The sequence below is a fragment of the Agelaius tricolor genome, unplaced genomic scaffold (genome assembly GCF_023055355.1).
Source record: "Agelaius tricolor isolate 1412-34295 unplaced genomic scaffold, bAgeTri1.0.p SCAF_9, whole genome shotgun sequence".
Taxonomy (NCBI): Eukaryota; Metazoa; Chordata; class Aves; order Passeriformes; family Icteridae; genus Agelaius; species Agelaius tricolor.
In genome coordinates, this window is record NW_027269269.1 from 34,260,351 (window position 1) to 34,404,529 (window position 144,179).

A 144,179-nucleotide genomic window follows, 5' to 3' on the forward strand; every position below is an offset into this window, starting at 1 on the left:
TTTGGCCTCAGGAGATCAGCACTGGGCACATTTAATTTACTGGTATAGACCCAGTGACTAAATCCCTCTCTTGACCTTTCTGTTGCCCAGTGGTAATGTATCATGTGGCAAAGATGTTTATAAACCTTCATCCATCTGGAAATTATTATCTCAAAATGAAGTTTATTTGAAGAAATGGTATTAAATGATTACATATTATTTTTGCCTTGGCTAGGAAGCAAACTGCTGAGAGCCTCTCTTTGGTCCAGATTTGTTTTAGTTTTTTATCTAGACCATCAGCATCAGGCAGCTAATTTGGCTGCTCTGCCACAGTTGTCTGGTGATTGGACATAATTTATTAGGAGTTTGACTATTTGTTTAGGTTTATCTGTTACTGTTTCTCTTCTCCATCTTCTGTTCGGGCCTGTGTATTGCCCATCTGAATTGTGTCTTTATTTACTCTTTACTTTTCACTGTGGAGATTTGAAACACATATTAAAGTCCAGAAAAAACAGCTAAAAAAATAACACATAGAAGTTGCCAAAATAGTATCACTTGTGTTGTGTACTTGGAAAAAGCTGGACTAGACAGTTCTGGGGCTAATTCTTCTCCCAGTGATAATTAAGTGAGGAAAAAAACCCAGTGAGACCTAAGGCAAAGCAGTGACCTTCAGCAAATGCATAGATTTGCAGACAAGACTTCTACAATGGTGCAATCTTACTGCAGATCTCTATGACACTGATTCATGATTGAACAAGACCTTTAATTTTGAAGGGAAAAATTACAATTGGGTTAAAATATGTTAACTAGTGGGGAGTCTGATAATTTCTGGCATTTGTGTTCAGTTCTAGCTCCTTGCCTTACACACACTGCCTCTGCAGCATGCCCTTCCCAACCCATCTGCACCACCAAATCCCTGTGTGGGAACCTCTTTTCCTCTAATCTTGACAAATGCCATCCCATCCCACTGACTTTCATCCTGAGTGCATCTTTGATCAAGTCTTTTCCTCCCCAGACAGCTCTTTTCAGACTCCCCCATCTGTGCCATATCCAGTGTGAGCTGCTCCTCCTTGCTTTCATCAGGCCTTCCCTAATGCCAGGTTCTGCATCTGCTGCCCATTTCAGGTTTCTCAGACGTCGGGGCCTGGATTCATCAAGGCACACGAGCAAATGAAGTTCAGGAGGGAGTGCTACTCAGTCTGGGGCTGGTGGGTCCTTCCCCACCCCTCCTGGGTTGTACCTCAGGACAATAAAAGGGACAGCTTTTGGGGCTCATGATGAAAGGGGCACCTTAAGTGACTGTGAGCTCCAAGACATGCAAAAGTTGTGAAGTGATTGACCTACCAGTAGTTAGAAGTAGTGTTAAACCATAATATATTTGTTTTCTGTGTACCATTTTTCTCCAATACTGATCTGGTCAGTATGGTTGTTTTGTAGCAGAGCTTTTTATTCTGCAAATCCTGGAAGATCCAGAAATATTTCTTTTTTCCCTGCATGTTACAAATTTCCCCCTGGGATGGTGTCACAGGCCAGATTTACTGGTGTGCTTCCCTCTGACCAGGGGCCATATCCCTCTGCTATATTTGCACCATGACAGGCACAGCAGACAATGTCTACCCTAAAAAAGCAAACTAGAAACATTTGCTTTTGTATCTTATGGCCACACTTCCACGTGTTCCACAGTGATTCCTTAACTCTTTAGTTAAATGCCTTTAACAAGCAGGATAAATGTCAGCCACATACTACATTTTGTATACTTTCAAAGTTTCCAAGCCTAACCTTATCAGTTTAATTTTTCTCTTTATTTCTCTTCCTAATGACGTATTTAGAAAGGAATTCCATATTCTGGCAGGTTTAGAGGCGTTTATTAATTACATCCTGCTCTTTGTTTATTAATGAGATTGGGTTCTCATTTTCCCCCGTTACAATTGTGGAGGGCTTTTACTCCCCTTTAGCCCCAGCACTCTTAACATTAGCTCATAAACGTTTCCTCTCTTATGCCCAGAGATTTTCAGTAAAGGTTTAATTGACCAGTGGTTCATCTCAAGTCGGGAACTGACTCATTGTGCTCTCTACAGCTGTCAGCAAATCAGGAGTGGATAACATGCTTGCTGGGCCCAAGCCCAGGACGACTTGAGAGACAGAGAAAAGGAAGTCGAGACTGGATTTCTCCAGTATATTTGCATAACTTCTGGCATGATGTAGGCCAGAGCAGTCCCAAAGTTTCCAGGTGTTACCTCAACAATAATAAATAATAGTTATTGTTAGCAATCAGCAATTATTATTAATAGCATAGAGTAACAAGAAATAATAACAAATAATATTAATTATTTAATAATATGTGAGAGGTGATGTTTAAAAAAGATGGGGAATTATTTCCACAAAAACACGTTCTAGATGCTTCCATTTTCCAAGTGTTCAAATGACTCATTTTCCACATGGCACTGCAAATTCTTCTAATGAAAATCCCAGTAGTACATGAGAAACTAGTTCTCTAGTTTAAAATAAATAAATAAATGAATAAATAAGTAAGAAATTATTAGTGGAAATATCAGAACAAGGTCAGCATTGTTGGGATGTTGGGCACTGAAGGAGCTCTTGTGTGAATGCTGCAGATGAAAAGGGCCAGCATTGCCCCAGATCAGGAGTTTCTTTGGTGATCAGTAACCACAAGAGATCAAACCACTCTGCCCAGAAGCCTTTGGGAGAGGAAACCAGCCACAAACTGAGAATGAAGCCATTCCTTAAGACATCAGCAACTCATTCAAACATAGCAGAGAGTCACAGAATGCTTTCAGTTTGAACAGACCTTTTAAAAGTCATCCAGTCCAACCCTCCTTTCCACTAGACCAGGTTGCTCCAAGCCCCCTCCTACCTGGCCTTGAACACTTCCAGGGATGGGGCAGCCACAGCTTCTCTGGACAGCCTGTGCCACAGCCTCAACACACTCCCAGACAAGAATCTCATTCCAATATCCCATCTAACCCTGCCCTCTGTCAGTGGGAAGCCACTCCCCTTTGTCCTGTCCCTCCAGCCCCTTGTCCAAAGTCCCTCTCCAGCTCTTTAGAGCCCCTTTAGGCACTGGAAGGCACTCCAAGGTCTCCCCAGTGCCTTTTTCTCTCCAGGTGAACACCCTCTGCTCTCCCAGCCTGATTCCAGAGCAGAGGGGCTCCAACTCTTGAGGGATCTCCTTGGACTCCTCTGGACTTGCTCCAAAATTCCACATCCTTCTTATTTTTGGAGGCCCATAGCTGGGCACTTATGCCCTCTGTTAGTTTCCTTGGGGCAACAGCATCCCTTAGCTCACAATTCCACATGCTCCAAAGGGCTTTGCTGATGCCAAAGATGTTGTGTCTTCATGTGGCATGAAATCATGAGCCCTGCCTTGGGCTCATCAGTGGGCTGGGATGGAGCTGTACTTCCCTGCAGAAGGGTACAAAGCCTAAGCATGGTGCAACTCTCCATCCTCATCACCAACAGGGGGACAAGTTGGAAGTCAGAGCCAGAGCTCATGGTGCATCATCTGTGTTAAGGCTGGCTCTGTATCCCTTCAAGAAGAGCTGAGTAAATGTAATCTTGTAGGATACTGGGATGTTAGCAGAGAGCTGACCTGGAGTTTTGAGGTCACAGAGCGAGAACAGAGATCTCTCTCTGTTACAGATAACAGGTGGTTCTGTCATCTGCCTTTGCCAGTTTTCCCTCTTGGTCCTTCTTCTCCCTCTGGCCCTCTCCACATCCTTCTCAGTGTGCTTCAGGCCCAGAGAACAAGCTCCTGCACCAGGTTCCTCCACTGACATATTCAGCTGGCCCAAGAAAGCTCCTTATGCAGGCCAAAACATGCCCTCAAATGCATCACAGGACCTTGGAGACCGTCCTGCACATCAGAGGAGACACAGCTCTATCAGATTTCCAGGCAACCCCTCAAAGGAAAGAATGATGAGGAGGACTCCATTATATCAGAAGGCTAATTAATTACTTTATTATACTGTATTATTCTATACTATATCACACTACATCTAAACTGAAACTGCATGAGCACACAACTCAACTGAACAAAATCTTGTGACTGATTCCTGCCCAACAGTCTGGACTTGTGCTTGGCCCTGATAGGCCAAGGGAACAAAGCACCATCACTTTGGGTAAACAATCTCCATATTGCATTCCACTTTGGCACAACACAGGCACAGCAAATGAGATAAGAATTGTTTTGATCATTGTTTTCTCTGCTTCTCTCACTGCTGCTCTCAGGTTCAGAGAATGTGAATCCCACACAGCTCTTCTGCCTGTTGGTTTTTTTCTCCCTAGGCTGCAAGACTCCTCCTTTAGACTACATCTTTGATTTATTGCACTTTTGCACTTATGAGCACCTGGAAAGTGTTCTTGTCCCATTAATTTCAACTTGGAAGTTTCATTGTTTTCCAGAAGAAAAATAAATCACCCAGGATGGGAAGACATGCCCCACAAGACCCCTCTCTTGTCTTCCACTTTCTTTTCCCTCCTACTGTTCCCTCTCCCCCTATTCCAAGAGGGAAGAGGGGTGATAAATGTGCCACACAAGGTATGAACTTCACAAACCAGGAGCAAGGTAATCCTATCTGTCCAAACATTGCTTTGTGAGCACCTAAATAAGGCTCTTTGCTTAGCACATTTCCTATTGCCAGAGATGAATACTGTGGTCCCAGAAAGAGAACAACCAGCTGCAGGGGTCTAATCTCTGCAGGGATCTGTGTCCACTTCCTAAAGACTTGTCCCCAGAAGTCTGAAGCACTTTGAGTACTCAGTATTCAGCTGAAATTGTGTTTCCTTTAAGGTCTCCCCAAATGTGACTCTTCCAACCCAATGGTCTCAAGACTGTCACCATGCAGTACAGCTTCTCTCACTCTCCCAGGTTTCCTCCTAGCTTATAATCATCCTCCTTGCAAGGAAACAACCTACAGCAGCACTCACTGGGCTTCCTGAACAGATGACACACCCCAGAGCAGGCCTTTTCCCATTTTATCAGACACTGGAAGCCAGTAATGAAATGTATGTACTCTTGTTTTTTATGGTCAGCCTCGTGCACCTGCCCCAGTCTTTGAAGAACATCAATTGTCAGCTTGGACAGGGCTTGGGGCAACCTGGTCTAGTGGAAGGCTCCCAGCCCATGGCAGGAGGTGGAGATGAGAGGAGATTTAAGGTCCCTCTTCACCCGAGCTATGCTATGATTCCATGATTCCTTGCTGGAATCCTGCTGTGTAAGTTAAACTACTGCTATCTGCTGCCAGGATAACTCCTGCTCTGCCCCGGGGCCATTACTCCTTTGCTTCAGGGTAATCAACAAAGACTCAACAATTAGGGTTTTATAATACCCTCACCACATGGACAAGTCATTCAGATTTCTTCCAGTGATGAGCACATTATGGACAAATTAGATATGCCTGGCACTAAAGGAAGTGCTTCAGAATCTATGCAATGTTTGTCTAATCAAGATCTGTTGTAAAAAATCGAATTTATTTGAAAAATAGCCTCAGTCTCCAAATTCAAACCTGGGTTAAGGTTTTCCACAATTCATTTCTCCTCCATTCAGTACAGGAAATAGAGTGTAGGAACCCCCTGTGAGTTCATTTTCCCATTTATTATATAAACTTCCCCACAAGAATTTAAATTTACATGGTCATTCGGTCTGTCATCTACCTGGCCCCCAGAGATTTCTCCACTTGTTGATTTTTCAAACAGTTTTGACAGGAAACTGAAGGTCTCCAAAAATATTATGTTCCTATTTCAACATTAAAATAATTATTCAGAGAAAGGAATTATTTCAAGCTAAACAATTTTTCCTTATTTTTATCCTATTAGCTGATTTCTACAGGGCAGGTGATGTACATAGCAGATTGTAGTAGACAAAATGTACAAAAAGCCCAAGGGGATTTTAAAGGGGAAACAGAAAAATATGGACAATCTTAAAATAAATCAGTTTAACAAGCTATCAGCTTTGAGACAGAAATCCATCACAATCAGACTCTGCTTCCTGTCATTCTTTGTTCTTCTCATTTCTGTCTGGACTTGAGTCCACTCAAACCCTGCTGGAAAGCCAATTCCCTCTGGTATTTCCAGGCTGTCCAGAAATATCTGAATAAAAAGCATCAGAAATTCTTCAAGAGCACACATATTCAGATGGTTTCCAGTTATGTTTTGCACACTGCAGTCTCTAGATAGAGTGTGTGCATCACAACCAGGAAGCAAACCACTCAAAATGGTACTTGGTGCAGCACAGAGGCCAGAGCAGTCAGTGCCTAACTGGTGGTGTGTCACAGACATGTTTATGAAAAATCCTTTCCTTAGGATTTTTTCTCCTGAGAAGCTGAGAGGCCTCAGGAACAAAATGTAAACAACGATTATCTGCTGCTGTGGAATGCAACAGGTGCATCTGTGACTGGTCTCATGTGGTTGCTTTTAATAAATGGCCAATCACAGTCCAGCTGTGTCTCTCTCTAGTCAGACAGGATTTTTGTTATTCATTCCATTCTTTGCTTTCCTTTCAAGCCTTCTGATGAAATCCTTCCTTCTATTCTTTTAGTATAGTTTTAATATAATATATATCATAAAATAATAAATCAAGCCTTCTGAAACATGGAGTCAGATCCTCGTCTCTTCCCTCTTCCTGGGACCCCTGTGAACACCACCACAGTGGTGGCTTGAACATCACCACCTGTGCTGATGGTAAGGAAAAAAAAAAAAAGGGGAAAAAAATGGACATTTTCTTCTAGGCTGGAGTTTTGAATTGCTCAGAGGTATCACCAAGAGTGTATGTAGCATATAGTTTCTCTCCGCACAGATTCTGGCAGTACATTGAATTAATTACATCGCCAAGTTTCTCTCCCTTTAAAGGGCCAACTTCAAAGTAATGAAAGTAAATGAGACCAGAAAGAGAAATCACTTCAATAAGAAAATTGCTAAGAATCCAAGTCTCCTCACTGTATTGTCCTCTGCCCTTGCAAATTTACAGGCTGGCATTCAAGAGCATCAGAAAATGGAGTCTTGTGCAATTCCAGAAGTACAGCTCAACAGAACTTTATTTTAGTCCTGCCTTGATCAAATTCCACCGGACTGTGAGGATTTCCTGAGGGAAAACCAGCTTAGGAAAGGAGAAAAGCAGGCAAGTGCTCTTGATGACACAAGTCATGCCTAAGTGCTCTACCTCCAGTGCCATGAAGTTGCACAGAGGACATTCAGCTCCAGAGGGATGTGGGGAGTGTGGTAGTTCAATGTCAAATATGGTGCTAGAATCACACTACTTGCACACTACATTGTTAAGGGGACCCACTTGAGAAAGCACAGCAAACATGATTATTTAATAACTCTGTAGTGCCTTTCATCCAAATATCTCCCAACACTGTACAAACATTTGCTGCAAACCCCAGGTGAAGCCACACTATCTTTGCTATGTGACAGATAAGGAAATAGAGGTTACATTATTTCCAGGAGGCTCTGACAGGGGCCAAAGTAACAGCCAAGAGTCCTTCCATTTATTCACCTTTGCCACTTGGGAATGATGGGAAAAAAGTGAAAATGGAGGTCTGAGTCTGTGGTTAGCCTGTGCTGAAGTCGAGGGACAGTCCAACAATGTTTTCTCTTGTTCCTCCATCAGGGCTAATTCAAGTGACAATACAGGAAATAAATGGAAGATATTAGGACAAGAAGCAAAGAAATCATAATGGAAATGTGGTCAGATCAATGCATTGTACATTTATAAATACTTAGAGACAGTAGGCATCACCCCAGACCTACAAGACACAAATGTTCTCCTATGCTGGAAGCTGGAGACCAAGGAGAATGCTCTACAGCCTCAGCTTGCACTAGATGCCTACAAGCAGACAGAGGGACCCTTGATGTTGAACTGGGTGCCTGGATTCTGCTACAGAGCAAGGAAGAGGCTGGTCTGAAGCACAGAGCATCTGACCCGCTGGTTTTCCCTCTGTTTGGATGAATGATGACAGGGTGAGTCTGGTCCTTCCCATGGAGTGTAGCAATCATTTGGATGCTGAACTCAGATGACAATGAGTACATTAAAAAACTAAATTTGGGCAGAAAAGGCCTACCTATTGCAGAAAAGACAGGACTGAGATTAGAGAGCATCTGTCCTTCAGACCTATCCATACCTCCCTCATTGGAGCAGGGAATGGAAATAACATCAGATGCAGAAGCAGCCATGAAAGTTATGTATGGGGAAGCTTTAGCATGAAGTGCCCTCATGAAGGTGTCACCAGATGCATGGTGGTGCCTGTGCTTCCATTCTGGCAGAGGACAGTCAGCCTGTGGGACTTGGAGGCCTGTTCACCTGGAGCAGGACACTGCTGCCCAGCAGAGGTATTAAATCATTTGTGATGCCCAAAGAGCACCTGACCCAAGCTCCAGATGGCACTGAAGAAGGACAATAGCCTTTCATACACATTTTGTTGCATTTTCAGGGTCATTTGGGTATCTTAGATACTCCAGGCATGCTCTAGGCACTAAGGCTTGCATTTAACCAGTGGAATTAAATAAACTGTGTTAAACAAAATCTGTAGGAATGGTTGACTACACAGATCTTACTTTTCCCCTCTTTTTCCTTTAAGACCAAGATATGCTCTTCCTTTTTGTTTGCTGCTGGGCTGACATGCTAACACTAATATCTTTCAATACAGATGAAGGAGACCCCTGTTTCCCAGCTTCTTTAGCAAAGATTATATAAATTAGCATTTTGGAAACTGAACAGTGTTTGCTGCAGGTGAGTCATTCCTTTGCAAATACCTCATCAGCTGAAAGCTACAGGATATAGCCCAGGCTGCTGACTTGGAGCTCATTGGAAACTTTAATTTTTCCTGCTCTGCATCATGCAGTAGAAGTGGAAAACTGCAGACTCTGAGAATATGCACAGCCCTGAAATTGAAGCTACTCACCGGGTCAAATTTGTTTTTGAAGGAGAATCCCAGCTGGTCAAGGAATTCTGCAGCAGAACAACAGTTCTTTTGGGTTTTTTGTGTTTGTTTGTTTGTGGTTTTTTGGTTTGGGGTTTTTTTTTGTTTTGGTTTGGTTTGGTTTGGTTTTTGTTTTTTGGTGGTTTTTTTTTGGTCACAACCTCTGCTGGACTGTGGTTTTCATTTGGTTTTCAGGAAAAGTACAGAAAGTCCAAGCAGTGAGACAAATCTTTGATTCTCTGGGAAGGCATCTCATGTTTGGGGAATAAATAAACTGTGCCATGTAAGCCAGTTACCATGTAAGCCAGTTAACAGACACAATCACTGTCTTCTGTCTGAGGTTGGGCAAAAAAAGAAGGGAAGAAGGGGGGGGGGGGGGGGGGGGGGAAGAAAAAAGGTCTCTTTAACTAAATTTTGCCACTTTAGTCCAGAAAGAACAATGATAGACATGAAGTAGATCAGTCCTAGGAAAAAGAAGGCCTTTTTCAAGTCATCTTTATCCACTCTTTTTTCATCTTAACTCAACTATAGATATCACAGAATCACAGAAGTGAAAAATGGTAGGGGTTGGAAGGGACCTCTGGAAATCATCTAGGCCAATCCCTCTGATAAATCAGGCTCACCTGGAGAAGGTCATGTCCCTAATGGTTTTGAGTATCTTCAGAGCAAACTCCACACCCTCTTTGGGAAGCCTGTACCAGTGCCCTGTCACTCACGCAGTGAGGAATTTTTTCCTCATATTCAGGTGGAACATCCTGCAGTTCAGTGTGAGCCTGTTGCCCCATGTTGTGTCTCAGGGCACCACTGGAGAGAGTCTGACCCCATGCTCTTGACACCAGTCCTTAAGATATTCGTAAGAATTGGTAAGATCCTCTCTCAGTTGTCTCTTCTTCAGCCATGTTGTGAGACATAACATTTTTAAACACCATCAACATGGTGAAAAAAGGCAGCCAGACGTGGGCAAGCCGAGGAAAAGGTCACGGGAGAACAAGAATTATAGGAGACTGAAGAAAATACCACTTAAGAAGAAAGACTGGTGGAGTAGTATCTCCTCAGCCCACAGGAAAGGAGCCCATGGAGGGAATGTGGTGACTGTCATGGCATCAGTCGCAGCAAAGCAAACTGAGGTTGGCTCCAAAGGAAACTCGCCAAGTTGGCAGAAGTGAAACACTGAAAAAGCTTGGACTCATTTCTGCTGTGGGTTTTTCTGGCAGCATGGTCCTTGGGTTAGACATTTAGACTAAGAGATATCTTGAGTTTTCTTCTATCCCAAAGATGCCCAAATTAATGAAATAGCACAGGCTCTGCTGTATAACTTCCATAAAAAAGGAGTCTCTATAGGTCTAATACCCAGACTCACACCACAAGGGAAAACAGAGTAACAGTTCATCTGGTCTTCAAAGCCAGTGCTCTGGTGGACAGAGAATCTGTTCCCCTACACACGTCCTCCCTCCAAGCACCAGGATTTACAAGCGCTTGTGATGGTGAAAAAGGCTGAGTTCAACAGGTTGAGGCTGGAGGTGAGCAACCAAATCCTGTTCTCAGTAATATTAGGTATAAAGTCTTTCTGCAAGAAACTTACATGAGATTTTGTCCTTGCTGAGAACATTCCAGTAAGATCAGTAAAAAAGAAGAGAGAAAAGAGCAAAAATGGTTTTGTTTCATTTGCTGCCAAATTGTCAGCATTTTACAGTTTTGGAATACATTGAAACCTCTTCAGCTAGATGAAGGAGCCTTGCCTGAGCTGGGGTAAGGTGCAACACCATGGTACAAAAGAAACATGGGTCACACCTATAATTTATATTTAGAAAGCATCTCTGGTTCCAAGCACCATGTCTGTGGCTGCAGCCTCTCTCCATCACAGCAAAACTATTGCATATTGCATTGATTCAAATATATACCCTGCAAAGAAGACACATGTTGCACCAGGAGCGGTTTAGATTGGAAATTAAGAAAAACTTCTTGTCTCAAAGGGTTGTTCAGCCCTGGCACAGGCTGTCCAGGGCAGGGGTGGAGTCACCATCCCTGAAGGGGTTTTAAAAGCCATGTAGATGTGGCACTTTGGGACGTGGTGTGAGTGGTGAGCTTGGCAATGCTGAGTTAATGGTTGGACTCAATGGTCTTAGAGGGTTTTTCCAGCCTAAATGATTCCATGATCCTATAATTCTCAGTCTCCCATGGAAAAACCTTGCACGTTAGAAGGAAACTTATGAATGAAAATACACCATGAACCAGGCAGAAACCAAATTTCCAAATTTCCCAAACCACTTATTCTCCAATACAGGGAAAAAGCCACATCAAACTTGCAGCAGGCTGGGCTAAAAAGCAAAAGCATTCAAAGGGCAGGGAGGGCTGCCAGGGGACATGAAAGGCAGGAGCATTTATGTCATCTTCAAATGTCAGAGACCCTCTCTCTGTCCTCCTGCATTAACCTTTTACCTTTCAGCATTCTCTTCCCTTAACAAGGACCCTGCACAAGAGAGCTGGCCCTCTCCAGCAGGTCACTGCTTTGAGGGGCAGAGCTGTTCCCAGCAGGCAGCTCTTGCTCAAGAGTCAGGAATTGCACAGCTGAGGAGGAGAACTTAGAAGAAAACATTTCAGTAGTGTTTCTGTTTTGTGGGACTCCCGGTTTGCATTTGTTCCCCCTTTCCCCTCTGTGAAAAAATAAAAAGTGTTGCAATGACTCTTGGAGACAGGGAGTGATGTGTGGGTCTCTGGCACCTTCCTGTTGGATTCTTTCTGTGAAAGAGCCTGACCCTTCCTGGGGAGGAGGTTCATGCTGATGGTGCACATGATAGGAGGGTAACATCTGCACCAAGGTGGTCTCCCTGCATGCAAGAACCACCCACAAAGTGTCTTCTCCCATCACCTTCCCCAAGCACTGCCTCCCAAAGTCCATTTGGAGCCATGGCTCCTTGCAAGCATATATTTGTTATGCAGGATTTGTCCCCACCACTCATCTTACAAACAAAAATTACTCACTCCGGTCATAAAAATCAAATCACAGAATACTTGCAATGTGATGATCTGATAACGGAAGGGTTACAAATGCTCCAAAAGCCAGAGTTTAAACCTAGGCAAAATTCAGGAGCAGTAATAATAGAATATCCATGACTTGCATGCAGTGGGTGAAAGATGGTCAGTGCTGTGGTTATCATTTTGCCAGAGCCAGGCCTCTTCAGCTGCATGCAGTGATCCATGGTTGCAAACCAAGGGGAGAAGCTGGGGCACAGATGAGATACCAAGGCATTTCCAACCATATCAGGCAATTTTTTTTTGGACCTCAAATGAATGAAGAAACTCAACAGCTTCCAACTTAGACAGGAATTTTCTCAAAAACATTGCCAAAAGAATTTCCCCCTGACATCTAGTGGCTGCTGAAAACAGAGAAAGATAATGTGGCAGGAGAAAACAAGCTGTGCTATAACCAAGAAGATTAATTGCAAGTGCAATAATATCCAGGCCTTCTGATGAAATATTTTACAGTATATTGCCCTCAAGAGAATGGCTTTTTTACTGATTTATTTTAACCTTCACATTACACAGATATGTTATAGATGGCTTCAGAGATGGCTTGGTGTTATTTTCCCCCTGACAGCAAATAATAAACTCTTTCTCAGCTATATAACATTTCGAAGGAAACCCTTGACATGATTAGAAAAATATCAAGGACAATTAAGTCACATGGCACTCACAGCCCTGTGGGAACAGACTTGAGGTCTGCTCCAGCACTTAGAGAGCAGGAGAAACCCTGGTTCAAGTCAAGTAGCAACAGTCTTAGAGGCAGTAATTGTTAAAGATCTCCTGGTTAAAGATCTCTGGGGTCTCTGTATTATTTTGATAATGGTTCAAGTCAACTTTACTGCTTGCAGAGGAGCCTGGTACCACAAAGGCAGAAGGGCTCATCTCAAGGGAATGCAGTGAGGACATCTCAGCTGCACATAATTTTGTTCAGCAGGGAGAAAGGGAGTGTTGGTCACACATCTCTGGGAGTCAGGTAAACTTGATGTCTCCCTTGCAGGCCCAATTTTTAGTCTCACTGGATGGAGGGATATCATGGACAGAGGTTCCTGGGAGGTGGATGCCAGCATGGGGCCCCTATGGTTAAAACATGGTTAAGAGGATTCAGGCAATTTGGGGAGATTTCCAATCACCTAATCTGCCAGCCCAGATGCCTTTCTTTGCCCCTGTCCTTGGTTCCTCCTGTGTAACCCACTGTAATCAATCAGGCAGCCTTTTCCCCTCATTGTGGCTGTATCAGCTTTGCTGAGTGTCAGCAGGGCCTGGCATTTGGCCACAGAGCCTGGCTGAGCCCCCACTGCCTGTCACACTCAGGAGAGAGGCCACTTAGAGCAGGTGAAGTGAGAAGGGTGCCCAGATCCTGCTAACTGCACACTGACAGACCCTCAGCATCCCCTGGCACCAGAGGAAGGAGGCTGAGTACCCCAGGCCCAGAGCTGCGGCACACAGTGTTGGCAGAACGCCCAGCACGGCTCCCCAGCTGATGCCTCCCACCACTGCTTTGTTGCTGACAGAGAATCCATCCATCCTCACACCACTGGTATCTGCAGGGTGCTGGTATCAGTGCTCCTGCCACTCTGGGTCCCACCACACCTCTGAAGGTTCCTCCACGCCAGCTGACCATGAACCTGCTCTCCCCCTCCCTTGCAGTCTCCTCATTCCACCCATACAGCAAAGCCTCTCCTTAAATCCTTTGGTGACCATCAAAGCACCTTAACAAGAGGGTCTCACCCCATCTGACCCTGACTCCACAGCCAATTTCTCTTGTTGCTGTTACTTCTGGCAGGATGGCACAGCATTAGCCCACATTAACCCTTTCTGCCATGGGACTGTGGAGTAAATCTTGGCAGACAATTGTTTTTCAGCCAATTGAAGCCTGGTTGTGAACATTCACCTTCTCCATTCCACCCCTCAGGGGACCCACACCCCACAAGGAGGAAGAAATTAATTTCTAAGAATCCTAACAAGTAATAATCACACCATAACTCCTGGATACACCAGACCAGCCTGTGCTACATCATGAAGACCTCAGTTGTTATAGCAGCAGCTTGCATTCAGGTCTCACCTAAATTCATGATGATTGGACCTTATTATTATTGTATCTTATTACAAGCAATCTGGGAGAAAATGGACCAAAGCAAAGTCTTGGTGGTCCAGGGGAACTGTATGCCCACAAGGGAGGCAACAGCATCTACAGTCATGTGTTTTTCTTCTTATCCACAAGGTCTCTGCAGCTTCTGGGCATGAGTCTGCTGGCTCTGTGTTCACAGAGTGGATGGTCATGGGTGAAGATAAACCTTCTGAGAAAATCCTAAAGGTGACCTTGTGACTCTGTGTTTAGACTATTTCAAAAAACACTGAGCACCTGGAGCTTTTCATGCCCCAGAGAGAATGATGCATCCACCATGGGTGTTGCACAGCAGACACAAGGCCCCTTTGCCAACACCACAAACTTGAAGGGCAGCTTGCACAGACCTCTGATGCCCTTTTTTCCCCTCCTTCTTTCCAAGCCCTGTGGGACTGGAACAGACCCCTGTAAAACCACTCTGGTTGGAGAGCTGTTGTCAGGTCATTTTCAAAAGTTCACAACACTTTTCAAATTGTTCCTGGTGGAGGTTGTACAATAACAGTGTCATTACTCAAAAAAACCATCCAAGAATATTATGACACAGATCAGATCTCTTCACCCACAACAATATTCCATGGGGAAAAAAAAGGAAAATAAATTGCTCAACACAAGCCGGAGATGACAATGAAAAATTTACCCTTAATTATGTATATTTTTATGGAGAAAGGTTATCTATCCATCATCATATACTAGGACAGGAAAGAGCCTGTGACTATTTAGATATAAGTATCTTGCATGGGTAGTTAAAGAGAAAAAATTATCCTAGAGAGGCTGTCTCTACTCCCCCTGTCCTCTCCGTGTAGATGCCCATCACAAATACTGCATAAATATGTTGAAGCTGCTCACCTGACCTATTTTAATCATCTGTATTAGGAAGTAATGAGTAGGAGTGTCTATTTCTCTCCAGAAACAATAAAGGGAGCAATTAGTCCAGATGTAAAAAACTCCATCACACCAGGCCAATCCCATTTATACATCTTGTTTTCTTCATCTCTAAAGCAGAGATAATAAACCTGCCTTTGTCTCAAAAGCAGTTGAAGATCCTTGAGGAAAAAGGTAGTTGTGATATAGGGATGTTTCTCACAAAAAAACCACAATAATGTTAACAACAAGGTCAGTAATGAGTTCTTATAGAAAACTTGCAGTGGAATTGCAAAAAACCAAGGTTGCTCTAAGTTTGGAAAACCCAAGAATTAAAGATTTGGGTCGCAAGAGACCTTTAAAGGTCACCTAGTCAAACCCCCTTTCAATGAACAGAGACACCTTCAACTAGATCATGCCTATTGTCTCCCCATAGCCGAAACTATGGATCCTTCAAAAAGCATTCTTTTTCTATCTGCAATTTTCAAATGATGCATTAAAGAAGAAAGGTGTTTTTTTCTAAGAGTCAGCCACTCAATGTTTCACAAAAGTTGTGTGATCACACTCAGTGCAATTACCATATTTTTCAGCATTTTGGCAAGTTGAAGGCAATAGGTTGACCACAACCTATACAAAAATTAGAGTATTTCTCTTTTTTAATTCCATTTTGACTGGTTTTTCCCATTTGGGTTCTCCCTTGCACCTCTGCTTGGACTCCTCAGCATCAATGAAATCCCTCACAGTGGAAGAGCAGCAGAGCCACCTCCAGAGGGATTTTCTCCTGGGGCTCTTACACAGGGGACACTGCTTCACCCCACCCTGTCTAGCCCATGGCAAGCAGCTGGTGCCTCGAGTCCCCACCAAACCAAGACTGCCTGTTCCTGGTACTGCAGCATAAGCACAGGGATCTGGGAGGTGGCTGAGACTAGAAGAGCTGGGACCTGAGGCCTGGAACAGCTGGAAAGAGATCCAGCCCTTGGAAAACCACCAGGTTTGGATGCTCAGGATGGAAGGTCCAAGAAGGAGGCAAGGATTAGACACGTCCCTGCATGCGCCTCAACCTCTGGGTTGGAACCAGGACACCAGAAACTCCATGGCTGTAAGTGCATGTGCCCTGAAACAGGGTGAGACATCCCCTCCTCTGCCCTTCCCTGAAAGACTCACCAGTGAGCAGGGCATGGGCAGCCTCTCTGGAGCACTGGGGACTGGGGTGCCCTTGAGATGCCATGAGACCCCACAAAACTCATGATAATTATGATAGACTCATTCTATCATTAGGGCAGGGAAACACCAGTGCTCAGACATCCGTCTGCTTTGTGTCCACACTCTGCATCAGTTCCTGCCCACTTTGAGTGTGTCAGAGTCTCTGCAAGGGGCTCTGTAAATCTGTGACCTTGGATCGAGTGAAGTTTTGCCACCTCTCTGGGTCAGGTCACAATCACGGCCTGCGTCTTCAGAGGAGTTTCTAAATTTCCACAGAGTTCCACACCATTAATTTCCTCTCAATCAGTTTTTCCCTCTCCACTGATTAGTCCTTTCTGCCTTTAATATATTTCCAGGCTCTGCAGACTCATAAAACTTCATGGGGGAACATATCTGTGTGGTTGGTGTGGGCAGGAAATTACTGTCATTTTTCACTTCTTCAGCCTGAGAAGGTGTTTACTGGGCCTGTCATCAGAGGGCATTTGCACATTGGCCCTTCCAGCACCATCCCCAGAGAGGTGTCAGCACCAGGAGCCAATGCAGAAAAGAATCCAAGCTCTTTATTTTGACTGGCCTGGGAAGGAAATCTGGGCATTTCAGCAATGTGACTTCTTCAGACGACCCCTCATCAGCATCTCAGCAGGGCAGTGAAGGCTGGAGAAAAACTTCCTGGTCTCCACCAAAGGTAGCAACTCAAATGCTTCTGTTTATGGACTTAACACACCCTGCCCCTCTTCAGCTGATTGAGTGTGAGCACCCACATCCCTGGAATATTTCCATGCTTTGACACCTCTGATGGTGCCCCTGAGAAGGACTCCTGGAGACTCCTCTGCGTCAGGAGACTTAACAGGGGAGCTTTGTGGCAGAGCACAAATGCAAATGCAGGACTTGCAAATGTCCACCAAGCTTTGTCTTCTTCCTTAATTTTGATTAAGAGCTGGCTGGAAATGAACCTAGGTGTGGCCAAGTGAGCAAGGAGGCTGAGGGCACCTGGCCTGTACCAGCAGTGGTGTGGCAGCAGGACCAGGGCAGTGTTCCAGGCACTGCTGAGGTACCTCCAGCCCTGGGGGCACTTCTGGGCCCTTCCCAACACCAAAGGACACCAAAGGGCTGGAGCATGTCCCGGGAAGGAAACAGAGCTGGGGAGGAGGCTGCAGCACCAGGAGGGGCTGAGGGAGACAGTGGGACTCAAACTGAAGAAAAGGAGGCTCATTCTCCACAGCTCCCTGACAGGAAGGGGTAGCCAGGTGGAGGTCAGGCTCGTCTCCCAGGGAACAAGGGACAGAACAAGAGAAAAGAGCCTCCAGTTGTGCCAGGAGAGGTTTAGGTTGGATATTGGGAAAATTCTTTCTCTGGAAAGTTTGTCCAGCCCTGCCAAGGCCTGCCCAGTGCAGTGGTAGAGTCCCCATCTCTGGATGTGTGACTTGGGGACCAAGGTTAACGGTGGCCTTGGTCGTTTGTTGGGGATTAGTTGGACTTGATGATCTTAGAGGGCTTAAAAGCCCTCTAAACAAGCTCAATAGTTCTGTGATTCACCATTTTAGAGGAATGATGAAAGGCAAAGACCAACATGTTGGGTGAAGAGCTTCCTCCTCCACTTGCTAAGTCCATAATTTTGTGGGTCTTCTGGGTGGAAAGACAAGGGTTGGAAGATGCAGTTCTTGGGAAAAGCTACAGGATGTGCTGAGCAGCTGGGGAAAGGTCCATTCTCCTTGGCTGTACAGTAGTTCCTCATGGGACATTCCTTTGTATTTTATTCAGGAAAGCCTTCAAACTTCCACCTGATGAACTGCAACCCTTTCTGTGGGAGAAAGAGTTTGCAATGCTCAGTTATTCACACGAGATGACAGGGGCAGAGCCATGTCCTTCCCTGCCTGCAGAGCTGTGATCCAAGGTTGGGATGCCCATCCTGCATGGGATTGTTCAATCCAGAACTCACAAGTGCCCTGGTTGAACTTGGTCAAGCGCCTGTCAGCCTATTTCTCAAGCCTGCTCAGGGCCCTCTTCTGAGTAGCAGCCTTGATCTCAGGTCCATTGGCCACTTCCCTACCTCAGTCTGCTGCCACCCACAAGCTTTCTGGGAGCAAACTTCATCCAGGTGATCAGTGAAGATATTCACTAATGCCAGCACTGATTACTGGGGAATACCACTGGTTACTGGCTGCCAGGGGGACTTTGCACCACTTCCCATGACTGTCTGGGATGTTTGTACCAGAAGGAGTTTGTCATTTGTCACAACAAAAAGCTACCAAGAGTCACAGGCAGGAGCCTGCAGGAAGGAATTGTTTCCATGTCTGGTGTTTAAGAGCTCCTGGCCCATGCTCCATGCAGGTCCTATGCTGCAGAAGGGTGTGTTACCAGGTTTGTTCTTGTGCTGCTCCTGCAAGTGATAATCCTGCTTTTATCACATGTTCCTCTCACAGGAGCCATATAGGATGCTACACTTCCAGTGATAAGCAAATTATTTGGGTTTAAGATGTGTAAAATTTAAAAACCACAGAGGGAAGAAGGAACAGGAACCTTTTCCCAAGTTTTTTTAAATTTAATTCTTAGGGAATTAAGGGTACATGACTTGGATGAACAAAAACATGGAGCTGGAAAGGAGCTCAGGAGCCTGAGTAGACCACCCTCAGTTGCTGAGACAGGATGGGACATCTCTCAGGGTGTCTACGGCCTGGAGTCTGCTGGGCTAGAGAACAGCTTTTGGGGAAAGAACCTGGAACAATGAAGACAAACCATGTTGTGGGTGATGGTGGCAAGAGTGGAGCCAGCAGGATCAGGGAAGTGATTCCTTCTCTCCATTTGACACCTGTCAAACAAGGCACTGGGACCAGTTTGGGCTCCCCAGTAGCAGGTAAATGGTGAGAGCTGGTTGGAACTGGAGCTCAGGGCACACAGAGAGAGGCTCAGGCAAGGAGAGACTTTATTACTGTCTGCAGCTCTGGGATGGTGTAGAGATGAGAGAGGGACAAGCTCTCTTGGGAGATGCTCAGTAATAGGAAAAGAGTTAACAGGCCAAGTTAGAAGAGAGGAAAATCCAATTAGGAAACCTCTCCCCATGAAGGTGGTCAAACAGTGGAACAGGGGTCTGGGTTAGGGAACCTCAGCTTTGGAGATACTTGAAACACTCTTGACAAAAAAACTCAGACAACCTCAGATCAATCTTCAAAGCTGGTCCTTCCAGTCTTGTTTAGTCTGATTCTATCATCATAAACTATTCCCTGGCCCTGGCACAGGTTGAATAGAGAAGCTGTGGCTGCTCCATCCCTGGAAATGTTCAAAGCCAGATTGGACAGGGCTTGAAACAACCTGGTCTAGTGGAAGGTGTCCTTGCCTATGGGACGGGGGTAGAATGAGATAAGCTTTAAGGTCCCTTCCAAAACAAACCATTCTATGATTCCATGTCTTTGTTCTCACACTGTCCAGTAGCAGGGATTACAGTCTCTTTGGATCATCTTTTCTAATATTCCCTACTCCTACAGTTCTGATTTTTTTCCTAAAATACCCCAACTGCACATTTTCTGTGTGGTCGTGCATTTCTTCTCATCACATGGTGGTGGATGAGTAGAAATGAGACCTTTCCTGTTCTCTTTGGATCTTGTTAGCACTTTGCAGGAGATGCATCTTTTTTTTTTTTTCTTTTTTTTTTTTTTTTAATAGCAGTTCCTCTGACTCTGGCCTCACCTGTGCTGGAGAACCTCTTGGCTCCTCTCCCACCCCTCAGCCCCACATAGAGCCACTTCATATTTCCTGTTTGGAACACAGCAATGAATGTTTTACCTTCATCTTATTAGAAACCAGCTTAAAATTCCAGCTGAGATCCACTGCATGAAGAGAGCTGCATCTGTTTTTATAAGTTATCAGCTCTATCAGGGGGAGAGGGTGGAAGGAGAAAAGCTCCCGTCCATGTGCCAGATGGGCATGGACCAGTCCCAGGCCAAACTCACACCTCATCATGACAGCTTATGAACCAGCAGGTCAAGAGAGCAAGCAGTAACCCCAATGTGTGGCAACACTCTTATAGACATGGAAAGAATGGAAGATATGTCCCACTCCTAGAGGGAATTGGGATATTTGAGATCTTATCTGTTTGTGGCATTTATCAGGGTGATCACATAGTGATTGGGTAAGATGCTGTGCAGATTTTTCTCATGCTTATTAGAAAGAGGGACAAGAGGAAACACTTAAAGTTGGAAAAACATGGTCGAGAAATGTGCTTAGCCATAGGACTCTGGATTCATCTGCTTCAATTTAATGAGTTCCCCTTGAGAGCAGCACCAAAACCCTCTTCAGGAGCCATCCATGGCTGGTGCCTCCACCTCCAGTCTCAGGCAGGAAGAGGTAGGATAAGACAAGGAAGGATAAGGCACCACTGCAGTGGACTAAAAATACAGTTTCACTTTGGCTCCAAAAATATTTTGGCATAACTTGCTAACTTGAATTTTATCTGTAAACGTTTTCAGCCCGATACCACTAGGAATCCTGATTTTTCCAACACTTACCAGCAGGAAATCCCTGAGCTGCAGGATTTAGCTGCAATGAACTTATTGTACATTCAAGCACTGAACGTCAATTTGGATCACAATGTCAAAAATAAGCACTGAGAGAATGCAGCTGGACCCTGGGGTCACCTGTCAGGAACTCCAGAGTGAAATTCGTCAGATAAAGACCAGCACAGCCTTAATTTATATTTTTCCCTGTGCAAATATAACAGCTAAGACTGAACAAACCTACTATGTCTAGGAGATGAGCCCCCTCATCCTCTCCCCAGCACCTTTCCTACTTTGCACATGATTTCCTCGGCTGGGAAGGCTTCATTAGAGGCTGCCCAAAGAGTTCTGGAGTGTTCAGATATGCTGGGAGGCTAAATTCCCCTATTAGTACCCATCTAAATCACAGCCACCTGTGTCACTCTGGGAGCCTAAAGTGCCAGATGCAATCACGATTCCCATCCTCCCAGACACAGTAAGGACAAGATCCCAGCCCTTGTGCTAAAAGCCCTTGTGCTAAAGAATCAATCCAGAGCATGGGATGCCAGAGAGGTGCACAGAGGAAAGAGGGATAACACATCTTCTTTTCCAGGCACATTCAAGGGCTGCTGACAGCTTGTGCCTGGGATTTCATCCACACTCCTGCATCAGCCTGGATTCATGTGGAAACAGGGAGGCTGGACTGGAAAACTGGGGAACTCCATTCATTTCTTATGCTCCATCCTGAGCACTCAGAAGTGAGAGCTAATTCTCTTTTGCTGCCCATTACTCACTGCACCCACCCAGCAGCACCCATGGGGCACGCAGGGCAGGAAGATCACGCTCACATCCACAGAGGGGTCACACCATCACACGGGGCTGGGAAAAGGTATCCTACCAGGGGATGCTCAGAAGAAGCTGAAATCCCACACACAAGCCACATGCCAGATTTTAAAATAATTTCAAGCTAGATGAGAAGAATCCAATGCAAATCATAGGATATCCTGAGCTGGAAGGGGCCCACAAGGATCATCAAGACCAACCAAGGGCGCAAGAGTGTTGTCCAAATACACACCATCTCTAAATAAATGGTTTGGTGAAATTTCTATTCAGTAGGTGCTAATGTTATTATTTTTGGTATTCTCCCTAATTAATGTCATATTCCCCAAAGTTTCCTTCTAAATTCTTCTCACAGAGACTCTCAACATTTTGTAGTTAGCTGGATGGAGGAAATACTTGGAGAAAAGGAAGGTGAAGTTTGGTTCCTCCAACCAAAGATCGTAGGACTGAAGTCTTAAAAAATTTTAATAAAACAAATATAAACCTTTATTCATTACTCTATCCCATAATTCTCTAGCCTGTTTATGGTGAATCTGGGGATAAGATCAGAACTTCATTTGCTTTGAGGGAGCATTGAAATTCCTCTGCCTTGCACATGCACACACGCAATCATCTGGCAGACCACGGCCATGCACCCCGTGAATTACCAAAGTCAGGAATGGCATTTGCAGGGTACTTGGAGCCTCTTTTCTTCCCTGCAAACACTCAGCAGCATGAGGAGCTGGTCATCTCCATCCTTTGTCCACTCCTCCTTCTGGCTTCCAATCACTGGGAGCAATCTTAGGCTAGAAGCATTTGTCCTAGCCAAGCCATTAAAAATCACCCTTGGAAACTTCATGCTCCTCCTCCTCTCCTCTGTTTCAGTGACTGCTTGTGTGATTCAGATTCCAGAGCCTCTAATTTGCTCTACTTGCACTAACTACACCAGCACCAAAATTAAAGTGAGGGACATTAGGTCAAACTAAACTCACACGTATTTCACAGTGGTTTTGTCAGGGAAGAAGGTATTTCACAGAATCATTTCGGTCAGAAAAGATCACTAACATGATCAACTCCAGCCATTCCCACAGCACTGCAAACCCCACCACCTAACCTTGTTCCCAAATGCCATATCCACACAGCTTTTAAATCTCTCTTGGGACAGGGAGTCCACTACTGCCCTGGGCAGCCTGTTCTGGGGCTGGACAGGCTTGTAATGAAAATGATGAAAAGTTTTGGGACTCATTTGTTTTGGCAGGTAGAGAATGATCACTGGTGTCTATTTTGCTTGTTTATCTTATGCTGAAAATCACAGCTGAGGCACAAGTTTCAAGATGCTCAGCCAAAGAGCATGAAAAATGTTCAACTCCAGCACTCCTCAGCTAGACAAACTTGCTCAAGGCAGCAACACTTTTCATTAAGGCTGGAAGCTTTTCTGCACAGAGTGAACCCACACACTCCAGCACCTGATATCTGGCTAACATCAGGGAGGATTAAAGCTTCCCTCTTTGGCCCTTAAAGTTCCCAGCAGAGCTGACATCATCTTGGAATTATCACCCAGGACAAATCCTACCCCAATTTAGCAAGCCTCCTCAATGGACAATAGGGTAGCCAAACTACTTTCTGTTGTCACACTATGCATTATTGACAAAGTTATCACTATAAAAACACTGAGCCAAGCCAGCCAGGGCCCTCCACTTACTCCAGCATGAGAACATTTCCTGCTAGCTCAGGGGAAAAGGCTGTTAAAGGCACACTTGGAGGCAAAGGTAAAGAGTGCTGCCACAGGTTGTGGACCTGCACTTGCCTTGTATCAGTGTTCAAAGTCCAAGAAAGGTGATCTGTGAAAGGAGGGGTCCATCTGGTAGATGAGGAATATGAAATCCAAAGGTGAGATGTTAGAACAAAATCAGGTAGATGGTAAAAATGTGCAGCAGGAACATGGTTGAACATGCTTAAACTCACCAAGGAATTAAATGAGAAGATGCTGCAGTTTCAAGAGCTTTTAGCTGCCCAAGTCAGTACTCTGAACAGACATAGAATCACAGAATCATTAAGGTGGGAAAAGCTCTCCATGATCCTCAAGTCCAACTGTTCCCCCAGTTCTGCCAAGGCCACCGCTAACCCAAGTCCCCAAGGGCCACATCTGTTAAACCCCTCCAGGAATGGAGCCTCCACCATTGCCCTGGGCAGCCTGTGCTGGTGCTGGACAACAACTTTTGGGGAAAAAAGTTTCCCTGATATCAAATTTAAATCTCCTGTGGCACATCTTGATCCTGTTTTCTCTTGTCCTATCACTTATTCCCTGAGAAACACCCACACAGGACTAAGGGAGATGTGACAGACATCAGTAGGTGGAGAAGCCATACAGAATCCATCGGGCACTTGCCTTTCAAGGCCATCTGAAAAAATATGTGAAGTTATCAATCTCTTTCCAAAACAAGTAGTTTCTTTTGTGGTTACAAATGTAACAGAGAAACAGAAAATAGGGACTGTTTTTAGAGAATTCCAGGTAACTTTCAGCCTGCCCAGAGGGTTTTAAAGAAGGTGTTCCCAGACTACAGAAAAGCACCATACAATTGCTTTTGTCCTTCTCTTGTACAGGAGCTGATGGTGTCCTGCCTGAGCACACAACACAACTAGTGCTGGAAAAACCAGGCTCCTGAAAGAAAAACCGCAGAAGCAAGGGCTGAAAAAAAGAGATTGATGGTTTTCTGCAGCAGAGCTCCACACAGGAAGGATAAGGAATTCTCTGCACGTCCTCCTTTGGAGGCCCCCTGTAAGGAAAATGAGATTTTCTTCACAAAAAATACCTTACTTGCAGCATGTATAGATCTCAGATGAAAATAAATGCACTTGGCATTGGCAGTATTGGCAGCAATCAACTGGCCCGCTAGATAGTGCCTTCCCGAAAGGAGGAGTCCAAAAAGACTCATTAGTAGAACAGCCAACAAGAGATACTACTGCTGGGATTCAGATTTGGGTAGGGATAGGTAACCCAACTATCCATCCTGATGTCACCATTTTGCCACCTTCTGTATGAAGCACAAAGAGAGAAACACCTCCCCGGGAGCAGGAGTTCCTCTGCCTGCCCTGTCCACAAGGGACAATCTCACACCCTTGTGCCTGGCAGAGGCACAGTGGCTGGGCTGGCAGGTTTTCTACCTGTACCAACTCTGCACCTTCAAGGTTTACAGATTTTCATGCAGCTTAACTGACTGAGCTACCTTATTGCTGTATTTCAAAATAAATGCACTTTGCATGAAATTTTGAGGCAGGCAAGAGTGTTCTATGTTTGTACATCTGTTTTATAGAAAGATAGGTATGCTATGGCAGTCCAGGAGTTGCCAGCTGGTTCTCATCCATGGTTTCACCTAACACCTGAGACGAGACCATACAGCCTGATCTGCAAACTCCTTTTTAACAGAGACATAAGAAACACACTACGTGAGGCAGCTGGCCAGATGGACTCATGGAAGTCCACGCTCAGCTCACAGTTCAAGCACCGTCAGCAGAAGATGCTCTGAGGGCTGGAGCAGCTCTGCCATGAGAAAAAAACAAAAGGAATAGCATTCTTCAGCCTGGAGAAGGCTCCAGGAAGACCTTAGAGCCCCTGCCAATGCCTAAAGGCGCTCCAAAAGAGTTGGAGAGGATCTTTGAACAAGGGCCTGGAATGACAGGACCAGAGCGAATGGCTTTCCACTGACAGAGATTATTAGGTGGAATATTGGGAAAAAAATCCTGTGAAGGTGGTGAAGCCCTGGGATAGGTTGCCCAGGAAAGCTGGGGCTGCCCCATCCCTGGAAGTTATCAAGACCAGGATGGATGGGGCTCTGAGCAACCTGGTCTAGTGGGAAGTGTCCTGCCCATGGCAGGGGGTGGAACTGGATGATGCTGAGTGTCCCTTCTAAGCCTGCTCTATGATTCTAATAAAGTAACCTAGTAAAGCAAGATTGAAGAGTCCCGCAGATTATCTGTTGAGCCAGTCAGTGCAATACATTCAACACTAAATTGAGCAGCAGCAGACATGACATCTCACAGTTATTTAGGGCAAAAAAGCTTTCATACTATTTAATGAAAAATTGTAAATCAATGTTGCAATTTACCATATACAAAAAAAAAAGTGATATTAAAATAACAAGCAATTAAAAGACTTGATTCATGAATGCTTTACCCCATGGAAAATACTTTTTCACCTGGCATTAAGAACAGCCTGCCTGCAGACTGGAGGTGCTCATGGCTGCCCAGAGATACCAGCTATGCCACATCATTTCAGAGCAGACAGAGCACATTAAAACACTTCCACCCGAAAAAGGTCAAAATCCAGACAGCAAGCAGACATACCTTCTCTGGCCATTTGAAAGGTGACAGCATAAGGCACAGAAAAACCCAAGGTTTCCCTAGATTAAGTCCACTCTTCCAGCAGCACCTCCATCTTATTCTTTCCACTCCTTATTCTTCACTTTCAGGCAACTATATTTCAGCAATGCTGTTCAACATTTTAAGATAGCTTAAAGTAAAATTTCTCTCCTGTATCTTCCCACTTCAGCTCCTGGACTATACACATGATGCCCTGGAATTTTACTCTCTGCTGATAAGACAGACTGGGTAGGAGGAAAAGAAACTAACCCAAAAAACCTCCTATTGATGCCTGTAGAGTCCCTGTAGCTCTTCACATTTCACTGCTTCCCACCAGAGACTCATGAGTTGTGGACAGACTCCTGCCAGGACTCATGCAGCCAACTCCTGTTCAAGGCACACATCAGCATTTTGGGCAGACAGATGTTGATTATTAGCTGGAATCACAGAAGGTGCTGGACGAGTAGCAGTGCTTCCCTGATGAAGGAACACTGTATTTCCACTACCCATAAATGTGTACAAACCCACCTTAATCCTAGCCCCAATGTAGGCTGGAGCTATTTTTCCAGCTGCCTGCCATCTTTTGGGGAGAAGCATGAAAAAGAAGTGCAGTACCAGCTCTTCTGAGACAGGATTTGGAGCCATCAAGGCAGTCAGTTCTTCAGGCAAATCTTCTTGCCCAACCATTCACATTGGAAGCAATATTGATTTGATGAACAATAAGCCAAGGAGTTTTGGGGCTGGGAAGGCCACTGGGGTTTAAACCAGACTCATAAAGAAAACAAACACAAAGGAGCCATTGAAGAAGACACACAAGTTGAGAGATACAAATCAATTTTATTTTATAAAGACAGATGAGCTTTCCTGCAATTGCCAACATAGTTTAAATGTGTCATTTATTATGCGATATTCTGGTCTCGCTTATTTTAAATACCTGGTCAAGCAAGGATAAACCAATGCTGTTGTGCTTGCTATAAAAATATAGTGGGATCTGATATTCCAAAACTAATATGCTCAAAAATCTTAAGGATTTCTAATGAAGGATTAGATTGAGACTGCAATGAAATGCTTTCTTAATTTGAAGACAGTTGCAGACTTTTGAGTGCCACAGCTGTGCAGGAACTGAAAGGCTCTTGAAAACTGAACGTACACTGTGATCCATTATGTCACCATCAACCCTCCTGTTTGTTTCTCTTCCACTACACTATTTCCAGAGTAATTTACAGGGGGTGAAAAGAATAAACACCAAAAGGAGAAAGCTATGACACAGCTGCAGTCTGTACAACCCCCTTTTTGACAGCCACAAGGCTCCATGGTCAATGCTCCATCAGCCCTGTGATGCTGTCCCACCTCACACCACCTGCTACATGGAAAGTGGTAGAAGTGGAAGAGAAACACAGGGATAATTTAAGGCTAACTAAAAATAATCCACAGAAAGCCCATCTGAGCAGCTTTGTGCAACAGATGCAAAAATCAACCGTAGTGTTTAGCACATTACCAATTACAAGGGTTAAACAGGAACAGCAACACAACATTGGGGAGGAGAACTAGACTTCATTTGGTTTGTGCAACCTGAGAAATAAACAACTAATGGCAAAAAATGTCCCACTGATGCTGTACAAACCTAATTTCACATGTTGCTAAATTGTCATGTTCACCTACAAAACGCAGTGACTTCACAACTACTCTTTGGGTTGCTCTGAAAAGTCACCTTCACACACAAGCCAATGCTTTTCTGTTATACAGGAACACGAGTGTGTGCACAAACAGGCCTGTGCTGCCTTGAGTATGCCAGATCCCACCCCACATGGTGCAAAACTGACCTAAAGTTACTGAATTTCACCTGAAATTACACTGGTATCAGAAGATGGCACAGGGCCCACGACAGGATATTTTATGCTCATCACCACAAAGCGCTGTTCTTTCAGGTGTTTATTTCTCCCTCTCTAGGCCAAAGGACAGCAAGACTTTCCTACCCATTCCTTCCCAAAGATGATGGCAGTGCTTTGAGCTTCTGCAGCACTTCCTTTGGGGAAGCTTTCATGAGATTTGAACAGAGAAGCTAATCTGGGGGAGAAGATACTCATGGATGTGTCCAACTTTGTACCTGAAATCATGTTCAGTGTCTCAAAATCAAGGTCTCCAAGTGCTCCCATCTAGCACATCATCCTGGGACAGACCAAAGCCAGCAAATTGCTGCAGAGAGGCTCTATCCAACCACTCAACTGTGGACACAACCATTAAAAGCTAACTGAAGAAAGGTGAATATAGTTTAATGCAATCATTAAGGCGTTACCTGGAAAAATGCATATTCTAGAACAGTGCTATTATGTATACCGGTTCTCACAAACACGTCTTGTTTTGACAACAGAAAGCTGAGATTATACATATCCATATTTTTTAAAAGTTAATTTCAGCTAGCCTTACAGTGAAGTTAGGAAAAGACTAGGTTGTGGGCTCAAAAGAAAACATAAACCAGGGAGAGAAAAAAAAGCCAGACAAGGTGAAGTATTTTTATTCTGCTATATACTTTTATATTTCAGAGCTCACAACGGAGCTCAGATTCTTGGGTATACAATATAGAAAGCAAGAGCAATGAAATCCAAACTGAAATACATACCAGGAATCACAAAGCAGGCTGCAAATTGCTTTCTCATTAGTGCAGCTGAACACGTGGCAGTGGTAACCAACCCAACAGCAAACTGCACCTCCAGCAAACCACTGGAAGTTTCTTCTCTCAAAGTATAGATGGTTAAAAAAATAAAAATTCAGATGAATAACGTTAAGTGCCTCCTTTTTACAGAGGATGGAGCAATTCCACACATTTACCTAATTCCAAAGTGCTTCATTCCCAGTCTGGGTTTTTTGGAAGATGTCTGAAGTGACACAGGGCGCACTGTCCCCAGTGCACACCTTGGAGGGCAGCAGCTGAACCCCATGTTGGTACTGAGTTCATGAAGTCTCTACTAATGAGATCTGTGCCCAGCCTAAGTGGGGAATGGTCAGGCTGAGATTATTACACAGAACCTTAGAGGTGGTTTGCTCCTCAAAGTTTCCACTGGTAGGAAGAGCAAGTTTGGAGGAAAAGAGGAGTGGAAAAACACCCAAATGTCATTTCTGATTAACCAGGTGCAAGGAAAATGCAAAAAAATCACACAGGTGCTCATTCTCTGGCAAGTTCACACCGCCAAGTGAAGACTCCTCAGTGCAAACTAGAACTTCAAAGGCTACAGAGCACAGCCAAAATAAAGTTGTCCAATTGTAGCAAATTCATAGTATTTCTCTAATACTGACTACATTGCTCAAGCAAACACAGGAGTACATGGGAGAATGTAAAGACATCTTACCATAAAAATATATTAAATTAAAGGGTCTTTCTTCTGAAAAGATTAAAATAAATTTAACTCTAAATAATAATTAAGAACATAACAAACATTCATAGAAGGGGCTGATCAGCACTAGAAGTTGTTTTCAGAAAAGCCTTTATAAATGGATTCCAATGCCCTAGGGAAAAAAAAAAACCCACAAAACCTTCAACAGATTATAAATACCAGACAGAAAAGGACTTCAAGCAGAATGAAGTTACCGGGGCTGTGAATACACCATGATCCTGTGTTATTGTGCTCAAGTCCATTTGTCTAACACCATAGGAACAACTTTAAGCTTTTTTATTTTCATAATTAATATAAAGAATAAGTGCAATTTTATTTCTATTCCAGATCATTGATTTCACCTCAATGTCTGCCATCAAATCTCCGTGCGAGCTCACTTGTCCGAACTTTTCCGAGGTCTGCGGAAGCTGGACATGTTCTCATTCAGTGCACAGATCCTTCGAGAGAACTCCTCAAACTCCCCTAGGACTTGTTCATCACACTCAACCGCTACAGCATGTTCCACTGGGATGGAGGTAAAGTCTTCCAGCTGATCTCCTGTGCTGAACCCTGTTGCTTCCATACCCATGATCTCCTCTGCCTGCTCCACGGTGCAGCAAAGCACGGGGTTGAGTGGGGGCTGAAACTCACAGGGCTGCTTGTTGTTCATGGTGCCAGAGCACTCGCCAGGCAGAAACGCCCCATTTATTGCACTAGAATGTCCTAGGAAAGGTTCCTGCCTGTCTTGGGTATTGTTTAGTTTAGTTTCTCCATTTAAACTACTGCACAAGTCCTGGCCTTTTTTGGTATTTCTTTTGGAGGAGTCCATAGAGGTGTCCAAGGAAGAACATATGGGTCCAGGTTTTTTATCCAGCTCTCCCACACAGGCTGTGACAGCAACAGGCTGTGTTAAAGCAGAATTGTAACTAGGAGGAGGAGTTTTGTACTGTAGTCTCTCGCTTCCTGTGTTGGCTCGTTTTCGGAGTCCTTTATCTGGAGAAGGAAGCCCACTGGAAAAACCAATATCCAATCTACCGAAGCTAGAGCTCTGTCTCTTTGGAACAGGAATTGCACTGGATGTATGGTGTCGATCGCTGTAAAAGAAGGAAAGAACAGATCACACCATCAGGCACGCTCATGAGCAATACAGATGTTTAACCAAAGGCTGAAGCAATTGTTTTATCACAACTCCAGGCTCTGTTTGGCCAACAACTTCTATCCCAAAGTGCTAAAACCCCAAACATGCCATATGAACCACAGAAGACAGCCCAGGGAACAGCTGTAGTGAAAAACAGGTTCTGTAGGAACACTTACACAGCTCTATGGTTTGGCAAGCCAATGACCCAAGAAACCATCACATTATGCTAATTTGCACTGTTAACACCATTTTATAGGACTGAGCTGCACTTATGGAATATTACTGCTGACCATATATTTACGTATTTATGGCTTGTATTGGGTCATCATAAACTCTTCAAAAGTGAGTAATAACATCTGAATTCTCTATGAGCAAAGAATACAACAGCAGACTTCCCTGACAGCTGCACAAAGGAGAAAAACCACAACAACTTCACTATTTGCAGAGGGCTATTCTTGCCAGATCTTCTGCTTTTCTGTGCCAGTCATTCCAAAACTCTTTGGACAATTGCCAACCTCTATTTCTTAAGGAACATGAACCAATCAAGCATAATTTACAAATCTAACTTACCGTAGTACAGTTCTACAAGCTACTTTCACTGTCTCAAGCTCTGTAATTTATAAAATTACATTTTATAAATAAATAAATAAATAAAATAAATCCACTTTATGTCATCTCAGGTGTGTTATGAGAACTTTCCTTCGTCAGCTCAATATTTATCCAACTATAATCACCACCCTGTATATAAATAGCATGCTATACATGAACATAAACAGCTGGTTCATTTTCCTTCCAAATATTTAAAAAAAATAGTAAAAAACCCAGCTATTATTGATCTACTGAATATACAACTCTAAGATTCAACCACTGTCAGGATATCCTTCACAAACTTCATTTAAAAGAAACTCCTGCTCAAGGCCTGAAATGTTTTGTCTGGCACGGGAAAATCTTGTGTCATGGTTTACCAGATTGTTTGGGGTTTTTAGGTGGGGAGGGAGTCCATGGGCTGCGAGGGTGGTTCCCTGTGGGGATCTGGCACACCCAAACAGTTGGCTAGGTTTGAAGATTGACCCCCAGTTAAACCAGAAGAGCTGCATAGGCCTCTGTGAAAACATATTTAAGGACAGGTAAGCCCGTGAAAAGCTCTATTACTTCTGGCCTTGGAACAGGTAATTGGGAGCTGGCCAGGCCAGGCTCTGCTGTGATGCAGGCCCCTTCCCAGGAAGCCTGCCAGACCCTGTCCCTTCCCAGCAGGACCAAGCCACTTCCTGCAAACCCCACTGGTCCTTTTTTCTGGCAGCACTGCTGGGCCATGCCCTCGGGGCCCATCCCAATGCCAGGAGCAACCATGTGGCTGGGACCAGTGCTGGGAACAGCCCAAGGCTGGCAGCAGCCGTGTGGCTGGGACTGCCCGGCCGAAATCGGTGTGGCTGGGGCAGCACTGTGCTGCAGTGGCTATCTCAGCATGGCTTGCAATGAAGTTTGTTTGCTTGGCTGCTTTTAGCCAACCATGCTGCTGAGAGAAGGACAAAAGCAGCAGCAGCAGCTTTTCTTTTTTTTTTTTTTTTTTGATGCCTGTGATACATGTTATATAATAATTTGTGCTAAAGGAAATTAAAACCACAGCATCTTGTGTACCAAGCCAGTTTTGGGCAACAAGCAGTAATAGGCTACGTGATAAAGAATGGAGATTCAAACACCAGGAGGACACTGTCCACCAGGATGTATATTTCAAGGGATTTCTTTCCATCTGACAAGATCCCAGCAGGAGGCATTTGATAGGCATTGTTAGAAGTTCATCCCATAAAGTTTTCACCTGACAGGATTCCAGGAATTATCCACCGGTTCCGGGAAACAAGGTAGCAAGAAAGAAAAAACTACGATAATATGCTAAAATATGCTAAAGAAGAGCCCCCTTCCAGAGCCCAAAAGACTGTATAAAACAGATCCCTTTGAAATGACATTTTGGAGACCCACAGGGACTTTGGTGCAATAGAGGCCAAGTCCTAAGTCTCCCCGACCCTGATCGCCTGTCTCAGAGTCAATTTGCTTGTGGCTTTTTCCAAATTTATACTTTGATAATTTAATAAATTTCCTTAATTATTAAATTGGAGTATTCATTTATAACAGTGCCCCTCATGAAGAGAAGACACAGGATGGTGCCACCAGCTAGCATGACTCACACGGTGTCGGCGAAGACCCCGTGACCAACAGAGAGGCACGGTGAGTGATTCCCCCAATGAAGAGCCTGGATGAGATCAACCTTCCAGCACTGCAGAACTCTATACAAAACTGTTTCAGTTGATAAAGCTTGAGAACAAATGAACCTATGAAGACCAATTCTCTCCTGAATCAGGAAAAAGGAAAGGATGAAGACATGAGAGAAAACAACATGGGACACTGCAGTCAGTGAAGTCAAATCCTAGATGGGAGGAGACTGAGGAGATCCCTTAGTCTTGGGCTGAAATTCTCTTTTAAGGCTATGCTTAAGATATAACTGATACATCAGACTTAAATTTTTTCCCTGTAACTCTTGGAATGCATTGGGGGGATGTAGCATTCTAGCCACAGCCATGAGCAGAAGCACTTGTGTTGAAGTAAGCAGATGTTGAAGTAGGTTGAACAGAAAGAAATGAGAGAGATGAGAAACTTTGCCCCAGGAATAGAAGAAGAAAACCTCTGTTTCCTAGAGATGGCTGAAGAGAACTTTTGCTTTTATGCTATTACAGCTCATCCTTAGTACCCCATAAGTTGGCATGGCCCATGAAAACTGTGGGAAAACTACAAGGCATGGGAGAGACTTTCACACTGCAAACAGATTTTCCTTTCCCGGGTGGCTGATTCACTGTGACCCTAAAGCCAAAGAGAAATGTTTCTGGTGGAGAAGTCTCCATGGCATGGCAAGAGAGACTCCTATCCCTAAGAGAACTGAAGAAGAGGTGGCACACTGACTGAAAGTCCCAGGTTTTGTCTCTTTACATTGTCAGTGGGAGAGAAAAGAAGGTGTGGGGATAGGAGAAGTGTTGTGAAGGTTTATTCTAGTTACTTTTTTTTTTTTTTTTTTTTTAGATTCCGTGGTTGACATGACATGCACTGAAATGCATGTCATGAAACTTAAGGCTTCAAAACCAGGTTTTAAACTGCTGGAGAAATATGGGAGCAGAATTCAGAATTCTGTCCATTGCTACCAATAAATATGAATAGGATGGGTTGAGCTTCAGTCAGGAATAAATACAAGGATAACATCCCAAATCTGAGAATGGAGGAATGAAGTCAATAGTATGGTTTATCTGCTTATCAAATATTATCTAAGGCATCTAGATAGAAGTAAATATGTATAAAGGGTTTTGGAGATCAGTCATTCAAGAGTTCCACAGTCACTGGAGAAGAAAACTGAGAGAAGGGTGGTAATCCCCTATTTGAGAGCCAGTTATGATCCCTGGGAAAGTCATCTTCCCTGGATGCCTTTTCTTGATCACAGGGGCAACCTAGGCAACAATCTCAGGCTGAGTGACAAGTGTCTACAAGGCAGACATAAGAAGATAAATAGCTCTCTTTTAAGTAGAACAATGGTCATAGTCTTGCAGGCAAGTAAAACAAAACCATAAGGGCTCTGGATACAGTGGATTACATGTTTTTTCCTGTGCCATCACCTCCCTCCAGATGAGTGTGGGAAGTCATGTTGAGGTTTTAGTTCAAAAGTAACGTTTAGACAGAGGCACAGGGCTCAAAAACACATGGCTGCTATTAATACCTATGAAAACAAGCAGGTGATGGAGGGTGTCTATTCCATTTGTGTTTTCCTTGAGGCTGTACTGTTACTAGGATTCTCAGCATTCATATCAAGGTAAAGTCCAGAGAAAGAATCCCAGAAGGGTCTGGTTTGAAACCAACTTTCAAGACCATCTAGTTCCAATCCCCCTGCCATGGGCAGGGACACCTTCCACTAGACCAGGTTGCTCCAAGCCCCATCCAACGCAGCATTGAACACAGGCTCCCCACCTTCACAGGGAAGAATTGCTTCCTAATTTCTAAACTAAACCCACCCTCCATCAGTTTAAAGACATTGTCCCTTGACCTTTGAGCTTCACAGCTCATGAAATTAATAAAAATATATAAAGTATATAAAAAAAGAGAGTAATCTTAGAAAACTATCATCCAGTTACTCACACACTTTAGAGACTGTGAGGTATTGTCCCCAGTGAGAAGGGTTTGGCTTGCAGGAGCACAGCCCTTTACTCTAAGGCACAGCCTTGAGCTGAATTGCTCAGGTTGGGCTGATTCAGCTTCCAGCAACAATCCCTTGGCTGGTCTCCTGAGACACCAGACAGGTGTGGACATCTGTCCAAAAAGAATGGCCTGTGACTTGTGGAGTATAAGAACTGATTTGATTAACTGTCATTAGGGCCTGATGACTTTTAGTCTAGTGGATGACACTAGAACTGGTTACGCATATGGGAATGTACAGTTCCTGTCAGAAAGCAGGATTTCTAAATTATAAAAAAAAAAAGGCATTGAGAAGCCTCAGGTCACCAATTTCAATGTCTCAACTGTATCCAAATCTCAAAAGCCAATTCTAACAGTCTGACTTCAGCTCTAAGTTCTTCTGGCAGCAAAATGACAAAGTAGCTATTTTCTCCCAAAATACTAATTTTCGCTAGTTCCAAGTAGTCACTTTGAGCATTCTTAGCCTTAAGGTGGAAGACACAGACTCCCCACAGTAAACAGGTGAGATAAAGTGACTGAAGTAAGACACAAACATTTCTGAAATTATTTTCTTAGTGAACACATTCTGGTTGCAGTTTTGATAAAACGTTTCTTCGGTCAGAGTCACCTGTGATTATTCAATCTGTCTGCAAGTGGCTCAGAGAAACTGTAAAGCAATATGAGGGACAACATACAATTTACAGGCTCAAATATGTATCTTTTCCTCCACACAAAATGTTTCCTGTGAGGAACATTACTGGATCACAGCTGGACAAAATACTAAATTTTGATTGCCTGGCCAAAAGCCAAAATCTACAGCTACAGCTCTTTGCTATGAGAATGCTTTAAAAAAACCACAAAACCCTAAACATCATTTGATCTTTTTGTGTTGTAAACTATGACCTCATGGCAGTAAGAACACTAAATGAAGGTGGTTTAGTTGGTTTATAGCTATCTGAAATGCTTGAGGCTCCATGAGCAGTTCAGAGCCAATATCATGTCAACTGTGCTAAAAAGCAGTGATAGTTTCTCACCTTCTTAGAGATTACTGGTAAAATAATGTACAATAGCAATAGGAGGGCTGCCAATATGAAGTTAAGATGAAACTGCATCTTTTGGCAGCTAAAATGAAAATTTTAAAAAATGAAATCTCCATAAATCAAGCCACTGGAGTTTTTATAACTAAGAAGTTTTGGGCTCCTCTTGATTCTATCAGTATATTAATCAAGACATAGCCTCAAAACACAAATTTAAGCCTTGGCACTCATGTATTTTTGAGGAAAGCCTTTAAAAGCTTTCAAAAGGGCATCTCCCAGCCTACTGACAAGCCATTCAAAAGGAGTATCATATATTTGCCAGCATTAGATAAGTCTACTGTCTATTCACTAAGAAAAAATCTTCTTGCCGGACTGCTCAGGTTTGCAGCATGTTCTTTACTTTCTGTTAATCACAAATACTATCCCTCATAAGTTACAGTGTGAAAAAAGAAAAAAGCTGAAGAATAGGAGAGAAAATGAGTCAGAGTCTCTTGATTTAATGATTTAATGCAACCATAATCTAAAGAGCCTAATCTTGGGGAAAGTAAATCTAAACACACAAAAAGAAATAAAACTATTTTAATTAAAAATGTTAAAAATGGACTGGCTACATGAAAGTGGGGATTTGAAGGGGGCTTATGAAAGGAGAGCAACTTTTTAAAAGAGGGAGAGAGAAACAGAACAAGGGGGAATGGTTTTAAACTAAAAAGGGGAGATTGAGATCAGAGATTAGGAAGAAATTCTTGGCTGTGAGGATGGTGATGGCACAGGTTGCCCAGAGAAGCTGTGGCTGCCCCATCCCTGGAAGTGTTCAAGGCCAGGTTGGACAGGGCTTGGAGCAACCTGGTCTAGTGGAAGGTGTCTTGCCCTTGGTCAGGGAGTGGAACAACATGCCTTTAAGGTCCCTTCCAATCCAAACATTTCTATGATTCAGTCTCAAATGCTGAAATAAACTGCCTGCTCACAAGAAAAAGTATTTAAGACAAAATCTGCATAGGGCTTTTGCACCCACAAAAGCTAACCTAAAAAACTGAGCTACTTTTCTGGAAGCCAATGAAACTCCAAGACTAAAAAAGTAGAAACAGAGAGAGGTATTCCCAAAAGGAAACAAAAGATTTGGGGGACAAAAGTTAACACAGCAGAATATTGGTACCAGGAGAGGTATGAAGGTGGAAGCAGAGATTGCAGATCTGCAAGCTTGCTGCAATAAATCACACAAGCTGGGATGTGAAAAACATTTATTAATCATTTAAGTGTAATGCCTGAGAAACCAAGACAACACAAATCTCACCAGGCTCAGGGAACCAGCCACTAAACCTTGATGGACAAACACTGGACTCTGCAGACCTTCCAAAGGGCCACAGGCTAGACCACAGCTCCAGGCAAAACAGGAGAACTCACAGAAGATTGAAGCAGACACTTTACAGCCAGATTTGCTCTAATGAATAAATGAAACAAGTGAGCTCTTCTACAAAAGCCATGGAGGATTTTTTTGCGTTTGCTTTTAATCTAAAATGGTAATGATTATGGTGGTGACAGAACCTAAATTCAGAAAAACCCAGCTACAGTGCTCAGAAAGGAAACTGAAGACCAGCAAGAGAACCAAACAAATCAGGCAGTGCAAGTGAGTATGTGGATAAGAAAACCTCTTGTCTCCCTGCTCTTACCCTGCAAACAAAAAATAACCAAATAACCTGGAAATATTTTACTGACTACAGTTTGTGTCAGAGGGTATCACATGACTCACAGTAACCTGAAAACAAAAATTCCTTCAAATATTCCTTTTATCAGCTAGTGGATTGTCTGCTCGTTTCCATGTTAGTAATCAGGTATTATCCACAGGACAGTGGACATCTGTATTCTATCCAATTATCAAAGTCTAGCCAGTTTTCCCCTCAAAACAGACTCCCTGTAAAGCCTCATTTCCATTTATATTTTTAGGAAGTACTAAGAAGCATTGATTGGGATCATTAGTTTAAAAAAAATATAAGTTAAAATGAACAACTATTCATACAACTTCTGGACATGAGAAGGAAATGAGGCATAGACATCCATGAGGAGAAGGGAATGGGATACTCCAGAAGAACTATGCTTAATATTCCTATATGGAAATATTATCCAGCCAAAAAAATAAAAGTGCTTTGTTTTGTTAATGATTGTGCATCACCTATAGAAAACAACAACAGGATTGTATGGTGGCAAAATCTCCAAAGCATAACTAAAGTTTGCAGATCAGTTCCTCAGAGACAGCACATGCCAAAATGGAAGAACAGGTATCCACACTGAAAATAATTCCTATTTCATATGTTCCAGTGTCAACCCACTTCTGCTTATTCCAGACTGTAGTAGACAACCATGACCTGCACCCCTCCCACTCTACTGATGAGCAGAGAGAAATGCTACAGACATCACAGTCTGGCCCTTCATTTTCAGATTTTCTGAGGGGACCACACATCATCTGAGGATTTTTACACTACTGTGATGGATACCACATGAAAACTCACTGTGGTATTTTCCTAATGAAGAAGGCTTTTCTTTATGCATCTTGCTAGAGAAAAAACATAAGCAGGGAGAATCTTTTCAGCTGTTTCTGAAATTACTTACAGAATAAAGCTGCACAAGGGGCTGAGCTTCCTTTTCTCAGGACCCATTTACTTCCTCTGTTGGCTGAACTGAATTTCCATCAGGCAACACTTTTTACAGTATTGCTGAAAGAGGAAACTTTTCCTACTCCTATATTTGTTCTCCTTAGCCAAGGCTCCAAACAGCAACCTGGAGGTGGGGGTGTTCAGGCTGGAAGAAGAGAAGGCTCCAGATAACTTAAAGCCCCTGACAATGCCTGAAGAGGCTCCAAGTGAGCTGGAGATGGACTTTGGACAAGAGCCTAGAACAACAAGACAAGAGGGAATGGCTTTCCACTGCCAGAGGCAAGGGTTAGGTGGAATATTGGGAAAAATTCTTCTGTGTGAGGATGGCAAGGCCCTGGCACAGGTTGCCAGAGAAGCTGGGGCTGCCCCATCCCTGGATATGTTCAAGGCTTGGCTGGACGGAGCTTGGAGCAACTTGATCTACTGGGAGGTGTCCCTGCCCATGGCAAGGCGTGGGCACTGGATGATCTTTAAGGTCTTTCCAGCCCAAACCATTCTATGATTCCTGTGACCTGTTACAGTAGGATTCACACAAGTACTTTTCAACATCAAAATCAATTTTAAAAAGAGGAGAATGTAGGGAGATGAAACTGCTTTGCTCATGAGAGTTAAGAAGGCAGGAAAACAAAACCATTCTATGATTCTGTGATTAGATGAGAATGCAGGACAAAATAACTGCTTAAAGCAAGAGACTGCATGAGTGCACGCAATTCAGAGAGCATAAATTAAAACCATGTGATTACAAACCATCACTTGTTGAAATCCACTGGGTAGTAAACTGTTCTTCACATTTAGTGAAGTTCACCTCTGTTTAAGGAGAAGTGGTTGAGCCTCCTGCTCAAACAACTGCTGCAAGATAAACCTAAACTAACTTTAGCCTTAAAACACAGAAACCTGTCTGATTTGATTTTCTGCAGACAATCAAGAAGAAGATGAGTCTGAATCCTCCAGAGTGAATCAGAACAGAAGTACACGGGATTCCCATGGAAGATGCTATAACCTTCAGTTATTTATTAATGTAGCTCCTCATTTAGCAACAACAGTGAACATGCAACAGCTATGTTCATTAGCAGCAATTATACTACAGAGAGGTTGTGTTGCTTATCTTTTAGATTCCTGTGCAGCTCACTTGAATTACACAGTCAGGGACTGCCCAGGCTACAACTTGTTCTGCTTGAGCAGTTTGGTACAGAAGGTGCACCTGCTACCAAACATTAAATACAGTCTTATGACAACAGTTAATTCACCTCCCTCTAGTGAAGAACATTGTTTTTTCAAACAGGATTCCCTTACAACATCAATCTCTGAGAAGGGTTGTGGGCCCATCATATGGAAGAGCTTCTAAGAGCATAAGAAAACAGTAGAATGTTGTGGACAGTTAGAGAGTCTGTATTTTCGGAAGGTCATAATCTCACCAAGCATTCTCAGCTTGTGAAGAGGAGCTGCTTGTCTGAGACAAATCCTTACCTTCAATTTTTTTGTAGTACCCACCTCTTTCTTATAAATTACAAAAAATACTTACCACCTAACCATCAGTCCAAGCTCCATGAAGTTTTTCAGGTTAGGAAGAGTTTGCCTTAGATCTGGAGTACTCAGCCCATGCTGGTATCTAAGCTAAAAACCAGAAAAAAAAATCCTAAAATTAGCACAGCTTTCCAAATCCCAAAGAATACAACATCAGGGTCAGTTAAGTCACTAGGTTTTTAGAAAGTTTAGGATGATTATCCAGCAGTTCCAAGATATTTATTCCCCTTAAGAAAATGGTCTATTTACTACTTGTATTAGGAAACTCACCCAAGAACAGGGACAAAATAATCAGTCAACCTGACTCTTAAACCTCCTTACACTTTCTCCATTTACTATCTGCAACAGGAGAGCAGGTTCACAGCTTAATAAAAACACAGCCCTTATGGGAAGACACCAAATTCTGTCACAATGTTCTGTATTCATGAATTCCAAATATTTTTTGTGTGTACTTGTCAGTCTGTGTGTATCAGTGTAAACTGGAATCAGTAATGGAATTATTATAGATACATCAGTGAGTAAAAATACATATTGTCACACAACTGATCAATATCTGTGATCCTTAGACAGTTTATATCAGCATTTATTTACCTGTTATCAGTATCATAATTAAATCCAGCACCCAAATCAGATGCTACTTAGTGAAGGGAAAGGCTTTAAACACTGACATACTTTAACCTGAATATTGACTCCTACAAGGTGTTCTTACGTCGTCCATGTGACATAACTGTCACTGGTGAGAATTATAAATTCCATGTTTAACAAGTCACCAAATTAAAAATACCTCTGAAGAAAACAGCACATGGAAGGGAAAAAGTCTGTCTTTCAAGTTTGAATCTCAAAGTTTCAGGGAAATTTTGCAGAGAAATGATCCCTTGTGTGGTTAAAATATGAAAAAAGACCCCAACAGCCTACATTACAGTATCTCTAAGGCTGCTGGAATGATGCACTACCAATTGAATACGCAGTTCTCAGCATACATTAACACGCTTTAGAAGTCTCTGCTGGACTCCCAACACAGGCACACACAGCAACTGCACAAATTTAGTGCTGATAGAGCTACTTGCTGAAACATGGAACAGTCTCACTCAAAGTTAAATTTCTTTTGTTTAGAATCACACACCTGTTTCCACAATTCCTGACAGCAAGATACAGGAAAGTATCCTAAGTTTCAAAAATTTTTGACTTCTCCCAAACAATCCATTTTACAGAGAAAAAGACTCCTGAAATTGGGAATCATTTTTGTGCTTGTCTGAGTTTCAGAAAGAATAATTACTTTGGAAGAAAATCACCCTCAGTACTGCATTGTACAACAGCTGGCCATTTATTACAGTTTATTATTTCCATATGGACAAAGCCAAATCATATGGTGGGCTTGGGTTCATATTTTCTGCTACAATGACAGAACCTGGATTAAGACAACCATACAATATAAATTACAAAACCATCACCACATTCTCCTGATGGGATTACAGTGGAATTTGTTAACTGGAGAATTAGCCTGGAGCAAAAGAAATAAAGAAGAAAAAACCCACCAACTCAAAAACTTTACATTTGTTTCTCCCCCAACAATGAAAAGTTCATGGAATACCCCTTTTTATAGTCATTCTTACATTTTAAGGTTTCAGAGCATGAAAATAAGGTGGATTAAGGGATCTGTCCAACAGCCAAGATCAGAAGAATTCATGGGAGACCCCAGTATCCAAACATGAGCAAAACCACTGCTTCTATTAAAAGACATTTTCGTATTTCCAATAGTAGAGATGCATATTAAGTAAAGTTAGGATGCAAGTTCCATTAAACCCCTAGAAAAAGTTATTATTTCACTTCATAAACTGCATACTATTTAGCTTTGTAATTAATTAAAAGCAAAGTAATACTGCCTTGTGTTTGCCTCAATACAAGCTGCTGCTGATGTATTTACAAACCCAGAAATCACTGAAAAACTTATCTGCCTTCTAGGAAGAGAAAACAACATTCAAAAATCAGCTGATGAATTGGGTTTTAGTCTGGATTCAAAATTATCACTCCATGAATGCAGCAAAGGTTAACTCCTGCTTCGCATAATTCTGCAGTGGTCTCACATATCCTGACAAAGAAATCTCTGCTTTGCTGCATGGTGCAGGCCACTACAGGTACAACACAAAACAAATGCAAACAAGGAGTGGAGGGAGCTGAAAAACAACTTCTTTTACTTAAAAGATCAGAATTCCTCTTCCTCCTCTCCTTAACCACTGACAATGTAAAATAACAAATATTAGTAACGACTGTTTTTTTTCTCCAATTCATAAAGCATTTCTTATACACCTTCCCTTAAGTTTAATTTTTTGAACATCCAACACCACACATGCAGGGCTAGTTAATCCACCTCATCCAATAAACAGTAAGGCACTGAACAACAGTCATAAAGTCTGAATCCAGAGGAGGCCATGGAGATACATCAAGGGTTGCTGGAGCACCTCTGTTCTGAAGACAGGCTGGGAGAGCTGGGCGTGTCCAGCCTGGAGTAGAGAAGGCTTTAGGGAGACCTCCGAGCCCTTTCCAGTGCCTAAAGGGGCTCCAAGAGCTGGAGAGGGACTTTGGACAAGGGCCTGAAATGACAGGACAAGGGGGAATGACTTCAAACTAACAGAGGACAGGGTTAGATGGAATACTGGGAAGAAATTCTTGGCTGTGAGGATGGCAAGGCCCTGGCATAGGTTGCCAAGAGAAGCTGGGGCTGCCTCAGGTTTGGAAGGATGGGGCCTCAAGGCCAGGCTGGATAGGGCCTGGAGCAACCTGATCTAGAGGGGGTTTCCCTGCCCATGGCAGGAGGGTGGAATTGGATGATCTTTAAGGTCTGTTCCAGTTCAAACCATTCTATGATTCCCTGTGACTTGTTACAGTAGGATTCACACAAGTACTTCTTAACATCAAAATCAATTTTAAGAAGAGAAAAATGCAGGGAGAAGCTGCTTTGCCCATAAGAATTAAGAGGGCAGGAAAACAAGAGCAGACAGAGGTAACCATGTGCTGTCTTGATTCTCATAAGAAATTGTTCAAATTTCAATTGTCGCTATTAAAAGTCACCCATCTCCACACTAAGTTTCTACTGCAATAATTTTCAAAAGCAGCATTTTATTCAAGATTTTAAAGATCTGATTGTTTCTTCAGGATATTACAGACCCAGCCATCCAAAGATAATGTGCCTGTTTTAATTGAAGAGGTGTCCCAGACTTGTGTTCACATAGAACACCATGTATTCTCCACAGAACTTTGAGTAAATCATTAATGATGTTCCAGTGATAAAATATTAATTCTGATTTCTATACCAATATTTAGCTCCTATGCACAGCTTTGTTTTCCCAAGTGCTGCTCTCATGTTTGTTACTAACAACACTTACTCCACAGACACAAGATATAGGAGACAAGATGCATCATATTTTGTGAACAGTTCAAGGCAGAAGAATTTGAAGAATTATCTGTACAGAGAAATCTCAAGAAATAGGACAATACATTTTAAGGCAAACTTCTCTATAGAAAACCAGCTAATCATACCAGTGGGTATTTTCTATTATACCTATATATTCCAAATCACAGAAAACCATAAATGTTAAAATAAGCTGCATTTAAAACAGTGGTTCTCAGAGCAAAAGGTAGATTTATTCTTAAAAAACCTGTATTAGCTTTCTAAGAAAGTGTTTAAAGACTAAATTTCCTTTAAAAACTAATACCAACAAAACCACAGCATTAGCTGTAGGTGAGGCATGACAAACTGAAGTTAAATTGTAACAAAATAGGCATAATTATTTTACACTCTAGGATGAGAAAAAATAATATTCAGCTGCTCCAGTTTCTACCTGTATTTCCTTCTCTGCAATGGTCTGAACTTACACTGGAAGGTGAGTGAGTGAACCAGCAGTGAACAGCTCCAATCTGAGCATCTCTACTCCACTGCCAACCAAACAGCTTCTAAGGATTCATTTCATCAACTGGACTGTTAGACTTAAAAATCATGACCTAAAATCATGTTAGACAACAGAAAAGTTTACTGCCTTCCTAAAGGTAACAATTCCACAGCAAAAATGTTCATTCATCAAATCTACCAGTAGAGATACATCATTTGTTAACTAACTAAAATACAAATCTGCAAAAGTTCAGTTACTTTCCTATAAAGTCTATAAGAAGTACTAGGACTACTGAGGTTTTTCAATCAAGTTGGCTTTAAAAGAAACCATTTAGTTATCTTTCTATTGCTGGGTAATTGCAGGTTGCACCCAAGATCAAAATGAGGAGGTTTGCCACTCTATGCCTGCTCTTAAGAAAAACAATGATATCCTGCATTTATGTGCAAAAAACAACTGTCCACTTCCTATCCTAATTCTTGCAGCACTATTTCATAACTAATGGTATACAAGCATATACATTTACTTCCAGCCAGAAACCACAGAGTACCTGGGCTCAATTATCTTTTTTTTTTGGGGGGGGGGGAGAGTGCAGAATGACTCCAATTCTAACCTCATCTGTTCATCATTTCTCATATTGTTTCCCCAGCCATATTCATCTTGTTCTAAGCCATGTGGAAGCTGTCTAACAGCCAGAATATGTTATTAAAGCTCAAAATAGCAGCCCCTTTAGTACATATTGTGCATAATATTCAAGTCTATGCCAAAATCTGCTGTATTTTGGACTTCCCTTAGTCCCCACTGCAGGCAACTGGTTCTTGATGTTGTAGCAGTACCTGTACCTACACAACAGGTGGACTCAACCCACTATTACACTATGCAAAGATCTTGCAATATTAAGGCAGTCAAAAACAATTTTGAATTATTTTCAGCTATATGAGGAGTTTCTCTTGATAACATCAAGAATTTCAAAAAAACATCTGTTCCACAAATGTGAAAACCTACAGAGAAAAATAGAACCAAAACTATTGTTTCAATCAAATTTGCAGAGTTGGTCACAAGCCAAGCATTTGCACAAGGTTTTCAGAGAATGTCAAACACCGAAATATTAAGAATGTCAAACAGAAATATTAAGTTTTAGAAGTTTTAATAAAATGACATAGTTAATTGTTTTACAAGATCCTGGGTGACTTTGTCAGAGTAGGATAGAACACTGGCAGAGATTCAGATTACTAAGCACTGCAATAAAGAAAACGGGAAGTGTTGTTATAATGCCTGTTGCTATATAAACAACTATGGGGGATCACTGAAATAAGGCCTGCTGCTATATAAACAGTTGTGTGTGTTTATATCTTTTGGGAGCAATTATAAAATTTTTTTCTTGCCTTTGTTTTATTGAATCTGGCTAGTTGTTCTAGCTCTGAATGCCTATGTGAGTTTACTGAAAAACCCTTATGCTACAACATTACTGAAACATGTTGTGGTATCAACAGCTGTTCAGACAATGTACCTCCAAACTAAGCATCTAAAAATCATTTTCATTTTTCACACTTAAACAAAAGGGTTTTTTAAACTTTTTTAAGATTCTTGGGGAAGTGGGAGCTGAAAAAAGAAAAATAACCACTGTGATTATAACAAGTCTGAATTTCTCAATCTTGCTTCTAGAAGGAGCAAATGGAGGACTGCTACAGTAGTGACAGCCCTCACCCAAGCAAGAGGAAGTGCTCAAATATAACAGCTATTTCAAAAGATATTATGACTTATCTTTATATGCCTGTGTCCATCTCCCAGAGTTACACCTGAAAAGCAGCTGTTTACTTTGCAACTCATTCAAGAGTATTAAACTAACAAGAAAGCAAGTTACATCCACATCCTTGAAGACCCATGTCCTTCATTAATTCATTGAGCATACTCTTTCAAATTCCACAAGCCAACCCAGTGTGCCTAAAGCCTTCACTAAAACCATCTTAAAAGACTCCCACCACAATTTTGATATAGCAAGAGCAAATAAGGCACACAAACAGCAACCAAAGCAGTAAGAGGAGGTAACTGCATTTTATGCTATACCATTGAAGGATAATTACAATCAGTAATTTTAAAAGCATGCTTAGTCTGAACTAACCTGATTTGTCCCACATTTACAAGGGAGATGCTGATATCAATAAGATAATTTCCACTTAATCACAAAATCCTAGAATGGTTTGGGTTGGAAAGAACTTTTAAACTCATCCAGTCCTTATCATGCCACCATGGGCCTAGATACCTTCCACTAAATCACTCTGCTCTGAGACCTGTCCAGCCTGGCCTCAAACACTTCCAGGGATGGGGCAGCCACAGCTTCTCTGGACAACCTGTGCCAGGGCCTTACCACTCTCACAGCCAAGAATTTCTGCCCAATATCCCATCTAAACCTGCCCTCTGGCAGTGGGAAGACATTCTCCCTTGTTCTGTCATTCCAGTCCCTCTCCTGGTCTCTTGAAGCCCCTTTAGGCACTGGAAGGGGCTTTAAGGTCCCCCTGGAGCATTCCCTTCTCCAGGCTGAACCCCCAACTCTCCTGGCTGTCTCCAGAGCAAAGGGACTCCAGCCCTTGGAACATCTCTGTGGCTTCCACTGGACTTGCTCTAACAAGTCCATGTCCTTGTGATGTTGAGGGCCCCTTACTCTCTCACTCTGACCTGTAAGAGTGATAACTAACATTGGAGATGCTACACAGTCCCTCGACCAAGATAGTCACTAGTACAGCTCAGAAAAGTTCATTTCTACATTAGAGCAAAATGTCCTCACAGAGCTCTGGCTGATTCTGCTCTCACAAACTGCATCAAATTGAGATGGAAACTTTTTCTCACCACTGGTTCCTCCTGCCCCAAGAACAGCCTGTCTCCTTTCCTCTCCTCTCAGCCTGGAGAATTTTAATTCACTTCCATCTGAAAGGCAGGGGAAATTCATGCATGAAGTCTACATACAGGAATGGTTCAGAAGTGATCAGGGAAACTATATTCTCATCTGATAACAGACCTAATTCCCTTTTACCTTCTTTGATTTGTCCTGGAATTACATTAAGCTGCTTCTTCCTCTTGCATTCACCAAAACACAAAGTCTGATCTTTATTCAAAGACAGCAGCAGCCTCAATTCTAAATGCACAGCAACTTGTACTATTGTGCCAAACATTTATGAAGTAGTTTTCTTCTTATTCTTAAAACTTCAGCAATATTTAATACTGGATTTTCGGTTTCAATAGTGTTTATTGGAGATAAACAGCCCATGCCTCAAGAAAATAAGGAAATAGGAGTATGTGTTTGAGTTCATGTAGATCACACTGTAGAACTGAACATTCAGATAAGCCAAAAAGCTGCATTTCCTCAAGAACTCTCTCACTGCTATACATGAAACTCTTCTTGAGAGTGAACACAACAACCCTCTAGAGAGGTCTCAAACATTAACCTTCATGATTTCAGTCTGGTGTCCAGTAAGGGGAACCACTGTCAAAGACAGGCAGGGAGAAACAGCCACTCATGTAAGTATTCCTGTAAAACTTAGCAGTTACTGGGCTTGTTACAAAAGCCAACATATATGGGGCCCCATGCCCATAAAGGTACACCTCATATGCCATGACTGTTTCATAAAAGAACATTTAAAAAGGCAATTTAGAAGATAGAGCAGTTACCAGCCTCCAAAAAGTTTCCCCTACTTCCCAGTGAAGCACTCAAATAACTAAAACCATGTTTACTGCAGTCTTGCTGCATTTATAGCTTGATGAGATGAAACTATAGAGGACATTTTCTGACCTGAATCTCTAAAGTACAATCTTTACAGATTCAGGTCAGAGCTTCTCAAAAGGGTTCAGTATCACTAACTGATGTTCACTGCTAATTGATGTTCACTGTTTATAGGAAATGGGTACCCTCATTTCCTATGACTTCATTCATCCTGAGCTTTTGTATTAAAAATCATTACATCAGGCACAGAACAAGAGGTCAGACATGCAAAAGTCAAAAGGGGAAAGATAAGAAACAATTCTGTGCCTCCATCTTAAACAATAAATTTTGTCTGTGTGCTTAACTCCCCAAATGTAATCTGCGTACCTGAAGTTTGCTTTTTACCTGTATATGAACCTGTGAATATCAGAAGGGCAATATTCTCAGGGAATACCATGGTATGTACAGCGAACTCTCCCACCCTGTCCTGGATGGAAATCAGAGAAAATGTATAGTTTGGGTTATAGTGCTACACACTCCTCCTCCACTTCTCTGTTACTTTCATAATAAATCCACTCCAAAACCAGGTAATTTTCACATATGACATCAGTCCAGCTCTACCCTCTACCTTAAGATGTTACAGGAAAGGAACCTGCAGAATTATTTCAGTGGGCAAACAATGAGCTCCATTAGATGTTGTAAAATCTTTCAGCTACTTGCTCTTTCATGTTGTGTTGGGAAAGCCCTTGTTTTAAAATGGGGGAAATTGAGCTTCTGGCCATTCATTCATCCAGGTTTATGAACCCTGTTCTTTCAGGTGAAAAGGTTTTTGCTTCAAGAAAGCTTTACTCAAAGAGCAAGTGATTCAGCCCATGACACAGAGCTTAAATGGAAGAAGAATCTGGGGATTCTCTGCTCCAAGCCACATCTTGCATTTCAGCTGAACTGCTTTCCAGGTATCTGTTACATTACTGTCAGTGAACAAAACAGACTGACTTCTAAAAAAATATTAGATTGTGAATCAAATGGGAAGCCCTCTCATTTGAGCAGTACAGAATGAACAGTTTAACCTATGAAAAACTTGCTTCCTATCAGGATAACACCAGCATTCAGTGAACTCCACTTGGCAGTAAGACACACCAACACAGGAAATGGTTTCCCATATGATGGATGATATTTCAAACTTAAAAGCTGAGGTCAGAGAGCATTAAATCAAGGACAGTTCAGCACTGGTCTTCCTGAAAATGTCAACTTATACTTGCTAAATTGAAGCAGAGCTTGTTTCTTTTCCTAATTACACAATATTAACTTCATGAATTACACACAAGGCCAGCAAAGAGAGATGAAATAACCCCTTCAGTATTTCCAGTCTCTTGAAAAACAAAACACTTTAAAGTTCTGGATTTCCAAACATTCTGGATTGACCAAAAAGTGAATGAGCCCATACACATCAGAGCCTGTTATTCCATTTGTTGGAGAGCAACTTGCTCTAAACTTCAACCCCAGTATATAAAAAACCTGAAAGGCATTTATGGATGATTAGCTGACATACCAAAAGTGTTCAAAATAGGTTTTGTGCCCTGATGTGCCAAATCTTATGCACAGAAGTATGAGACCAACCCTGACCAAGGAAGACAAAACATACATATTAAACTATACAACAGAATAACACAGAATATGGGGAGAAACGTGAAAATAACAGAAGCTCAGGGGAAAAAAAAATCTAAACTCCACAAGTCACAGATTGTCACTTGCTTGCAAATAAGAGATAAGAAGAGTTTTTATGCATTAAAGCAAGTGAAGTTTTAAGAAATTAGGTGCATTTTACCATAACTTCTCTTTCCTATTAAGAAATGGACCACATGGCAGAAAGAGAGAAGGCTCTGAAGGAAGAAACAGGCTTACCAAGCAGGACCTGGAAATCCACAGATGTGAACACTTTATATTTGAATGTCCAGCTTTGCCTCCAGTGCACACACCCGACTTGTTAAGAAAAACTATACAACTGCAGCTTTTTCCTACACTCATACATTGTGCCAGGGCTTGATAACAGATTTCCTACCTCCTTATTTCTTTCAATTTTGTAATATGGAACTTATATACACTATAAAGCAGCTGAACCTGGCAGACAACATGTATTTATGTCAGATTAATTATATCAAGAATTCATTTGCCTATTGATTACTCAATTTTGGTTCTCTTTTAAAAACATTTTTTTAGGAAATTTTTTAGTCTGAAGAACTAATGCACAGAGATGATGACAGCTACACAGTACAAACGCTATGTAATACACATAAAATGCCTGTAAGGCTGGTCCCACAAAATCATTTTGGAGGACTGACTCTAAGCACAGCTGGTGATGCCGCCTCTCCTATTCATAGAAACCCAGAACAGCTGGGGTTAGAAAGGACTTTTAAGCTCATCCAGTCCTAACTCCACCACCATGGGCCTAGATACTTTCCACTAGATCAGATTGCTTCAAGATCTGTCCAGCCTGGCCTCAAAACACTTCCAGGGGTGGGGCAGCCACAGCTTCGGTGAACAGCCCGTGCCAGGGCCTCATCACTCTCACAGCCAAGAACTTCTGCCCAGTATCACATCTAACCCTGCCTCTGGCAGTGGGAAGCCATTCTCTCTTGTCCTGTAACTCCAGGCTCTTCTCCAAAGTCCCTCTTCAGCTCTTGGAGCCCCTTCAGGCATTGGAAGGGGCTCCGAGGTCTTCCTAAAGCTGTCTCTTCTCCAGTCTGAGCAACCCAAGCTCTCCCAGCCTGTCCATACATGAAAAGTGCTTCATCTCTCCAGTGACCCAATCACACTGGTCATCCCACCACAGCTGCAGGAGCCTCCAGCACTGCCTACGCTTAGGCTGAAGGTGCCAGGATCTGTACAGGTTGAACTCTCAAGATCTGCTCCTTCACAGAGGAAGTTAATATTGGTCTTTGCATACAGACAAGGGATAGGCAGGCTTTCAGCTGAATGAAAGCCAGGACTTCAGTTACAGCTAATCCAGCCTCATTTTTTCTTGGCATGGGTGATAGGAAAGGGAAAAAGAAAGCCTTTCCAAAAAGTTTGCACAAAACATGTATAAATTCCCCAATTCTAAATGATCTGGCTAAGTATCAGCTCAGTGTTACCCTAGGAAAGTTTCAGGAATTAAACCTCTCCTAAGAGCTTTTGGCTCTACCCAGCTGGAGAAAGTACTTTGTGGTGTTTCAGGTGCAGTCCCTTCCTCTACATTTTGAAATGAAAGCCTGGCACTTGACAAGACAAGGACTAGACTCTGGCTTCAACCTATGCTCTTTCAAGAACACTTTTCCATACATAGCTGAACTGGCCTTGGATTCAGACAGTGCATTCTTTCTGAACTGTGTTTTATGATCCTAGTTTAGGGGCCTCATAAAAGACGTAGAGTGTAAGTCACAGTATCCTGCACTCAAAGGGCCATAACCACTGCATATACACCACTACTCACAGAATTCTTTAAAGACACTTCTGCTCCTTAGTGTTTATTGACAAAACAAATTTCTAGACCTAACATTTCTGCTGTTCAACTTCCCATGGAAAAGCTTTTAGTTTGTGTCATAGAGCTGATTTTCTCTCATGTTTGATAGTCTAATAGAACCAGAAATTGAACCTCTTGCCTCATTTCATGTTTAACAGCTGAGTTTCAGTTCAGCCTCTTACATATGGCACTAGTACATAAGCATTCAACTTTAATTCCATGCAGGTATTAGGAAGAAGGCACTTGAACTACACCTATGATATAGCAAGAATTTTGGTTTTCTTCTGTGGTTCTGTGAATGTTACTTTGTGCATTAGACAAGCAACTCACCCACAAAGCAGCACTCCCAGGAAAGCAGCACTGGCTGCTCAGCTTCTCAAGCAGATTACACAAAGCATGTAAATGCCACCTGCCACTATGTGGACACGGTGGCCATGGACACACAAGAGGAGGGCCAGACATTAGTTACTTACCTGGATCTGTACTCTATTGATGAGAAAAAGAACCTTGGGGGAGCTGACAAGAGAGTGATTTATTTTTTTTTCATACCAAATAGCAAAAAAGTTCCTGTGTTGCTAATGACTGTCAGATGAAAGCAGAGCTATTCTTTGGCCAGGGCTGAGCAAGTGATGCCAATGTGAATAGGAGTATCAGTCTAACACAACACAGTATTGGTCTGACAAAACAAATGAGGATGAGAAAAGAAGCCTTCCCTGTGAAACAACCCTGAGCACAGCATTCAAGCTGAACAGAAGAAAAAAATGACCTTATTTAATACAGTGTAAGGTTTCACTAAACTTGGAAGTGATGCCTGGAAGGTGATGCTCTGTCTGACACCATATGCAGAGACTCTGCTAACAAACACAACTATGAACTTTTTACATGGATAGACAGGGATAGGAAAAGGGGAAGAGATTTAAACTAAAAGAGGGGAGATTCAGATTAGATACTAGAAATAAATTCCTTACTCAGAAGGTGGTGAGGCCATGGCACAGGTTGCCCAGAGAAGCTGTGGCTGCCCCATCCCTGGAAATGTTCAAGGCTAGGTTGGACAGGGCTTGGAGCAACCTGGTCTAGGGTTGATGTAAGGAGGGTGCTGGTCTAGGGAAGGTGTCCCTGCCCATGAACAAGATGGTCTTCAAATTCCCTTCCAACTCAAACTGTTGTATGATTCTATGAACTGAGGTTAGACTAGACACATTCACTCCTTGGGTTGGCTGTAGGAAAACAAAGAGTTGTCAAATGGTCCAAATTATTTGACACCTGGTTTTACAAGTCTACTTTTCAAGAGCCAAATTATTTAGACAAGGACAGAATACCACCACTCCTGAGGCCATGTCAAATAAAGCCAGATGGAGATAGTGACCAAGGTCACAGCAAAAGAATAAAAGGGGTCTCACAACAGTCATACAGATGCCCTCTGGTTCTGTGGTAAAGCTGAGATAAGACTTAGAATAAGATATCCAGAAGATTAAGAGGCAAATTAATTTGATGTCCTTCAGTGGCTGACTGAAATAGCAAATCATGTGAGACTTAGAGTGAAAATAACTTCACTGCCCCGTGCAAGAAAATAGCTGCAGTAAACTCCCTTCTCACTGGTACATAAAGAAACCAGCTTTACAGCTCTATTGAAATTATGTCCTCTACAAGCAATCTGGGAACTGGACAAGAAATAATGCTTGTCAAGTATTATGCAAGAGACAACCTCTGGAATACCTAAAGAAATTGGAACTTTGATGAACAAGAATGACATGCTCTCCTCAATGGCTACACATCATAAATGCATGCATTACACATAATGACCAATACAGGACAGAAATAATTTAATATAGAATCACAGAATTGTTTGGGTTGGAAGGGACCTTCAAGCTCATCTAATTCCAAGCCCCTGCCATGGGAGCGACACCTTCTACTAGACCAGGCTGCTCCAAGGCCCATCCAACCTGGCCGTGGCCACCTCCAGGGATCGGGCAGCCACAGCTTCTCTGAGCAACCTGTGCCAGGGCCTCACCACCCTCAACTTTCTGGGTATACAATTTTGAGCAAGTTATTTTCCCACAGTAACAATGTGTGTGCTCACTAGGGACTCACTCACCTCAGGGAGGATGGTCAGTAAATTAAGATCAACTCATCATATGTAATGAAGAACCTACACTGAAGTCAGGCCGAAGCAATTAAGGCTCTGGGAATGAAGGAAAGAGACAGCAAAGCGGCCAGTAAAGCAGCAATAAAGATGCTTTCTTTTTACAGACCTGAGACTCAAAACTCAAAGCCACTGCACTCTCAATAACCCCTACTTCAAAGCTTAAAAAATTAATTAAATTATTGAGATGAAAAAACCTAGAGCAGCAAGACCACTGCTCAAGCACTTGTGAGAGCTCAGATTCACAAGGTCCATGTCTCTGCCCCAGCAGAAGTGGGTGCCATTCACATTGTTCAGAACAAAGACAACTCTGAGAGCTGCCATTTTGACCCTGTTCTCTGTTCACTTATCACCCACAAAAAACTTCACCAAACTCCAAGGATTTCCTAATATTCATCCACCATAACAAGAGGTTTTCATGGTGCAATCTCAATTACTCCACTGTGAATACCAGGATGAGAGTTCACGTCTTTCTCCTACTAAAGCCTCAGCTTCCTCAGATACTCCACATACATCCCTAACTTAGGAGCTACAGGGTTTGTGGGGCTAGTACTTGCTGAATGCTCTCCCAGTGTCTAATGCTTTGGAGAGCTGTGCAATTCACTCCCATTTTTAGCAACCTTATTGCACTTCACCTTTGACAATTATAGTGAATCTTTTTTGTAGGTATTATTAGACATGACTAATTTATCTTTGAAAAAAATCCTGCATTTCTATGCTAGTGAGAGTCAAACAGCTGAAATCTTAAATGGAAATTTACAGCCTTAGATAATGTTATCCAACTCAGAAAGCTCCTCTGTGAACTTTGTGAGGGATGCAATTTTACAAACAGAAAATATGGGTATTGAAACAATTCGTGCTCACATACAGATGGAAGTTATTATGAACTCAGAATTAACACACATTGTTTCAACTTTGGAATGTAACAGCAAAGCAAGTTTCTCCAAAAAAAACTCTACCAAGCCAGCACTAGGCTGCTTCTAATTCCAGCTGAATTCTCCTGAGTACAAGATGTGGTTTCCAGTGTTATTATCCTGCTGTTTTACAAAACAGTACCCCTTTATCTCTAGAAGAGTTTTTATGTCAGTAATTTTATTTAATATCAATCCCATCTCACTTCTGCCACACTCACATTTCTTCTTGCTGCCAGCATTCTAGGTAATTGTAAAAGGAAAAAAACATCTGTGAAATCAGGGAAGCTTACACAAATAACTTCAAAATATCTCTTAAGTTGATTGAATTTTTCTGGGCTCTTTGTCACAGTGTTCAAAACTTGCATGAATGATTCAAGTGAGGTGACAGAGACCCAGGCTCCTGTTTTCATGCTCCAGCGAAGTCACCACTATTCTTCCCAGGCACCTCCAGTCTTCCCAGAGCACAGAGGGAATTAAGCAACAGATTTACATTTATTCCTGACAAAGAGGACTGGTTCTCTGAATTAAGGTAAACACCTTTGGGTGATAGTCTGGAGATAAGAGAGAGGCAGCTGCTCATTCTCTGTCCAAACTTAATTTTTCACATGTTCACAAGAACTAAGCATATCTGGACACTTTTCTGAAAGCAGCCATAAGGTCTGCTAAAAGCTATGTAAATTCAACAGTTTCAGCATCCCAAGAAACATACAAGAACTCAGACAATCTTGGGTTTTTAGGTCAAGCCAGCACCAGAGCAGAGGTTTTATGATGCATTTCTGCACATTACCTACCTCCTCTGCTTTCAGAGTGGAATTTCCCCTTGGCAGAACTATATAAAGCAGCAATATTTGACCAAGGACATGAAAACAAAGGTGACTACAACAGTTTATGTGGACATTATAACACTTTCATGATTAAATAAGTAGTAGGAGGACCCCCAGAAATTCCAATTTACTTTTATTATGTTTTTATATCCAACAGCATACAATCTCAAGCATTAACATGTGAACCACTAGTGTTCTACTAACCACTTTGAAGTTTGGCCACTGACTGGCTTGCACCAGCACCAATGACCCCAAGTAGAGCTGGAAACTCTTTTTATACCATTACATACTTAAAGCCTTCATTTACTTTTATAAGTTTAAACATATGCCAGTGATTTCAGAAACCAACTGCAAGGAATTGGAAGGCACTCACATGGGTGAGTGACCGTGTGTTCAACCACCCAGAGTCCTTCAGAAACAGGACAAGAAAATCAGAATGAGAGGTTTCAGTAGGTATAAGAGTGGTAACATCTTAAAGGTGATAAGTCAAGGAGATAAAGAGGAAAACAAGTGAAGTGGTGAAAGTTTCTATAAAAAAATACTACAGGCACAAGTGTCAAATAACCCAACTACACAAACAGGAAAGACAACCACCCTGGCCTCAATGAAGAATTCATCATTTCAATGAAAAAAATGACAGAGCTTCTTGCTTGCATCACATAACTGAATGGCAAACTCCAGAATAAGGTAAAGACAAAGAAGGGCTGAAAGGCAAAGCAAGCAGCATCACACTCACAAGTTACAGAATGAACTAGTAAGCAGAGATTAAGGAAAGTATTGTTTTGATAGTAATGAAGAGCAAAGCATTTGAGGGAAACACTAATCCCTTTTTCTCACTAATCATCCCTCTGGAGGTCAAGTGTGAACAGCTGGCTGCCATTACCAATACCACCAACAAGGAGGCATAGTCTAAGATACATTAACAGCCTGGCAAAGCAAATTTCCAAGATTAGTAGGACTCGATTAACTTTGTCTTAAGATATTTTAGCCTTTAAGTAATTTCAGAGGTTATTGTCCAAAATACACTAAGCATGGGCAAGTCTGGAAAATGGTAAATGCAATCCAAGCTTAAAAAACAAACAACACAGAAAGACTCAGAAGCTTTACTTCAGTTTGGGATAAGGAATGGCAAAAAAAATGATGGAAGAGAAAAGTGGAAAAACAAACAAGACTAGTAGAAACTAAGCATAAAAAGGTCAGATTTTTCAAGAATAAACCTGTAGGACTAATGTAATTTCAAACAGGTTAGAAACAGAAATGTCATATTTCTCTTGGAATTTAAATCTCTTGGCATTTTCTGCTATAATATGCTCACAAGCATGCTGGAGAAATGGTATATTGATGAAGTACAAGAGAATACAGAGAAAGTACTCTTCGGGTGTAATAAAGAATGGTTCATGACTACAACTGAAGTGCTGGCAAAATGGGACTCCACCTGGAATAACAGAACCCCAGTCCTATCCAATATTTTTATTAGGTAATCTGGATAGGGCATAGGCTCAGGTACAGCCAGCATAAAGCTGAGACTGAGTTCTCAGCTTTTTTTTTTTTTTTTTGCCACCAAAGCAGAAACATGATTAAGAACAAGACAGTTCTTCTTTAAGAATACATTCAAGGTACAGAATATAAAATGTAAATTAAACAAATCACCTGCTGTGACAGCTGCAGCTGGTCGGAAGCTGCACAGATAAATTTGGCCATAACAGAACCCCAACTCGACCAGCCTAGTTCATTAAAGAGTAGAAGTAAACAAGTCCCCAGGAAGACAATGTTGGATTCAATCTCCAACAGGGGAGTCCAGCCAATCCCATTCAATCCTGAATGCAGACATCAGCTGGCCAGTGAGCTGGGTGGTGCTGAGACCTCGACCACTCAGGTGTTCAAGCATGGGAAATTTGAAACCCTCATAAAAGGGGCTGTCCATCAATAAACGTTGGCTGTTGTCACTTGAACTCGGTGTGTTCAGTCCTGTTCCTGTCTCCAGAACTGCAACAAACGTAACAACCTGCACAAATTCAGAATGGACTGTTGTGTTGCTGTGCAGGAGATACCTGGGGCTGTTGGTTGCACAGAATCATAAGATTTACTCTGCTAGGCTTTTAAGAGTACAAACCTATTAGAACCCAATGAACTGGAAATAAAAGAACAAGATTTGGGAAGCATTTCTCCCATCCTACTCAATGTTTTGAAAGAAACAGTTGCTCACTGTATCCAGCTTTGGGCATTGCATTTCAAGAAAATGTGTATTCAGATGGAGAATCTGAGACAAGAGAAGAGTTGAAAAGTGGTTTTTCAATGCATAAAAGTTTGCAAAATGGAAGAGACTTAAATGGATCAGATAATTATAATATATAAACAAAGGCAAGACAGGTTTGGACCCAATGTCAGAAATTAGCTGTCTTTAGTGGCCAAGACAGTCAAGCACTGGAACTAAGCAGTACTTATATCACAAGTTTTTCTTCACCAGAACATCACCAGGGACAGCATAAAAGCAGTTGACCCTGTCCTAGGACTACATACCAATTGAAACAGCCAGGCCTCTTTAAGACCAGCTTTCTTAACATTCTCTGAATTCCATACCAAATGTGTTAGCTGCAGGTATTACTGCCACCTCAAATACAAGTATGCAGTCTCTTCCATTTTTCAGAGTAATAGATGTTGTTTTTTTTAATACATTAAAAACAAGGAAGTAAGGTTGATTAGAGAACTTTTTACATAAAAGTCACATTTGCAATACTTCATATTTTACATATATTGTGTTTTCTTGTAAGGGTAGAATACTAGTTGAAGTAATAATACAGCAAGATTAAAGACACACGAGCAAGAACTACATGAATAGATCTTCAAGTACGACAGAATAAAAAAAATGAGAATATTTACAGTTTTCAAAACAGTGTGAAGTCTATAGACTCATAGAATGTACTATTTGAAAAGGAAAAGATTCTTTATTATCTGGCAAGTCATTCTCTAAGCACCACAGAAGAAAATCTCAAGCACAAAGCTGAAGATAGGAGAAAATTATGTTTTCAAGGATATTTTTCTTAGTTCACAGGTTTTTACCACAGAGAGCAGCATCACAGGACAGCATATGCACATTCACGTCATACTGAGCAGAGAATACATAAAAATAATAATAAAAAGTAATCTCAAGTGTACCAACCTGTGCTATATTTTTGTTGAGAAGATAAACTCCATATTCAAATTGAAGCTTCTCCCCTCCTTTTGCATATAAAGGAAATCTGACGGGAAAAAAAAGGGAGGTGAGGGAAAGCATTTAAGGTGAAATTATTCAGATGCTTATGTAAACATCAAAAAGCCCCAGATTCCTTTTCCGAGAAGGTAAAAATTGAAAAAGCTTCCTTTTCTGACTTCTCCCAGGAACCCCTCCATAGGATGTATTTAGGAACCCCCTGCAACTCCAGTCAATCAGCATTTAACAACTGATGCCAAAACTCAGCTACGGAATTCCATTTTTTAAAGTATTTGAGGTTTTTAAAGGACACTTTATGATTCTCCCAGGGCTGCAACATCCCTCTCACCAATCAAAGTGTAATTTCAGAAGCACACAGCACAATTCCAGATCCCACGTTATCCCTCTGCATTCACTCAGTCACACTTGGTTAGCTCATTTCCAAAGAGAAAGAATATTTTTTAAAAGTTGTTCTTTTTTGATCATTATCCTGTGATTGACAGAGCACAAAGCCCTTTACACAGAGAAGAAATTTGCAGGCTCACTTAGCAGAACAACATTCAAAATAGAAGTGATTCCTTTCAACAAACTTCACACATGCACCAAAGGCTTGAGTCACAGCATCATAGATCACTATAGCCCTTGCAAACATTTCATTACTGATCTTTATTTTTCCTACATAATAAATATTGCTCACCATTCTAAATATAAATTTGATACTACATTTGATATGCCCAAATGTATCAAATAGCTTGTAAGAACATAGCATAGCACTGCTGCATGAGACAAGAGAACTAAAACATTAGTCCCTTAAATACGGAAACGCTTTGACAGTTTTAAAACGCATTAAAGAATATAGTTCTGTATATCTGCTTAAAGAACCTCTGCTTAAGTGAAGCAGTTCTCAAACAGCTTTAAGAGCTGTACAGTGCGCTTCTAAGGATTGTCTTTTGACTCCTCCTCAGCACCAGAGGTTATGAGGTCATCATGATGTCATCATGGTCAATTCAGCAGTTCTTATGGGAACTACAGCATGAATCAAGTTTTTGCCTTTTCATGAACCATGTCCTGCAGCTCCTAATCAAGATGCTGAATGAATTATCCACATAAGCCCCACCCTACGGCAGAAACTAAGGTCTCCCTCAAATATAAGATAACAAATACAGGAGATCAATATCTACTAGAAACAACACACATTCTGGACAGGTGATTAGGCAAAGTGAATTTTATCATCCATCAGCCCCACAGTAGATTACATTTGTAATTTTAAGAATTATACAGTGTCATGAAAGCTAAAGGTTAACAAGTCACAATCACAGCAGATCAAACTGTCAGCTTCAGGTTTTCTGCTACTTTCAAACTTGCTAAGTCTCTTTAAGCCGAGGAACATTAAAATCTCTGTGAATACTATATATCTAGCTAATCTTGCTTGATAGATCTATAAATCGAACTAGTTTCCCATGCAAGAAAATGAAACTTTCCCAAATGCTACAAAAATTCTGCAACACATTATTCTAAGTGCAAAATCCAAAGCAAGAAGAATTCATTTCACTATTTCCAATTACACTACCCTAACAGAGCAAGGGTTAGATTTAAAGAATAACTTTACAATTAACAGTCTACAACTAACCCATTTTTTTACAATAAAAGCACCATTAGCAACACAAACCATGATTCCCTAGAAAGCAGCATTTCATGAAGTCACTGGTAACAGGAACCATGCATTCTATTTTTAGACACAGAGCTCTTTGATCCATGCAGTATAGAAAGGGGGTAAAAACTGGTTTATGGTGCTCACTGACATCTCCCACACACAGATTCTTTTGAAAGGGAAAATCAGGCTTTTCTGTTTATCACATTGATCTTGCTTCTTTGCCAATATTCAGATTTTTATCCTCTAACTTCCACTAATTAATCTTGAAAAGCTTTAAACCACGTACATCCTCAGGTCAGCTTTCACAACATAGTCACTTAAATTAAAGTCTTGAGAACTGCCAGCGGATGTCTCTGCATATACACATTTATGACTCAAGAGAAAAATATTACTAGGTTTTATGCTTCTCTCTTTGTGTTTTATCTTGCTTGCCCATTAAGCCTGATCACAAGCAATAAACTCAAGGAACCCAATAATTTTATACAGTGCTTCAGTGAGTATAATTGAATCTAACTTGAACTGCTGCCTCCCTGTGTGAAGTTCTTCTTGTCCACTCCACAGAAAAGCATTGACCGTAAGCTCAATCCCTCCCTTTGGCATGCTGCAAAAACCTGAGTCTGCTGTGTAAGGATTTAGTTATACTAAATACTTTTGAAAAACACTATTTTAGTGTTTTTATAATCACAAAATGCATAATAAAATTCAAAAAGGCATCTGCCTACCTATTCTACTCCAAAGTGCACTTTCCTTCTTTCCATTCTTGCTGATATATTTGGGGGAAAAAATCACTAAGCTCCTTTAAAGCAAAACACAGACACTTATTCTGAGATAAAAAATTTAAACAAGTGTGATATGTTTAGTGGAAAGAATCAGAAAACACAAGCTATAGGTACCCTTTCTACAATCAACAGAAAAGATTATCTGAGAGAAGTTATCAAGTGTTGGAAATTTGTTCTCAGTCCAGAACAGAGCTCAGAAGTTGAGCTCTGGTCCTCCTGGTAAGAGCAGTACTTACACACTCTAGGAAACCATGCGTCTGCCATGTGAACAGTCAGGAATTATGAACAAAACAGCTTCAGCTCAGTGAGGGTCAACATGTGCCTTTGTAAAAATATGTTGTCATTTACATACAGCTAGGGAATATGACATTTCAATAGCATGTAGAGTTCTTAAAATACAGTGCTAACACACCCTGAGTTTACAGAAGATGATCTGTTTCTGTATATAAAGAGACAGGCAATGCAGCAATAGTAGTTTTAATAGTGATTTGTAAAAAAGATCCTGGTTTAGAGAAGATTAACCTGACGCAAGAAAAAATCCACCATGTTTAGTAACTTGTACAGGTTCACCCCATTTGGAGCTGTTTCTGTACCTGGTATTCCCATTGCCTTCAAGACATGTCAGCAAAGGTAGGAGCCTGTACTGGGGAAAAGCAACAAGAACTAGGAGTGATTAAGGGAATAATCAGCCAGCAGGCATGCATAAAGGTGGCTTTAGGATCTCAGAGAATTGTGCCAAAGATGCTGAAATTAAACAAGCCCCACTGTGAATTCAGAAGGTGGAGAACTCTGGATTAGAGTGATCCAAAACTGCACTCTGGACTGATTTGAACCACATGGTCAATATGTGCTTTGAAGGTTTAAGGTAACATAAAGAAAATTCTTAATCTTAAAAGCTTACATTTGTTTTGGGAGTCTCATGTTTTGCTTATTTAATCCTATAGGACTGTGACAAACACTAAGTTTTTACTAATGTTTTTTGAGTCATGTTCTGTTTTATAGGGCTCACTGGGATACAAGTCAGATGATCAGTGTTACCCAGCTGCATCATAATACGTATCTACAATTAACCACAAAACACTTGCAGGACATTTTTAGGCACACAGCTCATGTCCCCTTCCATGGCATATCACTTTGGATAAAACCTGTGTTTTTCTATGGTGGTGTCACCATGACTGAACAGTTTCTCCCCTGGTGAACCAACACCATGTTGTTCAAGACTCAAGCATTCCCAGTCCCACAGAAGAAGGGGTTTTGATTGTCATTTCTTACAGATGATGAAAAAAAAAATTAAATAAAATAAACTCAAAATAATAGAAGCAGATAAAAGACACTTTTAATCATCTCTGAATAACTTGATTTTAGCGGAGCTTAAAATACAGATGACAATTGATATGCCCTAACCTTACCTCTCTCATTCTCACCCACTTGACTTCTCTCCCATCTCTCCTGCTTGGAGGGTCCCCAAGAATAAGCCCCCCCTCTCGACCTGCAATCTTAATTTCAGCAAGTCATTTTCTACCGCTTTATTTCGATCCATTCCCTGTTAATTCCTGCCACACTTCCTAAGCAGACATCAACTACTGGATAAAGAATTCTTCAGCTTAAAACTTGTTTTTTTATCAAAATCATCTAGTATTCAAATATTTAAACCTATGGAGGATCTGCTGATCTGCAATGAGTAAGGAAACAAGTGTGAGCAGGTCAAGGCTCAATAGAGTTGTGAAAAAGAAAAAGCAAGGCAGAGGTTACGTGCTTGGTTTACAGTTACCCTAATGGTTCAACATCAAGTCAGACTTCTAAACAAAAAACAGGGCTGAAAGTCTACCTGTAATCCACACTGAAACTACAAAACCAGCACATTACCATCTACAATGGAATTAAGTTTTGAATTCAAGGACCTCACAACACTCCACAAATGCTACGTTTTTAAATAGTTAGTTTGAATATTTGCATTAAAAAATATCAGTGATAGGTATCAAGTTTAAATGTACCCAACTACACCATCAACAGGACTTTTGGGGAGCTGTAACTTTGCTTAGTCTAATTAGACTTTATTCTACCATGGCATTTAATCAAGTAGAACACTCTGTAGACAAAAGAAACACATGTAACTCTAAGAAACTTAAAAGCAAACTATAGTAATAATCTCATCACATTAAATCACATCAAGGTTACAAAGACTAGACAGGATACTAAATTATCCACTCTGGTTTAAAAGTCTTTCTATTAAAAAAAGATAAGCTCAGTATATGTGTTTCCAGTCAATATGAAAAACCAATGGTGGCTGGTTGTCAGCATTTCCACTCCAGTTGACTCATGCACATGCAAACAGCTGAACAGAAATCTCAGTGTCAAACCGAAACAAATTCCAATTTTCAGTTCAAGGAGGATTCCTGAGTATGTCTAAACACATTCGTGGTCTGGTGGCAGTACAGGAGCAGCAGACATGATTTCAGATGAACACTTTTGCCAGTTGTGCTTGTCTAGGGGCCTAAAGGCATTTCTGCTAGAAGTCAGCTCTGTAATTCTATGGGATCCCTGCAGGAATCTGATCCAGAGGCTGCAGCCCACCCCATGAGGCCCCAAGCCACTGCTCCGTGTTGCTGTTCATCCAGACACAAGGAGATTATCCTGTAATCATAAAGCTACAGGCACAAAGAAGCCTAATGTATTACCTCTAAGGCAAGTTCAAACCACCCTGTACACTCAGCTATCATAACAGTTTCCTCTAAAACTCCTTCCTAGGGGTAGGAAGGCTGTTTAAGTCACTTTCCACTGTTAATTTAAGTCTTTTCCATGATTCAAGATGTAACAAAGACTGTGCTCATGTGCTGCTGAAAGTAAAACCAAGAAATTTCAGGCACAGACAAAGCCTCGTGCAAGGATTTTTAATTTTCATGTTTAGAGTTTGAGGTGTGATGCCTGCAGTTCATATCCATAATCTATTCTGGTGAGGTTTTTTTCCTTATTGACTTCTTAACAAAAGAAAGGCTTGCACCCCTTCTCTTACTGACTTTTAAAACCCCCAGCTTTGGTAAGAGCATAGGCAACAATTTGCTAATAGAGTGTCTTAACCAAAACTGCTCACTAATACTGATGTATTTAAAAAACAGAAAACTGACTACAGAAAAAGAGATCTTTTAAAGCTACCCACAGATATTACTCTGGAAAATCAGAGGCCTGTTTCCAAGCTGCAACAATGATCAGACTACTTGTGTTGTTTTAAGCATTAGACCAGTCTTACAACTCAAATAAATTGTGCTAAGTGTTCTACTCTAGTCACTAAAAACTCTTCACTGTCCTACTTTTTCCAGCTGACCCTCAACAAGTTCTCATCAGCCATCAAGATCTCATTTAATTTCATACCTTTAGCTCATCTTTAGCTGTTTTAAATAGTCACTTTGGTGCTTGATGAACACTCAAGTAAATCACTACAGGATTCCTGGCTCAGGCAGATGGTAAATGTTAGGAAAAGTTGAAAGAATCCTTATTCCATACATTTATTTCAGACCTCAAGCATCTCTTATGAATTCAAGTCCAAATAAATTTACTGTTGTGTTCTGTGATTTATGAATTCTGCATCCAGAAATATCACATATGTACCAATATACTGATGGCCCACTTTTATTGTCTATAACCACCTGCCTTTAACACAAACTATTTTTAAAGCTTATGAATTTGCTTCATTTTTAACTGCTTTCACCTGCTTCTACTTTGGAAACAGACCATATGTTTTAGATCTTTTATTCTCTCTTCGGTTCAGACCTCTGCCATATCCCAAATTATATTAAAGTCTCAAAGTTTAATCTGTACTTCAGAAAGCTCTTAAGGGAAGAAGTCAGCAAAATAATGGTTTTTACACATCACATCCAACTGTCTTGCACAGGCTGAAGTCTGGCACAATTTAAATATCATATTACATCTCATTTGGCAAATCCAAGTAAAATTCCAAATCTAGTTTGGAATTATGTTACATAGCCTTAACTTTCCAAGTCATTCAGACCTTTAAGGACCAGTAATATTTGCAGCTTTATAAGCCAAATTAGGACACTTATGTTTTAAGAACACTTAATTATCACAAAATGGTTTGTGTTGGAAGAGACCTGAAAACCCATCTTGTTCCAACCTCCTACCACAGGCAGGGACACCTCCCACTAGACCAGGTTACCTGCCCCTGCACATTTCCTGGGATGGGGCAACCACTGCTTCTCTGGGCAACCTCTGCCAGGGCCTCCCCACCCTCAAAGGGAAGAATTTCTTCCCAATATTCCATCTACCTCTGCCATCTGGCAGTGGGAAGCCATCCTCCCTTGTCCCATATCTCCAGGCCCTTGACTAAAATGCCTCTGTGTAGCTCTCTTGGAGCCCCTTTATGCACTGGAAAGAGCTCTCAGGTCTCCTTGGAGCCTTCTGTTTTTGAGGCTGCCTCCAGAGCAGAGGGGCTCCAGCCCTTGGAGCTCCTCTGCAGCCTCCTCTGGATTCATTCCAGCAGCTCCATGTCCTTCTGATGTTAGACCCCAGAGCTGGAGGCAGCTCTGCAGGTGGGGTCTGCCAGAGCAGGACAGAGGGGCAGAATTTCCCCCTTCACTGCTGCCCATTCCATGGGATCAGCCCAGCACACATGGCCAGGGTATGTCCAGCTTCCCATCCAGCCACCTTCCCAAGCTGTCTCTCGCCTCAGAGCTGCTCTCAATCCATTCTCTACCCAGCCTGAACTTGTGCTTGGGATTGCTGCAATCCCAGTGCAGCACCATGCACTTGGCTTAGTTGGACTTCACAAGGCTGGCACAAGGCCCAACTCTTCAACCTGTCCAGGCCCTTCTGCCATCCCTTCCCTCTAGCACCACGCAGCTTGGTGTCATTGGAAACTCCATCTCACTGTCCATGCCATTGGCTTAGAAGATAAACAGTGCTGGTCACCATTCCAAGTCACGAGAACACCAGTCATCACTGCTGTCCATTCTGACATCAAGACATTACCCAGTAGTTAAGTGCAGACTGGAATCTTAATCCAAAGATTAAATGAAGCTGACACCACTGCACTTTCACATGACTGTATTTACACTATCTTTGATACTTCCTGCCCTACTGTGTCAAATTTATCAGAGAATGAACTCAACCTGGCTTTTTCTTTCACTTCTCATTTTCAAGGACAGTAAGCAGAATGACTGCAGAGGGGTGGCTGCAGCACAGACTTGGCAGAATGCAGCTGAAACCCAGTTATTCATTACCACACAGATAAAGAACTGATGTCATTTATATGACTGTAAGTCACTCGTGTCATAGCAGAATCATCTACCAAATCTGGTGGAACAATTGTGCCTCACACAATGCTACAAAAAATGGGTCAGTTAAGAAAAAAAATGAGTTTTAAGCTTTAGACCATGGATAGGATAGTCTATATGAGGATAGGACTGAATAGCACAATCCAGGTAAGATAATGGCTTGAAAAAGCCACAAGTTCTTGTTTGATATGTCTGAAGTATGAGGAATGTAGAAGAAAAGGTTTAAATATTTACTGAAGTTTGAGTTATGTCAGCTTCACCCCCTTTTAGGGTCTGCAAGGGGGGCAGGCAGGGGAGGAAAGAACTAGTGTTTTCCCTCCAACCTAACCACACCTTGTTTGCTCACTGTAATGGAATGTCCTATTCAGAGGAGGAAGCTTGTGTGATTTAAAAGCCCTGGGGCTTTTCTGAACCAGAAGAAATTAAACCCTGAAAGCCTTTTAAAAGTCTGAAGGACCACCACTGTCCAGACAGCTCACTTGAAATCACAATTTCTCAGGACACTTCAAATCAAATACTAGGACAAATAAACTGCTCAAGAGTCACAAGCACCAAAATATCCAGCATTCCTAACATCTTAGCACTCCACCTGAAGATCAAGGCACAAGAAGCTTTGGCTGCACACCTTTAAAACTGGTTTCCTTCTCAGATAAGCTGCACCACAACTCTATCAGCTTCAGAGCAGAGACTGCACAGATCTCCTGCAGAAGATCCAAAATTAAATGAAAAGACAGAAGAAAGGATTACAAGCATGCATTTTGCTTGTAATTACAGATTAAGACATAAATATGTGTTACAAATCACAAGCAAATTCAGACTGGATTACTATATGGTTTTGAGTTCCTACTTAACAAAAAAAAAGCTACACTTGTAAAACAAATTTGATGACAAAAATACAGACTGCCATGAGGAAAAAGCATATTCCCATTCAAGCTTTATATAATAAATAAAGAATTAGTTTACTGAGGAAATAAAACTTTAGTTTATGAAATGTATTTTCAAAATGCATTTCTGAACTGTTCAGATAATGATAATCAAAACCAGAAGCATCTTTCTGTGCTAAGTGTAACCACTCTGACCTTGCTCTTGGGGAATGCACAATAGCTTCAGTATGTACAGACTGTGGAAAGAAAATAAAAGCCAAGACCCAAATTATGAAAGTTAGGCAGCTCCTGACAAGACAGTCACCACTTTGTACCAGAGGGTATCATTCTATTGCTTCAGCAAATTATTTCAAACACCTCAAAATCACAGCAAAGAATCTATGGAGCCAGTGGCACTGATGGCTTTTTGTAAATTGGGCATTTCTGTGACATATTTCAGCTTGGATTCAAGGCTTGCACCATGCAAGCCATGATGAATTTCACAACACATGGACTACCTGTAAGGACAGAGCAGACAACCTTGCTATCAGAACTTTAAATCTCACTACCACTGAAGAATCATTTTTAACTAGAAGACACTCTATACAGGTCAAGTCCCTGCTTATTTTAAAAAATGAACTAATGTTTTGGAAAAAAAAAAATCTCAACAGGAGTATAGTGTTCCAATGGGAGTAAATTAAGACTAGTATGTCTTCACAGAAACATTTCTCAGCTGGTCTAAGATGTCTGGGGTCAGTGGTCTCATATACTGCTGTAAACAAAACCTGCTTTCTCAGACTGGCCAGGAGCATGTTAAAACTTCTAGTTCCCAGAAACAGTGTTAACATTATCTAAATTCATTAAACAACACCTGATCTAATTCTTTATCTATACACAGCAATATCTGCTGACTCAATGAAGGCAGAAGTATTGTTTTGCTAATCAAGAATCAAATAAGCCAGGAATCTAGCTAAATATCCTCAAGAATTGTAGAATGTAAAAATACAGTTCAAGATAAGTTCATGGCAAAAAGCATTCTTTGAGCAATACAGTTGAACCCTTAACACACACTCAATCTGCCCCAAAGAATCAACTTTTCTTTGATAGCTATTAGATTTCTCAAGCAACCAGGTCCCTCCATCTAAGTTTGCCAAGATTTCTTCCCAAAGCTGCCATTTCATTACCTCAGCCGAAGTACCAAATATGATTAAAGACGTGTCAATTGAGTTGGAAAATCTTAACGTCAGTGAAAAGTTATTCTTCACATGCTTGTGTTCCGATTTTTCAGACTGCTCTGTTTGCAAGTGACTTATCTGTTACCAGGCACAAAGCAATAACAACTTCAGTGGGGTTGTACTAAGTCTACTGCAGCTGAAATCCTTATTTTCCCATTCTTCCAAACTGGAGTAAGGCCACAATAAGGAGGATCACTTACAGATTATGCTCATTTAACAAGTGGATTGCAGATGCTCCAAAATTATCCATAGGCCAGTTCAGCAACACGTATCTCTACTTACTTGCAAATCCAGCTTGCCACACTTCAAAGAAGTTAAAGATAATACATTGAGAAAGATAATTTGGAAGCATTTTTGGAGCAGAACTGGCAAGGAATCCCATATGTTTGCTTTATTCATATTTTATCCTGAAAATAATTTTTTTACATCAGAACTTCCACTGTCAGTAACTCACTTTCCATGATTTAACACAGCGTGAACCACACACAACATACCAGTTTTTCTGAGCAGTGCAAATGAGTAGATCTAAAATACAGCACCAATACACCAAAATAATTGCTTGAGTATGTGCAGATTCAAAATATGTCCTGTCTGATTTACTTAATCTTCTCTGAAATTTCATTTCCTAAACTAATGAAAAGCATCCCAAACTGGACTAATCCAGTCTGCTGGGGTTTGAGTTCAAGGTTCAGTCAACAAACTGTGAAGATACATCAACATTCTCCACATGCAAAGGTGCTGCAGACCTTGCACATCAACTAAGATAAACTTACTCAATGCTTTGCATCCTTAAGGAACCCAGAACCACTCTGAAGACCCAAGAAGGGCACCTCTGATTCATGCTTTATGCACTCTTCAGTTGCAACAAGTCTGCACCATCCCAGTGGAGGGTGACCTGTTTTTTTTATTTATACATTTGCCCTTCCCACAAGGGCTACAGCAATGAATTCAAACTGGTCTTCAAAGTATCAGCATCTAGAAAAATCAAACATCAAGACAAAAACTGACTAATAACTGCAATTTTCTGGCATGCTTGAGGTTTTCAATAATGATCAAGGTGAGCTGCATAAAAAGACACATTTGAGATGTAACTCCAGCTCAGAAAAACAGTTTCCAGGAAATTACTTCAGGAACAAACCTATCCCTTTTAGTTATATTATTATTTCCCTGTATTTTGATCCTGTTTCTGTGAGGGCCCAGTATTACAATAGACAGATGTTTTCTACTTTAATGACAACAAAAGGAATTTAGACAGGACAAATAACCCATGGTAGTATCCTTAATTTCACTCCCCCTTACACCATTTCATACACCTTTTGGTACCTGAGGTACATCAACGTCATAAAACAACTGCAAAGATGTCAGATGCCTCAATGTACATGTCCAAGACTTGCATGGTAGCTGTTTGAATCCTTTGGCCTTTGCTGTCTGTATTTGCCATGCACAGTGGAAGGAAAAAAATTAGTCTTTCTCTAAATTACAAAATACCAAGGAAACCTTTACAGTTGTTTACTGTTATCTCAGATCAACTAATGCCAAATATTCCTGCAAAAAATGCACCAGACTAGATCAGGTTTCTTCCATTACTGCCTGGGTCCTGTTTGTTTATCTTTAAATTTTATATATTTTTTGGCTTTTATAACACTGAATACCAACAAGTTCAGTATTTAAACATATGACCAAAAACAACAACAAAAAAAAGCCCTTCTTGGAGATCAGACAACTCCAGCAGCTATGCTTGCAAATGACAATGTTCTTGCTACCTTTTAAATGTAAAACCTTTTTAGGCATTTGATGCCATCTTCTACCCCTTCATTTTTTCTCCAACCTGAAGTATGACATTGAGGGGGCAACTTCCTACTGCTCCTACTAGTCCTTCCTTAACACATTTTGTTGGGAAGAAGGTGTAGCATCCATCAGATTGTGTGTACTATTTCATTTCTCTGTACTATTATTACAGAGAAATAATGTAAGTAAAACTATTTCTTTCAATACTTTCCAGTTCCAAGTTACTTAGCAGGGAAGTAAGAGCTCTTGAAAATCTTTAAGAGACAGAGTAGGAGTGATAGCTCAAAAATTCAACATAAATAATTCATCTGAATGTGCATTTCACTTGTCCAGATATATAAAGCAAACCAGAAAGGTGATTAAACTTAAAAAACCCTATTTTTCCTCTTAGAGGAGTATATATCTTTCCAAGCTGTTTATACCCAAAAATACTATAACATGAGCAGCAACACCAACACAGGGAATGTCACAATGTATGTCTCACTCCAGCCACAACAATCCTTATTTTGCCCTAAGCTGGAAGTCATTCTTTATTAAAAATCTGGGAGCAGACTAACAGAAGCATTAAATACAGGGATTGAGAAACACAGTCTCAGAACATATCACAAATAGTTTCATCTTAACATTCTCACTTGTTGTTGAGCATGTGATGAAGTGTTAGGTTTCAGTTCCACCATAACACTGCCAAGGAATTTAGGTGATTTATTCTGCAAGCAAACTTGTTCATCACTGGAGGGAGGAACATGCTGCTGTCTAAGTAGCTTTAATTTGGGAGTTACATGCCCATAGAATCACAGAATCATTAAGGTTCCTAGATCTTTAAGAACATCCCAAATCCAACCACTTGCCCAGCACTGCCAAGGCTACCACTAACCCATATTTCAAGTGCCACATCCACATGGCTTTTAAATCCCTCCAGGGATGTTGACTCCACCACTGTACCAGACTGGACCAGAGCTGGACAACATTTTCAGGGAAGAAATGTTTCCTAATATCCAACCTAAAACTTCTCTGACACAATTTGAGGCTGCTTCCTCTCATCCTGTCACTTGTTACCTGGGAACAGAAACCCCCCCCCATGTGGCTCCACCCTCTTGTGGAGTTGTAGAAAGTGAAAAGGTCCCCCTGAGCCTTTTCTTCTCCAGCCTGAGCTCTGACAACTCTTTCATTCTCTCCTGGTGCTCCAGACCCTTCCCCAACTCCATCCCCATCTCTGGGCATGCTCCAGCTCCTCTTGCTGTCTTGCAGAGAGACAGGGAGGAGGATTGGAAGTGCCTCACCAGTGCCCAGCACAGGGGGACAGTCACTGCCCTGGGCCTGTGCCATATCATTACTGGTACAGGCCAGGTGCCATTGGCCTCCTGATTACCTGGGCACACCTGGGCTTATGTTCAGGCATGGCTGATCAGCACCCCCAGGGCTCTTCCCAGCCACTCTGCCCCAAGCCTGCAGCGTTCCATGGGGTTGTGGTGACCCAGGGGTAGTATACAACCCTTGGCCTTGCTGAACCTCATACAACTGGCCTTGTCTCATCAATGCAGCCTGTCCAGATCATTCTGCAGAGTTTTCCTGCCCCCTCCAGCAGGCCAACACGCCTGCCAAATATGGTGTCTGTTGGGGAAGATGGAACAGGAAAGCCTTATAAATATGATTGTCTGGCAAAAGATTTTGAGAATAGAAACTATAAGCAAGACTGAAATGAAAGCAAGCTTTGAGATACCTTAGTTACTGAACAACTGGAAAAAAACAATGGTATGGCTGGCTGAAGGTAATCTCCTTTTGATGAAACAATTCCCTCTGCTTACAGACAGGTCCAGGGGTCAGAGCAGACCCTACTAGCTTGGCAGAAGGGGTCCAAAGAGTAATTTTAAGGGTTTAAAATGTAACACAGTATGGTAATGTAATGATTCTTATAGGCTGTATGTAAATGCTATAGGATTTGTATATTGTACTAGATTGGTTAGTGAGAATTAGAATATTCAGCACAAAAGAAGATTTATTGTATTGTAACAGGAACCTCACTCTCTTACCCTTTTTGCTCTCTTACCCTTTTACTCCCTTACTCTCTTACCCTCTCATCCTCTCTCCCCCTCTCTTCTCTCGGGCCTGCTCCGAGCTGTGGCTGGCAGCTCCAAGCAGGGCCCTGCACCCAGGCCCTTTGCAATAAACCACAAGTTCCACGACCTGGCTTCAGAGATCTCTCATCTCCGTCCGTCCTACCCCCCGACGCTCCTACAGGCGTACTCTGCAAACTGACTCGAAGTGCACTCTTTGCTTTGAAATCTTTCAGACTCCAGAACTTCTGAGAATTCTTTCTTCCTACATATTGCATGCACTCTGGAGATGCTGAAAGGGATCACTGAAGAAGTGAATTAATGAGAAATTTTGTCAAAATCAGATTCTTGCCTTAACATGGTAATTCAAAACATCATAAAAGTAGACATCATAGGAGAAAACTTGGAGCTTTTTGGTAGTATCAAAATCACGTTTTAGAAGACAAGAAAGGAGCAGTTATTAAGCAGATTACAAACACTAATATCTCTACAATTACAAAGCTGACCACATACTATATGCTACTGGTAGTCACTCTGTACTTCATTCTAAGTTCATTCTATGGCCAGACAAGAGCTAAGCTCTCACCACAACCTCCTACTTCAAAGTCCCAATGTAACAGTTATTGTAACAGAAAAAAACTGTAAATTCTCAAGGTCCTCATAGAAGTGACCTGGATCATGCAAGTAAACCAATCAGAAGCAGATGAAGCATTTCCCAGAAGTTACTTACATTTTGAAAGCTCTCAAAATATTTAACCAGCTCAACAGGAGGGCTTAGAAAAGTCAGTAAAGAAACTTGAAAGTGTGGTAACATCTTTATACAGTATGACTTTAAAAACAAACACCTGTACTTATGAATTTGCTCTTGAGCGAAAACCTCAGCTATTTCCCCCAACAAACAATTTCTAGAATCTCCTAATAAGGATGTCAGAGAAACCCTTTGTCTTGGTTTAAAGGACAAGTGCCTGCCAAGGAAGGTGGGAACCTTATTGGGATGGAAAACACGAATCCCTTCCCTCCAAATTACTGTAACTTTGAAATTACAAGGCTTTCAGGCAAAGATATGGGAAAAGGAACACAGGGCTTTACTAGTGTATATGTGTATAACAAGACAAACAAACAACAACGGCAGCGACAACAAAATAAAAACAGAGACACAACCACAGCCTTCTCTTGGCCATTGAGCACTTTCCCCTTTGGTGTAGTTAGGGCTACAGCCGGCAGCACAAGCCTGCTCTTGAGAGAGAGTGAGAGCTGAGCCCAGCCCCTAATTCCCAGCCAATTCTCTCAGTATCCCTGCATTTTCCATGAGAAAATCTCCCCACTAAGAGACAGAAGCAAACTGTGCCCCGTCTCCAGCTCTGGCCACATCTTTTGTCTCCCTTAAGTATCTGTTGTTCCCATTTCTTAAAACAAGAAATGGGATAAAAAACTCCTGAGAAAGGAAAAAAAAAAAAAAAGGAAAAATCCTAACCTCCAACACCCTGCAATGAAAAAAAAAAAAAAGAAAAAAGCCAAATATGTAAGTATAAGCCAGTCAATAAGGAAGACACTATGTGTTATAGTAAAGACCAAATACAGGGATTACATCACTGCAATTACTCAACAATTTATGCTGGAGTTTGAAAAGCTGCTAAAGGACAGGTAACTGAAATTTAAAAAATCTAATAATGTATGTTAACTGCTGTGCTCAACACAATTAGCAAGGGAGAAACATGATCTATTAGTTTAGAAAGAAAACTGCAATTTAAGACATTTGACATAAAACCTTGGAGTTGGTAGGATTGTTTCTCCAATAGCTGGGAAGAGAAGATCTCCAGCAGGAGCCAATTCTGAAAAAATCTTGCACAACACAGGTAAATAGCCCAGCAGGGATTAGTTTACTTAGCTAAAATCTCTCCTTTTCAGAAATCTGTTGTGAAATCAAGTATTAAGTCACAAGAGTTTGGAAGACTGCAGCATGAAGGACTAAACCTTCTAATCAGTATGAGAGAATAGGAAACTGAATTAATCTTTACACACCCACAAACAAGGAGCTCTACTACTCAGGAATTTATTTTCAAGATACAAATGTTCTAGTTTGCAACCCTTCTCAAAGTGATGTACAGGAAGGAGTACGATCATCTGCTTCAAGAACTACACTGAAGCAAAACAGGTCAATGTTCTATTAAGGTACCCAGAAGTGTGTTTGGATAAGTTATTAAAATGGTATCAAAATTACTTTGCAAGATGTAATTATATAGTTGTGTTTTATGGTGTCACAACAGGAAGACAAGTTTAAATCTTAAGGCAAATTACCTTGCCTGTCCTGCCAAAAGTCACTAACCTTCAAAGAGAAATCAGACACTTTAAAGCATCCAAATTCTGTCAACTAGGCACAATAAAACCCTTCCATCTTTATTTCAATTATGAGGAATTAGTGTTAAATTGTTGCAGTACTTTGACTGCATATTTCCAAAGAGAAGAATTTGTTTTTTCACAGCTTCCTGTCAAGAGAGTCAGCTACTTTCCACAAGTTCATTTCCCCTGTCATTTCCTTTGCTCCTTTTTCAAACTTTTGTGGGAATATGAAATTTTTGATGCTGCAAGCTTGACTGCACCCATCCAGAGACACACACAAGGTCACAGAATTCCTGAATTGTAAGGGACTTCAAGGTCATCTCATTCCAACCACCTGCCAGGGCAGGGACACCTTCAGCTAGACCAGGTTGCTCCAAGCCCCATCGAACCTGGCCTTGAAAACTTCCAGGGATGGGTAGTCCATAAAGCCTTTGGGCAAACTTTGCCAGTGCCCAGAATCTGAACAGAGCAGTTGGCCTTCCACCAATGGTCAGTGTTGCATTCCTGGCAGCTCAGTAGTTTCCGGCTACAAAGGGAACCTTAACCAGTAATTGCCACTAATTTAATGTAAGAGCACACAGGTGTCAAGACAGTGGGAAAATAAACAAAGTTCCAAAACACAGGAGAAGACATTCAGAGAGTGAACTTAAAGACAGCAAGACAGTTTCCTAGAAGGAAAACAGTAACAGTGTAGCTACATGTTCAAAGACAATTATTACAGAACAAATGAAAAGCTCTACATTGAATATTCAGTTGATTTATAGTAGGTGGCAGATTACTGTTTTTTAATCAATTGATTAAAAAAACTGTGTTAAAACAAAGCAATTTGTTTTCTCCCATTTATCAACCACTATTAGGGCACTGGCAGCAGCTCCCCAGTGAAACTACACTTGCTATCTGCAGTTTATTCCCACAGCCAGTAGCAAAACATAAAAGGCAAGTTTTCCAAATAGAAACCAAAACTCATGAAACACTAAGAAACACTAATTTTTTCTAGCACTACTGGGTAACAAATCAAAGCCATATATGTGCCAACAGACCTAGAATACCAAAGCTGAGTTACTCTATTGTATCCCAAAATTCCAACAAGAGAAACTCAACAACTATTCCACAGCTACTGAAAGCAGTAACAAGTAACTTCAAATTCCTTATCACCTCAGACTGCCCAGAAGTGTTTAAGATGGATTTTTTTGGTGTTGATTTGTTGAAGACAGTAGATCAGTGTATGTACAATATACTCACTCTCGCTCTTTTTCCGTCAGCTTGTCATTTATATTGTCTTTGATTGTAGACCGGGAGCCCTTGTGAATGATAGGATACCTGAGTGGCACTTGTAAGAAGAAGGAGATCATGGAAATTAGGTGAGCAGTATAGCCCAGGGCAACAGCAATGCTTCCATCATCTTTTGCTGTCAATGACAAAAAGATTCTATTATTAATTGGACCCATTGAATCCTAATATTCATCTTTATTGCTCAATACAATATTCATCAATATTGCTCAGAACAACAATTACTGCAGCTCTCAGAAGTCAGAACTCAAGGACAGAAGGAGACCTGGTGTCATTTTTGAGAGCTTTACAACTGTTTGCACTTCACTGTGTTGTGTTTGCCTCTTGCAATGAGGCACAGAAAACTGGTGATGGCTTGTTCTCCTGCAGATTTTACTTTCAAAGCAGCACTGCCAGGATGGGGGAGGGTGGAGAAGAGATGGGAAAAGTGAAACAAAATTCACAAGACAAAACTCAACTATTAAGATTTCTGCGATTCTCTAGATGGAGCTGACACATGTGAGTGGGATCAGGAGAAAGCTGCATTCCTCCTCAACTTTATTCACAAGTGAGATCAGCTGGAGAGACACTGACCCCATGCTATGAACTCTGTTCTCTGCCAATAGCTGGAAAAACTTAGATTAACCCATTGTTTTAAAGTACCATTTTCAATTTGACAGCTAAAGTTTCAACCTTTAAGCTTCACCTGCTAGGAATACACATAGATCTTGCAATTGAAACTACATCTTCTAGCCACATAAAGGCTTTTCCTTTCTCTTTTCTCTATTTTAATTCTTTTTAAGGGATACAGACAGCACAATAGTCCCTTCTGATGTATCCATGAAACCAGCAGAACAGAGGACCTTCAACAAAGCTTATAATGATATTCAACAACCATACTGAGCTCTATCAAAGCCTGTCATGACGTATGTATTTAAGTTACACCCCTGTCAAAATGGATTTTGTAGAAAAGGTTCAAAATTTGCAGCAAAACTGGTTTTCTGGATTTTTTTTTGGACACCTAGTTTTTTAAAAGATCGTATCTACTGAGTCTGAGATAAGATCCATGCCAGACAGCTGGGTTTCAAAATTAACTGCTTATTTCACTAAATTGAATGCTTAGTACTTCTTCCTCACAATACAATTCTTCTAAAGACTTGGATAAAGAATTAGTAATTCTTTTGCAATGAATTAATACCAGGAAAGTGCAAATGAGCCAGAAGATGGCATACCACTCATTACCCAGGAATCAGCAAACTGAGTTCATTATCACATTTAGTGTGATCAGGAAAACAAAGCAATAGACTGATTTTTATCCTATTGACAAATTAATTTGTTTTAAAGATTATTTCTCCAATATTCGAGCATCCAATATACATATTGGATGTATACAAGTTAATTACTATGGGGTAGCTTTAAAGAGTCAGACAACTGATGGAGGTTTTTGCTCAAGAAACCGAGTGAACAGGTACAGAGGGCAAGAAATCCTCAAGGAGATTTTAAAGAATTTCCAGTTCACGTCCAACATTTTTAGATGAATGCATGCAGTTACCTGTACAACTGCTATACAGGCAGGCATATGATATATTTGCTTCTGGAATAGGATGAGGGTTGACAGTTGAAGTAGAAGGTCACTTGTAAAGTACTCCATACTGCCAGAGATGTTCAAAGGCTTTTTTTGCAAGGTATTTATTCGTCAAGTTCACCAGCAACTACAGCAAACCAAATGGGGATTCATGCCTGTTGCCCCACCGAGACCTATGGACTAAGAGTAGCCCCAATGGAATTCTAGGTCAGACACCAATATTTTCCAGAATCACTGAGTTTGGAAGGCACTTCACCCCTGGCTCAAAACAGGTTCTTCCCAGGACTGTGTCCGGCTGGGTTCTGAGCATCCCCAAGAATGGAGACTTGGCTGCCTCTCTGGGTAACCTGTTCCAGTGTCTCAATATGCAGTCTTAGAACACAGAGGTACTTTACTAAGAGTCAAAAGGAACCTCCTTTGCATTAGCTAGGAAGTACCAACAAATAAGTCGTCAGTTTTCTCCTAGTCTATATCTTTCTGGTCAAAAATTTGGACCCCAAGCTATTGCTACCAGTTTTCTTAATTTTACAAAGTTTAGAAGCAGTGTTAACTGTAACAACTACATTAAGAATATGCAGCTACCTTGAAAGTCTTCAGAATTAGGAAGCTTGACTCCACAAACAAAGTAATCCTTTTGGTTGTTCTGTAAATTTAACAGCAACAGTGGAAAGTGAGCATTAAACAGTAACATCCAGAACACCAAAACCTGCATAAAACATGACAACAAAGCTAACAAACAATAAAATAAAAATTAAAAACCTAAATATTCAACTAAACTTAGAGCGACTGACACAGTATTTTAATCCACATCTCACATAGTTCAGAAAATGAATGCAACTTTTTTAAAGAGTGAATAACTTTTTATTAATTCATTATATAAAAGATTTTGAATCTCAGCATTTTAACATGTTTCTGTGCACTCAGCCTACTGTCAGGGTTACTTTATGCAATTGTACACAAAATGGAAAACACCCATTAAATTATAGCTATTCTATTTTCATAGAGGACACTGTGTAAGAGGTGCTGGCCTAAGTTCCCTCCCAGAAAAGTTTGTAATCTGAAGACCAAATGTAAGAAAAAGCTGAAATAAACAGAATGAGTGAAGAGCAGATCCTGTCACAAGTAAAGCATAATATTTGTTTGCAAGGTAATAAATAGAAAGTACATTTCACATTGAGCAGATTGTCAGGATGTTGAAAACATACCAAATCAATAGGGTAGATGTAGGATAGCTCCGACAGCAGCTGCTTGCATCGAATAGTCTGCTGGGCATTTATCTTCAAAAACTGTTCTCTTTGGGGAAAGAGATTCCAAAACTATTATTTTCTTCAAAAGCTCCAAATAAAGGTGTCAAGCTGTCATATCCCTTCTGCAGCTTTCCAATTATCATCTCCTCCAAAAAGTTAGGTAAATCCACCCCAAAAAAAAATACAGTATACAAAGCTAATTTTTGTTTTCATGCATACCATACACTATAGACATATTTTGACTACAAGAATCAGGTATTACAAAGCTGTGTTACCCTAAAACACAGCAGAAATTCCTATCAGGGTCTACACATACAACCAAGCATTAATTTTCTTCTCTTCTGGACTTGCCACTGGTAATCACTTTAGATATCTACAAATTGTAGCAGGGATATCTTAACAGAAGTTTTAGGGCAACATGAGAAAGAATTTGGTGCCAGAAGTCCCATTTTCAATGGCTTGCTCTCAAGCTTACCTTTTTTTTTCCAGTTACAGAACAAACATAGATCCTTTTACCTCTTAGCAGTGCATTCCTTTCTTGATTCATATAGAGATTCATTATGCTCTTCAAGTTTCTGGTATTCAGTCCCAAATGCATTTTCTAAGCAACAGGAGGAATCAGGAAAAAAAAAATTCTTAGTTATCCAAACTTTTAAAAATAGATACTGACAAAATATCGGCAATAATCCTCCACTTATTCTTACCTTCCCATTTTCCATATTATGCTCCCAAACTAGAGAATGTCAGACAGCACAGGAGAATATCTGTCTTCATGCACTACACACCATTCAACAGCCAAACACAACCCATCAGATTTCATCTTCCTTTAATACCTATTCCTCTCACAACCACACAGTGCAGTAAAATCCAATTATGGGATCTCAATACTTGCAAAGCCAGAATAAAGTATATGGTAAAAACAATACATGCATAGCCAGAACAAAGTACATGGTAAAAAACATCCTTTTTAGTAGTAACTAATTACTTTAGACTCAACTAAGTATTGAAAACAAAAAATCCTGCAACAAAATCAAGTATGTGTATAGTTTGATCTTGGTGAGCTCCAAAGAGACAATGATACAGCATTTCACTATAGGAGACTTGCCTGGTAAAGGATGATACCAAGATGAGTATTTCATATGTCACTTACATATTAAAATATTAAGAGGGATTTTTGCCTTCTAATACTTAAAACTGAATCCAAATCACAGGTACAGCAACTTCCCTCATGACATGAAGTTCCTTTATGATGGCAATTTTTACTGTACTATACTGCAGTTCTTCTGATGTTCTCAAAAAATGTCAATTAAACACAGATTTAAGATTGCTGTGGAGGGGTGTCACAGTAAGAAGTTATTTAGAGACAAGATACCAGAAACTGCTGTCTAAAACTCAGTATAACACAGAGTGAAGAAATTACACCTGGTTGCAAATTTCAGATAAAGAAAAAACACAAGCAGCACACTACAGCCAGACAATGAAAATAGAAAAGAAACCAACACTTTCATTCTGGTCATAAACTAAGCTAAGGTTTCTACACTTACCTCTGTCAAGCAAAGTACTTTTCTTTTTGTGCAACAAGGCTACTTCTTGACCAAGGGCCTTCTTCTGTCGCTCCAGTTCATTACGCAGCACCAGGATCTTCAACTGTAAACATTCACTCTCCTTTTTCTATGGGAAGAAATACAGATTTAAAAAAAAAAAAAAGTTTCTCTGCACAGAAGCAGTTCCATAAAAAGGTGGTAGGAGAGAATTAAAAACCAGGACAAGACTAGCACCTGATAATTTTACTGCTTTGGAAGGAAAGCAATGCAGCTGTGTGTCACAGTGCTTGATCCTCCTGTGGGATGCATCTCTCTTGAGCCCAGATTAAGAAAAAAATTAGGTACGGTGCTTCACCAGGACATAAAAACTGACAGCACAGCACTAGCAGGAGGATGAGAGTTCATTCCCTGGCAAAGGGCTCACCAGCAAGAGGGAAGGTGAGCAGTACAAAGTCTATACAAAGTGTAAGCAGGAGCTGGAAAAAGGCTGGAGATTTTCAAGCTGCACTATTAGATTCAATTCCCAGATTCAGGACAATGAGAATAAGAGGATACAAAGAAAAAGCTGAGAGAGTGTTCAGTCTGGAGAACAGAAAAGGCTCCAGGGAGACCTTAGAGCCCCAGTTGTCCAAGAGAGCTGGAGAGGGAGTTTGAACAAAGGCCTGAAATTACAGGACAAGGGGAAATGGCTTCCCACTGCCAGAGAGCAGTGTTAGATGGGATGCTGGGAATGAAATTCTTGGCTGTGAGGGTGAGGAGGCCCTGGCACAGGTTGCCCAGAGAAACTGTGGCTGCCCCATGCCTGGAAGTGCTCAAGGCCAGGTTGGACAGGGCTTGGAACAGCCTAGTCTAATGAAAGGTACGCCTGCCTATGGCAGGGGTTTGGAACTGGATAAGCTTTAAGCTTCCTTCCAAACAAAAACATACTAGTACTGTATGATATAGTTTTGCTCTCAGATATTTAAAAATTAAAAGCCTTTGCAAGGAGGACTAACTGAAAGGGTAATGGTTGAAGTCAAGATACCAGAAGGAAAAGAAGCTCTGGGTTGGAAAGACTCACAAGAGATTTTATATTGCCCCGTATGGAAGGTGACTTCTTCACCTCTTCATCTACCACGTAACCCCTGTAATTACAGAGGGTAAACAAGCTCCCATTTTTCCCATTTTGTCAAATCCTTGAACCAGGTTTGACACTTTTGGAACTCAGCTGAGTACTCTCAACTCAGAATCTGCTTTAGAGCAATAAATTAACTTCACACTGCAAATGTGTCCTTTACAAGGCACCAAACACATATCACTGAGTACCAATATAATGAAGTCACCACAAACCACTCCTGTTCTGTCAACTCATCTTTGAACCAAGATCAGCTTTCCTGGGCAGAAAGCAGAAACTCATGTCAACAGACTTCTCTGGGGAGGGGAGGGGAGGAGACCAGGAAAAACCAAATGTCAAAAGCCATTGTAAGATCTAGTACAATTTCTGTTTAAAATGAATATGTCACTTGAATGACAGCATTTGCATGAACTCTGTTCATCCAAAGGGAATAAGGGTGCAAGAAGATACAGCCAATAGATTCACCTCACTCTAAATCCACCACAGATTCCTGCCAAGTTTCATATAAATCATTAGAAGCTTGTTTTTCCTGAAAGATCTCTTCTGTGCACTGTGCAATGTTTATGCTTTGATAGCATGATTGTACAAAATAAAGGTAAAAATTGGATAACTGATTTATCAATCCATCTGAGTAACTCACACAACTCAAACTGATGATATTACACAGCTCTCAAATGAATTCCCATTTAAAATGACAGGTGTAAAGAAAGATTCCAAGTTCAAGTGTTAAAAAAAAAGCTTACAGTCAAGACATCAGTCAGATGCTTCAGCAAGCCCATAAAATAAGGTTTTAATAAATCAAACATACCAGTTCATTCCTTGTAGATGTACATCTCAGCTTTTCTTCAATCTCCCTTCCTATTTTCTGAACAGTTACCTGAGTCTGTTTAATTGCACACTGAGCTCTGTGGAGCCTGCAAGGAGAAAGTTACAGCTGTGATAAAGGCTCCCCACACATGCAAACACCTCAAAAACAGCAACAGGAATGCAAACTCAGACTGTCAGCTTCCATTTCAAAACACCAAATAGGAAGCATAAGGAAGGCAGGTTTAGATGGGACATTGGGCAGAAATTGGTCTCTGTGAGAGTGGTGAGGCCCTGGCACAGGTTGCCCAGAGAAGCTGTGGCTGCCCCATCCTGGGAAGCGCTCAAGGCCAGGTTGGACAGGGCTTGGAGCAACTTGGTCTAGTGCAAGGTGCTGAAACTGGATGAGCTTTAAGGTCCCACAACCCCAAACCATTCTGTGATAACTTGCACAGTTTATGAAGAAAACTGCCAAGGCTTTAAATTCAATCAAGTATCAAAATCTCCTCTTCAATTTTTCAATTCAACAGATAGACCAGGCTGCAGGTGAGAGAGCAGGTAATTACAGGTATCTCATTTAAGTTAAATCACCATTAACTTGAAAATAGATACATACAAGCATTGTTAACACAGGCCATCTTTAAAAGTGCAAGTATCCTTTAGCTAACGCACAGCTACCCAGCCAAGAACATGAAACATACTTCAGTATCTCCCACTATGCCATGGGTCCTTCTGTAGCAAAAACATAGCTTTCTTAATTGAATCACGTTTGAAAATATTAAAAGATTATGATGATGTGTTACTGATTGTTAGCCCTGGCTTCAGGGTGAAGAGAGAAAAGCAATTATTTGCCATATTTATTGAAAAAAAAAAACCAGGCAGAGGAAAAAGATGGCAAAAACAGGTCTAAGAGAGACATTAACACCTTTCTTAAAATTAACACGAAGTAGAAATTATTGTATTTATAAGAAAAAGAAGAGTTGTACATAGACACAAACAGTGCTAGTAATATTAATAAACAAGGTCTTGTGATTTAGAACTTTTACATGTTACAGTTCTAAATGAATACACTTAAGTCACCAGATGCCTTTAGTTCCTTCACACTGTTGCTTCTCCTAAACACCATAATAGCATAATTTAAAGCAAAAGTGTAAGTAATTTCTTTGGTTTCTCTGGAGTTTCTCAAACTGCTCACAGCACCAGCAGCTGCAGAGCTGTTCAGGGGCCATCCCATATGAAGAAACACTGCTCTGCTGGCTGCTGAGGGGATGGGGGGGCTGAGACTGCTCAGACCAACAGTCCTGCATCACCCAAGGGCTCAGTCTAAACACACCTAATGTAGAACTGAGACCTCCTGGAAACCCTGATCCTACTGGGAACTACTTCTTAAACCTCCCACCTCTGTGAATGCACCCAGGGCTGCTGGCTATGGAACATGTGGTTACAGAGGTCAAAGCCAAGGTTTGCTGACCATCCTGAACATCACTCAGAGCTCTGCTGCCATGTCATCCACTTCCACACTTTCCAACTTGTCTCTTTCTAAAAGTCTGGAGTGTTTCCCTTCTACATATAAGAAAGCCTTACCCAAGATAAAACTTTTTGGTAAAGAGTAATAACTGAATGACATTTCCCCTTCCTCTTTCTGTATTTTAACACTGGAAGAACATTCTTGATTAAGTCCATTAGGTGATCACAAGACAGTCTTACAAGTTTTCACAGCACTCTATTTAGGCAGCAAAACCTCCTGGAATGTGTTCTACTCATTCAAAGAGTACTTACATAATGGAGAAATTATTAGAAAGGTCATTTGCCATGTGAGTTCCTCACAGTGATTTGATTAACACTCATTAACAACCTACCAGTTGTGTAGTAACTAAGTTCTCCTATGCATGCTCAAAGGACAAGGAACAAACATTTACAGAGACTGACTTCTCAAAACAATACATATAGTCAAATACTTGTTCAACTGGTGAATCAGTATCTAAATATAAATTTCTGATATATAGAAACTGCTATAGAAAATGATTCAGCAATAAAATCTGGTTTTAATAAGCAATTTATGTCTTTTTAAGCCAAGCATCATCCACTCATTCCTTGCACAGTTAAACTTTGCTGCCTTGATGCCAAATAGGGCCATTTACACTGCAAGACAGAAAAATTACTGATATTGGTTGACTCAATTCCAGTACATCCACTGTTGTTCTAAGAACTTTAACATGGTAACATGACCACATCCAAAGTTAAATCTTACAAGATTAAGATTTTAGGGACTTCATCTCACAAAAGCAGCAACCATAAACAGAATTTTTTTTTCTCAGCCAAAAAAAAAGCCTCAACATGGAAATCTTTGGTCATCCAACAAGGGGAATACAAACTAAGCTATTAAGAATAGCAACATGGAAATTTGAAGTGTATCACTTCAGCACAAGTAGACTTTGGTGGAAGCAATTATGATTGCACAATGGAGATCAGCAAGCTGAGGCCATAAATCTGGATTAAAACATACAGAGAATAAACAGAGAGAAACTTCAACCCTGACTGACCACATCTTGTTTCCATTTCTAGGCTAAATGCAGGTTCAATGCTACAGCTTAGTCAGCACAAGCTGTGCTTTGAGCACAATCCTGCTTGGTTTAATGACTGTCAACAGTAAGCCAACTGATTACATCACCTACATGCCATCAGCCAACCTGGGATTCTTCCTACGTTGCCCAAGACTTCATTTTTTTAAGTACTTTATTAAAAATAGCACTTCCATAGCACTTTAAAAGCGAATTGAGGACTTGAAGAGGCCACTGGCCTGCTACCAAATTTCCTCCAGCAACTGGGAAAGCCAAGCCAGTTACAGCAGAAACTCCAGCCTTTTTAAAGGGATAGTTTAGCCAACAGTGTTGTCACTCAGTGTCTGCAGCATCTCACAGCCATTGTCAGCCAGAAGCAGAGCAACTGGAACATGATGACTGACAGATTTACTGCTGTTGCTTGGGGCCCTGAGAGCTGTTCTGCAATTGTCCAACATCAGGCCAGTTCCATGCTGCTGCCTGGGAGAGACCGGAAAGCAAAGCAGACATTTAAATTCTTGAGCATCCTGACTGATTGAAGGTGGAGATCCACAAGGCTGCTGTTCCACCTCCATTCCTACAGCACCAGCTTTCCGAGATGGGAGAGATTAAGAAGACACAAAACACTCTCCCTTCCTTTGAACAGTTTAGAAAACAGTTGAATACATTAAAAGTGCAATCCGTGTATTGTAAGCTAAGACTAACACAAGCTGCATCCCTATTTGGTGCCAGCCAGCTGTAAGATTTTTTTCATAACCTCTTAAACCATCATTTGCTACATCTGCTTTCCCACAAGAAAAAATTCCTAATTTATAATCATACACTCCCTTTCCAATTTCTTAAGACACCTATACCTACAATTTATCAAAAGCAGATGTAGGGCAAGAAAAGACAGTAGGGAGTAAGAAAACAATAAAATACAAGTCTGACTTAATAATTTGTGACAGCAAACCTCTACAAGAGCCAATGCTGTAAGAAACTCATGTGATAGATGAGTAATATGATGGTTGACTCTCACAATTAAAAGGCGAATATCATGTCTATATATTAAGAGAAGTTTTATAGATTTATAGTTATGTTTTACCTCCCCTTGTGTTATTATCGGGGGTGGCCTGGGTTTGGGACATTTGGGATGGTCAGCTTGTTACTATGGCAGCACCTGATCTCTAATCAAGATTTAAGGCAGTGAACTCCACCACTGGACAGCAAAGGAGGAGCCTATGGACTGAATTTTGGGTGGGGTTAAAGGGTTAAAAGGTGAAACCTCCATTGTGTGGATGAGCACATGGTGGGAGAGATCCTCTGCTCCTGGTGCCATAATACTTTCTCTATTCAGTCTTCTGTTGTATTTTTGATAAGGTTTTAATAAACCTTTTAAAGTTTTTGAAACTGAGTATTGTTTCTCACACTCACACAAGCGAGTGATGCAGCACAGATAACTTTCCATCATTCACTCAAACAGTTCTGAGTCCTACAAATGTAAATCATTTACATGTAAGCCTAATGTTTACAGTGGAGAGTCTACATTTAAGCCTTACACACTTAAGACTCAAATTAAGCTTTAAAATAATCAAGTCCATGTGGATGTGTGGACTGCAACAGCGAATGCTTTGAGCTATTTGGAAACAGAGAAGAAAAGGAAAAACACGTCTATCAAATGGGCAGGTTCCAGCCTCCAGTTTGAGGAATACTTAAGGAAGCTAGCTAGGATGTACATCACCTTCAATACTCACAGGGCATGAATGGAAGAGGAGAGCCATAAAGTGAAACTCAATTTTTTTGAGAAATTAAGCAACAAATGTGGGATGTCTCTAGTTCCAATTCCAATTCACAGATTTAACTCCAGTTAAATGGATGGATTTATGGGTTAGTTTTTTTAATTCAACAAACAAATGCGGCAAATTACAAAGGAGGCTTCTTTTTGTTCTTTCTCAGTTTGTGATTACAGAAACCTTGCTGCCAGGGCACACAATCATATCCAAGACACTGTATTTAGTAAAAAAGATAAATTAGATGCAAATCAAATTTCTGAAGTGGATAAACACGTCAAGATGACTGCTGCCAGGTGGACAGTAACACCAGAATAATTCAACAGGCATTTCCTTACAAATCTTCATAGAAGTTTCAACTCTCACTCTGAGACAGTGAGCAAGCCTAAGACTGTGATTCACTGAGCAACTGAAAAGGAAGCTGCACAAAATCAGACTGAATGTGTTCCAGGTTCCACCCAAAAAGAGACCAGGTGCTCCCCACTTGATTGTGTTCTTCCACTCAAGGCCACACAACTGATAAAGTGCTTGTGACAGCAGAGCACAGGCTTATGGAGTGCAGGAAGGAGGTGGAACACTAGCCAATATTCAGGTGACTCATGTTTCAAAGCTGCATACTGCTTCACTCTCCTCCTGGAAGCCACCCCCAAATTCAAAGCTGAGTCTTCTTCCAAGGGAAGCAGAATTCTGCAGCTATAGTAGTGAAAACTCCCACCTAACAGGGATGGTCATAATGCTCTCAAGAGAGTTCTGCAGCTTCTTGGACATCCATGTACTTCCTGTCCTGCCCTGCTTTAATGAGCAAATTTATCAGAGCATTTTACCCACAACAAGATTGTTAATCTGTTTAATTTGTTCTCAGTCAAAATTTTGCCTTGACTTTCCCTGGTGTGGTTGGATAGTTCTGAGGATTTTAGAGACGTGATTGCATTCACCAAAATCTTCGCCCAGGCTGAGAGAGAAAGCAACTCACAGCACCATTCTCATGGCCATATCCAGGACAAAGGTGTAAAAAAATAAACAGTCCTGATGTTCACATAGTCCTCCTTCTTAAAAACTTTCAGGTATCAATCAGTAAATACTTAGATTCTCCTTTGGTGACACTTTGCCATTTAGATTAAAGATAAGGAGACATTTTCTGCAATGAGGATGGTGAAACACTGGCACAAGTTGATAGTAGGTGCCCCATCCCGGGAAGTGTTCAAGGCTAGGTTGGATGGGACTTGGAGTAACCTGGTCTGCCATGGCAGGCAGGGGGAACTGGATGATCTTTAAAGGTCCCTCTGAACCCAAACTATTGTACAATTCTACAACATGCTGGTTTTCATCCATTTCATAGAGCCAGAAAAAGGAGGAGGACTGGGTTCTGACTTCTCAGTATTGCTTCATTATTAACCATCTTTTACACACTGTCACAAATAAAGAGGCAGAGTAAAGCTACTTTTTAAGCCCTGCACAGCTTTGTGTAATTCCTCTCAAAAGTGCTTTGAAACAAAATTTGGTGAAGAGCTAGCAATATATCAAAGCTAAAAATGTGCCACTGCAGGGGTAGCTTATTGCATATGGCATATTAGGAAAACTGAAGATCAGAGCAGCAGCAGACTTAACAAACACGTGCTGCTCTTATGCTTCATGGACTGTTTGAACTTGCTATGACCCATGCTACTCTCTGCTACAGATTTTGGCAAAAGGCAGGCTTGCAAGTTTATTGTTGTAATGACTGAATAGCCTCAGTTCCCGTACAGCTCAGCACCATAGAGGTAAAATGCATGGGAAGAGACTTGTCTAAAAGTCTGATGCGACCAACAAAATCCCTAAGGAACCTCTCAGAAAAAAAATCAGATCTGATTTTCATCTTTATCGCTACTTCTCAGGAAGCCCCCACAGCACAATTCCAACCCCCAAAGTTTTCAGGCCAAGAAGGATGACACTTGTTAAACTGTTCATCCATTTCAGCACTGCTTAATTAAGCATACAGAGGCACGCTAGAGGTCTGATTCCAGCTCCTATTTATTCCTCTTGGCCTTGGGCCACCTGGATTTGCCTGTCCAAAGCCAAGGGGGGATGCCTGCCTGGTCTTGGCTGCCTATTGGGTACAAAGTGCCAAGTCTTCCAGGTGCAAATCTTTCCTGTTTAGAAACATCAAACCTGGCCATCACAAAATCCCCCCCGACGCTTATCACTAGCAAAGTGATGTTTTATCAGAGAAACTTGGTGATTTAAGAGCAGGTAAGAGGAATCCTACAACCTTTATCACACTTAAGATGGTGTATTTCTGCATCAACCAGAAGAAGATGATAGCAGCAGCAACATTGAAGTCCAAAAGTCTGCAATGTGATTGCCAAGATACTCTCAGAAAAAGCTAGAGCAAGGCACTGAAAGAGTATCAGGTTATTTATTAGTGATCACCTTTCCTGACCCATTCACATGCTACAGAAAGATGGTGACTGTTCCACCATGTGAACATCCGTAACTCCAATGTTTAGAGAGTTTTTGGTCAGACATGAGTCGGGACCCTTCTCTGAGTAAAGGACAGCAAAGAGAAAAGCTAGAAACAGGAGACTTTATTATCAGTGCATCTTCTAAAATTTAACTAGATCTTTTCTGCCTGTGCTTATCTCTATGCAGCTACCACCATGCCACAAAGAATAGAGTAGCAAAAAGCAACTCTTTTCCATGTAGTCCCATCTACTTCCTTGCTCAATTGGGTTCACTTGTTTCATGGAGATGAAGATAGAAATAGAGGAACTTCAGGGAAGTTCAAAAGGCAGTACAGCTTTACATAGCTCACATCTGGATTTATCAGATGCTGTGCAACTCTCTGAAGTAAGACCGCTGGTGATGAGAACATGTCTTCTTCCTGCCTTCCCTCCTTTTCACTCCACTAAACAACTGGAAGCCTAAAGTTTGGAACTGCTACTTAAATCAACCATACAATAGCAAAGTCTGGCTGAGCTCCTGTCAGACAGGACACTGACACTGCTCAAGATGGGCTGGTTTACACAAGACAAGTCAGTGTACCTGAGATACACCACAGCACTGAGTAGCCTAAGCCCACGGAGCCCTTGTGCTGCTCTACCATTCCCTACTCAGAGCTTATGAAAAACAGTTTCACTTTCAGCATTACTTCCATGTGTTAAAAATAGCTGCACAAAGCTATTACATATAGATTTGGCATATGCAATCCCAGTGACTGTAGTCTCAGAGAAACTACACTGAGGAGCTACTAATAAGTTTTTCAGCTCCACAGCAGCCTACAGTGACCATATACTTTGTCTTAATTTCTAGTTTCTAAGATCAAATTCTGTTTGTCCAATAAAACTGTTAATAAAGATGGAAGATTTTAAACAAAAGCAAAACAGTTATTTAAAAACATCTTCCCTAAAATAAGCAGAGCTAAACAAAAGCTGATTTTATATCATGTCAACATGTTTTAGTCATGGTCACTAGAAGGTGATTTTATGAATATCTCCGTTTCAGATCACAGACAAACACTACCAACATTTGTATTCTTAAATAATATCTCTTCAGTCATGAGACATGCACTCTTCTTTAAATGAACAGTTATATTACAAATGGCAAACCCTGAAGCAAACTCTGTCACTTGAAGCATACCCTTGTCCCATGAGAGATAAATACCCAGAAGTATAATTCAAATCAAATTCTGCCAGATTAGACACTAACAATATTAAGCAGCTAGTCTTTTTATCCAGCCCATCACTCATATGATGCCAATGTTAGATTCTTTTGTTGGTTTTGTTGTAAAAGAACACTGTTTTAAAGCAAAATGTCTTCAATCTGCACTAACTGGCTGATTAGACACCACAAACACACCATGCCATCTGCTGAAGAACAGTTAAACCATAGAGACAGCAGCTCTGAATGGAGTAATAAAAACTGCTGGAAGCAAAACTTCAAAGGGGCAGATTTTCACTAGTTCTTAGAGTCCTTTTTGTCTCCAGGAAGAATACAGGAGGATTTCAGGCATTCACATACTTAGAGGCATAAGCCAATTGCTCTGTGTCACAACAACACAAAAAAGCTGTTGCAGAATACACTATATTAATTTTTGTATTTAGACATTGAAGTAAAATTTTATTACATAGCATTTTAATCCCTTTTTTTAGTGATATCTCATCCTCCCAACACCACTTCATACTTAAATGTCTATTTTTCAAAGCTTTAGGAAAAGAAAGGCTAGAAAACCAAGAGAATACTAAATATAAACCTATTCCCATTAGTGGTGCAAACGTGCTCAGAACTTGATTATTGAGACATGTCCAGAACATGACCTCAGATGAATTTGGCCCATCCTGAGTGCTGTGTGAAAGGTATTATTGTATAACCTATTACTACCAGCAACATAATGTTTAGAAAGTCTTTAAATTATCTCTTTCAGGAAATAGGACAAGAAACAAAAACCTGAGAATTTGCACTTTCCAGTTAATGTGGTGAATTTTTGTTTGTTAGCCCTTTTAAAGCAAATGGCTGGAAGAACATTGGTCACTTTCTTATGGCACGAACAACTTCCAAGCAGCACCATGTTTGCCTGAGGATATTGTCCCTGGTCCCAGAACAAGAAGGGTCATGAGCTGCAGAGGTGCTGAAACATTCTTTGTGTAAAGAGGAGTTGGCTGAACATTTAACTTTTTCCTCCTGTTTAACTGACTTATAAATCCACATAACTCAGCATCTGAACACAAGCACTACTTTAATCCAATGCACAAAAAAATTTCAATTGTTCACACATTCTGTCATTCCCAATATAATTTTATTAATCAAGATAATTTGAGCCAAGCATGCACTTTTCATTAAGTTCAACTCACAAGCTTCATAAATTTTAGCTATTCACTTCTGAGGAAAAAAACTACATCACTTCTTCCCCTAAAAGCAGTTTTGAAACACAGATCAACCACAGAAGTTCTCACTGTGCAGCCAAGAGTTAGGGGATGAGGTAGAACCAGTTCTCTCCATTTTGGCTGTCAGTGGCTTTGCCAACATCTGGCAGCACAGTACCACCACAACTGGGACTGGGATCCCACTGTCACCAGGATTTGCTTCCTTTTGTAAAAGTTTAAATAAAGCCACAACAAGCTGTTCTTAATATCCACATTTATTGTGAAAACATTAGGAAACCACATGTGCAGCCTGTGAATGTTTATTACAAACAAATATCATGAGAAACTCTTCAAAACATGGGATTTATGTGACCAGATGCAAATCTTTATGGTGTGGACACCTCAGTATTCTCTTTACAGCCAATGGACAGGAGAAGGAAGAGAGCAGTTCATTTCCTCCTGTCTAAGGTTGCAAATGCAAGATGTGGCTGGGGTGTGTATTCTATTGCCACCTCTTAGACGTGGGGCAGTTGTTAAAGCCAGGTGGGACAGTTTGTCTTTATCTCTTCCACTACCAATCCTCCCTCTGGGAGACATCTTCTGTTAATGGGCCATTGAGTGTCACTGCATGACTGATAAAATTACAGCATCCTATTGTGAGATGCTCCACTCAGGAGGAGGAGCCAAGCATTCCTACCTGGATATAATCTGAGACTTGGAACACCCCAAGCAACCTTTTTCCACTGGATTCCCAGGGGAAGACCAGGCCCATCTACACCACCACTGGACCTTCAGAGGAAAACTCCACCCTTCTACAGCATCACTGCTCCAACAGAACCACACCTGACACTGCAGGAGCACTGCAGCCACCATTGAATCAGACTGCTACCAACACCCTGACCAACAGGCTGTCAGGTCATATTCTGACTCTGTCAGTGTTTTGTGTTACTGCATTGTTTATTTTATATTTTTCTTTTAATTTTTAAGTTTTTTCCTAATAAATAACCATTATTCTACTCCCGTATCTTTGCCTAAGAACCCCTAAATTTCAAAATTATAATAATTTGGAGGGAGGAGGTTTGCATTTTCTATTTCAAGGGAGGCTCCTGCCTTCCTTAGCAGACACTTGTCTTTTCAAACCAAAACACCTCCCAAGACATTAGACACATCCTGTCTAATGAATCATAACTCAAATTATGCTCATCTCTCTCTTCTGTTCAAAGAGGAACACTCTCATACAAACTATCTTTGGGAAGAGTTCATGGGCTGGCTATTTAAGCATAGAGTCCTGGAGGAGGTGGCAAAACCAAACTGCTTGGTAGGAGAAAAAGGACACCTAACAAAAAGTGACTAGAGATTATTTTAAAGCAAACACTATCACCAGGCTTTTCAGGTTGATATCAAAGCTAAGCAGCAGTATAGAAAACACATCTGTAAAAAAGCAGAGTTAATGTGAGAGGGAATAGAAAGGATTCTAAACTACACAGAGGACTGACTCTGCCTTAGCTCCTGATGAACTTTCCTAACTACAATGAAATCAGACAAAGATGACACCTAGGCAGAGTCACAAACTACAGCTTCTAACTTCTGCTGGAACTAAACAATGCAATGTAAACCCCTTGATACAGTATGCAGAATCCACTAAAATACAATAAGCAGCAAGCCTGGTTCTGAGGCTTGGAAAACACTGTTCCTTTTGGGACAAAATAGGAGAATGTCTCAGCTCAGAGACAAAACTTAATAGAAATTAAACCCAACAGCATGCCTAGGCACTGAGAGAGACTTGAGCCCGGACTCTCACATCCCCAAAACAGAGAGAAACTCCAGTAGTCTGGGCTCAAAACAGCACTGGTCATTCAACAAGGTGAACCTTATCACAGCTGACATCTTAATTTCTTGTCAGCCTGAGGAAAAACAGTCAGGCATGTTCAGAAGAAGGATTATGGATCAATTACACGAGCTAGACAGGGGTCAAGTTCATGACCATAGTGAGTCTTTTTTCTGCAACATGCCTCATACTACACAGACGTGTACACAAAATGTGAAAAACCCTCCTGAATGAAGTAATCAGGGTACACTGCACATGTTTTCCTTTTTCTGTCTAACAAAGAGTTAATGTTAGGTAGTACAAGTTCTCTTCTAGTGGACTGTGCCAGAATGTAATCAGTACTTCCGAATATGCCCCCTGGTTGCTTCCCACTAAAAGGACAGAAAACAAACATTTAGAAAGCAGACTTCAGTTTAAATATGCTTTACAGAATCCAGAAAGAGAACAGTGAAATTTTAAGAGAGCTGAAATAAGGACATCTGAATAGGCAACCTAAGCTGACTTTTCCTCTCTCTTCAGACAGGCAACACTGACACCTACTGTCAACACTGTCAAATGGATTTAATGTGTACAACTGATTTTAAAAGTCAAATGTTTACATAGACTTTTGAAAGCATATTAAACATTTCCTATTCAAGCGTTTCCTTCATAGCACATCTACTGCCTTTACTGAAGTTATTAATCTGTCTTGGAAAATGCCATTTGAATAGAGATTACTCAAAACCAACTTATTGATACTGGTGGATCACAATTATACTTTTTCATAACTAATATTTTTTAACTATTAAAATTAAAGCGGATCTGAAAAAGGACATCCTGTTTAACTTAATACTAGCACTTCCTGGTTTTTATCACCACAGACATTTAATTACCCACCCAAAAGCAAAAAATACACTGTACCTTTCTTAGTCCACATCTATGTTTGAGTAACTGGGTCTTGACTGTGTTCTCATGTATTTGAAAAAAAATTTATTACTGTTGAGAACAGAGTAGAGGCTTTCCACAGAACTTTCCAAGAAAGAAGCTCCATGATTTTGACATTCACAAGCATGTCCAGCTCCACAGTCAGTCCTAGTTCAGAGCATTCGAGCATCTACACGTCAGAAGCCCAGCGACCACTCCTGAACACACATACACCACAGCCCAGCTCCTCACCACATGAGTATATTGGCACAACCTGGATATCTCCTTTGCACATTCCATACCAGAATGTTGGGGTTTTTTAATATCTGGAAAGATTCCTCCCACACAGACACTACAGAAGTTACAATAGCTACACAAAATATTATCAAAAACCTTACCTAAGCAAAGAGAAGACATCGTAAGAGTTACGAACACAGTTCTGATCCACCTGGAGAAGACTGTTCTTCAGGGTACCTGAGTGATCCTTGAGGAAAAGAAGGAATATTACTTTAAAAATAAAAAAAAAACCACCTTGAGTAAGACCATACACTTTTAGTAGAATAAATGATCTTGCATTTAATGTATTTTAAATCTGTCTTTACACATGTTTTATCTATGGTAGGTAGAAACAATTTAAGGTAGCAATAACACCACTTACCTATAAAGGTACAAAAGACCTATCAGTTTGTCTACGTTCTAGCACATAGTGTGTTTTCTTTAACTTTATAATCCATAACTGTCTGAATTTTATGCACAGAAACACTGAAAAGTGCAACTGACAGCACTGCCATTCTTCAGCTTCAGACCTGAGACCCCACTCAGTCATGTGCAAAAGAATTACATGAACATGAGATAAAGCTGCATCCTTTATCCGTGCTGTAACACATTAAAAGATCAAAGTAATCTTAGTTTTGAGTGAACAAGTTTCTGGAAGTTACAAAGTAAGAGTGAGGTAAGGTTGCTCTTTTAAGAGACCAGAGTATCCATTCTGCTCAAAAGGTATCAAAACAGTAAGAGAGAAACAGCAATTTCTTATGCTGCAAATGTCAGATATTGAGCTTTTCCATATCAAGCACAGTCACACAATCCTAGAAAAGTCACACACAGTCACACAGTCCTAGAAAAGTTGCAAACTTAGAAGTGTTGCGTTACATGATAAAATAAATTTTAAGCAGGTCAAGCCACCAGCAGCACTGTCAGAAAGATTATGGATTGTAGGGGAAAAAAGGCACTTACTTTAGTGCATAAAGCAGCCCAATCTTGTACCTGTGATCAGCCAGCCTTCCAACAGATAGAGGGGGATTCTGAGTACCACAATCCCTGCCTAAAGAGTCCTTCCTGCCCCAACAAGAGTCTGTCTCCATAGAGAAGATGTTGAAATTCAGAGGTAAACGTCAACATCTCCTGACACAACTGTGTTAACCATAGGCCACACAGCAGACATTCCTTCCCACCAAAAATATGGTTCCATCTAAATAATCCTGAGATCTACACACTGTGTACAATTCATATTGCTACAGAGGCACCATCCCAGCAGCTCTCTCAGCTCCTCATTTTCATACCCAAGACACTGGATGCTAAAGGCTGAAATCCAGACATCTCTCCATTAAAAAAATACCAAATTAAAAATATCTTAATGTCTGTCTGAAAGAACTAGGATGGTGGAAAACTGAAAATGCACAAGTTACCATCATCACCATACCCTATTCTTGGAAGTGTCCAAGGCCACGTTGGATGGGGCTTGGAGCAACCTGATCTAGTGGGAGGTGTCCCTGCCCATGGCAGGGGGATGGAATGCGATGGTCTTGAAGATCCCTTGCAACCCAAACGATTCTATGATATGATTCTATACCAAAACCAAGAAGTGCCTTTAAACCTTATGAGCTAGGGAACAAGTCCTGACAACAAACAGAAAAAGAAGACAATGTTCCCATCTTTGAATTCATGCCCAGGCTGTCAGAACTGAAATCTTGAAAAACAACTGCATCCTGCTTCAGGAAAACCAAATGCAGAAACTGCAGGTGTGTGTCAAGGAGTCATTTCCTCCCCAACCAGGGACTCCTTTACGCAGCCTATCTGTACCACAGTACTGCCACCAACAATTTGAGATTTAAAAAAAAACTGTCAAGAGGCACTACTTACAACAGGTAAGTTTAAAATTCTTCATCACCAATGAGGTAATAATCAGAGACAAAATTGGATGGAGAGGCACAAATACTACAGTGGATCCTTGAGGAAAAAACCCATGGGGTAAAACAGGTGCAGCAAGAGCAAATAAATAGCTTCCCATTAAAGACCTACAAACTCTAGGCTTCAGACTGATAACCAAAACTTTGTGGTTTTATATATGCCATGAAAATGAGTCTTAACAACCACATCACTTTCAATATGTCCTATGTCTGAAAGAAATGTCTGCCTCAAAGAATACAGTCAAAGCTTATTTTCAGTTACCAGAGGGGTTTTGGACCCTAAATGCTACACTTCAAGTATTTTCAAAACATCACAGATACCCATGCAACCAAGGCAAGATATTAGTTTGTATCGGTCATGTCAAAAAACTATTCCTTCTCAAAGCAAAGCATTTTAATGTTCTGAGCAGCCAAATGTGAAAAATCAATCTCACAGGTTGAATTTCAGTTTGTCACTAGTACCAAAAAATCAAAACAAATACACCCTTACCTTCTGTTCAAATGAAGCTCCATAATAACCATCATTGAGACCAAAAATAATCTCATTTGGGTTTCTTGCATGGATCTGTAGGGAAGGAAGAAAACAATTCAGTTTACAGCCAGCTTACTGCAAATTTTCACAACAAATGAGCACAAATGCTCCAAGAGTCTAAAGCAGTTTTTCATCACCTCTAATTCTAGAAGTACGCAAAAGCTCACAGAAAACTGAATTTAACATGGAAAACCTGTTTGCTTCACAGCTTTACCAATAGTCACCATGTTCAGCCATTCTACTTTGAAATCAGAAATACCAGACAGAGCATCTTTCCTATTACTCATTTCCAGGTGACAAAAATAAATTAAGATAGCTAAACAGAGATAAGACTCAAGAGTTTGGTGTGGCTCCAGGGAGACCTTATAGCTCCTGCCAGTGGCTCAAGGAGCTCCAAGGGAGCTGGAGAGGGACTTTGGACAAGGGGGAATGACTTTTCACTGCCAGAGGGCAGGATTAGATGGGATATTGGGAAGAGATTCTTGGTTGTAAGGGCGGTGAGGTCCTGGCACAGGCTGCCCACAGAAGATGTGACAGCCCCATGCCTGGATGGGGGCCATGATGGGTGGGGCTTAGAGCAACCTGGTCTAGTGGAAGGTGTCCCCACCCATGGTAGGGGGGTGGAACTGGATGATATTTAAGGTTTCTTCCAAACCCAACCACGATATAATTTTATGATTTAAAGCTCTGATGTAAACTAACATGAATATCTGTAATTAAACTTTAAAGTACAATCTTTAAACACATTCATTTCCTTTCTCAGCATTCTATATATTAATTCATCCAGATGTTCTGTTTCCTGAAGAAAAAAGTTGAGAAAAAATATTTTCACATTACCTGCTGGCCCAAGTACTTTAATCCATCTAAATTGACCTTCCATTCAATCAAAAGCTGAAAGTGCTCCTTCTTGCCACCCCAGATCCTCACAACAAAACAAGAGACAGAGGTATCAAGATGATCAGGCATTATTCCAAAGTCCAGACTCCTCCATGTTGGATTCTAAGTATTCAAAGAAGGATAAATACAGTTTAAACAAGCTGAAACTAGTCCATAAATTTACAATTCAGAAAGCAGCAAAGCCTACCTCAAAGATTTTTTAAAATGTTAAGAATTAGGAACAACAGCCATTTCAAGCTCTTCTGCTGCCTTACATGGTTTGCTAGAGAGAATTCCTCTCTTAAAAGGTACATGCTGTAAAGTACTTCAGAAACTGAATGAGTTTTGCTTCCTTCCACTACAAGACATCAAAAATTTACTTCAGAAATTACTAATTCAGTTTAACCATATCAGGAACTTTCAAAAAGGAAGTAATGTTCCTTTCACAGTTACAATTCAGCTTCTGAAAACCAGAGTATAGCATATATTCCCAAAGTTAAATGCTGATATATTCCCCAATAATTAAATTTGCAGAACTTGCTGACATATTTGTTCACATTCTTCTCCTCTTGACTGATGCTCAATTCTCAAATGCTGTCACTAAAAGCTCATCTTTACTCCACAAGATCAGACTTGCACCTGGAGCTTTTCAGAACTAGCACATATTAAGCTAAACTGCAAATTCCACCAGAACTCAGATTTGCAAAGACGATGTGTTACAAGAATTTCCACTCATCTCTAACAACATCTAAAGAACTGACCCAAGCTGTAACAAAACCAAGTCAATCCAACATTACTAGTGCCAAGGGGGTGTCCAAAAGCAGAAATGGGAAAGTGCTAATACTTATATTTATTTCTCTCCCTCCTCTGCTGAACACAGAAACAGTAGCTCCTGCAAAACAAAAGGTAGGAACCCACCACCCCAAGAAAGAACTCGCCTTCCCTTCTAGTGCTGAAGCAGCTTGGAAAAGCCCTAGCATCCCTGAACTGGAATGAGTCAATTTGAAATAGGATGCCTCTGAAAAGAAGGGAGAGGCAAAGTTACCCAGTAAGGATTACAGAAGAATGCATTAATCAAGTCCTCCAAAAAAGAAGGAATATTTCATAGCTATTCAGGCACAAGAATACCAGGTCATTCAAATACCCATAGGTTATAATATAGGATGTCCTCAAGACATCTTTTATTTAGATTTTTGTTATTCCATCTCTTATATCCTGTAGTTAATTTCCCTTTTGTTTTTCCTTTTCCTGATTTAGAATAGACAGAATAAAAAAATCCTAAGAATTTAAGAGAGAAACTGGAGAAGTTAGCAGCCTTGAGTAAGCAGACAGCTCTTCCTTCGTTCAGGAGGGTTTCAAAGCATTTACCCAGGGTGCTATAAATGGAGCAGTTCTACCTTGTTAATGCAGGCATTAAAAAGTCTTCAGCAGGTTTTCAAACTCCCTTAGCCAACATTTGCAACATCCTACTCCTATTCCATTATTACCCTTTCTCGTTTGTAATAACAAATGAACTGTCTAGTTCTGGCCCCTTCATTCATCTAAACTGAAAAATTTAGAAAATCTAACATGTTTTTAAACTTCAGTTTCTTACAGCTATCAGCTCTTCAAAGAATACATGTATATATCTGGCAGGTACATGTTCCTTGCTGTTTTCCTACCCAACTCGAAGATGTTAATAGAAATCAGCATTTCGACTACTCAGCAGCTCCCTATTCTAACCCTCATGAAAACAATCTGAAAAGGAGGAGAAGAACACAATGCTCCTAACAGAACCAAACAGTGTAAAGACACATTAAACAGTTAGGGTATTCAGCAAAGAACTCAATATACTGCACTAAATACACAATTTTTAAAACAAAGTTTTTCCACATTAAAGTAACTTACCAGAGAATTCTTGATCACCTCACTCTTATAAAATTCTGAAGAAAAATAAGTAAAAAAACATCTTTAGATTAGCTTCAACACTGATACAAATCTTAGTATTTGAAACAGAAAAAAACCAAAATAAGTAACAATCAAGAAAGACAAATGTTAGTGGGTCCAGTTTATTAGTAACCAATTCACAAAGCAGACTTAGAAATGCACTAAAATTACTCCTTCACACTTACTTATTACAAGTCATTATTTAAATTTAGTATTTCATCTTTATACCCATTGTACACCTCAAGTTTTACAAGGCTTTGATTTCTGAGGAAAGAACATGGCAAGGGAGTTAACAGATTTTGGATGACATTTGCAAAAATGAGTGGTTTGCCACACAACCTCTTCCTGGAACACAGGAGCTTGGATAAATTAATTACAGCACTTCCCTGCAGAGTGATGGTGACCTGTTCCAGGTGCTCAGAGAGGAAACAGCCAAGTTACCTGACAAAGGTGCCAACAACCCTGTGTTTAAATGGGAATCATCAACTACTGGCACATGAACCTTGGCTTTCCCAGTCAAAGCAAGAGCTTAAAAGACTTTAGACAGCTTAGGGGCAGGAATACAGATTTTGTACAATACCCCAGCCCAGTGGAGATCAGGCATAAAGCTTCAATGAAGTGCAAAAGAGTCCCTAACACCAAACACTGCAGAAAAAGTCATCAGTGACAGGTTCAACCGACCACCACAACAACATCCAGGCAGCAAGCTAAAGTTTTGTATTCTTATCCTTCTAAAACACCAACCTTGGTAAAAAAAGCAAGGCAAGATGCCAGATGTGTCACTGCACCCAATGAAAATAAAAATTAAGAGAAAATCAAAATTCATCTCCAATCACACCAAAAAGAGCATGAAAACATATTTTTAATAACATCTCTCCACAATGAACTATATACCGTAGTGGGAAAGAAAAGCAAGAAAGAGAGGAGATCTAATGTTCAAACACAGTTATGTAAACTAGAACAGGTGCCTGGATGCTTCATGTCATTGGCTGACAACTCTATCTTTTGAAAACTTTGATAACAGTATGTGCTGATGTATGCTCTTTAAAACAACTGGTATGCACAGAGTGGGACACTCTTCCCCACAAAAGGCAAATGAAGCTCCAAAAGCTTTAACTTTTATGTGCCCTTGGAAGTTCCCAATTCCTTACATCATCACTCAGGGAAGAACAATGACAAAAATAGGCTGATTTAAAAGACTACAAAACCTGTAATCTGTTTTGCCTCCTTGGCTGCTAACACTGAAAACTTTCATGAAATTGAGGAAACTAAAGAGCTCTTTTGCAGTGTTAGCAAAGGTGATGCAACTAATGGCACAAAGTTGTCAAGACCAAAAAAAAAAGGAAGAAAGAGAATTCATATCATAAGAACTCAAAGATTAACTAGCAAAAAGGTTGATAGCAAGCCTGGTTTACCTTTGTAAATCTTGGTGTTATCACACAAGTGAAGAGTGAAGTACGTATCCAAGAGGCGATGACCATTCTTATTAATAATGTTACGTGCAGCAATATTCCGAAGATGACGAAGACGGCGCTAAAAATAAGAAAAAAAAATCAAAGAATTTTCTTAGATTGATAATTAACCCTTCCTCTTTTTTCAAAGCATTTTAATGATTCCCAAACCAGTGTTGTAAAAAGAAAAATCCCACCAAACACTCAATTTTCTCTGTCAGACAGCAAGTGTAAACAGCCAGGATTCGGCAAAGCCACAGGACAAGCAACAAGTACCTGCAAGCTTGGATTCAGCAACTCTGATATTCAAAAGAAGCTGTTCTTATTCACGTCCTGTATGACATTTTTATCCCACATGACTAAATCACCCTGACTCGGAGCAGTTCCAAGCAATGTGACACTATCAGCTTCGAACACAGCAGCAGCATCACCAGATGTTTTACATCATCTCACTGGAAACACTTCCCAGCCAAAGCTATTTTCAACAAGCATTAATGGACAAATAGCTCAAACAAATCACCACCTAATGCAGAGCTATAAGGAACTGCTGAACAAAGCTTCCTGATTTCATGGTAATCCTGGAAACTGCTCTAACAACCTTAAATAAAAGTAAAATACATCAGTAAGACATATCAAGATTTTCAGGGAAAATTAAGGGCACAGTGAAATTTGAGATTTTCACTGTCAGTTACCAGCTGCTGTGATGAGAGAATACTTTTCCATTGGAATGAATGCAGGAGGATATGTCACTAAAATATTTAGTTTAAGTGATTTTATCCAACTCCAATATTATCTTGGTTTTACTACAATACTGCACCTTGAATGGAAATCATCAGATCAAATCAATCTCCTCTCTGTGCCCAGCAGCTTTAATAGCTGTGGCTAAGGTCTTAGCTTCAAGGCACATCACACCCTTAATCTTTGATAAATATTTTACATTATTAACATCTTATAAAATTTACCTAGTTAACAAAGCAATTTTAATTTCACACTTAAATCATTGCTTAGCTGTTGTTTCTGTTGTAACTTTGAAGACCCATGCTTCAAACAGCCTCCCAGGAATGCAGCACCCAGTGAACTGCCAACTCAAATACATAAAGTTCTCACCAAATCCTTCAGTGGCTTATTTTCCCAAACAATCTCTCGACTCACCAGTGTCTCACCCACTACCATGGGGACATTGACAAATGGTTCCACATACTTTGTGGATCACCACAATACACCAACAAGCCTCAAACAACTGCTTAGTGCATACTTTTACCTCAGAGTTCATCGTACACCACTTTTTTTCCAAAAGTGTCTTTATTTGTAAGGCTGAATACACCTTAAAAGCTGATTGACCAAAAGCATATTTTAAAAGTTTTTGAAACCAAAAGACAATTTTCCTGTTTGTTGCTCGTCTTAAAAGGCTTTTAACAAGAGTTGAAAGGCTGTAATCTGTTTTAGAATCACAGTATGACACTTGATATCACTAAACACCACTCCAGCAGTATATTAGTTTTCCTTTATGGAAAGGTATGAGGAATATTCAATTTTTGTTTGACAGCCTAAAAATCACTGATGGAGTCATTCCATTCAAAGTCTGTTTATGACTTAGAGTTTATGACTCAGAGTCTGAGATGGGATGCCCAGGTACCTCTAGTATATACAAAGACTACAAAATTAAAAACAAAAAATCCCAACCAACAAAAAACATTTTGTGAGACTACATGGTCTTATTTTCTTAGAAAGTGGTATCAAAAATGTCAACAGAAATATTATGCCCCACTTAAAAGAAGCCATATGGACCTTTAGCATTTTTTTCACATCTAACCTCAGAGTTGCATAGCTTCGCTGGCTGTTTATATATGCAACTGAAACACTCCTTAAGAAACAGCTTTGCACATGAATTTTGTTACCCATAAAAATGATTCAAGAATTTTATGTGCCATCTCTCTTTTAATTAACATCAACAGAAATCAGTAGCAGAGAAATCAATGAACTACCATGCTCATTCCCTTCATTTCTGGTATCTTTTTTTCCTTCCATCTCTTACAAAGAATAGTCCACCCTGTATTCTAACTAAGACAGCAATTTTCTCCAGGTCTCTTTAGGATTGCAAACTAATTTGTGCGCCTGCTTTAAGTAATATGTTTCATTGATTAGTTCTCAAGCAAAGTCAAACAAGTTTCTTACCATTTACAGTACACAATGAGGCCAACAAGGTTTGGAAAAGAAACCCAAAAACTGTGGAGTGTCCTAACCTACACCTGCACCTCTGAACAAGACATGAATCCTTATCTCCATGATTTGTGACTTCCTTGCAACCTTCAGCATCTGGGGGTTAAAGTCTCATTTATCCCAAGCCTGTTGGAAGAAGGTAATTAAATGTGGGGCTATGAGACCACAACATAGTTAAGAGCTCAGTGTGCACCAGGTAATGAATGTCTATTTGAATCTCCAGCTTAGCCAGCACTCTCCTCCTACCCCTTTAGCAAAGTCATGATGACAGAGAGACTTGAAACTTGATAATAAATCTTCCCGTTCGCTCACTATGTTCCCTGATATTATACTGAATTATTCAAATTTCCTCAGAACTCTACAGCAGCAACATTCAGAGTTAATTAACCTCTCCTGATCAAAGATAATTAGCTGAAACCAGGAGACTATCAGCTACAAAGACATACCCAAAGACAACTGAAATAGGTTCTAAAATTCCTCATCAAGGGCTTTGTTTTGTGACAAAGTAATATTATTTTGAGGGAAGTTTTAAATATCTGGTGTTACCTCCTATGCATTTCATATCATTTTGTGCTGGAGACATTGGAATACACGAAACAAAAACCCCACTGTGTTGCAGCTCAGCTAGCACCAGCATCAGCCAAACACTGCCAACTCCCAGCACTGCATCACCCTTTCTTGTTCGTTACACCATAAATCAGCACTTGCGCAGCAGCTGCTCACAGAATCATTTCTGGGAACCAGTGTGGATGGAAACTAAGCACCTCTCCCTTTTCCTGGGTTAGTTTCACCAGCTCACTTCCTCAGTATGGCTGGACCACATGGCTGGACAAGCAGCTGAGCAGACCAAGGAGGGGACAAGGCAGCAGCAAGAGGCTGAAGGCAGAGAATGGCTGGAATGAAACCACAGCTGGAAGTGTACCTGGAGCAACAGAGCCTGGCACTGCCACGAGCCAAGGGGAAGGCAGGGCACAATGAGGTACCAGAGCATTTCAAACTGCAAAAGCAACTCTTTTTAGAGAATAAACCAGTACCCTCTCTGTTGAATGCAGCAACTGCAGATAATACACAATTCTTTCACTTCCTCCTCCTTCTAGGTGAAGTGCTGAAAAGGGTCCCTTTTTTTAGTGACAAGTTTCAGCTATTTTGCTCTTTTTGTAAAAGTGTCAAGAAATCTTCATCATGAGGGAGGATTCCCCCAGGATAAGATGCTCTGCAGCCACAACAGTCATTCTAAAAGCCCACCTTAAAATTCAAAATACAAGGGCTAATAAACAATCTAAGCATCGTGGCAGCCTCATGAGTCACTTAACTTCAAAAAGGCCAGCATGAGTGCAAGATGATAGTGCAGGACCTGTTTTCATGAAAAAAAAAAACAAACCAGTAAGATATGCAATGAGTATAGCTAATTTTCACTGCTATCTCCTCAAAGAGTTTACAGGTTACCAGCAATACAGGACTGAAGACCTCAGAGAGGCATCTATAGCAAGTATCTTATTGAGATATCCTACAGTAAAAAACATTCTTTTTGCAGAATTAATACCACGGAAAAGGTTGTTTAACCTTTCCAAGAGCTCTCAATTCAGCACATGCCGCCTTAACAGGGGCATATCTGGATCAGTGCTTAGCATAGTAGCACAGCAGGTCTAACAGGTCATTCTCAGGGAGCTGTGACACAAGTTATTTTGGTTACAATTGTCCTAGACCTTTGCAATTCCCAAGAAAGCCAATGGAGCAGTGAAATTACATTACAGGCCTGGTTATCCTTTGCTTTTAATTGCCATTCTGAGTTGCATTTGATTAAAAGGAACAGCTATATAGCAACTACATGTTGATTCATATGAAAGAAATTAGTGCTTCCTTCTCTGTTGAAGATAAATGACTACAAACCAGGAGAAGAGATACGCTTATTTTCCATTAGGAGAAATCCTGAGTAGCTTGTATTTTAAAAACACTGCTGCATCTAAAGATAGCACAGGTCATAAGCAGACAGCAATCCCAAAGATACATAGCAAGTCTGATCAGGAAAGCTGTAGGAGAGATCTGAAAAGCAGAATCTACCTTTAGGTTTCATCCCTCATGCCTGCAGAGGCAGAACAGCACCTTCCCAGAATACTACAAGAGCATCTTAACAGAGCTGCTGTGGAGCACAGCAATACCATCCCTGCTCAGCGATTACCAGCTTCACACTAAACAAATCACACTGCTCCACAATCAAGTATTTTCATCAGATTTGGTAAGATGGCTTTTTCATCAGATGATTCTAGACAGTCCACCACGTCTTTTGAGACCTAAAGGACTGAAACTGTCTGGTCCCTTCATGCTTCAATTCCCTCAACACTAAGATACCATAACCTTTCACTACCTCTGCCTAGAATGCCACCTTCAGCTTGTTCCCATCCTGCACAATGTGTTTTGTGCAGTCTTGTGGTGAGGATCAAAAAATTAAACCAAGGTAAAGCTGCCAAAACCAAAAGTTAGTAAGGGTAACTAACTGGGTAAGTAAGGGTAACATCTGGCTAAATTCCTCCAATTCAGCTCCCTACAGCTGCACAGATGTGCCCACCACAGAAGAGGACAGAGGAGGCAGACTTCAACACTTAAGTTTCTTTATGGCTTAAGCTTATCCAGATGCCACTCTTTGCTTTCCTCCAGGCCTGAGAAACAGAAGAGATAAAGCTAGTCACTGGTTTTTGTCTAATAATCTGGTATCATTAATAAAAATCACTGTACAGGTGATGCAGCAGGGAGGTAAGAAAAGGGAGCAAGTCAAATGAGAGAGAAGTGCACTGTTGTTAACACAAGGTCTGCACTGCTCAAGGCAGGAGAACAGGCAGGACAACAGCCTCAAGTATTCATGGAATTTCAGGACTATTTGTTCAAGGTCATATAATGGGTAGCAAAAGCAAGCATGGAGAGTTCTGATTCCTCTTCCATCCTAACCACTTTATTATTCCTTTACAAGAATCTGATGACCCTCAGAAAAAAAAAAAAAAATAATGTCAGTATATCCAGGCTGGATGAGAACACAGCCAAACATCATTTTCTATTTCTGGTACTCAGCCATCCCACTGACTCTAGTTCTGGCTCCAAGTATCAATTGTGAAGCTCAGGTCACTAATATGGGCAACAGCAAAGCCCATTCTAATCACATGCTGTCGGCAGCTGGGATGATCTAATGGCTCACAGCTGGGCAAATGGGGAGGTCTGTCTTCTTCCTCCCTGTCCCACATCTGCCTTCTCCCAGCAGCACGGTCTCCCCTCTTTAGCACTGGCTCTTTTAGCAACACTGTTCATGAATTCTGCTCTCGGCAGGCCCTTTGACATGCTAAGTAAATTTGCAAAGGTGTCAAGGGAGTATCTGAACCTAAGCAAGGCAGGCAGTTCGCTTTCTTCCAGCAAGAACCGTCCAAGATGCCACCATACAGCCCCCTCCGTGAATGGAGGGTTTGGCTGGAAACTTCCAGATGTTACTAAGTGACAGTGGGCTCACTGCACCCATGGCCATAAGCAAGTTTCGAAAATTCCACCAGGCAGATTTTTTAAGAATTTTATAAATAGAAATACATTTTCCAGAATCAAGCTTAAATTCAATTGCCCAGGGAGAAAGTTTTATACATCTGTGACTGAATTTGAAAAAGGCTGCCCCACTCATCCCATTCCTGATGACTTTCCATACAATCCACGTAACCAGAAACTTACTTTTGCCTGAAATGTAAATACAATGGTAAAACCAGCATTAAGAAGGCTGGGAAATCATCTTGCACAAGCAAAGTAGAAGTTTACATAAATTACTTAGCCTAAACTCACCAAAATTAATCATCACTCAGGGCTCTCTCAGAAGCCTGATGAACTGAAAAGCAATTATTGTATTTCCAGAACAAAGAACTTTCAACACTGGCTAAAATTTCAGCACTAGTTCTACTTCCTTAGCCTTTAATGGAGTACCCTAGTTCTCAAACAGCTTTTAATCAAGACACACCAAGATAGTCTTCATCTCTGGGCACCATCTCTGTTTTCAGACTGGTGCCTTCCTCACAATTCTGTCAAGGAAGTAAATTCCCCGAATTCTTTTCAGATCAGGATCAGCTCTGACCTCTGTATGACATGGTACACACTCTGTTTTTACCTGGCTTTCACATGAATTTCATAGCTTGCTTCTTTGCTCTATGACCCACAGAAGCTCTAGAAGAATTTTAACAAAATCCTTCCAACTATTTTAGCATTAAAGTAGAAGGCAAGATTAGTTAGCAACACAAATGTTACTACAGCAAATCCACTGTTTTTGAACTGAATGGACCTGAGCTTGCAATGTCAGCCATTTAGATGTCTGCATATTTGTCAGAATTAAGTCATATTAAAACACAGGGCTCTGTGTGCTTTGGGGCTCATAGCAGACAGGTTGAGCCGGGTCTTTTTCTTAAAAAGCATAAAACCTCCAGGCCTAAAACAAAAAATGGTTCCCAAAATATGATCTATATTTAGTCAACATGAGCATTATTTATTATCACAGCACAGCTCTACACCTCCATATGGCACCTTCCAACTTCCTCAGATTTTCACTATTTGCTTTCACTTCTTCATGCCAGTTTGAATACTAAGAAGCAATCACATGATCCAATCTTTTAGAAGTCAAATGGTAGACAAAAATTCATAATTAATTTTACCTAAGTTTTCAAGCTGCCTCGTTTTCCAATCTAACACCTTTTTCCTTTTTTTTTTTTTTTTTTTTTAAGTGGAGCATATCGCACAGAAGGTTTGGGTCACCTCTGCTGCAAAACATAAAGCTTTTAATATCCAAGAAATGGACTGGGGAAGTTTAGGCATTACTCAGATGTATGGTAACTTAAAACCACAGGAAGGGCAAGAAAATGCTTGTACTCTAATTAACACACTTGCTAGGAAGATTTATGAGGTTTGCAATTTAACAGTTTTCCACAGTTCAGAGTCAAGAGAATCAAATGGGCTTTCAGATCTACTTCTGATGCAAAGCAGAAGCATTTAATATGCAATTTTTGCGGGACACACCATAAGGAATTTTAAGGAATTCTATTTTAATGTCTTCCAGCACACACTTGAAGACAGCAAGGCCCTCAAAGTTACATAGTCAAAATTAGTTCATATACAGCCATAATTAGTTCAATGAATCACTTGTAGTTCTCCTTATGACTGCACCTCCTTCCTATCTCCATTTCCCCATGTCAAGTGACCAACAGCCACCCAGGAACTCCTTTCCCTTTCTAAGATTAAGATACTTTCTTGCAAGTGCCTTTAAGAAAACAATTTCTACTAGGAATCAGAACTGAGGACAACACTGGTTCATGCACTGTAGGAAAAGAACTACACTTTTTTCCTGTGAAGGTGCAACACACTCACATACATCACATACCTCACATTCCCAAAGATCTTATGCAAGGAAACAGATACATTGAACCTGTGCAGAATGATTTACCCAGACTAAATGACCACAAGAAAAATCAAAGCTATTTCATCAACATGGGCTCAAAGTTTTCCAAGATGCACAATTGTGAATTTTAGTTTACAGATCCTTAAATCAAAGTGCCTCCTTTCCTTTACACTTCTGGGCATCTGAAAGGCTTTTGAAAGTTTCCCTTAAGAAGGAAAACAGCTATGTAGCTTTCATGTGAGCACATCAAGGGTCAATACAAGTTTCTAATCATCCATGCCCCATGCCATGGCTGCTCCTGCTTCTGTACTGCACTGAGAGCTTCACCAGGAACACTCAGCAAATGGAAGATGTTCAAAAGACATCAAGTCTGTCCTAATTCACACAAGGAGAAAGTGAAACAGGAAGAATAAGGACTGCCTCAATACTTGACATGGTCCATGCAGAAGTATAATTATTTTCCAGCTATCTGAATGCAAAACAGCCCTTTGCAAGGTCAGTATGGAGTTAAAGGGAGTTAAAGAATGCAACATTTGAAGTCAATGTGAGATCTAGCAAAATACCTTAGTCTATGGCATTATCTGCTCCTTTAATACTAACTAAAGCAACAGTCACACCAGAAAGTAATTGAAACAGATGACTATACTGTAACTGAACAAACTTAATACTATGTATTACTCTTGAAAGACAGCTGTGTTCTCTGGTCTATCCTTCCCTGCACCCCCTCCTATTAGCTGAACCTCTGAACTATTTCCTCACTAAGCAATTGCATTTACACTAAGGAGCAACTCAAAACTCAACTTCTACCCCCACGAAATGATGTAAACAGCTGGTAACTGTTCACCTGGCACAACAAATCTTCTCTTTGTACTCCACAATCACATGTAGAAAATCTACACCACTTACTTTAGAGTCCAGAATGAATGAAAGAACTAAGACTAAAACTGATGTAAGCTCATGATGTTCACACAACTCACTAATCTTCTGCATCTTTTCTTTGGTGCTAATTTCTGCAGAAAGACTGTAAAAGGCTTTTGTTTAAAACCTATTGGCAGGTACAGAAGACAGATTCAGTCTTGGGAGACAAACAGGATAGCTGTTTAGGTGTGGCAAAACAAGACTCAATACACAGAATTAGCTTAAAGACAACGTTAGCAGGAAGGGTTCAAAAGCCAAATCATGTGTCTATGCAGGGTCTTGGGCAAATAAAGTTCTTTCTGGGTATTGTTTCAACAGCTGTATTTGGTTATGGTCACTATAACATCAAGAGTGACAGATCCAGCAAGCTGGCAAACACCACAGCTCCAAAGAGTAAGAACTCTCAGCACACCCTAAAAAAGTGCTCCAAACTATAGCTAAGAAAACCTTACAAATATTGCCCACTGGCCAGATAAAGCTCTTCTTGCTAGGTGTTTACATAAGATGCAAATAACAGGAAACTAGACAGTCTTTCCATCTTTAACCAAAACCTTTTAGAAGTAGCTAGAAATAATATCTTTCCTTATTGATGCTTTTCTCTGAGTTTGTCTAAGTAAGTATTTAGTCTCAAGATGAAAGACTGCAACTGCAGCTGCTTCTTTGACACAGCATGGGAACTAACCCACCAGATAGAAAAGAACATCAGGGTGCAAGTCCCATCTCGTTAATAACACTGCAGCAGTTGAGAGAAGTCCCTTAAGCCTCTTAACATGACCTTGGGGAAGGGAGCATTAGTCCAAATTTGCTGTGGGAATAACCGGGGAATATCAAGATGATACTCAGAAGGAAGCACCCAAAAAGTAAACAGGGCCTTACAGAAACAACAACAAAATCAAAACAATGGCAATTTTGACCTTAAAGAGCACTAAAGGACACTCTGGGTTGCAGAAGCAAGCAGCATATGATGATTAATAACCTGAAGCATATTAATGCTTATCTTGTTGCTGGATGATAAATCAAGAGCAAATAAGTCAGTTTCCCTTCATAAATGACACTTCAGTCTTTAGCTACCAAGCTGCTCAATTAAGAGCATTCCATAACCCACCACAAACATCCCAAATAAAGCATGAAAATGGATTTAGTGCAGTTTTTGGACATAACAGATCATTTCATTATCAACAGATCATTTTGTCTGCAAAACACTCCTGTATCCCTTACAGAAAGTACACTGCAGATAGCAAAATTCCAGCCCCAGCTTAACAGCCAGTTTTTGGGTTAAAATTACAATTTTCCAGTAACTTTAACAACTACTCCTCCTAATTTATCTCTAACAAACACTAAACATTGATACAGCTGGGTATGGATACAACTGAGTAAGATCAGCGGTCACAACCAACACTGTGGCCTTTCACTGGAGCAGCACTTCCCTCCCACTCAGCATTTAAAGACAGTGTGTGTCAAAGAGAAGCGAAAGCAATATTCCAATACAACACTTTCCATCCATTATTCTGATTGCCCCCCCTCCCCCCACAATTTGTAGGAAAGGGGAAGTAAAATATTTAAGAATCAGTCTTTTTTTTTTTTCAGATAACTCAGGAGAATATATAACAAGAGTAATAAAAAAGAAATGTTTAATAAGATATTATTTTCTCATTGTTTAGTTTAAAGTCTTGTTCATGTGCCGCCCTGGGCCCATACAGTAACTTTCTTCACTTTTCCTACACAAGACCCCTCAAACACATTTGCCAGCACACTTTGAATCATCCCTTTCTGCCATGTTGCTCAAAATGTTGTGTATGAGTGATGCACATCTTTAAAGAAAGAAACCCAAGTCGAATCTGGAAGTGAACCTGGCAGGGGACGCAAAAGAAGGGCTTCTCCACATATGCTACCCAGAAAAAGGAAGCCAAAGAAGGTGCTACCCCCTGAAAAATAATGCTGGAAAACTGGTAACAACTGATGAGAAGGGTGAGGTACTCAACAACTCTTTTGCCTCCGTCTTCAATGACAACCTCTCTTCCTGCACGTCCTGAATGGATGGACAGCAGGATGGGGACTGGGGAAACAAAGCTCCTCATGCTCTAAGACTGGGTTCATGGCCACCTGAGGAACCTGAATGTCCACAAGTCCATGGGACCTGATAAGATGCACCACGGAGTCTTGAGGGAATTGGCTGATTTAGTTGCCAAGCCAATCTCCATGATATTGGAAGTGATGTTGGAAGTTGGGTGAAGTGCCAGGTGATTGGAAAAGAGGAAGCATAGTAGCCATCTTTAAAAAGGCCAGAAAGGAGGACCCTGGGAGCTACCACCCTGTCAGCCTCACCTCTGTGCCTGGGAAGATCACAGAACAGATCCTCTGAGGAGCTGTGCTAAGGCACATGCAAGACTGGGAGGTGATTCAACAGCCAGCATGGTCTCACCAAAGCAAAGTCCTGCCTGACCAACCCAGTGGCCTTCTGTGATGGGGTGGCTACATCAGGGGACAAGGGAAGAGTTACAGATGTCATTTATCTTTGACATGATCCCCCACAACATCCTTCTCCAAATTGGAGAGATGGATTTGATGAATGGACTGTTAGATGGATAAGGAGGGGCTAGACGGTCAAACCCTGAGGGTAGAGATGCTGGTATGGAAGCCACAGGAGCCATGCATGATGAGCACTGCTCTTGGACTCATACAAGTGCATAAAACTCCAACTGGAGCTTTAGGAACCCCAGCCTTAATGTTAATGGAGGCCACAGAGTATCCTTGAGAAGTTTCACTAACTGGTTGCTCTGTTTTGCTCTACCCTAAAATACACTTCTGACACCTGCAGCTGAAACCTCATTGCTGCTCCTCTCCACAGAAACTTTCACAATCTGTCAAGAGATATTTGTGAACTGAAAAATACAGAAAATATTGGGTCACCTGGTCTGACACTACTCATGGCTGTGCACAATGGCACAATTTACCCCTTCCCTCCAAACTCAGCAGACAGATCCCCCTCCCTCCCTCACACACACCCTCCCAGGCACTGGCTCTGGAGTGTGTGCTTTCCTGCCACTAGACAACCACACATGAAATCTGTTTTGGCCAGCAATTAGCACAGTGGCACTCAGCAGATCATTTGACTGTGGCATGACTGCCTCTGTACATTCAGGCTGCGTTTTTCTGTCCAACCCCTTCCACTGAGGATATAGAAGAGTCTGAAAGGTTTGGGTCCCCCAGCCCCTCCACTGCTTTGAACTGCTTACAATGACAGGATTGAACAGTTTGTTTTGAGCATTCAGAAATCCTTAAGTTATTATGACACTCCCAGTTTTCTTAAGTCGAGCAACTGCAAAGAGATATTACTAAAGAATCTCTGCTCCTGAAGCGTAGCTATTTCACATTTTCAGTTCTGTTGTGCTCACTTGTACAGCAAAAGAGAACAACATCCTGACACAATTACTAAGGGATTCAAATGGGAAGTTTATGCTTAATCAGATGCATTTCTTTACAGCCATATCCTCTATTTTTCTTTCTTAAAGTACAGAATACAACAGCAAAAAGCATTCTTTGCCCCAGTCATCCTGCCACACAAACAAGTTACAGAAGAGGTCAGTCAGTTTTGACATAAGTACCATCATAGTAGCAAAAGGTTTCAGACTTAACTTTTCACTCCTGCAAGAGTGTCAGTAGCAGGAACATTGTTTTCTAATCAATGTGAATGTTACTGGAACAATTAAAGCTAGACTAAATCCAAATCACACTGTCAGTACTTCTGCCCCTAAAAAGTCACTTCAGTCATTAAAAGCACTTTGAATACACCGTTGAGAATTTGTCTTTGGAGAGATTTATAGCCATGACTCAGACCATCCTGCTCTCAATTCTTATAGTCACTATAACATCTTATAGTCAAAAAAATGTGCTTTGGGTGTCCTAGAGAAAGCTGCCTACTGAAACAAATCACCAAGCTGATTTTGTGCTGGCACACAGCAAACAATTACCTTGCCTTACACAGCATCACATAGCTTGGGTCAGCCAGACTATGGCATTACAGAGGTGGTACAACAGACTAGGAATGACTTACCTGTTTCATAATTCTGCAGTAAAATAGCTCCAGTGAGCTGAGCCCACATCACACCACAACAAAGCTCCTTCAAGGTATCTTGCACTTCAGTAACAGACTTTTGAGCTCAGAGAATACAAAGAAAGAGGGTGATTTGCTATCAGTGTGTTCATCTGAGCCTCTCAATTAGATTCCAAGTAAACACAGTGCACAGATCCCTCAGCACATGGTCCTTGTGCTGGCAGAGCACACAGCAGAATAGCTCAGTCTCTGTCCCAGCCTTACACTTGCCACAATTAACATACAAGCAGCATCCTCACTAAACATTTACTCAACTGGAACAGCCTATAATTGATGAGTCAATTTCTGCTCCTAGGAACTCCCATAAAAGTTTCTGCTCCTAGGAGAAAAAGCCTGTGTTTTGGTCTCACTTTCACAAACGAAATTCAATGACTAATATCTCAGGTTTCTCCCTGCAGCACTCACTCGGTCCTTGCACAAGCCTGAGAAAGAATAAGACCAAAAATTCAGTAAGGAGAAGGCCATACTTGATCTCATGGACAATCCATGGTTTCCTGTTTGTACAGAGCAGCGTTCATGTTTATGTTTACTAACACAGAGCAGACCCACATTTCAGAGTAAGCACTTGCTCACAAATTAGGGTCAGGTGGCCAACAGCCACCTCCATTTCCCTCCTTTGCCCCCAAGTGGATGTCTTCTAAAACCTGTTTATCAAAAGAGCAGTTATAGATCCACTTCATTAACATCTGCTGATTTTTTTCTCTAGGTACTCTTTATATTCCCACCTGGTAACACACAGCTCAAGTAAAACAGATTGTGTGTCTAACTCGTAATAACATCGACTGCACTGAGTCAATGAGCCAAAACAACATTCACATCTTACACTATTTCTAAAGAAGAGCAAACTTTTGCTAATTACTCCTGCCTTCACCAGTCCTGCTCCAGCTCCTGTACAATCAAAGTGACCACATGCAAGAGGGGAAAGGGCACAGAGTCGGTTTGATAGGGATTGCTCAATGCTCAGGCAGAACTTAGTCTTCCTCACTTAAAATTAATGCTCTCCAAAATGAAAACATGGGACAAATGCCCAGTAAGCCAAAAGCCAACTATCAGCAAACAGGAAAAACAAAGTTAGGTCAAGGAAGGACGCAACGGGGAGAGAACATTTCAGCACTTTTCAGAATACACCTCATGTTATATCCACACTTACTCCCCACCTTGCCAAGAGAAGGAGGAGGAGACACCCCAGCTGCTCCGGCCTCACGAGGTGCCCAAGTTTAACACCGATTTTCACGGTGTTATTCCTGCTGCAATTCTCACCTTTAGTCTGATGTTTTGTAGGCGCAGAAGTAGTTTTCTGGGAGAGGAAACAGCACCTGACTCCCCCGGGAGAGAGGCAGAGACGCCAGCCCCCATGCTTCCTCTGGCCTTCCTACCAGCCTAGGAGAAAGGTGCTCAAACTGCCCCTGGCCTCAGGGACTCCCCTTCCATCAGCTTGGGGATTGTATCTCAGGTACCCCCAGACCTCGGGGAAGCCCCACTGGCACCTCATGGAGTACCTGTCTACCCCTTTACCGCAGGGAGCACCCCCATCCACCCGAGGGAGCAACCCCTGTACACCTCAGGGAGCTGCTCTCGGTTCAGGAGACGTCTCCCTGCACCCCAGAACAACCCACACCTCAGTGAGCACGCCCTTGTGTACACCTCAGGGCGTCCCACGCCCAGAAGAGCGCATCCTCTTCACCTCAGAACACCCCACACTTCAGGGGACACCCCTGATTCACCTCAGGACACCCTCCTCCTCCTCAGCCCCCTCCGAGCGCCGCCCCGAGGCCCCGCCGTACCTGCTGCGAAGGCAGCTCCACATGCAGGGCGCGGGTGGCGGAGCCGGGCGGCAAGGCAGCGGGACCGGCAGCCGAGGTCATCCTCACGCAGGGTCCCCGCTCCGCTCCCCCGAGGCCGCCGGGCGCGCAGGGGTTAATGGCGGCAGCAATGCCAAGCCGGCCGCCCGCTACGGAGCCATATTACCGCAGTGCCGGGGGGTGGGCGGGGCTCCGCCTCCCGCGCGCCTATTGGCCCGCGCCCTGCAGGGGCGGGACCCCGCGCGCTCTCTCGAGTTGCGACTGGCTCAGCCCGACGCCAATCAATGCCCCGCTGCGCCGACCCTGTCAAACCGCCGGAACGCGCGCCGGCGCCGATTAGAGCGCCCGCTTCCGGAAGGCGGGACGCCGCCCGACTGCTGGCGATGATTGGAGGAGATGGAGTTTGATTGACAGCACGCCCTCCGTCACGTGTGAGGGAGCTGTTGTCATCACGTGGGGGGACGGAAAATAGTTCGGCGGAGGGGCCGAGGGGCGGTCGCCATGGCGACCCTGAGGGGTTGCCGGGCCGGGCCCGGCCCTGCGCTGTGCATCGGGAGTGATGTCACCCTCAGCACCCCCTGCACATCACCCCGACCTGCTCAACACCATATCCACCTCCCCCAAAAGAGGCCCGCCTGCCCAGTGTCACATCCATCTATGTCATGTCAATATAAAAGAGGCCTTAGGCTCTTGCAGAGAGTCCAAATGTGAAAAATGCATGTATTTTATGATTGGCTTTTCACAAATATTAAAATGAATATTATATATGTTGTGTTAGAAAGTAATGCTGTATTATTGCTCTTAAGTAGTGTGTTAAATATAGTTTTAGGTTATACAAAATGTTAAAATAGAAACTATGCTATATGAGATACTTTTTTTTAAAGAAAGAACTCGCACTGAGATAGCAGCCACAGGACACCTAAATCTTTCAGAGAGAAAGAATTTATTGCCCCATTATCAGAAGAAACTAACTTCTTCTCGCCTCAAAGGTGCTGTTAGGATTCAGAGGAAGAAGTTGACACTGACCAGACAGAATCCTGTATTTGCATGGAATTTATGCATCATGTATGAGGTGTATGAATATGCAACAGGCTGTTGCTTTTAAGGTTAATCCTCTGTTAATGGGTGTCCTTTTTCAGGCTTATGCTGCCCAGAAAAAGGAACCCGGACATCCGTAATGCTTTGTCTCTATTCTCTCATATTGCCCTAATTCAAATTGTCCAAATTATTATTACTCTAATTGCATTACTATTTTTATAACCATTTTATTACTATTAAACTTTTAAAATTTTCAAAACAAGTGATTGGCGTTTTTCACACAAAGGAGGGCCATAAGGAGGGTGAAGGGTCTGGAGAGCCTTGTAAGGAGCAACTGAGGTCACTTCTTTTGTTCAGCCTTGGAGAAGAGAGTGAACAACAAGAGCAGGCCTCATTGAGGTCTTCAGTGTCCTCAGTAGGAGAAGCAGAGGGGCATGTACCAGTGTCTTAACTCTGGTGACCAGTGACAGGAGCTGAAGGAATGGCCTGAAGCTGAGTTGGGAAAGGTTTGAGTTGGATATTAGAAAAAGGTTCTTCATCCAGAGAGTGGTTGAGCGCTGTAATAGGCTCCCCAGGAAAGTAGTCACAGCATCAAATCTGACAGAGCTCAAAAAGCATTTGGACAATGCTTTCAGGCACAGGGTGGGATTGTTGTGGTGTCCTACACAGGGCCAGGAACTGGATTTGATGATCCTGATGAGTCTCTTCCACCTCAGCTTATTCCATGATTCTATGAACCTACCCCACATCACATCCACTTGCCTTGCATCACACCAGCCTTCTCCACAGCACATCTACCTGCCCCATGTCACCCCAATCTGCCTCATAACACCCCAACCTGCCCAACAACAGATGGACCTGCCCCTCATTGTGCCAACCAGCCCCATATCAGACAAACCCTTCCCACAGCACATTGACCCATCCCATTCCATGCCAAGCCATCCCACATCAGGCCAACTCGCCTTACATCATACCAGCCATGATGCCTAGACACACCAAAGCCCAACGCACCTACCTCTATCCCATCCCATCCCACCCAGGCAACATCCATCCTCAACAGAGGAGACCGTGCCCACCTGGAACAGCACCATCCCCACGTTGGGTGCAGCTCTGGGAGCACCAGTCATGTGCCTGTGCCCATCCCTACCTAGTGTAGGTGGTTGTACCCAAGATGCCCATCCCCATGGCACTGACAGGCACCATCAGGACTGAGCCAAAACACCTGAGAACACCAGTCCTGCCATCCCTGCAGGGGCACTGGGAATGCCTGTCCCTAGTGCATTTCACAGCACTGGAAATGCTGCTCTGAAAGGGTTGAGTGTGCTGTGCGGCGCTGGGAAACCCCATCCTCTGCTCCTCCTCTCCTTCAGTCCTCCTGTCCTCAGCACCATGCACCTCCCACAGCATGGAGAGCATCCTGCTGGAAGCCCAGCAAGCCTTCATTCACCTGCAGTACTCCTTGGTTTGTAATATTCCATGCTGCAGTGAGGTGTTGTAACAATGTTGTCTTCAGCACTTATTTTGGTCACTTTGGCTCAAAAGCCAAAGTGTTAAAAAGAGGAAGTAAAATAAAAACTGGAATGGAAAGTCAAGTTTTCCGGGGTTTGATGGCCATCCTTGTAGCATGAAGTCATCTTCTATCCTGCTCCTTCCCTTGCAGCTGCTCACTATGGTCTGCTTTTCTCCAAAATGCTTCCTAGTTGAAATGGAGATGCTAAACTTTTCTTCTGGGTGATTCTCTGGTTTATCCCATAGTAACACATCTATATGGACTTCTTTTCCCAAATTGTTTGATTCTACATGTAGGCATCAAATAGGTTAGATACCTCAAGCTTAAGTTTTGGACATCGTTGAGCCTGGCGTGTGTGAGTAGAGGATGTTGCTGTCTCTGATCAGGAAAATTAATTTAAAATAGTGGCTCTTTTTTTGGAAGATCTTCTGGGAAAAAGCATGTCTCCATTCTTTTTTTCCTTCTGATAAAAAAAAAAAAAACCCTTCTATTTCAGTATTTTCTATAGCTAGTGTTCTATTTTCAAGCACCCAGACCCCTGAGACATGCTGAGATCAGGAAGTTCAAACACAGTAATTTTGGACCTGTTGTATCAGTTTGATTCACCTCCCGATTTCTCATTCAGTACAAGACACTCCTTCCTTTTAAGCATTCCATCTTCACCTTGGATGACTGAAACTTGATTTTTTAGGATGAAATCTGTGGGATTTCTTTGCTCAAGGTGTGAAAAATGCATTTAGAATGACAAAATTACCTACATATCAAGAAATTTTGAGAATTCTTTCTGCCTTTGAGACTCTTGATATATTTCCTCCAGAGAGCAAAGCTAATTCTAGCTTAGACTTAGATATAAAATCAAAGAATATCACAGCTGTAAGAATAGTTTTTCCTGAGATAAATCACTAAAAACAATTTATGGAAGCACTGTGAAGATGCCACTGCTTGTTTGCCCAAAATATAAAAAAACAAAACATCCTTTAAAAAAAAAGTCCATCCTCAGATGAAACATTGTGTTTCTGTGACTGATTTTCCCCCACTTCTTCACCTTCTCCTTCTATAAAAAGTATGTTATTAACATTATTCTCATCCTAAATCCAAAACACAATCACATACCAGCTACTAGAGAGAAAATTAACTCTATCCCAGAGAACACCAGGACACTGATTTACACAGTGAAATTTGCTGAATTTTAAGTCCATGTGTCATTACCATAGCAGGATTTTCCTACTTTTCGACAGGACCAGACTGTGCTGATAAAATAGTGATGTTTAGAAAAGTCAAATTATTTATTTAGCATAGCAGTTCACCTGCTGTGTATATGGAGATTGCATTTGCTGCTTGATGTAGACTGAGAGCTCTAACCCACAATTCAGGGACTAAAAAGTAAAATATTGCTCAGAGAAAAATTCAAATATTACCCCAAAACCCATGTGGATATATTGCTGATTTTGTAGCTGTGGAACCCATACAGCTCCAAAGAAGTCCTGGCAGATTTCCAGCTCACACTAGCTCAAACTTTGGCCTTATTCTAAATTTCAGATTTATTGTTAGGTTTTGTTATGTCAGCATGAAAAAGAACCATTTCCAGGGGCATTATAAAATGAGAAGTTTGTAGGGATAAGGTTTCAGATTTACATCTGATTTTCACGAGTTTTGAGAAGTTTAGTACTTGCCTTGTATAGTTCACCACAATGACCATTCAACATGGTGACAGCCATTTAAGAACCCAGATTGTTCCTGAATTATAGGGCTTACAACAATTTGTTCATTAATTAGGATTGTTGCATTGTTTTAAGCAGAGTATTTGCAAGTTTCAGCTGGAGAGTGGTTTCTTTTGCCCCTAATTATGAGCAGTCACTGGAGGCAGTAATGCTGGAGCAGTACTGCCCAACTCACCCATGTATATGGCATTACACAGGACCCTGTGTAATTTCCTGATGCCCTAGGAAACTGTCATATGAATCTTTTAACCAAATCAAAAGGTTGCCATTATCTGCCTGTATCATTCCTGCAGTGTGTTATCACAAAAGATGAAGCTCCTGCAGCTGCAGCAAGTACAGTGGACACACCACTCAGGATGGGCAGATGGAGATGCACACAGTGCTCGCACATCCATAACCTGCCCATCCACCCAGCCTGAGTGCTGTGTCTGCTGTGCAGAGGGAAGGGATGGTGTCAAGAGGGATCTGGACAGGCTGGAGAAGTGGGTCTGTGTGAACCTTGTGAAGTTCAACCAGACCATGTCCAAGGTCCTGACGGCAATTGATGAAAGAGACGTGGACTCCATGGTTTGCACACATGAAGCCGTTCATTGATTCACAAAGCTGAGCTTATATACCTTTCTAGCAATTAGTAAAAACAGCACAACTATAACATTTATGTTATTAGGTAACATTGCTTAATTCAGAGACTCCTACTAACTCGTGCAGGTATGTGTTATCTCATAGAGTTCTGCTTACCAAGCACACTGCTAACTTCTGCATTCCTTCTTCAAGGTTCTACTTTCTGTTGCCAAGGCTTGCAGCCCACAAAGGCTAACATATCCATTTCTGTCATGAGCTGGACAGTGCTCCCAGCTCAGCTTTCTAGCTGTATTCCTACAAGGCCCTGCACGTGGGTCAGGGCAATCCAAGCACAAACACAGGCTGGGCAAAGAATGCACAGGGGAGAAGAATTTTAGAGTATTGATAGGTGAGAAGTTCAGCAGGATTGACTATGTGTGCTGAGAGCCCAGAAGCCCCCATGTGCTGGACTGATCCCACAGCAAGGCCAGTAGGGGAAGGGGTTCTGCCCCTCTGTCCTGCTTACGTGAGACTCCCCCTGCAGAGCTGCCTCCAGCCCAACATCAGAAGGGCATGGAGCTGCTGGAGCAAGTTCAGAGGAGGCCACAGAGATGTTCTGAGGGCTGGAGCCCCTCTGCTCTGGAGACAGGCTGGGAGAGCTGGGGATATCCAGTCTAGAGAAGAGAAGGCTCCTTGGAGACCTCAGAGCCCTTGTCAGTGCCTAAAGGAGCTGCAAGAGAGCTGGAGAGGGACTGGAATGACAGAATAATCCTAGTGGCTCCTTTCCAGCTCAGAATATTCTGTGACAAGACATTGACAGAAGGCAAGGTTAAATTGGATATTTTAAATAAATTTTTCCCTGTGAATGGTGAGGCCCTGGCACAGGTTGCCCAGAGAAGCTGTGGCTGCCCCATCCCTGGAAGTATTCTAAGCCTTGGATGGGGCTTAGAGCAACCTGGTATACAGAAAATGTCTTTGCACATGGGAGAGGGCTGGAACAAGATGAGCTTTAAGGTCCGTTTCAATCTAAGCCAGTCTGTGGTTCTGTGATCTTCAGTTTTCTTCAGATGAACTCAACAATCAAAAACATCACCAGATTACTGACTCTGTCTTGTGTTTACGTGTTGTCTAAACTCACACTGGCAGCTCCTCACTTTGGCATTATGGAATACCAGAAGGCATTTCTTCTGGACATTTTTTTTTGGAAAGCAAAGCAAGAAGATAATCAAAATTGCTACTAACAAAATTTCAAAAAGCAATTTTAACAAAATCTGGTAAAGACTCCTGCAGAATTAAGTGTATTTTTGAGAAGGCTCTGGAAAAAGCTGTATGAAGTGCCAGTGAGGAATTGCCAGCAATTACACTGGAATATTTAATTGCCATTTCTGGAAGCACTACTTTATCAGTAGTCTTTTTGCACTGAAGTTGAGATACAGGGACTCATGTTCTCCAAAATGACATACAGTGGAGAGATACTACCTGCAAGTTATTACAGATAATATTTAATAGACTTCATTGCAAATTTTGGCAGGGTAGCACCTTTAGGAAGGGAAGAAATGACCTGTGGCTAATAATAATTCCTACTTCTGCCATAGATCAGGTCAGATATGCTTCTTATTGGGTATGAGGTCATTGCAAAATCTCTCCAGTGAGACAACATACTTCACTGATGGGTAGAAGCATTCCAAATGCAGAGCAAAATACTTGAAGTTTGTAAACTGTTTACACAGAAAAAAGGACAAATTCTGCACTGAATGGGTATTAAATAATGTATTTTACAGCTATAGATGTGGGGTTAAAAGAGTTTGTTTAGCTTTGCTTTGAGAGGGATCAATCTTAAGCAATAGTGACTAAAACAAGAGACTGGTTTTGTGGGCATTGAACTTTGCACCTGTTTGTGTCCAAGGTATTTCTTAGGATCTGTATTTCTTGTTGCAGCTGAATATGTTTGTTCCCTTCACAGAGGTTATTTTGAACTTATGTGAGACACTTGCAGATGCCTAAGGTGTTCTGGTGACCCCTATGCAATGTATCAGTAGCTCACAGTGAAAAGCACAGTAAAGGTCAGATCTTTTAATGTAGAGGCCCTTGGTTTTAAATTAATAGTAATACATATTCAATGCAATAAACTCCAAGGGGGACTGTATTACTTTGCAACTGGCCATTGTTTGCACTTTACCATCACCATCAGCTACATAAAAATGGGGGTACTAAAACTGATTAAATTAATTTACTGTAAGTTTCCCGAGTGTCCCATTATAGATAAACCCCACCTCAGACAGAGACACTTCATTGTGGTTTTGACACACCATCAAGCTGTTTAGGTCACCTTATGTGCACAGAGGACATCCACTTTCAGTAGAAGACATTTTCAAGTCAGCTCATAACCATTAGATGATTTCCACACAGGACACAGAAGAGGACTCCTTGTGCTTTGGAAGGCAAATGATGCTTAGAATATCTGTTACTCTCCTGGTGCTTAGAAGGGCTATTATTTGCATGGAAAAAAACTTTCTTCTCAGACTCAAACATGTATTTTAAATATATATTGTGAATGAGATAGGGAAAGCAGTGAAAGGACTGGAGCACAAGTGTGACAAGGAGCATCCCCTGAGAGAGCTGGGGGGCTCAGCCTGCAGAAAAGGAGGCTCAGGTGGGCCCTTCTCCCTCTCTACAACTCCCTGACAGGACGGTGGAGCCAGGTGGGAGTCAGGTTCTTCTCCCAGGGAAGAAGGGACAGGACAAGAGGAAATTACCTCAAGTTGTGTGAGGGGAGGTTTAGGTTAGATATTGGGAAAATTTTTTCATGGAAATGGTCATCCAGCCCTGGAACAACTTGTCTAGGGCAGTGGTAGAGCCCACATCCATGGTGGGATTTAATGAATGTGTGCATGTGGATGTGGCACTTGGAGACATGAATTAGTGGTGGGCTGGGTAGTGCTGGGGGAATAGTTGGGCTCAATGGTCTCAAAGGCTTTAGAACTTAAATGATTCTGTAATTCTACGAAACGAAATATATTTTAAATGAGAAGTCAATTAAATGAAGGACAACAGCACATGGGGTCCATCACACCTGACCTCAAAGTGGTTGCTACTACTGGGGACCACATGAAAAGCCCAGGTCAATGAACCAGAAGATGCTTTCTGATTTCAGTGGGTAGATCAAGGCCAAAGGCTAGTGGTTCACAACTGAGTAAGTGTCACAGCTGGTCTGTGGCTCAGCAATTAAATTCAGCTATAAGTAAGAAACCCAGCCCAATTCCATAAACTGGTCCCTCAGTGAGCAATGATGGGATACATTTAAACCCAAACAGGGACTTCACCCAATCATGTTCCATCCTAAGCCACAGACATCATGCTGGTCAAAGAGCTGGGTGGTGTTAAAACCAGACCAGTTGGTTTAGACCAAGGTGTTTCAAACCCCCTATATAAAGAGGATCTGAACAATAAAACTCGTTGTTCTTGCATGGACCTCAGAAAGTGTGTGTTGTCCCTGTCTCTGACCACTGACCCCACATAACAAAGAAGCACTGGGACTGCAAAAACTGTCTTCCAAACAAGATGCAAAATTCCTAAGCTCCCATGTAAGTACAGTCATGAAATCTCCTGGTACATTACCATAAGTTCCTGAAGGAAATTTATTCCTGAATTCTGCTTGAAATAAAGTCCCTCCCTTTACTGCACCTGCATTTTCATCTTGCAGAGGTGGTAATGTGATTTTATCACTTAATCTCATGTGTCATGGTTGTGCTTTCCACTCCAGAAGTGGTTGCATTTAATCCATGGGAAAAGTAAATCCTTCTTTGGAATATTTTAGAGACCTTTAAGGCCCTTTGAATGAAAAGTTTCTGCTGGATGAAAGCATTGATGAAAGCTAAATATACATAAGAAGAGAAAAAATCAGTATACCCATTCAATTGGAGCCTACTGGCTGTTAACCTCCCCAGGACAGTATTTGCACCAAAACTTTGTACTTTCATTGGCTATAAGCATCTCCCAGACAATATAAGGCCATTATACCAAACCACCAAAACTTTCTTATCTTTGATACTTGTAAGGTTTCATCTGTAGGTCATAATATCCTGACTGACTCTTTGATGATTAAACACTTACATCTATTTAAAAAGAATTTGGGGTATCCAGACCTTCTGATGTGGCTAAGAAAGAAGAATGGATGGGTTCTATGGTTGCTGATGCTATACAGCCTATTTGCATAAAAGTACAGAATCACAGAATCATTCAGGTTAGAAAAGACCTCTCAGATCATCAAGCTCATCCGTTCCAAAGATCTCACACAATGGCAGTATGACATTTTGGCACAGAGGCTAAGATTGGCTCAGTCAAATGTGGCAGGAGGGTGCTCTTGTCTGCACTGTGCTGCCTTGATCAAAGCACAGCAGAAAGCACAGTGCAAAGCCAAAAACTATTGGGGGGAAAAGCTCCCAATGTGATTAGCTAGAAGTGTGGATCAGATCTAAGAGGAATCAGGGAACCAGTAAATAATCAGACCATGGATGGAGTTCAGATTCCCACCAGGCTTACATTATGTCTTTTACAACCTGTTAAAACATCTTCACTCCACAAACCCCATCTGAGAGGAAAAAAAGATAACCACAAAGCAAAATAGAGAAATCCCTACATTAGCATTTTTTCCTGCCCTTTCAGCTGCCTAATGTGGTCCCTTGAATCCCTGGCATTAGCAGGCAAGAATATACCTATTTTTGTGATAGTATGGATTTTTCTTTATATGGAAAAACTTCAATTATCTCAGCTGTTGCCAAACAGAACCATTTTCAAGGGGATCATTTTACAGTAGGAAGCTTTGAGAATGTGCACTGTAGAAAAATAATTTGTTATTCCTTGTGGTACTGCTGCTTGGGCTAAATTGACAAGAAGTTCATTTAGAGGGTAATGCATCCATTTCTGGTCTCTTCCTCCTCAAAGGAAGGCTGTTCTAGTCTGGGTGAGTGATTTCTTAGCATTGCTACTTGGCGTTTCCCCAAAATGCTTAGCGGGTTTCTTACATTATCATGGAGTTACTGACAGGCACCTTATGGGGGCAGCACGTCCTCTCTGTTTGTTTTTTCAACCTCCCTTCATTAGACCCAGGTCTGCTTCCACATTGAATCAAAAAAAAAAAAAAAAAAAAAAAAAAAAAAAGAAAAAAAAAGTAGTGTGTACACACACTACAAACAGCATTATTCTGCTTATGCTATGCTAATTGATGAGGGGCTCAAAGCAAGCTGGTGATATCCCACCCTTATGGCTGGTGCTGTAGGAAATAATGCTGCCCTGCTTCACAGAGAGGGAAAAAACAGCTGAGCAAACCCACAGAATCGGAAGATTGGGAAAGCCCCCTAAGACCATTGAGTCCAACCATTCCATACTGAGCCCACTACGAACCCGTGTCCCCAAATACCACATCTACACTTCTGCTAAATCCCTCCATGGATGGAGACTCTGCCACTGCCCTTGGCAGCCTGTTCTGATGCCTGACTTGCCTTTCAGTGAAGATTTTTCCCTAATATACTGTGTAAACCGTCCCTGGTGCAACTTAAGGCCGTTTCCTCTTGTCCTGTCCCTTGTCCCCTGGGAGCAGAGCCCACCTTCACCTCACTTCACTCTCCTGTCAGGGAGTTGTAGAAAGTGACAAATTCTACCCCAGGTTTCCTTTCCTCCACATTGAGCCCCACCAGCTCCCTCAGCCACTTCTGGCACTCCAGCCCCTTCCCCAGCTGCATTCCCTTCTGTGGACATACTTCTGTCCCCCAATGTCCTTCTTGTCATGAAGGGCTCAAAACTGAACCCAGGATTCATGTAACGTGCTCAGGATGCCCCTGGCTGGCAGTCAAGGAAGAGATAAATCACTGCAGGTGGCCTGCATCCAGCTGCCATGCCTTTTCCATAAACTGAGTCATGTACCCTTTTGCTCTGTTTGCCAGAGGGAGAGCTCTGATTTGAGGCAAAGAGGACAAAATAGGACAGTAACTATGTATAAACACATGAGGAACAACTGGTGAAAGTGGAAAGTCCCCTCTTCCAGCCTGTAATGAGGGACAGATTTATCAGGATTCTTGCAGGTATAATGAGGAATGTTAGGAGGACAGGGAGATCTTAAAGAACCAGAGAAGTACAAATGTACTTCATATAGCAAGCTAAACAAAAGCAGAGGAAGGGGAAGTTGCTGAGCTAAAGGCAAGGCAGGTCCACAGGAAAGCGAAGATGCTCATTTCTCAACAGAGATTGTAAGAACAGCTTTATCAGGGCTGCTCTATAGTGGACAGCAGCCTATCTCAGCCAAGGGAAGCGACCTAGATAAGCAAGAGCATAGCAATTCCATCCTGACACAGTCCCAGCAACACACAGCATAGTCATAGAACCAAAGAATCACAGAACTGTCATGGCTGGAAAAGTCCTCTCTAAGATCATTGAGTCCAACCATTAACCTGGCACTGCCACCACTAACCCACTGTCCACAAGTCACATCCACAAACTTTTAGAACACTTCTGGGGATCATGATTCTACCACTTCCCTGGGTAGGCTGTTCTAAGGCTATCACTACAAAGTCAGAGGTGATAATTTTAACTCCTATTAGTGCTTAAGCTCATAGAAGCACAGAATGGTTTGAATTGGAAACGACCTAAAGATCATCCAGTTCCACACACCTACCATGGGAGAGACACCTTCCGCTAGACTGAGTTGCTCCAAGACCCATCCAGCCTTACCTTGATCACTTCCAGGCATGGGGCAGCCACAGCTTCTGTGGGGAACCTGTGCCACTGTTTCAGAGTGAAGAACTTCTTCCTAAAAACCCTTCTAACCCTGCCCTTCTGTCACTGTGAAGCCATTGCCCCTTGTCCTAGCCCTCCATACCTTTGCCCAAAGTCCTTCTACAACTCTTGAGAGCCCCTTTATTCACTGGCAGGGCTCTAAGGTCTCCCTGAAGCCTTCTCTTTCCCAGGCTGAACATCCTCAGCTTTCCCAGTCTGTCTGCAGAGACAGGCTCCAGCCCTCAGAGCCTCTGTGTGGTCTCCTCTGGACTTGCCAGGTCTGTATCTTTGTGGGGACTCCAGAGCTGAAGGCAGCAGCGCAGGTGGGGCCTCACAAGCAAAGGGACCAGGTCACCTCCCTTGAGCTGCTGCCACACTGTAAGATCAGCCCAAGATGCATTTTGCCTTGTGCACACTACTGTATGAGACAACATGGGTATGAGCTGAGATCAGACAAAAATTCCTCTTTCATAGACTGGTAATAGCAGAAGAACAGCGTTCAGTGTCAATCTCTTGTTACACACTTAGCACAGCCAAGAATTCAGCAGAGCTGGTCCAACTTCGCAGCATAGAAAATCACAGGATATTCATTAGTATTTCCCTTTTTGCAATGGAGCCTTGACTGAAATAACTCTCTCCCTCCTCTGTTTTAGGGGGATTTTCAGTCTGCAGCTATGCTTTGATCTAAAACTTGATAATCAAAAACACTGCTTGGAAAAAGCTCTGCAAGAACTGACCCCCTCTAGTTTATGGAATCCTCCAAGGTGGATTCCAGTGACATGTCACAAGTAGCTATAAAGAGCTTTTCTTGTTACTCATTTCCAGAGAAGTCACTGGAAACACAACCTTCATGTCAGCTAGCAGAACACAGAGATACAAATCAATCCTACTAGGGGTGAGGAAAAGGGGAAGCAAGCAACACATCAGGTTTATCTTCCTGAGCAGGAGACTAAAATTCCATTGGCCACACCTGAAAAGGGCAAAGAGTAAGTTTGGCTTTCACCTTGGAGAACAGCACTGTTAGGCTGTGAAAGTCAGCCAGCGCTGATTGATCACTTCCATGGTTCACAGGCCAGACCCAACCCAAAAACAACAGGTTAAAACCTCCCTTGTTACTACAAGAGCCCACATGAACTTTTCAGCACTGTGAGCTATTTCTGCAGCACTTTGCACCTCCAGTAGTAGAAGTCTGGGGGCTCTGACAAGAATAATCACAGAGCGGTTTGATTTGGAAGTGACCTTAAAGCTCATCTCATTCCAACTCCCCTGCCATGGGGCAGGGACACCTTCCACTAAACCAGGATGCTGGCCTGGAACACTTCCAAGGATGAGGCAGCAAGAGCTTCTTTGGGCAGCCCGTGCCAGGGTCTCACCACCCTCACTAGGAAGAATTTCTTCCCAATATCTAATCTGAATCTCTTCTCTATTAGGTTTATTGCCTATTTATAGAAGTTAATATTTGGCCCTCATCACGCTTTTTTTATGAAGCTCCCTTTTAAGTACTGAAAGGGGCTGGACGGATTTCTTCACCTGAGGATCAGGGATGCAATCCAGCATTTTCTGTTCTTGGCAGCAACAAAACCCAAAGAAATCAGCTGTAAGGGGCAATAGGGAATGTGCTTTCTGTATCTGCTCAGTGGAGGTCCACAGATGGAGGCTGCCTCAGCTCCTTGTACACTCCCAAGCAAAACCCCAACTTTAAACCACAAAGATTTGCTTAAACTAACCTGGCTGCCCCATGCAGGGAGCATGCAGATGGTAGAACAGAATTACTAAGCTTGGAAAAGACTTTTAAGATCAAGTCCAACCCTTTAACCTAACACTTCCAGGTCTACCACTACACACTTCCAGAGATGGTGGTTTTGGTGTGAGTCTGCTTTTGTAGAGACAAACCATTTTTTCCCCATAGGAAAAAAAGAACAACTACAATCATACAAATTACTGCTGTAATATCAGCCACAAAACCTGCAACACTGAAGGGACCAAAGCAGCCCACTATTTTTGCCCAAGTTTATTTCTAGAAATTTGTACAAAAATTGATACTCTGTAATACAATAATCTATCAAATATGACAGATGAACATTTGTCTTTAGAGGCAAGATTCCAGGAATGTGAAGTACCATCCTCTTGCATGGAAGAAAGGCACATTTTAGAGCTCAAGATACACTCAACTGAACGGTTGAAAAGGCAGGTCAGACATGCAAGTAGTGCAGTGTTTTGGGTTTATACATAAACAAATTGTACTCCCAAGAAATCTCACTACAAGCAGCATTAACATCCACATAAACATTTTATAAATACTTTTAAAAGTAGCTCACTTTAGATCCTATGTGTGCAAAGGCTACTCCTTTACATTCACTGGATGGAGTAATTAGAAGCCACCTTCAGGCCAGGACTAACTCCTAGATTTCCCCAAATACTTCTGGGATCCAAAGCACTTGCATCAATAACCCCACTGCATTTTCCCCCTAAGGTCTACCCTAAAAGTCTGCAACACCAGGGCTACATGACTGCACCATACCACTGCTCCTACAGCTTATCCTTGGAGTTTTGTGGCTATGAAGAAGTCTCGTATTTCCTGCTACAAGCCTCTGTGCAAGCAGCACCTGGGACATACCTGCTTCTGAACTGACATCTTTAATACAGTGGTGAATTTACAGCCACAAAATCATCCACTGCACTATGGATCAAGCTTCACCTGACTCTCTGCACCATCCAGCATAGATGCCACATCAGGGGGGTTGGCAGCCCAACTGTACTTCCAGAAAGGGCTTTTCCAAAGCAGAAATACCCTTGGACTACGTGAGCATGTCTCAACAGGGCTCTTGTGCAACACACCTGTAAAACTGCCATGCTGCTCAAATGAACCTGCTGCTTTTTAGACTGAAAAACCAGATGAATCCTACTCTCCCAAAACTGCTTGTGCTAGTGGGTACAGTAGCTGTAGGAATTTTTCTAATTCATTGCTGGTGATCCAACAGCATTATACAGCAGATTACAAAGGCAATCATTTATCCAAATCCTCACAGCAATGGGGAGTTGTGCTTTTTTTTTTTTTTGTATAAAAAGATGTTTTAATGGGATTTCTCTAAAGCAAAGCCTTTATTATTTTTAAAGTGGTTTAGCAATACTTTAAACACTTGCTTGAAGAATACATACACCCACACAGGCTTTCAAGTACACAGTGACAACTTGGACTCCTGGAAACGATGTGTTGGTTCTGAGAGGAGGAGGTGCTGCTGAGCCAGTGCCTTCAGTTGACTTCCAAGACCTCAGTCTCTGGCAGGCCAAATCTGCTCTTGTATTTGTCAAAGAGTTTGATCAGGGAGTCCACATACATGCTATGGTAGAAGTCCACATCCTGCTGGGATGGATTATCAATTTTGGGGATGGTGATGGGCTCTCCAACTGATAAAAAAGGGACAAATACACATTAGCTTAAGTGCTCCTAAACCTAAGGTATTTGTCCTCTATGGACACAGCTATGGTGGTTCAGCACACCCATTCTGGAATAGCACAGTTTGCCATTACAGCAGAGGTTTGCCTGATTCCCCACAGCTTTACCAGGCTCTGAAGCACACAAAAGGACACACCCCACATCTGCAGCAATACCAGATCTGCTTTAGCTGCACAAATGCATCTACTGTTCAGGGTGGCTAGGAAGTCCCCCTTCTGTTTCCAGCAGAGTGATAAATCCCTCCTCAATTAACATGAGCCAAGAGTCAGTTCTTCTTGGATATTCCCCTATACACACCACAAAAGCAAAGCTGACCTTTTTCCCCTCCTCCCTTAAAGCCCTGCTGCTTTGGGTTAGACTCAAACGCAAGCTTTAGGGTTGGCTTTATATACTCAGCCGTCAGACATGCATCACACTGGATATGGGGGGGCCAGGCTGCTTCTGACTTTAGGTATTCAAGGCCAAAAAGTATAACTACAGCCTTTTCCCCCAAAAAAGAGCCCTCTTGCGAAATTGCAGAACATTGATTGAAGGCTTGTAACTTGAAACTCTTCTAGCTCATTCTCAGTTTTGCTGGAAGGTTTTTATAGAGGAGGGAAAGCCATTCTATAGTCAAGACTCCAGGACCAAACTACAGCAGGTGTACAGCACAGACTCAAGTATTCTGCTACCTAGAGAGGCACACAGCATGTTTATACTAAAACCTTACCAACAGTAGTGATGGGCTTGGAGTAGGGTAACAAGCCCCAGGTGTTGGAGGAGAAGAGGCCACGGCCATGAAAGATGCATGGAGCAAAGCCAATGTGCTTCTGGAACTTCTTCTGAACCCATCTTCCCCAGGAACCCTCTTCAAAGATCACCTGCTTGTACACTTCATTTTCCCCAAAGGAGTAGACAGGAACCAAGTCCGCTCTAGAAAGACAGAACGAGTCAGGACCCCACCCCTGGGACTGCAGCTCGTATGACAGCCCCACACTTGCTGCTGTGTGTTCTGCCAGGCTGCACAGCTGCTGGTACCATTGCTCAGAGCTCTCTCAGCAGCACAGGGTACTGACATAATAGATAGACTTTGAAGGCATACAAGAGAATTGTACTGACAATGGGCTGGTGGAACATTGTGCAGTCAGGTATGGGACATGCTTCCATATATACTCAACTCCTGTTTTTAATGGCCATCTCTTTTCAGACACATGGGGATCGGGGGACTGCACAGGTCATCACCCCATACTGGCACTGCCTCTCCTTGCTGTGGAAGCCTCCTGCTGTCCCAGGGATCCCCCTAGCCCTGCACCTTGCTCAGGGGTAGAAGGCAAAGGACCCTCATGTCTGATGCTCTGGGCAAACACCCACAGAACCCCTCCAAGGTATCAGCTGCTTCAGGGAACAGAATCACAGAATGGTTTGGGCTGGAGGCGACCTTTAAAGGCCATCTAGTCCTAGACCCTTGCATTCAACAGGGACATCTTCACCTAGACCAGGTTGTTCAAATAAAAGCACCTTCCCCATGGCAGCCGTCCTGGTCCAGCACTGAGGTGCCCCTTACCCATGCCGCAGAGCCAGTTTCACAAATCCCTTCCGGTTCTTCAGCGTCACGGAGTTCTTCCCTGGGGTGCAGTTCAGGGACTCTGCTGCCCCTCCGACCACGATGATGATGGCATTGCCACTGCCATTCTTGGACAAGATGTAGTCTATGCTGTCACGGTTCACAGGACATATACCTGCATTCAGGACACAGACACAAGGCTACGGGATTGGCTGGGGACTTCAGGATCTTCTCATTCTTACAGCACAAAGTTTGTGCCTCAATTGCAAGTTGAGCTGTCCAACCTCCCTCTGGTCAGAGCAGGCAGTGTTAGCAGGCAACCTATTCCTCAACTAAACAAGCAGTTCACAGACCTGGCAGCACTAGACTTGCTCATAAACTCCACAAACATGAGCTCTCAAAAATTTTCCTTTATCAAAAGGCTTCAGCAAGGATTTTCTGTATCTAGTGATATCAAAGTCACTGTCAAACATCCTCCCTCCATGTCAACTTTACAATAGGATTTGTTTTACCTTTAGAAAGGAAGAAATCAGTTGTTTTATTTTGAGGGATGAGAGCCTGATATTGACCAATTCCTCAGCAAAATCAGGTAGTGGGATAGATGTACAATAGATTTAGCAATATAAAAAGAATAAGTGGACAAACCTTTAAGACAGACCTGAAATAATATGAAGCTCTTTCAATTTATGGGACAGAGTGTTACATAAATCCATACTCTGAGGAAAGTGTCTGTGAAGGTCTTTCCCTCCATTCCACACTGGAAAGAATAGGACCTCCCTTCACCTTTAGTAAGCAATCTCTGCCCTAAAGCACCAGTCCCCATGAGACGTGGAAACAAGTGACTATAGATAAAATTCTGCTCTTCAGCACATTCACACAGTATATAGGGTTTTTGGTCATGCCCTCATGCCTTGTAGGGTCCCTGCTGTACCTTAACCTCTAGTAGGCTGTAAAATTAAGAATTTGTACTAGTTGTAAACCAACTGTGTGTATTGGTACAGTGTTAGGATTTGCTATAATTTCACCTGGAAGTGGTTCATCCACAGAAAACAGGACTGAGGGAATTATCAGCACTATCCAATTGATGTAAAGCCTTTGTATTAGCACCCTTTAAGTTCTGGTATAGGAAAGTGAAGACAAATTATGGCTTTCAGAAGGTTAACTTCATGACACCTGTAGACTTGCTTAAATCCTAGGAAACAAAGAAGCACAGTTTTCCTCTGGTTTAAGCACAATGCTCAGGGATAGCCAAGCCAGCAATGATGTTGCTAATGCCTACTCCCACATTCCTTCCAAAAAGGAGAAAGCAGCTCTGGCTAGCCACAAGACTTGTCTGCCAGTCATACTGAACAGATTAAAGATGGTTTAAAAAAGTATAAAAAGGCTGCATGGAAACTTAAGCAACACAACTAAATTTACAGACATGACAGACTGGAAAACAGATCCAAACTTCTCATGTACTGCTGTCCTGGGAATTCCCAAATTATGGGCTTCACACAGCAACTAACATCAGTACAGGAAAATAAAAACAAACCAGCTTGAGATATGCCCTTTCTAGATAGGGACAAACACCTTCTCTGCACCAGAGCCAGTTATTTTTTCTCTCCCTCAATTAAGACAGTAATCTCAGAAATACTCAATTCTAACAAGTCAGAGTCAGGTACAGCTACTCCTCTTGTCTTCCAAGCCATGGGACTTATTAGGATATCTGTTTTAAAGTAATTTATTGATGAATCAGTTCCAGAAACAGCAAACAAGTTACTGGATTGTTCAATTCACAGACTTTAAGCGTTACTCCCTCACCTCTATCTAAATGACAGGTGCTCTCACTCCAAAAAAGGAAGCCCAGGCCATGCAAGAACATTTTATTGGTATTTTAAACACTGTTTCCTCTGCCCAGTCATAACTTACAAGCCCTCCAGCATGAAAATCCTGGCCTCCATTAAAACAGACCTATTAATGGAATTTGGCACACTTACATCACTGCATAATCCGTGGGATCCATCTATAGGAACACACCCAGGGAAGGGGGTCTGTGAACAGCTGGTATCGTGCAATACTTCACACTCTTTACCCCTGGAAGGCACCCAGCAGTGCAATTGCGTGGAGACAGCATCCACCACCACTACAAAACACAGGTGTGTGACAAGTAACGTGGTAGTGAGCCCAGGAGCCAAGCTGGCCGTGGTTACTCAGTATTTTCAGTCAGTGCAACTTCCTCCTGTACCTTCACACAATGACTAGGGCAACTTGGTTCCATCCACAGTTGTCAGGTATCTTTACTATGGTTTTGGACAAGAGTATCCTAGAATTAAGGATGAACACAGAGGAAACAGCAGTCCCTGCAGCCCAAATTAGTCATATTCACAGAATCGCAGAATGGTTTAGGTTGGAAGGGACCTTCAAGATCATCCAGTTCCAACCCTATGCCAAGGACAGGGACACCTTCCACTAGACAGGATTTCTCACATTTATACACAGCTTCCTCTTGACAACTATATGAAAACAATGTTTGGGTGATGCTACTGGCAGGAAGTGGTTACATGAGCTTCCTACACAGCTTTTCACTTGACAGAGGTGAAGACAGCTCAGAGCAAAGAGCAAAAGCAGAAATGGCACAGTGTGATTGTGCTTACCACCAGACATTAAGTAGTCCCTCAGTATGGGCATCCTGAAGTTCCCAGCCAGGGTAGCAAGGTATGGTCGGATCCCAGGGAATTTCTGGCCAACACCCGTGGCCTCTGTGCTGAAGTTGCAAAAGGCACCCAAGCCCATGATGCCATGTGGATGGTACCCAAAAATGTAATTCCTGGTGGTCAGCAGATTGTGGGTTTTAACCAGCTAGGAAAGAAAAAAGAGCTCAATTGAAGACTGATATTTTCAGATAGTAAATAAAAGTGGGAGAAGCAAAAAAAGCAATCATATCCTCCAGGTTTTGTCTCTCTTCCCATCAGGGAGAACAGCCTAAGAGCTCATGTAAAGGCTCTCCTGGATTTCAGAGGCTCTGGTAGGAGCAGCCATTTAGAGTTCAGTTTCCCAAGCAGAGGGAGTAAGATAAAGAGGCTGATCTCAGACACAAGAAGCCAGCCAGGTAGGAATAGGGCATGGATTGCTGCAGCCTGGGCCTTTTGCTTCTCCGCTCCTTCCTAAAGTGTTCTGACACACCTCTTGCCCAAACCAATCAAGTTCTTCAGTCCTGTAGCCACAGCTGCCTCCTTCCAGGCCCTCTCTCAGCACATTAGTGGCTCACATCCCAGTATGAGGCAGAAACAACATAAACATCACTGTCTCACAGCAGAAGCAAGTTCAGCTAATGCCTGAAAAAAAAGCCAACCAGTTAATGGGCCTGTTGGCTGCCTTCCAAGTAGGAAAATGTGCAGAAGGGTGGTAACCACTGGAAATTATCCCTCCTTTTAAGAGGTTCTGCCCTGGCCTACATGCCAAAGGGTCAACAAGACAGCTCAAACCATCTCTGATTCTTGCAGGGCATGCACTAGGAGTTGTGATCACATTGTTTTCACGCGGTGCAATATTCTTAACCATTTGCTCCTCTGTTTGCACAACATGGACTCTCCACAGCTGTCTTAGCTAGCTGTCTTAACCCATTCCCTGGTACCACTACTGCCAGAGGGGGCTTTTGTGATGCTATAGGTAGCAGCAGCATCCCATGTGTCAGAGCATCTTCCCCAGCCAGTACATGTGCAGTCTGAGGAAGCACACAGGATAAAACACAGCAGGGCTGCTGCATCATCCTACAAAAATAGAGACCAAATTTCATTTTTTCCAGCTGTTAGAATAGTTGGTGTTGGAAGAGACCTTAAGGATCATCCAGTTCCAAACCCCTGTCATAGGCAGAGACACCATTCTCTAGACCAGGTTGCTCCAAGCCTTGTCCATCCTGGCCTTGAACACTTCCAGGGATGGAGCAGCCACAGCTTCTGTGGGCAACCTTTGCCAGGACCTCACTACCCTAAGAGTCTATAACCTCTTCCTAATATCTAAACTAAACAACTCCTCTTTTTCAGGCTGCAACAGTGCCACTTTTTGCCAACTGCAACACCCCAGTAGCTCTCAGACCTACAAGCTGACGCTTTGGCACCCCATCCCTCAAACTATATTTGCAAAGGCCACTCTGCATCAGTTTCCATAGGAAAAAAAACTCCACAGATTTCCAAGATGTCACACCAGCATGTGCCACTGCCTTGGACAAGGAGTGTTTATGCAAGTTCTTTCTGTTGGATCATGCTACAGGGAGATGAAGTACCATTGCAACACACTAAAGCAGCATGCCCAGAAACTTGATTCCCTTCTCCCTGTCCTCAGCCTTGTCCTCAGATGAAGCTACAGCTCCTGTGCTATTTAAAACAGTGGCTGTGATACAAGCATGATGCAGCAGGAGGTTCTGCAAGGTGACTGGGCCTCTTCATAATTTCCTCTAGCTGTGAGGTCATGTAGAACTCCAGGAAGAAGGCATAGAGGCTTGTGGTTGCAACAGCTCTGCAGAGCCCATTGCCTATTCTTTCCCAATTAGCAGATGACTTTGCTTTCACTTCCCAGGATAGAAGGGCTGCCCCCTTGATCAGTTACAAGAAACAGAGATCACAGATTAAAGACCAAAAACCCATCTATCTCCAGGAAAAAAGTAGAGATATGGTAAGCAACCCCTCCATCTATCAATTCTTGTTCAGCTGTAAAGAGACTTCTCTAACAGGCTATCCAGGGCAGTGGTGGACCCCACATCCCTGGAGGGAGTTAAGAGCTTTGTGGATGTGGCAGCTGGGCACACAGGTTAGTGGAGGCCTTGGCACTTCTAGCAGAATGGTTGGACTTTATGATCTTGGGGAACTTTTCCAGCCTAGACAATATTCTGACTTTTTGACTACAGGCCTGGTAGATACAGACACAAGGCTTGGCTGCACAAGCAGCAGACACCCCTTCCTTAAAGCTCCTGTCAGAGCAAGGTAGTGATTTCCAAGCCTCATCTCTCTCCTGCACCAAGCACATCTCCTTTAATAGGAAACACAGCTGAAAGGAGGTTTGTCCTCATCCTTCTGGAACATGAGGCATCTGCATGTTGAGCTTGGCAGAGCCATGCATATGGAAGACACACTGTTCTACTCCAGCCCCTCCACCACATACAAGGACACCCAGATCCCAGTGGAGCCATTGCTTGGATACCTCACAGGAGCCCCAGCCAAGCTGCAGCCTTATCACTGTGGCTGTTTTCCAAGAGCTCCCGTTATGGAGCCATAGGGTTGGCAATACCCATGACAACCCACCAGCCACAGCACTGCAGGAGCCGGGCAAGGGGTGTGCAGGGATCCAACTAAACAAAGGCAAGGGAGAGTGCTGAGATTTCACCTCATGTTCATACATGTGTGCTTTTCCCCTGTTTGTCCCATGCAGGCTGCCACTGCCCTCTACACCTGTCCCACAGCACAGAGGCTCACAGAAGGTAAACATGGAGGGTGCAGGTGAGGTTCAGCCTGTTCTCCTAGCTGAGAAGTGACAGGACAAGAGGACACAGCCTCAAGTAGCACCAAGGGAGGTTCAGATCACATATTGGGAAAAATTACCCAAAAGGCACTGGAATAGTTGGACTCAATCTTCAAGGTCTTTTCCAACCTTGGTGATTCTATGTGTTCTTCCACCCAAGTCAAGCCAGGGAACCTAAGACCAACAGACATCAGACAGGGTTGGGCACTTCTCTGCAAGCAGAGGTCTTGAATCTGCTAATGCACAAACTCAGCCCAGGGAGGGAGGGTATGACCTGCCAATACCTTCATCTCTCCCTAAATTTAATCTAGAAGCAGGAGTTTTTGAAGTAGTGTAAATCATGTATTTCTAGACTCAAGCAAGAGTGAAAATAGTGAAGTGCACAAGATGGGGGTTTGGAACTAGAATGCTTTTAAAGGTCCCTTCCAGTCCAAACCATCCTATGATTCCATGCCTCTCTTCAGGAGGCTGATCACTCACTGCTGCTTCTTGGAACTCCCCTCCCCTTGAGAAGCAAACAGTGTTATCAGGCTGCCCCAAGGAATTGCTGTGGCTGTCACTGAACATCACCAGTGTGAACCTCCAGCTGGTTTTTCCTTTTGCCTCCAAGGTCTTGTCCATTCCCCCACAGCTCTTTGGAGCCTCGGTGCTCCCACGATGAGGCAGAGTCAGCACATCCCTGCTGCATCTCAGCTGGACAATCAGTACTGGGAGTGAAGATGAACCTTCTCCCCACTGCACTAACACACCTGTTCCTAGCTGCTGTTAGAGAGCAAACCTGTTTCTCTGGGAGCAAAGTCCATGCACCTTTCTAATAATAACAGATTTCTTTACACAGAACTAAGCCAGCCTACAGAAGCAGTAAGCCAGTGCAACAGCATAAAGAAAATGAGTGTTAATATTTGAGTGCCAGATACAGCTAAAGAACCACATTGCCAATTTTATTTTTAGCAACAGTGGCACATTCAGTAGTGGAGAAAGTGGACTGCAGAACCCCTGCTGCTCAGCACCAGGAGCCAGAAAGCAGGAAAAAAATCAGTTGTCTGGGTGGGAGCTGAGCAGCACTGACTGGCAGCATGCAGAGAGCAGAAAACCAGAGCCTATCCTGCAGGATCCAAGCAGCAGGTCTCATGAGCATGTAAGCTTGCAAAACAACCCAAAAACTGTACTTAGCCATATCACACCCAGCAACACAATGGAAGAAATTATCTTCTCTTCCCAGCAGTGCAAGCCAGGACCTGACGACCCATCACCAGGCTCCCAGTTTTATATATGTCACAAATTCACAGAATGGCTTCAGTTGGAAGGGACATTAAAGCTCAGCTTGTTCTAACTCCCTGTTATGGGCCTTCCACTACACTAGGTTATGACAGAGCAATCAAACCCTTCTATTTCCATTCTGTAAATCATGTACAATGATTAAGGAGGAGCTTTGCCAGGAAGCAAGCCAAGACACAGAATACAAGACAAATTGAGGGGAAAAAAAACAAAAGACACTTTTGGCAGCAATTCCTGCTCTGGCCAGATGCCAACTCCTCCACTGCAGTGAGCAGGTCTCCCTGCACACACCTGAAGTGCTCACAGTCTGACAAAGGTAAGCCAAAGATCTGAAGCCCTGACTGCCTGGGGTCCTACTGCATGTGGAGATGTTCACATGCCCAGGTGACAGCTTCTTTACCTAAACAAAACCTTTAGCTCATGGCACTGCCAGCACGACATTCTCAGATCAGCATGTGTTTAGGAGGCTGCTGGGATCAAGCATGAGATGGAGACAGTGAGTGCAGATGATGTCTGCTCAGTCCAGCCCCATTCATACACCTGCAAGGGCTTGGGCTTCACCTGCACTTCAGGTTCAGGACTCAGTTCTCTGGAACATTCCTCAGCCACTTCATGTGCTGCTTAGCTTAAAGCACTATTTGCAAGGCCAGCCATTAACCAGTAGACAAACTTAAGTTTCTAGTGCCCTAAAGTAACTTTTTATTGTCAGAGCAGCTGCATGAAGTTCCAGGGAATGTGGCCAACTCAGCTCATGCTGAGTAACTGAGACAGATTCAGGCTGCTTTCCAAATCCACCTGGTATTACAAAACATGACCTCATATCTCCAGGTAGGGGTACAATAGTCCTGGTGTTTCAGGCTGGGAGGCACTGCTGACTCTAGTGAGACCAGCCTAATCAGCACAAACACTGGAGCAGAGCTTGATTCTCATGCAGCTCCTCTAATACAGCAAGCCAAATAGGAAGGAGTTCTTGTCTGTGAGGGTGGTGAGGCCCCAGCACAGGCTGCCAAAGAAGCTAGAGCTGCCCCATCCCTGGAAGTGTTCAAGGCCAGGCTACACAGCCTGGTTGAAGCAACCTGGTCTAATGGAAGATGTCCCTGACCATGGCAGAGGGGAGGAAACAAGCTTTAAGGTCCCTTCCAACTGTACCATGATTCTATGAATTAAATCTGAGCTGATAGCCCAGCACAGCTGGTACCTGTGCAGGTATGGAGGCAGCTACCACAGCTCTATATGCAGACTTTGCTGGAGGCAATTTCAGCATTACAAGTGCCACCAGTGTGACTGTCACTGGTGTGATCTGTCCTTGCAGTGCTCAGCAGACACATGGCACAGGAGGAGATGCAGCAGAGGACTGTCCTGACAAACCATAAGCCCGGTTCACAAACCAAGTCCTCCTGAGCCATTACACAGATCAGAATCCAGTAAAAATTATTTTTGCAGAGAGAACATTTAAACAAGTGATCCTCTGTAGACCCATCTCCCTCTTGGGAAAGAACAGGTAACTAGTTTTACCCATGAGTTGCCATGCTCTCAGCAAGCCCAAGGCATTCTGGTTCTTGGTACCATTCTTAATATCCAGACATTATTCATTGTTCATGCATCAGTCCTGTAACTGCAGAAAAGCACTTCGAACACCTCTCTGCCCTAAGATCCCTGCAGCAGCTTTTCCCAGCCCTGCAGCCAGCTGGCTGTTCCCCCAAAACACGTGCAGGAGTCATCTCCCAGCTGTCAGCACTCCTGTTCTGCCCTTTGCATGTGAAATACCAGTCAGCTCCATAAACCTTGCACAATTCCTCCCCCTTAGCAGCAAAGGAATTACACCCGTAAGGAGTTCTCACGAATGGATATGTGAGCTAGCAAGTATTTAAATAAAAACTGCTGCAAAGTTTAGTTTACCCATGTCATCTCTAAACCTACCTAAACAACCCAGCTCTTTGACAAACTTTCAACATCCACAGTGAATCTGACCTGCAGGGCTTCTGCAGAGCATATTTCCATGAAGACAAGGATAAATGTGCATCAAAGGAATGATGGAACAGCAGAACCAGCACTGCAGGTGACCCTTTGGAACCAAGTCCCCAGCATAACAGAGCCCATTTCAGCAACATCCAAGGCAGCAGTGTTTAGTGCAGCACTAAGGACTTGGTACTAGAACACAACACATCTGAGACCCATCCTCAACAGCAGAGCCTGCTCAGCTCTCTGTCAGTCATGAGACCCAGGCTGACTTCCAGCCTGTGCAGGCAGAGTGAATTTTTCTGTGTACACTTAGAGTTGCCAAGAATTACCTGTTAACAACAGCAAGTTTCATGGTGAACTTGGCAGTCCTAGGTTAATGGTCAGACTTGCTCTTAAGGTCTTTTCCAACCTAAATGGTTCTGTGCTTCTCAGAGTACAACAAAAGGCTTGTTCACCAGCAGCACGTTCAGGTACCCTGAGAGTTCAAGTGATTTTGCAAGGGAAGAATCCAGTCTAAGCCGCTTTGGCATTCTGCTGGAACTGGATTCTCTGTTCCTTTCTGAGGCTAGACTATCTTGGGGATACGTAGCTCAAAAGCTGTATCAAGGTCCCTCCCTCATAGTCAAGCTGAGTAAAACTTGCCAACAACCTTACATAATAGTCCTTTCAGCTGTGTGCCCTTCCAAAGAGGATCGAGTTCCCTCCTAGCCGAATTTGACCCCTGCTCCCTTCCAAGTCATCCAGCTAATTCTGCTGTCCCAGAGCAGCCTGGCAGCCTTGTCCTCTTTCTGCAACATGTCTGAACCAGTAGGAAAAATACAAGTATGTGGTGAGCAAGTTACAAGCTGGAGAACTGAAGCAATTCCCACTGCTGGAAAATCCACTTCTCCAAAGGGAAAAGATTTGAGGACAAATTTCACTGCCCCCTGTGAAGTGCTGACTTTTGGTGCACAGAGGTCCCAGATATTCTGGCCCAATACATCCCAGAGCAGAAGTGTTACTGCAAAACAGGCAGAAACTGAGCTAGATTTTATGATTTATGAGAGGGGAACAGTGTTAGGGTCAGGCACTACACAGGACCGCTGCAGCACAGAAGAGAATCACAGAGTGATCTGCATTGGAAGGAATCTTAAAGATCATCCAATTCCCTCCCATGGGCAGGGACACCTTGCACTAGACCAGGCTACTCCAAGCCCCATCCAGCCTGGCTTTGAACATTTTGAGGGATGAGGCAGCCACCACTTGCTGGGACAACCTGTGCCAATGTCTCCAGAAGCTGGAGAGATGAACAAGGACTGCACGCTGCCTCCAGCAATCTGGTAAAACCACCAGAAACAGCAGCTTCTGGCAATCACATTGCCACCATTGGTAATACATTTCAGATTTTCTAACCACAGCTGCCGCAAGCAGCAGTGTGGCAATAGTAACTGGCCATGTCCTGCTTACAGTTCAGTGCCATAGACAGACTAGGGCCAGTACAAGACACTAAAGCAGTTAAACTCCAGGGTATAGAGTTAAACTTCTACTTACTCTTATTGGAAAATAATCCCTGAAGTACCTCCATATAGCCCAGTTTCTCACCCACTGGGATCTTCTTCCCCCTGTTGAAAAAAAGGAATCGTGTCTTTAAAGCTCTTTCCACATGGCTGTCCATCAGAAAGCCTGAAGGACTCCAGGGTTTGGTTTCTCACCAGAGGAATCAACACTTTCATTCCTCCCTGATGCAGGGAGACCTGCATCATTCACTGAAATCAATGTACATTCTGGAATACAAGGTACTTCAAACAAATTAAGGCTTGACTGCAAATACAGGGTAGACAACTCTACAATTCAAACTAGAAACACTCCAATTCAACCTTTAGGAAAGGCCAAAATCTCAGATGGTTTCAGTCATCTTGAAGCAATGGACAACTGTGCTCATCTGGCTATAAAAGCAGTTGCCAAAGCTTGTTACCACTGCTGGTTCCCAGAGCTGGCTTCTACAGGTTTGGGAGTTTTTTTCTGAAATAAAGTAATCTGCTTAATCTGTAGCAACACCGACTCCACAGAGGAGCCACACCTTGATAATCACATCAGAATCTGCACCTTGCAAGAGCTGCACAGGACAAAAAGGTCTTGACTATTCAGATCTTTCGGAAGTAAGAAAAGAACCTATGCCTTATAAATATGTTAATAAAAGCCAGCAACGGCATAATAGCAGTGAATGTTAATTTTGTATTGCCCTCAGCACCAATGAAACCTGCAGTCACTGTTCATGCTGAGGGCTGACATTTAAATGCTACACTGAATAATGCATTTGGTCAGTGATTCAGCCAAGTCCCACTAAGAAGAGAAGTCATCCATTACAAGGAAGTGCTTCTTTGTCCAAATATGGAGACAGGGACACTTGAACAACGAGTATCTCTTCTGCAATATTTACCTTTCTTTGGTGTATTCCAGTCAAATACCAGCCAGGCTAAATACAGAGCAGCAATCGCCCAGCAATCTGTGCACAGTATATACATGAGGATTAAAGTGCAAGCAATACCTGGAGAGGTGCAAGAAAGAAGAAAACAAGGTTGCAGCACATTCTGGTCTCTATTTACATCCCCTGCCTTTTGACTCTTCTATGCTGAAATCTTAGTCTCAGTCTGATGTCATTAATCCTCAAATAAACTGGATTTGGTCAAAAGCCCCTTATGTAGGGCTGAGGCAGCTTCCTCTAGAGCTCTGGAAAACCTCAACTTCCCCTTAATGGTGCCTCCAGGCATCTCTTGTATCTCCAGGTAGGGCAGCTGCTTCCTCAGACTTGATGAGCATGAAGATTTCTCTGTGGCCCACACCAATGGGATTTTCCCCCACAGCTACACACATCTTCCACAGGTTACACCTGCTCTGTATCAGCCATCCCACGAGGGTGCCAAGGATCCCACCCAAAACTGACACAGTCATTTCTGCACAAACTGAACTGGGAAGGTAGAGTGAGACAGATGCTGAGAGCAGCCATTCTCCAGTTTAATCATTAACAATCCAACGGAGCAGAGCAGCCTGAGGTTTCACATAATCCAAGTACCCAGGGATAAACAGGTAATAAACATATTACTCTTTTACTGGTCTAACACAAACAACTCTTGCTCATTGCTGATACCTCCTGGAAGGAGACCAAGCCAAGAGGAAGGCATTGCACTTGCATCAGTTACCAGCTGCTTCTAAGAAATCTCTGTGGATATTCCCATGAGCAAGCCAACTAAGACATTTCCAATTGTTTCAGCCTCATTTGCACAGTAGACACTGCCACAAGCCAAACATCAGTCAGTCCTTCCATAGCTCTTATGATTTTCTAGAGCCAGGAAAAGGCATTTATAGTTGAAAATATCAATGCAACTGGTTTACAGTAACCATGTACCCCAGGAACTACACTGCTGCAGTACGCATCTAGTAATTAACACTTATGAAAAAGTCAACATTTTGCATTAAAATTCTTCCAGAATTACAGCCAAAACCCCTTTGCTTTAGGCCAAAATGTGTTACCCATGACAAGGAAAGTGAGAACCCATTGCAGCACAGAGATGATTTGGAGTTGTTTCTCTACTTTGGATTTCAATAGCCAGAACAAATCCTGCAGAGCAGAAAGAATGTTCGATCCCGTGCCTAAAGAAAGACAAATAAAAGAAATAAAGTTACGTTTGCACACTGAGCAAAGGAAACAATATTTTTCCTTTGAAACACAATCATAGAAGGAAGGGTCATCAAGTCCAGCTTATTTTAGTAAGAGGTTTCAGATAAACCTGCAGTTTGCTTTTACAGCAAGCCTTGCTAAAAACTAGTATTTTCCATGGAGTTTGGGCATCCTGGAAGAGGAAGGACTGCCATGTGCCAACATTCAGCTTTTTTCAGAATACTGGAGGGGATTAATGAGTAATCATCAGTACCCACCCAAGCAAGCCTCTGTTAACCTGACCATAAAAGTGCAGAGGATGTTAACCCATGCTCCTAACACACTCTCACCTCACACTGCCAGCTCCTCAGAGGGGTGTTTGGTAAAAGGGAACCCCATGAGCTCACAGTAAGATAAAGATCAGCTGCCTCAGAACACAGGCAAGCAGACACTT

At 42.0% G+C, this 144,179-nt stretch overlaps 2 protein-coding genes across 3 annotated transcripts in view; both read right to left on the reverse strand.

Annotated features, from left to right (window-relative positions):
• Window positions 1-26,592: 26,592 nt before the first annotated feature.
• Window positions 26,593-114,940, reverse strand: UVRAG (UV radiation resistance associated). Of its 2 annotated transcripts, XM_071433645.1 has the most exons (15): window positions 114,734-114,940; window positions 100,255-100,372; window positions 98,801-98,835; window positions 96,875-97,036; window positions 95,996-96,070; window positions 93,715-93,800; window positions 81,422-81,527; window positions 79,500-79,626; window positions 78,472-78,556; window positions 77,914-78,001; window positions 77,291-77,351; window positions 75,097-75,262; window positions 57,824-57,902; window positions 39,698-39,789; window positions 26,593-30,240 (listed from the first exon to the last, which is right to left on the reverse strand). In XM_071433645.1, exons 1-15 carry the CDS (start codon window positions 114,812-114,814, stop codon window positions 29,541-29,543), a joined length of 2,061 nt encoding a protein of 686 aa, XP_071289746.1. In that variant the 5' UTR covers window positions 114,815-114,940; the 3' UTR covers window positions 26,593-29,540. The 2 variants fall into 2 exon arrangements, with proteins under 2 accessions (XP_071289746.1, XP_071289747.1); XM_071433646.1 differs by lacking the exons at window positions 26,593-30,240; window positions 39,698-39,789 and adding an exon at window positions 54,780-56,668.
• Window positions 114,941-128,348: 13,408 nt separating this feature from the next.
• DGAT2 (diacylglycerol O-acyltransferase 2) overlaps window positions 128,349-144,179 on the reverse strand; it is a 23,756-nt gene continuing 7,925 nt past the window's right edge. The window contains exons 2-8 of the mRNA XM_071433647.1: window positions 143,599-143,718; window positions 142,508-142,615; window positions 141,619-141,689; window positions 133,989-134,193; window positions 131,353-131,527; window positions 130,519-130,721; window positions 128,349-129,760 (exon numbers count right to left, since the gene is read on the reverse strand). Coding sequence (XP_071289748.1) covers window positions 129,606-129,760; window positions 130,519-130,721; window positions 131,353-131,527; window positions 133,989-134,193; window positions 141,619-141,689; window positions 142,508-142,615; window positions 143,599-143,718 — 1,037 coding nt within the window. The 3' untranslated portion in view covers window positions 128,349-129,605. The remainder of the gene's footprint in view (window positions 129,761-130,518; window positions 130,722-131,352; window positions 131,528-133,988; window positions 134,194-141,618; window positions 141,690-142,507; window positions 142,616-143,598; window positions 143,719-144,179) is intronic.

What these genes read in the sequence shown, in the direction of transcription:
- UVRAG (XM_071433645.1), bottom strand. Translation starts at nt 114,814, where the DNA reads ATGACCTCGGCTGCCGGTCCCGCTGCCTTGCCGCCCGGCTCCGCCACC. An exon ending in TGGAGCTGCCTTCGCAGCAG is followed by an intron (nt 100,373 to 114,733) that starts GTACGGCGGGGC and finishes TCTTATTTTTAG; the next exon opens with CGCCGTCTTCGTCATCTTCG. An exon ending in AGGTGATCAAGAATTCTCTG is followed by an intron (nt 97,037 to 98,800) that starts GTAAGTTACTTT and finishes TTGAATACTTAG; the next exon opens with AATCCAACATGGAGGAGTCT.